Source organism: Strix aluco, chromosome 8 (genome assembly GCF_031877795.1).
Source record: "Strix aluco isolate bStrAlu1 chromosome 8, bStrAlu1.hap1, whole genome shotgun sequence".
Lineage (NCBI taxonomy): Eukaryota > Metazoa > Chordata > Aves > Strigiformes > Strigidae > Strix > Strix aluco.
The window spans coordinates 16,541,394-16,685,572 of NC_133938.1; the positions used below are offsets into that span (position 1 = coordinate 16,541,394).

Below are 144,179 nucleotides of genomic sequence, written 5' to 3' on the forward strand. Positions count from 1 at the left end.
GTCTGTGATGGAGCATAAAACGAAATCACAGTTTAAAAAAAAAAAGGCCTTTTTCCAAGTAAATAGTGTCAGGAAGCATGGTGGAAAGGGTATGTTGAAATCACTTCAATTGCTGAAAATTGTAAAAGAAAAAATACAAGCCATAGAGAAGATTTGTTTTAGGTACAATCATAAATTATACTGTCATTTTTGTCTCCGTATGCACATAGATGACAGCCACCTTTCCCTGGTGACTAAAGTACACTTGCTGGATTTTGAAAGGCAGTTACAAAATTAGGTTAGGGATCCCTCAGGTAGAATAAAGCAATCTTGATTTTAATTTCAAACACCCAGTATTTTGTGTGTGTGTGTGTGTGTGTGTGAAATTGCCAATAGGAGGAGGAATGTGTGTGTTTCAGTAAGAAAAAAAAGCACCTATTTTTCTGTTCTTTTTAGTGCTACAGTTAGGTGCTGGTACGTAACATGAATTATCTGATTTACTGGAAAGTTTTAGAGCGGAGGATTTAAGACATTACTACCTGCAGTTGTCATCTTCACCTCTTGCTGGAGGTGACTGCCTCTGGAATATCAACTAGAGCAGCTAAGAGGGGAACATCTATTCCTTCCTGACAGAGTTGTCTCCTGGAAAGGAAAACAACACAGTATGGCTGCACGGCAGAGACAGAGAAGAACGAACCGTGTTGGTGTGTAGAAAGCTTGCACAGGAGAATGCCTGAAGAAACGCTGGGAGCAGAGGGGCTCACAAGCAGCAACACTGCTTACGCTTTCTATTACTAGAGCAGTGCTCAGTGCCAGCTCTGAGTGGGAATTTAATCATGGAAAGCACCAGCGTGAAATAATACACAGATCCATTGTCATGGGATGTAAGTGTGTGGAGGCTCTGGAGCAGTGCTATGCCCTGTGGCTTATCACAGTGGGGAAAGGAAAAGCCCTTCCCTTTCAGGGGGGAAGACTGCAGAGCCACGGTGCAATCCTGGGAACACCACAGCACTGCACCGTGTCCCGAGAGCCGCAGGATTTTCCTGTGGGCTTTGAGAGATCGTAGATCTGCACATGCAGACCTGAGGATGGTGGGAAATACAGCAATCCACATTCCATGATTCTGCAGACAGAGGCAGAATTGGTCTGGTTTCAAATAAATATATACATTTTTAAATGTTAAAAACAGTAAAAAGCTTTTAAAAGCAAGATAACACAAACCCACTCATTTAGAGAAAATTTGCAATTTTTTTAACATTGTTTTCTTCCAGTCTTAAGGTTTCTCTGACATTCAACTCCGAGCTTACTACTGAGAGAGGCTCTGAGCTCAGGGGCAGCCTCTGTCAGCTGGGACCAGGGTACCACGGGACAGAGGGAGGATGAGCCACTCACCAGCAGTCTGACCGACCAGCTCCCCAGTTCGGGTCTCTGATTTGTTGGGGGCCAGTGTTAGGACATTCGTCTCCTCCTCTCTTTCTGAATAATGCCTAAATATTCTGCAAGACCAGAGTGTGGATTTGAAATTGCTTCTCTTGAGCCAAAAGATGGGGGTAGCCTGCCAGGGCCTTTGAAAGGAGAGACTGGTGCTGTGATTCCTGCTGAGAAGGGGCTCTGAGCAAGGAGGAAAGACAAATGTCTAAACACAGTAAAAGACATTAATAATTTCAAATCTAACTGCTTATTTTCTGCAGAAAATTGCGCATACCGGTGCTATTCAAGCTCCCCTCTTCAGGGGTAGTAAGCTAGTCAAAATATGACAACACTACACTGTATTTCAGTGGAACAATAGTGGCATCCAGTGGTCAGTCAGCAAAATTCAAAGCACTCCTTCCCCAGGGTTTCACTGGGATACTGTGGTATGCTCGGGCACCTCATATTCTGTCCTTGATCGCTTTTTTTTTTTTTTGGGTGGTGGGAAATAATACTTGAAAATGAGGTGTATTTGCACCTCAGTGGAAAGAGTAAAATACATCCTCTAAAGTCCAATAATTAAAAAGTTAATTCTCTGAGGCCCTATTGCAATTGGCAAGTAATTGTAAGGAGGGCAGAGTCGGCCTTGGTACAAACACGTTTCATCTAAAAGCCCTGTTTTTGTGAGGAACGAGTTCAAACAAACTGTAACACATCATTGCAGTTATGTTCTGTTTGGTTTCTCTGATTGTCTAGAGGAAGATCTGTGTGCAGCTTTATAAATCACCAGAAGCAATACTGTGGTTGCTATAAATCCTTGGAAACTTATTTTTGCCATGTCACTGAAGTGAGTTGCATCGTGTATCCTTACTAGCTTAATCCATTTGTATTACGAAGATATCATCCAATTGTGTAGGTTTATACCATTTCTTCCTAGAGTGAAAGTAAGTTTTAAGAGGAGACTATGATATGTCATATTTGGTTTTAGAGTCTTACCGTTAAATTGTGGATGGAGAGCTTCCTTTCACACCAGGTTGATCATCTTAATGCCCGTCGCCTCTCCTCCTGAACTGAAAAGAAAGGGGATGTTTACTCCACCAGACCTCCGAGTAGCTCATTGACATCCATCTTCTGCTATTCCATTTAGATTTCAGCTAAAGCAATGAATCTAACCCTGACTTGGTAATGACAAAAGTGTCTGCTGCAGTCTCATTTCTGCAGGAAAAAATGCAGTAAATTTACACTAAAATCTTGTAACAAGCATAATGTTTTTTCCCCTCAGATATACTCCTGACAACTTAAAAGTTTAAAGATTCATCCAGGGCACTTGGTTCTGAGTTATACATCTTCACAGTCATTACATATTTGCACATCAACCGAGGGGAAAACTACATACTTATAATCCTGGATTCAAATCTCTACAGTGTAGATATTGATACACCATCCATGATTCTTACACGTAGTTGTGAATGCTCTGAATAGTTTATCTTTCCAATTTCCACCTTAAAAACTTCAATCAAAGTAACATTATAAAATATATATCAGAGCTTTCCATCTGCCTGTTTTGATAGCATTCATGTCTGGCCTAAATATAAGTTAAATATAAATTCTATGGAGTTTAGCCTGTTACAGCTGTAGATGTTGCCTTAATGACAACATTTGTGTTACTTGTCAAATACAGAAATACAATGAATTAAAATTGTGCATTGTGACATCTGACAGAGAAACTGAGTGAACTTCTTTGAGAAGTTCAGAAAAGTTTACTACCCTTTAATTTAATTATATGGCTGTCAAGTGACAGAAGGGGCATCATATGGAAGGGATGGGGGAATCTTGTTCTGTTGTGATTAGTAGATGCCTAACAAAAGAAGTGTGCTATCTCAAATGTTTTGTGCATTTATGTAGACTTATGAAATTCCCAATTCTGATTTTGTACAAGTTTGCCTCACCCTTCTTTTTCCCTCCCTCTCTTCAAATGTGTAAGGTGCCAGCTCAGTCCCCATTGATGTAAATGTAAAGACTCCCACTGACTACAGTGGGAATTGGATTAAATCTCTAAATCAACAATTACATGCCTAATTGCTTTTTACTGCTCACTTAAAAATGCATTCTTTGAAACACTACCAATATTTGTAAAGGCTGAGAGTTTAATGTGCCAAACTACTCAGGTTATTTGGAGACCTATTTTCTACTAGTGCCTGGGGATTTAAATAAGTGCTATAGAAGAGTGTTATTTACATTTTGCATTTATAATAGAAGTGTTTATATTGCATCATTATTTTTCATAGAGATTTTCTTCTAAATGCCAAAACTCTGCTGCTTTGAAGTCAGTAGATCTGTCATTGACTTCATTCGAACTGAAACTGGAAGCTAATGTGAGGAAAAGGGGACGAAGGTTTCAGATTATTCTGAAAGAGAGACAAGTCTTGTGAAAGAGTCTTCCTAGAGCTCTATACTGACTGTCTTTTCTGGAGATCGCCCTTACCCTGTCCACTTCAGTCTTCAATGTCTCCTGAGCATCAAAAGACCACATGTTTGGCGGCGCCTGTAAATAGTGCCTAAAATCACCGTGCTGATTTGACAGTGGCTTAGAGAACTTTAAGCTCATTCTGCAAGTGGCAGTCTGCACAAGCTCAGCTCTCTAAATTGCAATCCTGACTCTAAAATACAAGCCCCATACAAAAATGTGTGTGAGAAGATTCTGCAGAAATTAATTAACTATCAGAGATCCTTTACTTGGCCTCCAAGATTGGAAAAAGTAGTCACTGAAGGAAAACAGTGCAATCCTCTTCCTATAAAATCTGCTTGAAAGAAACAATATAATTAAAATAACCCTGAGTCTCACAAGCATGGCCTAGAGGAAGACTCCAAGTTCTGAATTTGGCTGCCTGCCTAATGACTTTTACTACAGAAGCACCAGCTTCCTTCATTACCAGCATCCCCTGTGAATGTGCAAACCTATCTCCACCACAAAGATCCTTCTAACTATAATGGACAAAGTTTAGGCATCTTTTTAAACAAATACAGCAGGAACTCTCTGCATAGGCTTGGAAATAATTCTGAGTAATGCTGTTAGAGCAAGTAATGAGGCAAGTTAGATTTTCGGAAATGGATTTAAATGGTTGCAGAATTTTCTCTTTAACTTCACAGAGGATTGATGAGGGACATGCTGAAAGCAAATAGCCTCAAACTCCATTTATCTACCCACAAAACAGCTGATCAGTAAATAAAAATAAGCACACCATAAGTATACAGATTAAGGTGGAGAGTACCTACACACTGTTAATTTCAGCACCATTTCAGTGTAAGATGTTTGCAGATCCTCTGAGAGAACCAGATTTTTCCAGAAATTAAAAGCATACATCTCATTTTGCTATAATGTATTGATATGCTCACTGCTCAGACTTAAAAGCATTTCAAGATCATATCTTTATATGCTGCAGTAATTAAAAACCACAATAGTTTCTGGTGTACAATACTGTTTCTCAAGAGCTGATATTAGAGTAAAAAAAATCACTCTTCTGCTAATTCAATAAAGGTAAATATTTTAAGAGCAATCTATTAAAATATCTCAAGGTTAAGATTGGCATATGAGCACTTTCTTTTTGCAGGACTCTTGGTAAGTATAGAAGGTTTTTCAATAAAATTATAGGCTGAGAAGATGGCTTCTAACTCTTATTTTCTTTGTTTGAAGGCCTGTATTTCACCCTGTGACTACAGCCACAGAGTTTCCCTAAAAGCTTTAATTTTTTTTACAGTTTGAATTCTCATGGTCAAGTTTATCTGCATAGCATAATTTTCCTTGCCAGTATTGTTTGATTAGTAAGATGTTACTATGATGCTAGAGGCAAACATTTTCAGTATAACTAAGAACCCTGTGAAACTAGGGCAAAGCTGGAGATTGCTGAACACAGCAAAATGAAAGGACATTAATGTGGGACATAATTATATTGAACTATCATAATGGCAACAGATCAAGCAAATACTCCTGGACTAATGGAAAGTGGTTGTGCAACAGGACAGCACGGATCAAACAAATGGTCAGTTGTGGCCATATGTCTGGTTAAAGCAAACAATCTTCCTCCTCAAGTGCATTTTCTTAGTGATGTTCTCTGTGTTGCTGGGTCTGGGCAGTATCTAACTGCTCCAGCGCTGTGGTCAGTAAGTGCCATACAAATGTGAGGATGTCCTGGTTTCAGCTGCGGTAGTTAATTTTCTATAAATTAACTACGGTATAGTGCCGTGTTTTGGATTTAGGATGAGAGTAGTGTTGATAACACACTGATGTTTTGTTGTTGTTGAGCAGTGCTTACACTAAGTCATGGACTTTTCAGCCTCCTGTACTACCCTGCCAGCGAGGAGGCTGGGGGGCACCAGAAGCTGGGGGGGGACACAGCCAGGACAGCTGACCCCAACTGGCCAAAGGGATACCCCACACCATATGGCACCATGCTGAACAATAAAACTGGGGGGAGCTGGCCCAGACTGGCTGGGCATCGGTCAGCAGGTGGTGAGCAACTGCACTGTGCATCACTTGTTTGTTATACTCTTATCATTATTATTATTATTTTCCCTTCTTTTTCTGTCTTATTAAACTGTTTTTATTTCAACCCATGAGTTTTACCTTTTTTCCAATTCTCTCCCCCATCCCACTGGGGGGGGAAGTGAGCGAATGGCTATGTGGTATTTAGCTCCTGCTGGGTTAAACTACAACAGAGGGTTATATTTGACCAGATAATTCAAATACAAACATGAACATAACACTGCCATAAAATAAAACCAACAAAGACTATGTTCCACAAGCTGAGACATTATTATTATTACTACTGCTGCCTAATGTCACCCCCAGCATTTTTTCAATGTAAGAAATGATGATTTTAGAGCCCATTACCCAGCTTTCAGTGAGCTCAGGTCCATTTCCATGGCAACGGGAGATGCAGCCGTCCGCAAAGTTGTCAGAAGGCTGTGCCGAGCATGGCTGATGGCAATCCACACATTTTTAGGAACTAGTCCCCATTGCCGTGCTTTTAGCTAAATGGAACAGAGAAATAAATATCCTATTAATGGGCTGTGGGGATTTTTTTGTTGTACCATTTCTCTTTTTAAAGATTTCATAAAAGAAGTCTTTTTAAGGAATGTTTATTAACTAGGAAATTCCGATACCTGCATTTTAATTATAGCACAAGCCTTTGCAGTCAGAAACTTCACTTGGCTTTTTAATTTTTTATTATTTTTTTTTTAAATGAAGTGCTTTTTCCCTTTCTCTTCAGCTCTGACTTGCTCCCGGTCTTTGGCAGGAGGTGACAGCCCATGTAATACTGTGCATACATAAGTGCAAGGTGCAGTTTTTTGGCCAGGTTTATACCCTGGGATGTGATGACTGACAGTAGTTTGAATAGACTGAGGATGTGATGGGTCAGATGGTCTAAGGAAGAATTTGTTCAATTTAATAAAGTTTGTATAAGAAAACCACTCAAGCCTCTGGAAAACCTGTAGGTGTTCAACTATTTGAAGATTCAGTACAGCCCTCTGAAGGTACACGCTCTGCACATGGTTGTTACAGGCTGAACAGCAGCTGGATGTAGCTGTGGCCCTTGGAGCATGTTCTGTCCCTTCCCCAACAGCTGAACAGCTGCTGTAGCTCAGAGTCCTGCATATGAACCCAAGCAGAAACACTTCAAGGTCTAGGTTAACATGCCAGGCTGTAAAACATGGTGGCCGGGGTGAAGCTGTGCATCCCCTTCAGCCACATTTCCCACAAAGACATTCATCCATGGCATGGGCAAGGTGGTTGCCCGGGGGCTGCAGTTTCACCGCTGCAGTAAAGCCCCCCCTCCGAATTGTGGCCACAAGCCCTGATGGCACTGCTCTTTGCCAAAATGCTTCTGGCACACTCGCACCTTCCCCAGCTGCCATGGCACGGCAGTGATTGATGGCACCGATCATGCAACAAGCAACCAACAGCTTAGGCAGCTTTATTCTCCTAACAGGATTTTCTGCTTGCACAAGTGCCAGAAACACAGCACAGCCTGCCCCTACTTTGAGCATATTGAATTATAAGGAACTAACTAGAAAAGTACAGGGGGAGGGAGGCATAAAACTGTGCAGCATATGGATGTTCTGGTTTGCCATGCCCAAATTCTGTCTAGCATAAATAGGCTCATTTCCCACTGACATCAAGAGATGCTGTCTTATATTAATCCATACTGAAATCTAAAAGTGGATCATATCATCCCCCACATTATCAAACAAAAACTAGTTGTCCAAAGTCAGGCAACATTCTCATAACAGCTCTAGCATATACCATCAACCTTTCCTTGAAAAGTGATTTTTCCTCTCATTGCACTGACTGTCCTCTGATTCAGCACAAGGTTATCATCAGGACAATGTGGAGAATGTGCCTCTTCCAAATCCACACAGCAAGAAATAACTCAATCCTGGCTTGCAGCTTGGTCCAAATGATGCCAGAGCTGCCCCACACCCTGACAAGCTCCCCTCCAGGTGAGAGAGAAGAAAACTGATATTTAAGGGAGGCTGCAACTTGTCTCCTAAATCACTCCCAGGCACCCTGCTCTCCAAGAGCAGCCATGGTAGGATTTGACTCATGGTAGATATCCACCACCTCCAGCAGACAGCTCTGTGTGATGCCACTGACCTGCAAGCACATTTTGGGGATGCAGGGCCATGCTGACTGCCTTTGTGTGATCGGCAGTGCCTCTGGTCCTCCAGTTATTCATGTTCTGCCTCCAGATAAAGGACCATGCTTGCTCCTCTTGCATGGACAGTATCCCCAAGGTGCAAGGGAGACATGACAGCGTTTGGGCCCCAGGATGCTCTGCTGCACAGCCTGGCTGCAGCTCAAAGCCTCGCAAGCTCTGCTTTGCCATCAGACCACAGTGCCACACGAATACCCATGTTTTTTCATGGCAGAAGTAAGTTTCTCCAGGAAATGCCACAGTAGGGCATTCATATTTTGCACATGCAGCTTCTCCTGTGGAGGGAAGCCACATCAGAATGCCCTTTGGACCGATGTTTTTCAAGTGGTCTGCTGTGTGAATCCCTAATTGCACTAATCGACCTAACAAACCAAGCTTCCTGGGGGAAGAAGTGCTTGAGAAAAGTGCTTGAGAACATACTGCCGGGAACAGCTCTGCTTTGGTGATGCGGTGGTCCATAGGTCCTATGCACTCACTGACTGTTTTAAACTCCAAGAGCATCTGTGTTCCCCTTGGTGGGTAAACCCAGGCCCGCCTTACCCAGGGCTGTGGAGAACAGCAAGGAGAGAGCTCTGCATCACCAGAGCCACAGTGTCCACACTCTCCTGGGGTGCAGGAAGGATTTCCTGCACTAGCACCCTCTCCTTCTAGGATGTTCCTTGTAGCTTCATCCCATTCCGCCCCACCTATGAGGTACTGGTGAAAGAGCAGGGCAGTCCAAGGCTCATTCACCACTCCCAGTCCTGGTTCTGAGGAGACGACCCTTAACACCTCTGCCTTTGTTTTTTCTACAGGATTTGCTACTGGCAGTCATGAATCTCTGCAGATTTCCCAGCACAGCCTTGTACTAGCAGTGCTCTCAGCCCTGAAGAGGAGAGGCTCATGAGCTATGTCATTTCCTCATGCCAGAAACTGCAAATAAACAGGCAAACCTCTTATTTCCTAATGTACCCAAGCCTGATGGTTATTAACCAGATGTCTGCTATTTTTAGTATCTGTTTTAAGCTGTTTTCTATAATTGTTCTGCCTGAAATGGGAGTGTATAGCGCATAGCTTGCTTTATGGTCCTGAGGTGATTTTTAATTGATGAGTGGTCTAGCATTCATTGGATGCTCAGAGCTATCTTTTAATAATAAAACAGGTTATATCTGTATCTCCCCGCTGTAACTGGCTGGTATTAATTTCCATAACTTTTTATTATTTTTTTAACTTGGGCAAAGAAAATAAGCAGGACCCAGCTCCTGCAGACTTGTGCTTTGACTAAAATGTTGGCAGCCATCAAGACTCAATATTTCAGTGCTGGTCAAAGTAACTGAGTGGAAGGGGATGTGGGGTTTGTTGTGCTGTGGTTGCTGTAGAATTATTTAAAAAGGTATTTCATCCCAGGAAAGCAAATTTTAAAAGACAACAGAAAATCATGAGTCTTTCACATTTTTCTCCAGTTACTCTTGCTCCTGCAAATATTTATATGTGAGCCAGGATAGTTTATCCCTCATGCCTGCTTAATAGCAAAGTAACATTATTTGCAGATCTTTAGTCCCACTCACACAGAGACCCTCAGTCTGTTTCAGGAAAGAGACTTTAGCTGTTAACCCTTTCAAGGACAGGAATTGAAAGCTTATTACCTACAGATAACACTGCTCAGGAGTGGCAGCGGAACCAGAAGGAGTTTGGGAACAGTGGTTATGAGGGCTTGTGCTGCGGCTGCCAGCCTGCCTTCCTGAAAAACAAGAAGGGTGAAAGTTTTACAGCCCCAATCAGGTATCTTCAATAACACAGAAAAGCCCCAGAACACAGCCCTGGAAGAAACCTAAGATTATTCTGTCTAAGTCAATATACCTAACCATACCTGGAGGCTCCCACACACACACTCATCTCCTTTAAAACACTCAGTAATGGTGTTTATCCTCCCTAATGAGACAGGTCTAGTGCCCAACTCAATTCCTTCAGCCTTTCCTCAGTGGTCATATTTTCTACAACTGCCAGGTGTGTTGCTGTCCTCTGGATACCTCCCAGTTTGTCCAGAAGGTTCAACCCAGTGTTCTGGATGTGGCCTCTCGCTGTCAAGCAAAACAAGACACCTGCTCCCCCTGCTGCTGGTGCAGTCGTCCCATTGACGTATCTCGGAACAAGACTTGCATTTTTTTTCTCTGCTTGAAACAGCCCAACACTAGTGTTTTGTATCCAGTTTGCAACTCAGTATTTTTCACTAGTTCATTCTTGCAATAGCCCTTTATTTTTGCACTAGGTTCTTCTTTGAAATGCAAGGCTTTCCTCATCTGTTCATTATCCTCGTCTGGACCATGTGTCCAAAGCCATCAGGATGGCTGAGCACAGGCAGGAATCTGAAGCAGGCAAAGAGATGTGTGTTGAGGAGGAAAGGGCTTCATGAAAATATGATGATGGGAAGAGAAAAAGCAGAGTCTGATGGGAAAAAAATAAGAGGAGGAAAAGAAAGCCCATAGAAGAAATTAAAAACATGTCATGGGAAAGAAAAGAAGAAAGAGAAGGAAATGAGTAAGAGAAAAAGGTACAGAGAATGACACTGAAAATAATGTAGAGAAAGTACACAGGGATCTTTGAGAGAACAACGCAGGCAAGAAGGGAAACATGAAGTCTTACAGAATAAGAACTTTGTCCAATTTTAAGCTGTTATCAATCAAATCCAAACTGAATGAATGTTTATATCCCATAAACAGCTGCTAGCTAGGTATGAACTGCCCTACTACCCTGCCAGTAGAATGAGTCCTAACAGTAAGATGTGTTGAATGCTTTTCAAACCTGCATGACAGAGCTATGAATCATAGCTCAGTATGCAATATTTTAATTCTTGCAAGAGATGATAGAAAACGGCATGGAAATGTGCTTTACCATCAGCCTTGGAAAACAAACAAACAAACAATCTTAGCCCCTCTCAGATCTCCGCAAGCCTCTGGAGAATACTGTTCTCCCAGATGAAAGCTCAGGTGGTCCTTGCTTTTCTTTATTAAAAGAACAAACATTTGGGGGCTATTTTCTCTAGAAAATATAGAGAAGAAAGGCTCAAAAATAAGACCTCTGCATATACAGTAAAATGTAATGATATCTGTGCAACTCAGGACTCAGGATTAGCAGGCACCCATAGCCTTCAGGAGCAGGGATTTCCCAAGCAGTGCAGTATTTGGTGGCTAAGAAGAGCACTGAAAGCTAATAGTGCAGATGGGGTGCTAACAGGCTGGACAGATGCTACTAATTATAAACATTGGAGACGGCAAGAATTTATCAAAATTCTTTCTGTGGGTTTTTTTAGCCTTATTTACCCTGTAAACTGAAAGGCAACTGCACTCAACTTTCTCCAGGGAAAGCCAAAGAACTCTCCAACAGTGCTCGGAAGCTGTGGCCATCATCTCATACAGCAGGAGGAAACCTCAAGAGAGATGCATGGCTGGTTCAAGGCTTGTGTGCATCACAGAGCACCTGAAATAAGCTTCCTTAGAAGTTTTATGCAACGTCAAATGCACTTTGATAGCCTGTGTACAGATGCTATCCCCTCCTGTGCAGAAACATGCAGTGGGGCGACCCTAAAGGAGCAGCTCTGTGAGACTCTGTGCAAAGATGAGTGCTGTACCTTGCATTCAATAAACACCTTGTAGCTTTGCCATTTTCTTGCCATATTGAAGCCGTTCTTGACTCTGGACAGCCCCTCCATGCACTACTTTGACTTCCCCACTAAAGGCCAATCTGGAGTTGCTCTTCACAGAAGGTAATTTGCCTGCCTGGATAGTTTATGCAGGCTTTGAGGGTGCTATGCTTTGAGGGCTTGCTCTGATGCTGTTTGTTGATGCATCTCTCACTTCTCCCACATGCAGACAAAGGAAGTGACAGATAAATACCAGCCCTTCCCAGGTCTGCTGTAACTCTTTTCACCCTTGACTTGCAACTGCTGCTCCATTAGGCAGCATTTTCTCCCACATGTTTAGCAATCTTATGCTTTGCTCACTATCCCAGACTTCACCTCTTCCCCAAGATTACCAGTGCTGAAGGTCAATGCAACATCACCTGTTGCTGTAAAGGCTTAGCTGGGGAGGTACCTCTGCAAGCCTTGCAGCAAAGGCAAATAAAAAGAAGCCACACAGCCAGTGTGGGGGTTCGCAAAGGGTTGCTCAGTGAAATGGGAAAAAATTTGGAAGACAAAAGAAAATAACTAATTTTCCTTGGCCAGCAATGCTGCAACTCTGAGAGGAGCTGGCAGACATTTAGACTCCAGTGGGGAAGGGACTAAAAGACCTTCAGCAGTCAGAGGAAAGGAGTGTTGAGCAAACACTAGTGGTTTCATTCCCTCCTGTTTTAGCTTCAGCCTCCTGCTTATAGGATTCAGGCTTTGAGGTGCCACATTAACCATACAAAAGCATTATCCCTCTGGATTAATGGCAACACTCACACACCCCCTTTGCTCAAAATATACAGCAGCAGTCCCAAAGTCAACATTTCCACACTTACTAGCAGTATCCTCAGGATTTCCTATTCAGTTTGAGCCCTTTGCAGTAACTCAAAGCAGCTACTGCTTCTTTTTCAAGGACATGTTCACTTGTTGGCACACGTGGTACCTCACAAGCACTGAAGGAGAATGTAAAATTAGATAAGACAGTCCTGATAAGATATAGTTTTATATAGGTTGCAGTTTTCTACTTGGAAACCAGCCCTTTTATTTTTATTTTCCCCTTCACTAACATTATAAAAAACTCTCTGCTCTCAGGCATTAGCTATTTCATTTTAGTTAAACATACCTGCTATTTTTAAATACAGAACTAAAGTCTATTTAGGCAGGTCCATTAGCTCATAAACCCCTCTAAAGCTCTGGCCCCATGGCCTGTGAAGTGACTGAAGGCAGCAGCACAGCAGAGCACCGGCCTGGGCATGCCTGTTTTGAACCGATGTTTGATGTTCCCCCTTCCTGTCCCTTTCATTGCCATCTCCTCGAGGCAGGCACATGCGGTAGCTGTGACTTACCTCCACGTCGCAGCTTTATATCCCCTCCACTAATTCGGGTGGACAAATGAGTAGCAGGAGAAGGAGAACCTTTGGCATTCGTGTTGCACACCTATCCCCTCCGAAACCCACCATCAGGACAGGGCACAGCGAGGCCCTGAGGTGGCCCCGCTCTGGGGCCAAGGGTACTGCTGGAGGAGGAGAGGTGCCCGTTCACCGGCCGTCCCGCCAGACGTCACTGCCACCTTAACCATTGCCAGGGGGACGAAGGCAGACCAAACCTGCAGCTGCCTGCCCTCACCGAGAGCTTAATCATTTTTAAATTGGGAGAATGAATGCCATGACTTGCAATTATTCATCTTTTGTGTTGTTAGCTACAGCACCCTGTGCTGTGCCAAATCACACGGTTTCAGACCGGTTTGGCGGTTGGAGCCTTATCAACAGCCCCATCTTCCCACTCCTCTGCCTGCCCTCCCCCTAAACCACCCTGTCAGCCCCCTGCCTATACCCCAGGTGAGGGGCTTCGAGGGGCTGGGCAGGATCAGCTCTACATGGGAAAGCCCCGGGGGTGGTGAGGGAGCCCTCAGGGTGGCACACAGCCAGTGGGCACCAAACAATGATGCCGCCGAGGCGCTGGGCCATCCCGGCGGGCCCCGGGCCAGGGTGGGCCCTGGGAGCACCACGTACCGTACTGTGCAGGGAACATGCTGTGCCACTCCCCAGAGCGGCTCCCGCCGGCCGCCCCATGGCAGCACCAAGGGTGCTAGTGCTGTCGGGGAAAAGTAAAACAAAACAAAACCCACACCAAAAATATGCCTTACCTGACAGCAGATTGCAGTGGTTGCCACCAGCAAGAGCCCCAGCCCCAGCACAACCCCCTCCCACCTCTGGTCTTAGCCTTAAAACATGCATTTCTCCAATGCATTATTTACACATCCCTGGCCTTGAGCAGGGAGATGCCCATGCAATGCCACGAGAGCTGCTGGTGCTGCTGCCACGTCTTCCAGCTCTCCTGGGACTGGGAGCTGCCGTAGGGCACCTCTCACCTCTGTGCCTCCAGGTGGGGCAGACCCAACCCCAAGAGCAGCTAGTGGCCATCACAGGATCGCCCTGTCCCTGCCAGGCTATGCTCGGGAGAACTGCACTCTTCAGTAATTTTCCAGGCAGGTTGAAGGATAAGCAGGTGCTGAGTCCGTTGGGACAGAGGTGTAAGAGCAGCCAGGACCAGGGATGGGGTGCCTGAGCCTCCTGCAGGCACACAGCTTGTCTGTGCACAGCATCGCAGAGTTGCAGCATTGCAGAACCTCTTTGACTGTTTCCTCGTGCTGGGCCGAGGCTGTGAGGCTCCCTGGGGAAATACAGTCCATTAGGCGATGCTTATTAATGGGACACCTGACTTCAAGAAGTCTTCAGAACTATTCAATTAATATAAACACTGCTTCATTTAATTTGTTGTCCCAATTATCACTCATATTTAAGTGCACTATTCACTACAGAATTGTAATTTTCACTTCTAAGTGATACGCGGGGCATCTCCTGCTTCACAAGCTATGCTAAATAATTTGACTTTTGATTTGTCATGAAGTCATTCAGGTTACCCAGAAGATAAGAGGTAGGTTTGGCCCAAGCGATACCTTTTTATCCTGTGTGAAACAGCCCAGTCATAGGTGCTATCTCCCAGCACTGGGAAACAACCACGCAGAATGCTGAGGACAGATTTACACAGAGGGTTATATATTTGTACATGGGTTATAAACAATAACGTAACATTGTTTAAACCAGGAATAAGCAAATAATTCTACTTAAAATTAAAGATGTGTGCAACCTCGCTCCTATGCAGGAGTAAAAATCCAGAGGTGCTATAAATAGCAACATTCCTAAAATCACATCCAAAGAAAGTTTTATTGTAACAAAACTTGGCTTATCTTTAGTGGTATCAGGTTTTACCACTTTTTGAAGAAGTCTAAATAAGACCTTTGACAGCTGCTACTGTCAGACAGTGGTATTTTTGCTGCTGGAACCATGGCATTTAACAGATGGAAAAGCAGATAATGTAATAATATAGCATTTGCGAGTAACATTTCAGAAGTGGTAGTCATGGTCTTTAAATAAAACGGGGCAAAGCAGAGCTGAGTCAACTTCACTCCTGGATCAAAGAAAGCCCCAGCTGCTTCAACTCTGACACTGTCAAAAACATTCCTTAAAAGCTAAAGCAACAAAAATTTAAACCCCATAATTGGAAAGATGCATTAGTGCCTGTGGGCTCTCCAAGAGGAGCACTGGTGCAGAACCTGGGAAGAGCCCACACGCGGGTGGGAACCAGCCGCTGCACACTGACTGACCAGGACCACCAGGACTCCATCAGCAAGGCCACCCACGCTCCCCTCATAGCTTCCAAAACGTGGCAGGAATTGTAAGGAGCTCCCAGCTGCATTTGGTGAACAGGCAGTCCCAGTCACTGCGGTATCTCAGGAAGCCCAAGGTCATTATTCTCACTTTAATCTACGCAGAAGAAAGGTGCACAGAAATCAAGTGAGCAGAAGACAGCGGTGCCACCCCCTCATAGAGAATGTTTTTAGTCTACTGTTTGTAAAGATAACACATCACAAGAGCATTGCTTGTCTACCAGCCAAACATGGAGACCAAATAAAGCATCAGGAAAAACCCACTGTGCTGGGCTGGGTGAGGCACCAGTTGTGTCATCTTTGGCATGTTGATACAAATACATGCTGTATCCAGCTTGCCTTTTGAAATAATAGCTGACAATAATCTTCATTGTGGGACTAAATGAATCAACAACCCTTCAGGACAGCTCCTGATGGAGCCTGTTGCTACCATTTGTATCAAATTAGCAGATATCAGTTCACAGGAAATTATTGTAGCAAGTCAAAATATTTGGTGTGACTGCCACAGGGGAGGATGAACTGCACATACCAAATCCAAGTGTTATCTCATTCCTGGCACCTCTTCTAATCAACGTTTGGCTTTACTTGCTGAAAGCTCTTTGCACTTCAACTCTGAAGCTCGCGCTGCTGTTGCAAAAGGCTGAGAAGGGACAGAGGGCAAGAGAAGAGGGGACAGAGAGAAGTGAATTGTCACCCATCAGACTCCTGTCTGGCAACCCTCAGCAAGTCATTTGGGCTTAAATCCCTTGAGATATTGAGGTGTCAACTCTTACTGTTCCTTCAAGCTTCCTACTCTTGTGTCTGGGCACTGAATGCCAGTACCCTGGTCCTGCTGCCCCTGAACATGGCAGCTGAGGCTGTGAACACCCACAGCACCACTGGGAAGGCCCATTCCCATTCAGACTAAAAGGGCTTACAACCACACTGTTAGTTGAACAGCCCAATGAAGAGACAATAGCATCAGGTTTAATTATTAAGAGGAGTAGCCCTCTGCACTGGGAATCACCTGTGACCATCTGCATCTCCTGAGGCTCCCTCATGTCAATCAATCTGTGATCTCTGGCTTGTTTGCACCACTCCCACCAGACACAAATGTCTCAGGATTCACACACAGAAGCAAATTCTCAAGCCACTTTGCAAAACCTTTGAAACTTGGCCATCACAAAGTGAACAGACCATGCACAAGCTGAGCAAGCATGGGAGCCTGATTTTCCTTCATTTATAACTGTGTGTTTACAGATGGACTCATAGCTCTTTGCAAGTCATCCTGCTACCTTTTAGAGTACCACAAGCCACATTCATACTCCTGCAGAGAGAGGGAGTCAAAACTACTTCACCTCAATAATTCCTTAACAATTTTGCTGGCTATAAAATGGGATAAAGATGGCAGATTCTTGTTTTTCCCAGCACTGACTGGGTGAGAAGATGAGTAGAGGCACAGTAGTGGTGGGATATTGGGGTGCTGGGGATTTGCTGTGAAGCAGCTTTGGAGATTGCCTTCATCTTCCCCCAGGGAGTCCTCACCTATGCACAGGCAAGCATAAAATTGCATCCATGACTTATATTGCTTGAACCAGAAAACAGTTTTATCCTGATTTCTGAAAGGAATGAGGCATGTGCAGCTGTATTGCTTTTCACCTGACTAATCCCTCATAATTTCTGAAATCATCAGTCACTTTCAATAAAACTTGGCTGAGAGGAAGAGATCTAAAGGTACTGCCTCACCAACAGGTTTTGGGAAAACAGGCAGCTGGATAGAGGAGTGTCTGCTTCTGAATTCACAGAAGGAAGGACCGTGGTGCAGCCTCAGTCGCCATTGAGGAAAGGGGGCTCAAGCACTTGCCGGAAAATCTCCAGCCAGAGCTCATGCTGTGTTCAGCTGAAATTCCTCCATCCTTGGGTTTGGTTTCATTTCAGTGAATCAGCAAAGCTCCTGGGGCCCATGGACACAGAAACGGGCTGGAGCTTTGCCAGGGTAAGGGGTTCAGGAGATCACCCTCCTGCCTGGATCACCTCACACTGGGAAGGAGGTGGATGCATGCAGCAGCTTCACTCCAGTGCAGAGAAGTCAGTTGGAAACCAGATTTCTTCGGTTCTGCTGTTCAGAAAACTCACCAGTTAATAGTCTAGGACTCCCAACTTACATTTTAATTGCAAAAATCAGTCATAAGCTTACAGTCTACTTTTCTTTTGCCAAAGTATTATTCTCCAACGTTTTTAACTAATATATGCAAACATAACCCTTTTTTTTTTTGTTATTGTTGGTATTCTGACCTTGCAAAAACCCAAGACTAAAATCTCTGCTCAACCATATTTATTTCTTTTTGTGGCTCTCTGGTCTGTGAAATTGGAGGGTTGCTCTAGGACCCAATACTCTGGAATTTATCTGTTTAGAGAAAAAGTGTGGTTTAATCTGTGCTTTGAAGAACAAAGCAGAACACACAAAAAATTACATGAACTGTGCAAAGAGATTATAAAGAGAAAATAGAACAAAACAATGTAGATCAAATTTGGGACATAATCCAACATTGTAAATTTGTGTTTATTGGCCCAAATGTTTCCTCTTTAAAATCAACAGTTGTGTCTATGAGGGACTGGTGTGTGAAGGAAGCCAGCCCGCTGCAGCTGCGCCTCCTGGTAAAGGGACAGTTTCCCATATAGCAGGAACTTACAGTAAAAAAACATGACATTAAATGTCTTAATCTCACAAATGCCGACACACACGAACTTTCACAGAAAAGAGTCTACTGAAAGCAATGCAACTGTGCAGAAAGTTAAAGCTAAGCATGTGGGTAAGCAATTGCAAGTTCAGAGTCTACAGTCCCTTTATCCCTATAGGCACAGAACTTTATGTTTCTAATTAAATTAACTCATTTATACCTGTGGGAAAATCCCAGACCAGTATCACAAAGTGCACTGCACAAACAAATACACTGACATTCATAACAACCGATGCGTTAACTGGAATTTGAATAGAATCATTTAAGCATTAATAACATTTCCATCTCTGGAGGTCAAGCCTTTTCACTCCCATGCATTTTGACATCCATTAGTAACTGAACATATTCCTAATAGAAACCTAATTAAAGCCAACACACCAAGCATTTGTTTGCATGAATGTTAGCAGAAGCTGGAGATAAAATTAACCCTACAGTGCTATGAGAGTCTAGCATATACAAGAGAATCTTAACATTTAGGGTCAAGACAGCAGATACATATTCTTAACTATTACATATACGAAATGCAATACTGGGTGAGCTCAACAACAATGGTCCCAGACCAGCATCCCATCTCCTTCCACAGCAGCTTTAGGAGGAAAGCTAAAGAACCTCTCTAGATGAGAAGGGCATCCCCAGGAGATCACCTACTGAAAACCCCAAGCAATTACTTGTGCTCAGAAACACAACTTCTTTAATTTCATATATATCAAAGCAAGTCAGGTAAACTAAAGGTCAGGGAAGATAAGTATGCTTACTTACTCCTGGCCTACAGATATGCAGAATTGTTTTTTCAGGTGTTTTGTTTGTTTTGTCATGGGTTTTTAAATGGGAATTTTTGTTCATTTGTCTTGGGATTTTTTAGAGAAGATAGACCATATCTATGGTTTTAATGAAGCTAACATTTAATTAATACAACTATTGGTGAGAAGAGATTAATAAGTGATTTGTGCTTTTCTTATTCTGCATGTTGATTTTCTTGTAGGGCTGTACATCAGAGTCCTAAGTGCACAACTGGGATACTAGCAAAGGCTAGTTTTGAAAAAAGCTGTTCCTAGCACAGTTGTCTGTGGTAAACATAGCAGAGGTTAATTTGAAAATGTATTTATTTCAACACACGCAGGAGAAGATACATAGATGCATATACAAGCCAATTCAAAATAGCATACCTATGGACTGCAAAATAGCACTTTAAGTAGGTTGGAAGAAAGATGCTTCTGCCTGCTGCAATGAAAAAAACACCCTCAATATTATAAAAAAGACGTATAACAGAAGCCCAGGGACCAATTACTACTTGAAAGATAAGCGGGATGTTTTGAAGAATGGCTCAAAGCATAAAAGTGTCTAAATTCCTTATCTTCCAAAAGACCCAGAGTGGGAGGGGGGAGCTGGGGGGTGGCAGGGCGGGGGAGATTATCATGACCTAATTCCTTGTTTCCAGATGGACTTTTTTTCCTTTTCCCCCTGATAGAAGCATGCCTAGTCACTGCAAAGTGTAGCATTCAAGGAGGACTGTATTTTACAAAGATTTCTAGAAAACAAATCATCTGTGTGACTCCATATAATAAACCGAGGAAATAATGCAGCTGCTAGCTCATGACAAGTAGAAAATCTTCTCTAGTTACTAGCAATGTATATCATCTAGGGTTATTTTTCAGACCCACTACAGTTCACCATATGGTCTCACAAATGGCTGCACCAGCATAAGGAGGGAGTGGGCGCAAGGGGAAAAGTGGGATCACTTCTTTCAAGTGATTTAAAACAGTCATTAGAATTATAGGCTAGGATAAATAACAATTTCCCTGCCGCCTTCTTTTCAACACTCCTATATATTTTCACTTTTTGGCTCTAATCTTGCAAGCAGCAGTTGCTTTGGGCCAGACCAAAGGCTGACTGTGCACTGTATCTGCTAGGATAGTGGCCAATAGCCAGAACTATAGGGAAAGAGCATAAGAAATACGACAAGTTTAAAATGACCCTTCCTCCATCAGCTTCCAATAACTGGTAGTTTAGAAATCTTTATGCCGAGCTCACTAAAACTGTGAAAGAAACATAGTAGAAGTATTGCTCCTATAGTTAACTGCTACTTAGAAGAGTTTTAAATTAAAAAAAAAAAAAACACCAAACCAAAAGCCAAACATGTATAAACATATATAAAATATAGATCTGATCAGAGAGAGGCATCATGTCACATAGCTGCAGTAATTGGCTGACACAGCGCTTAGGGATATGGTGTAGTTGAGAATGGTCGGTGTTAGGTTAATGGTTAGACTAGGTGATCTTCAAGGTCTTTTCCAACCTTGATGATTCTGTGATTCTGTAATTATTGCAGTTCACAGATACATGCATAAGTTGTTATATGCACAAATACAGATGTATTTCACCAATCTGCAGTAACTACTAAAAAAAACCCAAACAACCAACCAAACAACAAAAAAAAAAAAACACCAAAAACCTGCACTGAGGGAAAAGTAGTCATGGTAAAGCAGCCCCAAAGCAACGGAGAAGCCATACTTCAGAGCCACTCAAGCTGTAGCAATTCAGCTGCTCTCCCAGAGGGACTCATCACCCACACCACCTAGGTCAAACTGACAGCACAGATATTAGAGAAACTTCTCTCCCATGCTCACAGTTATTAAACAATGATCAGTCTAGCTGCTTATCCAGAAAGATTCAAAAGATCTATCATGTAAAAGAAAACCCCATTGTTCCCAGCTTTTAATAATAATTCTCTGAAAAGCATCTCTAATGATCGTGACCATGCAGGTTTTATGGGAGAGCTAACCACAGAGGACAGACCATACATCTTTGCCCTGGGAAAAGCTGTGGACCGTTTCTTCCTGGACCCACTGATCAACTAGAAGAGCAACTTTGGTTTGGGAGACAAGCAGCTAGAGAAGGCAAAAGGAGGAGAATATCACAAAGGTTTTCAAACCATAATTGCTGTGAAGATGCTGTATTAGAAGTATCTGCTTGCAATGCAGCAGCTCTCAAGGCTCTTTCAGACACAGAAAGGCCTCCAGCATCACCAGGAACATGCAAAACCTTATAACTATCCAACTTAATGGTAACTTTACCCTTGCCTTCCTCTGCCTCTTAAGAATTAATGTCCTCAGGCTTCTGTGGGTGTTCACCCTAAAGCGTTCCCCAAAAGAATGAATTTCACCTCACACGTCAGTATGCTGGCATACATAAACAGGAGCAGGCACATACAAAGTGAACAGATACTGGTATCTGTTACTCTAAGATACTGGTGAAAAAGGGAACAGGGAAACCCTGTAGAACTTGCCTTCACCAACTGCCCTTTGCTTTTTCCCTTTTTTTTCCTCTCAAGTACAAATAGTGCTTTAATGTTTTCCTTGAGACAAACTATTCTGATAAATGTTTATGGAGCTAAAAAGAAATTCCCCGCTACATGAGTAGCTGGATGTTTAGACAGTTTGATATAGGAAACATTATACAGTCTCTGCTGTAGCAGTTTGTAGGAAAGTTTGATGCAAGATCAGTTTCCTGTTCCAGTCATGTCACATTGTAGTTTATAGTAGTAGACAATGAGGTAGTGGCTCTGAGGGAAGCATCATGCCAAAATAGAGGGCATGTCACTGCAATACTACCATTCACAGAGCACCAGTTTGTAAGCTTCCGGGGATTAGTTTGTTTGTTTGGGGGTTTGTTTTGTTGGCTTTTTTTTTTTTTAATGAGATAACAGAATAAGAGCACAGACCTCAAATCCTCCTGCTTACTTGTAGCTGAATGATTGATAACACCTCCCAGATCTTAATCCAGACCAGGAGTCCACTGTATAAGGTGCTCTACAAACAGTGCAGTTCTTTACTTTTATAGGAGTCACCTTTTCCTGCTTACCTGGAAAAATCATCCACATGTGGTTATTTTGCAGCCTGAATCCCAAGCTCTGCAGGAGATACCCAGTGTTTTCTCCACTGCTGCAGATGTTCCAGATCTTCATCCAAGCTCTCTTCAGGGCCTGATTCAACCAAGTAATGCACTGCCTAGTATTGCCAGTAAACATGAAAATTTTATTAAAACATCCCTCCCCTCACACCGCCTCATAGTAACATGAAACATTTCCCCATCTTCATTTTTATCTGCAGTTTGATCAGTTTTAGCTTGGATGGATCTGTGGAAGTGAGGAAGAGTAACAGCAGCCATTTACTGCTGACTGTTGTGTCGAGTAATGTTCACTCGCCATCCAAACAGGAAACAAAACAACTACTTTATTTTGAAGTAGCATTTTATTTTCCATTAGCTTTGTATATGGAGCTTCAGCCTAGTTAACACAAACTGTGTGCTGTAAGTAGCTGTAGGGACAGGAATGATTGCATGCTATGCCTTTGCAATGCCACCGGCTCTAGAAAGCACCACTTTGCATACTTTTCAAAACACCAAACTAATGAAGTAGTATTTGCACAAGAACATTGCATTATAATGGCAAAAAACATGTGTAAACATTTTCAGCATTACTCAAATACAGCATCTACCTTGAAATGTTAGGCCACATCCCTACAAGGTAATGTGTTATGCGAGAGATCTCTGAACAGGGGCTTGCTGTGTTCAGAAGCTAAGGCCTGCTATAAAATTCCCCAGTGCCTTCTACAAAACTGCAACTTGGCCTTTGAGCCAAGTACTTGTTCTGCTTTGACCAACACAGTCCAGGTAACCACGTGCAAGTTGCACCACAAGGGAAGAATTTGCCCAAATCACAGCTGATCTTTATCTTTCTGCCTCGTGGAACATGCTCTTAGTGGTGTTCACTGACAATTTCAAGTATTCAAAACTTCCAAACTTTCCAAAGTGACCTCTGGTCATGATCACCTGTTTTAAAACCAGGCATCAGACCTTCTCTAGGAGAAAGCACAGGTAACTCCTCTTGAAATTAAGATGGGTAGCAGGGAGCTCACTGCTGTTGAAACCAGACAGCAGGAGCCAGGTTTTCAGAGTACTGAGAAATCTACATTCCAATTTTTAATTAAAAAGTTTAAATTTAAAAACTTTACCCTTGAGCTTTAAATTGCTGGATCCTCCATGAAAGCATACTCCATAAGTCAAAACTTCAGCTTTTTGGGCTGTGGCTGTATCAACACTAGACTTGATTAGTCACAACGCTGAAAGCCCTTCATTGCTTGCTGTTTCATGGCCTCTTCCTCAAGTACCTCTAGCAAGATCTGCTTGCAAATCAGAGGTTAAATGTGGTCCAGACAAGGTCAGACAATCAATTCACACTGCACTCTTGTAGGGGTTTAGGTTGGTTTCAGGCTTTTTTCCTGTAAATTAATTTCTATTTTAAATAGCTTGATTGAACCTGTATATATGTATATTTAAACTTCCCTTAAAAGTTTGCCCTCTTAAAACAGACTTTTGGATTTCATTTCTCTCAGTGGCATAGCAGTTAAAGAGGGGTGAGCACACTCATTTGATGTTATCTGAGGAAGTAGGAAATGAGCATAATGGACACAGCCACACTGCTCCTCTGTTAATCCACTCTCAAGGTCTGCATACACAACAGCAGCAGAGTGCAATGTATCTCCTTGCAGAATTCACCCCACTATGGAAGTAATAATGACTTTTGTGCTTTATGTACTTATTGTACTCTCAGATCCTGACAATTCACGGTCGGACATACTCATGCACTCTGGTGTCTGGTCTGGGCTTCCCATCACAGCCAGGTTTCTGGCATAGCTTTAATAAACCACCAAACTACCTATTTTGAAAGCAAGATAAGGAGGAGGAAGAGAGAAGGTAAGTATGAACTATTTTGTGAAACTTCATAAACCAAGAAAACAGGTCACAATTCTGTCCAACCAAGCCTATGATCCTCCTCAAGATGCAGAGAAACTGTTCAAAGCATAAATACTCAATGAATGCTAAGCCTGCACAGTGAGGCAGGTTTATTCTCTCTGTAGGAGATTAAGGAGGGTCTCACTACGTTGCTTACATTTTGTTTCCATGCACAAGAATTCTGAGATGTATTTATTCCATTCATATGAAAAAACAATTTCATGTACTTAAAAGAAAAAAAGGAGAAAGACGGCAGCACAGAAAGTTTTCTTCATTACAAAGTGTTTTTCCATCAGGCAATTATTTATAAGAACTTTTGTTAACACTGGAGTTTAGGCTCTGGAACAAAGTGGATATATTGTTTACTAGCTTTGCCAGTCAATCTTCTCTTACAAAACTTCTCCCCTCCCCCTCTCCTTTTCCAGCCAAGTCAGTCCCTTGAACAGCTCAGGAGTTTTCTTTGTCACCAAGATCTCCTTTTCCACAAATTGTCCCTTGAATAATGCCATCTTCAATGTAGTGCCCTGAGGTATCCGTGCTCCTGCAGAGAACTGTTGAGGGGATCCGTGATGAGCGTCTGTCCTGGCTCTTATCCTCAGAGGAGCAGCAAATCATCCTTTTCATGGTACCCCACATCTCATCATCTTTGTATGAATAAATTATTGGATTCATGACAGAGTTCAACAGGGCCAGGAGAAGAAACCACCTTTTAACATTCTGAATCCCACAGTATGTGCAGTTCAGACCATCGAGCAGTAAGACGACCAGACCAGGGGTCCAGCAGACAACAAAGGCACCTAGAAATAAAGGAGATTAAAAAAAAAAAAAAGACTTCAAACTGCTAGAGGTTTGGGGGTTTTTTTGCATCTTACAAGATTATTGGGTTCATCAGAATTCTACACAAGAATGATAAAAGCAGAAGAGGACAAAATTCTAATGACAATAGCAAAATTATAACTACTACAGCTTCTCTGCCAAGCCCTGAGCACAAGGCAGGGCAGCTCTCAGAAGTCTGCAGGGAGCAAGAATACAGCTGCTAACAGCATCAGCTCAAACACAAGTGGAGAAAGGTCATCACAATAGTGATTTGTGCATGCTGATAAATAAACAAGAGCTCTGGAGCATTAACAAGCAGAGAACTGGTGCTCTGACCACAGACTTCCTCTCCATCTCTCTCGTATGCTGGAGGAGAAGATACCAGGTGGCCCACTTCCACCACTGCCACAATACGATCCAAAGAAGAGACATGTCTTCTATCTCACTACAGCTGACTGCAGAGCTATGGGCACACTGCCCAATTCATAAAACAAGAGTCAGTCACATGGTTTAAACACGTCCTGGCTGGAAACCATGCAGCTACTCTAGGACACACACCCCTCTGAGACACGAAAGCACTGCTGGCTCCCCAGCTGGAGTAGCAGCCCACTGCTCTCCACTTCTCCCTCCCAGGCTGTGCATGCTGGGTACTTGAGACCCAACAACTCGGATCCAGGAAACAAATTCAGTTGGAAATGAAAAGAGAGAAAGAAAAAAATAGATGAGTTAGCAAAGACGAACCAAACGATGTAGCATTCAGGGCAAAGAAACGAAGCAAAGAACAGAATACAAATAAAAATTTAAAAAAAGACAAAAAGGATGAGGAAGTAAGAGTGTACTGATGGGGAAACAACAAAACTCTGCAAGAGAGGCATTTCCCCAAAATATAGCAAGAAACTGCAGGACAAGCCCAGGAGCAGCAGAGTTCTCATGTTTCAGCTGTAAGGCAGGAATGACAACAGTCCCTGTGAGAATGAAGACACAAGGTGACAATAAAAGCTGAAAGAGAAAAAGTAGAACAACACACTCCTCTCCCACCAGCCCCTCAAAAAAAGAAAAAAAAAAAAAAGAAAAATAATTAAGGAAAGGGGGAATAAGGGAGAAGAGATCTTAGAGTGAAGACAACATGAAGAAAGCATAAAAACCACAGCTTAGAAGGAAGTTCAGTATTGCATTTGCATCTTTCCATGTTATTGCACATCCCCACCATAAACACAGGGGTGTGGGCAGGACTGGTGGGGAGGGGGAACATCGTGACCAAATGCAGCTCTTGACCACGAGCTTGGGAGGGCCCCGAACTGCCCCATCTACCCTCCTGCCTCCCCCCAGCACTGCAGCCTGTCATCCCTCGCCTTGAGCCCAAGGAAGGAATAGCCATATGCATGATAATACTAACTTAGCACAAGCCACAATTGCTGTCTGACATACAGAAATAGAAAATTACAACTCTGCACAACGGTCACAGTTTGAACAACGTACTGAGGAAATTCCAATCATTTATAACAGCAGTTTCCTCTTTTTTGGGCTTAGAAAAAAATAATCAAACAAATAAGGATGATAGCAGCTACATGCTAAAAAGCTCCCCTGGGGGTGTTGGTATCTGTTCAACAATTTTGGTAGGGTAAGCAAGTTGAGCTTTTTTTTGGTAAAGCCTCTGGTTTTACCATATCTGAGCTGTGCAAGCAAGCAGTGGGAGGGCAGCCTGGCTCATGTCAGGACCCAGGCAGTGCTGGAGCCAGGACTTGGCGGCACCTCAGGCATCCCATCCACTGTGCTGTGCACACGGGCTGGTCTCAGCAGCACTGGATGGTTCTCCCAATTCACGATTTTAATGGACACGGTGCCCATCAGATGGGCAGGCCATAATGGTATATAAAGTTATTCCTCTATTGCTCACTGGCATCAGGAGCTGCAAGCTGCTACCACAACACTTGTTTTCTCTGGTCAGTCTCTATACTACACATTGGTTTGGCTCAAATGTGCTGAGTAAGCAGCTGTGACACCAACTCTCTTATACAATCTACAATGGAGAAAACACGGTACTGATTTATTGCCCTGGGGTTCACCAGTAGATCCCATCTGTTCTACCAAGCACTGGAACCAGACCACCCAGACAACACTACTGTGGCTAGCTGAGTGTCTCTGTAAGTATTTGGACAGAATGCTTTTGCTAGCCACCAAGGGTCACTGGCAAAGTCACCAACACACCAGCTCCATACAGAAATTAAGACGGTAACAAATCCTGCTTAGAACAAGCACAGAAAGCATTTTGACCATGTGCACCACAAAGCATGCAAGGTCCAACCATGCTTTCATAGAAATCATCAGGAGACAAAACAGACCCCAAAGCCACATTTAGCAAGAGACACAGAAATATCTCATTCAAACAAAACCTCAAGCTCCCAGGCAAGATTAGTCCGTGAACTCCCAGGATATATCCCTGTCTACCTATACAGGCAAAACCCTAAAAGGGTTGAGTAGCAAAAGGGAAAATAAGAGACATCTGCAGGCATCTCTGCACATTGCCCCACGACTGAAGACAAGGATGGGGGCAATGCAATGACAGTGTCAGAGTTACTGGGAAATGCTTTCATGGGGCTGTTGCTTTGACTCCATCAAAAATACATTTTGCTGTGTGTGGAGACAAGACAAGTGATTCACACCCTGCTCTTAGCACCAGAGAGATGAAAGTGAGGCATGGCTCAGACTCGCATCCTTGCTCGGGTTTTGCTATTTTTACCACAGAGCTTTCAGAGGGAACCACGGTTAAACATAAATATATACCTTTGTCTTGGCCCTTTCACAATTCTCTTGTTTGCAGACTTTTTATCCCATAGGAGCTCCTCTCCCTGACAATGTGCCACACTCCAAAAAGAATTTAATTTCTGTCATTCTCTAAAATTCACAAAAGTGACATAAAATACAGCCTGGCTGCAACATGAATCAGAACAGCAGCTCTGAGTCTTCCCACCAGAATATGGGAGATCAGGTATCACAATGCCTCAAGGTCTGTTTGAGGATTTTCCACTAGCTTTAAACATGGATTTTCTTGTAGATTACATCATCTCTGCTTGAAAATTAAATACTGTATACCTGGAAGCACTACTGATGCTTTGGCAGCATCACGTTGTAAAACTCTGCACATCAAAGCTGTCCCTGAGCATGCCAATGCTGAAAAAAAAAAAAGTCCAATAGATTCCAGTTGCCTTTGCCACATGTGCACCCAAGTTAAAACAGCAAGTTACCAATTAAACTATAAATTCACTAAAACTGAAAATCATCCACCCAAAGTTGCTATTTCAGCAGGAATCTCACTGCCAAGTTCAGATGAGCTACCACATACACACCACCTGAAAATCACATACCCACACACCTGCAGCCACCCTTCTTCAAAGCTACAGTCACAGGTTTAGCTAGGACTATGCCACAAGGTCAGTCTAAGAGGATTTTAACCCCTTTTTCTAGGTTTCCCATCTTCCAGTTTCAACCAGATAACTTCCTGTGGTTTAACATGCCAAAGGGAAAGCCATTTCAGCTGCTCCTATCCTGTGATAGATCATTTTAAGGGTTATGGTAGAAACAGGTTGATGACAGAGACCTGAGTCCCAGCTTCTGGAAGGGCCCATCCAAGTCCAACAAAGAATGGTGCAAAAAGCCACCTGCAGCTGCGGTCACCATGAACCCATGAAGTCAAACCGAAACCCAGATTTTCCCAACTCCTAACTGTGGGACCACAGGAGAACTCCACCCAGAGACAACAGTGATGTTTTACTGGAGGGGCAGCCAGCCACAGCACCAGCCTCCCCAAAACCAGAGGTGGAGGCAGACGGGAGGAGCAGCATGACAGCAGCACCCAGATACACGCAGCCTCCTTCCACACAGCAGAGGGGCAGTAGGACTTTGTCCTGAACCTCCCATAAAACCAACAGAGCACATTAACAAGAACTCTGTTTCTCATCATACTTCATCCAGCCACAGAGCATCCTGGAATCATTTTTAGTTAAGGCCATATTAGGCACATATTCCAAAGCATCTTCAGATGTTTTGGAACAAGACATTAAAAATAACTGCCGTGGGCAAAATCCACATGCTGCATATAGCTATCAGTTGTTGCATCAGTAGGTGTAAGCACAGTTTTAGAAGTATCCATTTTGTCACTTAGTGACTCCTCTGGTAATCAGAAAGGCCAGAAAATGTGGTTGTTCAGTTTCTAATACATTTTGCACAGTGTGCTTGAATGACTTGTCCAGGAATGTACATTTCAAACTGTTTTAAAAAATAAAATTCACATTCCTAGAAATAAACATTTATAAAAAGCCCCTCAGAGTCAAAATTTGGTGAGTTGATACAAAGGAACGTGCCAAGATAGATCTCCTCTAACACAGGAGTTTGGGGTAGATCTTGCACCCAGCAACACATACACTAATTCGACTTCTTTGGAAGCAGGCTTTGTTTTGGTTTTGTTTCTGTCTGCCAAAGTAAATATACAAAATTATGATACCTGAAGTAGCACTCAGGCTTTCTAAGTTAAATTTGCCTGGCCCAGCACTCGCTATCATGAAACTATAATTTGGGTAAAGCATTTAATCTGGTGGCTGAAAAGCCATATTCTGCAAATAAGAGAAAGCTAATGCTGATCTTTAAATCACCCTGTATTCCTAAGGCCCCTCTCCCTAGTAAAAGAAAGAATATGTTGAAAATAAAGTTTAGAGTGGTGTTTACTTCCATGCAGCAGCACGGCTGTGATGAGCGCTGAAGATCCGCCTCAGGCAGATGAGGTATTAGCAAATGGCAGCCACTGTCACTGTCCTTCCAACTCCCACATCAGCCAGCTGGGTGTCCTCTCCCCCGCACGCAGACCCCCACTCTGCTCTGACCTGCAGACAGGCATGCGTGGCACTGAGAGCTAACAGAGTTATTCCAACACTCACTCAGCACCCACCAACTTCAGTTTATACAAAACTAAAGTAATATTAACTATATAAATAGACAAGTTAGACAAGGCTCTGCATGTTGATATATTTGCATACAATTTCCCAGAAAGCACCCTGCAGTTCTGCCTTGCATAGAAATGCTTAGAGAACTGATTTTTAAGTGTTTTTCTTTTTCTCTTTCCAATGCATCAGTTAACTACAGTCCACCCAATGCTTATGCTTTAGGGCAGAACTACATTTGGAACAACTCAGAGTTTTCCTACAGGGATTTTCCCCTTCCAGGTGGATGATTTAAGTTTCACTGCACGAAAGCTTCAGGGGGAGCAAAAGACTGAATCTTGTCCGTGCTAGTCAAGCTGGGGACAGGAACAACCACCACATTATCTCTCTATAGGTGCCATAAAACCAAGGGGGAAAAAAGGAACGACAACTGGGGAGAGATTTAGAAGGGAAAAGGAGAGGGATTTAGAAGGGAAAGGCTCTGTCAGCAGACAAGCCAACTTCAGAAGACACAGGAGCATAAGTGAGAACCTTGTACTTGCTTGAACCATCAGTCCACTTTCTTTTCCAAGGTCAGGCACTGTGAAGTTTAACTGACCTCAGCTTCTAAAGCATTTTAAGACATCATTCGGTAGACAAAGGTGTTGTGTGCTACAGCACCAGACACCAGACTGTGCAAACAGCATCCATATAGGCCACACAGGAAAAAAGTATCCTCAGCCTGAGCTTCCTACCCAGCCAACTTCTACCTCCATGAAAAGTGACACTTTTCTCACAGAGCTCTCTAGTAATATCATGTCACAGTATGACACAACGGTGTCCCAGGTATACATGGACACCAGCTTTCCCAAAAGCTCCACCTTTCTTGTGCTGGCTCATACAACACCAGAACAGTTGACAGAGCAGTAAAGTAATATTTGTGCTTTTGGAGTCTCACACCACCTAAGCCAAACTTCCCAAGTGTCCCAGTGTCCCCCCCAGTTCCACCTGCAGCAAGCTGCACAAGCCATACCTGGCTTTCATAAAACATCTCGCTCAGATTCAAGTCCTTCTGGGGAAAAATTGACTGCTACAGCTAGTATTTGTTCTAACGATCAATCATCCGCTTTGTGCATCCCTAATTTAATAAGCAGCTACATCACACCTAGCTGAAGTGATCTGAGCCACACAAATATCAACAGTGTCTCTAGGGCAGGATCCAGGTCAAATCTCATGTAATGATCTAGAGATCCAAAGCCATACAGTATCATCACCTGAAAGTATTTTGCACTGTGCAATCTTCACAGAATGAAGGTGAATTCTCCCCTTGCAAAGTAAATCTCTGGAGTCACAGACCCACCAGGCATCCTCTCCTTTCCCCAGGGAAGGTGCATTTCCAGGAGGAAGAAGTTAGGATGTTTAAGAAACAGCCAAGAGGAAGAAGTGCAAAGAAAACTATCCCCATCCTACCACAGGATTCATGGCCTTGTGCAGATGTTAAAGACCATTATTTTGAAAACGTTCTACTCGGTAGCTGTGAATCTTCACAAGCCTTCCTCCAAAGCGGTTTTGTATTTCCCTCCTACCCCCCACAACAAAATGTAGATAATTTGTGTTTTGTAACAAGCTGCCTACCAAATAGAGACACTTTTCTTCTTCACGTTGACCAGGCCTCTACTTTGCATTTCCGCTTGGTGCGACACTTACTGCATTATCTAAAGCAGACGGAAGACTAAATGACTCCAGCACTTACAAGTTTGATGAGGGTTTGTTTTGTTTTGTTTTAGGGGAGTAGACTTTTTTTTGTTTTGTTAAAAAAACAAACCAAAAAACCACACAAACCCATTGACTGGCACCACCAGTCTTGCATGCCATGGTTTGTAGTCTCTTACCTAAGAGAGTCATGACAGTCTTCATAAGCTTCACAGGGGTTCTCCTACGGCTGATGGATCCACTAGTGTGCGACGACAAGACATTAGTTTTTCTCTGGACATACATGTAGATTCTTATGTAAACCACCACCATAATGAAGAAGACAACTAGGTTTAAGATGCTCCAGAACACCAGGTAACTTCTGCTGTAAATAGGCGCCAGGGATGAGCAAGCAGTAATGTCACAGAGGCAGTTCCAACCCAGGGTAGGAACAGCACCCATGAAAATAGCAATGGCCCAGATTGATATAATTAAAAAGGTGACTCTCTTCTTCGTGAGATTACTGTGGATCTTCATCCGCATTATTGACATGTGCCGCTCAACAGCTATGACGAGGAGATTCACCAGGGAAGCCGTCAGGCTGGTGTCCAGAAGGCCCTGACGCAAAAACCAGCGATTAACAGTTAATGTCTTAGACACTGGGCCAGTGTTGAACATCAAGAAGACATAGGCAATTCCAGCAAAAAAGTCTGCAGCAGCTAAATTGGCCAGGAGATAGTAAAAGGGAAAGTGAAACCTCTTGTTCTTGACCACAGCTGCTATGACCAGTGAATTTGAAATGAAAATGAAGAGGCAGAAAAATGTTCCAAAACACAGAACAACAATAAGCTTTGGCCCTGTCCACTCATCTACTGTGTCAGTGTTTGTCTTGTTATAAAAAAAGTCCATGCGCTTATCATAGTAGCATTCGTTCATCCTGGATTAAAGCCCCTGCATCCTAGGAAGGGTGGAAGGGGGAAAAAGGAAGAAGGATTAAAAAAAACAACTATTGGTCCTTGCTTCAATCACCATACCTAACGTCTTTTTGCTGGGGGGAGGGGGGGACAGGACAGGGACATGAGAGGGTATATATTTGAAGGCCTTAAGTAAAAATTCATACAGTACACTGAGTTAATAGAGACGGAGACATTCTGTCCACTGGAGGACTGCAGTGCATGATGATTCCATGAATCAGGAATTTTCAAAAGACTTACCCACTTACAAAACCCCAGCACAGTCCTTTTGCACTAGCAGTCATACCATACAGGCCACACAGTGGAAGTTAAGAGGTTAAGAGTGACTTTCTGGAGGTCACAAAGAAAATCTGAGCAACAGCCAAGCCATTCTTGCTGTGAAATCCCACGTTTGAGCCACAGCCATCATTATTTCCATTTCTCAATGTATCCAGTCAGGACAGTGAAGCACAAATCATAACTCTTCCATTATACTGACTAAGCAATAAAAGGCCTATTACTGGAAAAATATTTTTTGGTTTTTCAATTATATTTTAATAAACATAATAATGTATGTATATAAGATGCTACGGGCGTATACACTCTGAACACATCTGTTATTTACTGCTACAGGATTTAAGTAAATACATAGAATATATTTTTCCCTTTTCAGCACATTTGACTACTGTAAAGCCAGAGATTATTTTATTGGGCTGTCAACCTAGAGCCCTGTGAGCACCACACAGCCTAATTATCTTCAAAACCAAAACACAGTTCCCTACCCAACCACAGGATAAAGCAAGCCCCAGCAACAGCAGTAGTGCTGGGGTTTTTTTCTTATACCCACTCAGCACTATTTTGGACACAGGGCTATTAAACATGATGGAAGGGGGAGTCTGCGTTCCAGATTACATCACACTTCAGCTACTCTGGTGAGGTCAATGTCAGCTGCCTTGGCAATTTTACTGCCCTTATTAACGAACCAAACTGAACTCAAACTCATTTACATAGGCAGTTCTGACAGCAATTACTCATGGTGACCAGACCCTGCGCAGGGTCTCACAGCCTAGTAGGAAGAGTTTGCATCTGATCATCACTAGCCCTCACACTCACTGTCAGTATCTGAATAAGGGTTTTAACAATTACTTCATTAATAGATATTGTATAGTTTTAGCAAAACCTAGGAACTCAACCTTGGCACAAGATCTTAATCACATTAGATAGTATACAGAGTGGCAAACCGGTGCTTGAACTCAGGACAGAAGAGAGGAAGTATCGGGATACAAAGCTGCAGGAGAGGCAGCAACACTAAGAGCTTTTGTAAACCTCCCTACGAGCCTCAGGCTGCCATGGGTGCAAGAGTAATAGACTGAGTGAGACTGAAAAGGAAAAAAAAAAAAAACCCTAGAAGTAGTGGTTACAGGCAGAAAGATACAAAGAAGCATAAGCTTTTCACCTCTACAGCTAAAATTGATCACAGATAAAGATCAGGTTCACTTAGTCTATTATTATACTGTGGTGACTTGACAGTTATATCTCATCTCTCCAGGGACCGGGAAGCAAATTAAGCAATCCCCAGGTGGCTGGCTAACAAACCACATTTATATTAAAGGTTCCTTCTGAGTTTTAAGATAAAAAGGCTCATCTTCTGTCATTTAAGTTATGCTACTTGTGTTATTTCTCTCATGCAATATTTGTATTATATAATTTTAAATCAACCTGCACTATTCCATGATTAATATTTTCAAAGTGAAGTTGTTTTTTAATATTTTTCTGAACTAGCTCCTTAGCCTTTTCTTCCTCAGTTCCCACCCTACATCTAGTAGTCAACATGAAAGCAAGCCACTTGACATTGTTGTCCATTTTATTACCCTCAAGAACCTACGCAGCCACTTCTTTTATAAAAGAATATATTACTTAAAGCATCAAATTCAAGTACACAGTCAGAACTAAGAACAATTACTTAAGGACAAGAAGCGGAAGGAAAAAAGTAAATCATCCCTTGTGCTGAAGCATTACAGAGCATCTCTTCATCTAAAAATAAAAAAGCCTCAGTAACTCGGATTGACTGTAAGGAGTCAACTGGAATTCAATGCCTACTGTTCCCTGTTCAGGGCAATATAGTGGAGTTGGGCAGTCAGTACATTCCCCATTCTCACCTAGGAAGTACTCAAAACTCAAATTAAGTCTGTAAGTGACCAGAAGTCCCTGAGGAGCTGCAGGCAACAGCTACTCAAGCAGCTGAGTGCTGGGAACCCTGCCCATCCGAGATGCCTCTGTGCTTATCCACCAAAGCAGTGAAGGACTTGCTGAGCTTGACATGAAGCTTTTACAGAACAGCCCAAATGCCTGCAAATAGAAGCAGCATTTTGTGCAAGAATGGCAGGGGAAAAAAAAAAAAATCTGTGAAAATTATAGGGAAGGTTTTCCGAACATGTTGTATCTTACTGTGTAATCATCTCAACAGATGAATCTCTTTTACTTGCAGTGACAGAAAAATATCTGCAGATACTTTTTGCATCTCGTCTGGAGAACAAGCTTAAAGAAATCCAAAATATCAATTATGAACTTATGCTAAATAGCTTATTGAGATCCCATCATTTGAAGTAGTACCTGAAAAAAATAAATCACACATCTGTAATTCTCCACCAAAATAATCACACCACAAACACTCACTGTCACACGGCAGAGCTCAAATGATTTTGAAAGAGATGTCTTCAGGTGTTGAAATAAGGCAGGAGGGAGTAGAAGAGAATCCAGCTGAGGTCTCAGGGTCACAGGGCAGACTCTGGAGGTGTTCAGATGGAAGCTGCATCAAAGCAGTAGCTGAACAGGAGCTAGTTTGCATCCCAGTCCTTCAGAGCAAAGATGTCACACTTGGCTAGCTATATCAGCCTATGTACAAAACCCAGTTGTCACTCCAGGGTCCTTCCAGACAGACAGTGGTTGATTTCACACCTTCATTTTAAGTCCTCTCAGCAGAACAAGCCTTCAGGGGAACTGTGCAGCTGTGACAGAGCTGTGCCACTGTATCCTCAGTGGGCCTGCCCCAGTCCACACCAGGCATGAGAGATGTGCGATAGGATATCCCATACTTCCTGGCATGTCACAGTTTAACACATTGCAAGACTTTATTCTCCAGGTCTTCTCTTCTGCAGCCAAATCAGAGATGTTTATCTTAATCAGGGCAGGTTTAAACTTAAAAAGAAAAAAAAACACCCTTAAATATTACATATTTCAGATTTGTTTATTAAGTACACACAAATTTGAAGATTCAGGCAAAATATTGTTTGGAAAAGTTTTTAAAATAATAGAAACTGAAATAGAAAAACAGCTAAACTGGTGAGCCCAGCCTTATAAAGACAACAGAGAATCTTCTAGAGTCTGCAGCAGCAAGATCCCCAGTTCTGCTACTCACTTCATGAAGAATTGCTTTCTTTTACTTTGAAAGTGGGTCTTACAAGCTTGATACTTCTCATTTTTTATGGGAAAGGACAGCAAACAATCTCCACTCACCTCTTCTATGCCACTCTGTATTTTATAGCCCTCCATATAGACCTCCAAAAGCTTGACAGCAATAACCATGTATTGCATATTCTACAGATGGGTTGAGCTATTAGCTTGCCACAAGTCACTCGCAAGCAAATAATAAAAATTTTGCAAGTGCCAAAAGCATACACTTGTCAAAAAGGTTCTTTTCCTTATTTCAATCTATTTAATTATTTCAGTTCAACCAAGAGTGGCTACAAAGATCAGAAACTGATGGGCTGTGAAGCGTGTTTCCTCTACCACTCTCAGTAAACATAAGCTTTGAGTGGGAGAAATCATCTGTTCCAAAAATCTCAATGGATTTGGTTTAGTCAAACTGCTTTCAAATGCAAAAGCACACATTAAGAATTCTTCACAAACCAGCACATCTTGAGCTGTTTGTCTTAAAGACAGCTTGTATGTTTGAATTGATTTTAAATTCCTCTATATAAATGCAACTTGTATCAAGTCAGAATGTTCTTCACCATTCTTAAGATAAAAGTCAAGAATTTGCATGAGTATATAGAAATAGATTACACCAGCTATCTAAATAAAGAGTTGGTGAAATAAGACATCACCTACATAATGTTTTGGACAAAAGCTTCAGCTAGTTGCAAGCTAACATGCTTTAATAGTTGTCATTCAATTAGAACCTAGTTTGCTTCAAGAAAGTTACCAAAAATCTATATATTTATAATGAAACTTAGTATCAGTTATTTAAATAAAGGATTTTGCTGATTCAAACTGTGATTAAAAATCACTTTTTAAGTCACTTTGATTCAAAATTAAATTTGGTCTGTAAATCAGCTCTAAGTTGAGTTACTCATTATTAATGCAAACATTTCTGAAGGAAAACTCAAATAGTATTTTAATGAGAAGGTCATTATAAAATTTAGCCTGCAAGCCATAATGTGATTCACGGCACACCCCAGTGGTTTTCTGCCTCCTTCCTGTCCATTAAAAAACAAATTATTTCAATACATTGGCCACAGCCTTATTGAAGGGTTGGCATCAGTTTGGGGGATTTTGATGGCTTCTGCCCCGCTCCTGTGTAAATGCAACAGGGAGGGAGAGCACAAGCCCAGGCTGGCACACTGAGCCACTGTGAGAGGATCCAAGCCAAGTCTGCAGCTGGACTGGAAAGTCCACAGAGCAGGACTGAACCCATAGGAGGATGACAGTGGTGGAGCCCTACAGCAGGACTGGAAGTTAGCTTGGGTGAGAGGCAAGGGAAGCTGGCCCAGGCAGAACTCCAGCCTGCTTTACTGCTGGTTTTTCTGAGCTGGTACAGGGATTTCTGTGCAGAAATTCAGGGTGGTCGGCATCCAGAATGTTACACCCTGAAACAGAAGGAGAGACAGCGAAGCCAGTACAGGCCGGGCAGGCCCATGGGACAGCACACAGGAGTGAGCAGCACCCAGGCTCAGCCTGCACACCGGGCAGGCTGCCAGCCTATTGCTGGAGCACTTCACCTCCCTGCCTCCCCTTGTCCGTTAGCAAAGACAAGGTATTAAGTACAGATCTCTGTAGGATATTTTGAAACTTATTACAGAAGTTGCTCTTCAGAAAGCAGAGTTTATCATGCTGACTGATCACAGACATTGGTGGCAGAGCAAGGAGGCAAGTCACCTGAAATACTCTCTGTGTTCAGACTGTTACTGCAGAGAAATATTAAGCAGCAGCAATTGCCTATCTGCACATACTGTTTAGGCTTTTTAAACTTATCCTACAAGCAGCAGACGGCCCTTGATACAGTACCACGGAAGGACTGCCTAGAGGCTTGCAGACTACATAGCCTTTGGCAAGAGCTCCCTGCATCAGTGCTCTTGCTTGCCTGCACCCTATGCCGCAGGCAGATGCGAACACCCTCCATCCCTTCCTCTTCTGGATAAACAACTGATGCTGCTTTTATGTTTCCAGTTAACAAAAATCTCTTTCTCACCTCACTCCCAGAGGAATGAGCAGGCAGCAGAAGAGAGCCAGGGCACTGAGCAGCCAAGCTATACATACAAGTAGTACCAGTTCAGAAAGGGAATCGGTTCCTTGTTCCCCTCCACACCCTCCGTACATGCACGGCCATGGAGGAAAACACAACCAAATGATTGCATAGTAACCCAAGAAACCCTTTCAGGTTACCTCAGCTTAGAAAGAAATACCAGTGCAGAAAAGGGTGTGTAACACAGGAGAGGCCAAAAATGTTAATATGTAACTGTAAGAAGGAGTTTTGCAAGGTAAGTACTCTGGTTCACTTTTAATTGTCTTTAATTAATTTATATTCTAATAAAAATCAATTTAGAGAAACAAAATGAAAGGAAGCACATAAAGAACACAAAGTTATGCCCAAATATCTCAATCTAAACTAAAGCTTTTTCATCTGGTGCTATTAGAGGATGCAATGGAAGCCAACATTCATTTAATATGTTTTACAGGGACAAAATATCTCAGAAGTAGCCATATTACATTTTATTTATTATGGAAATTCTGTGGGCACTGCCTGTTCCATGAACAGCATGCTACATGGTCCACTTCAAGGAACTGAGAATACACTTTTTAAAGGCCGTCTTTTAAATTCAGCTTTACAAATTGGAAAAAAGTTATTATTAAAAAACTGTAACGCTCAATAAGTAAGTTTTTAATTCAGAGAACTTATTTATTAGCAAGGGAATCTACCTCTGGTTGTGTTTGGCTATATTTTTTCTTCGTAACTCAAGTATCCCCAATTTCAGATAACTGGCTGAACTCAAATTGAGCACCCACAAGCAGCATTATCCCACTATCTTGGTCTTCAATGCCTTTTAGAATAAGGAGAGCAGAGTGCCACATCCATTTCCACTCCAAGCCTGCTTCATCTACATAATGTGAAGTTGATGTAAGTACAGCAGCACTCATGCCTCCACCGTGGTTCTGGTTATTTCCAGTATCAGTCCATTTTAATGGCATAATCTTTTGGAAGGAAAAGGGAAGGAAGTGGGGTGAAGGGAATCAAGATGATTCTTTGGCAACCCTTGCATATCAGTGGTGGAAACATCTAAGGTTTTATTATTTATCATGTATCCTGCATAAAATACAAAGGCTATATGGTACAAACAAAGGGTCTTAAAAGTATTAAACCTACCGAAAACGTAGAACCTCAAGACTAAATATTTAAGTGGCAGAGAGAGGAAGTAGTACCGCCAGCCACAGACCACAGCACTCTGTACACACAGACTGATAAGAGGCTTAAAAATCACTGTCGGGGCACAGAAGCATCACCCTGTACATGTATGCAACAGTGCTTTTCCTCTGCGAGACGCTGCAAACTGGCACGAGCAGTTGAACTGTGAAGCACCGGGATACAGGGGCACCTGCACCAAGGTATTACAAAGCTCAGGCTCCAGCTCCTGAAACCTCTTTAGTACAAAGCTGCTCTACCCCACTAAACTGCTTTTTAAAGCTCTGATCCACTGCAGAAAGTTGTTAGGGACAGATACTGAGTAACTCGCTAGTTACCACAAGCTCAGACTTCAGACTTTGGTAATTTAAGACTTTCTGAAATTACGGTTTACTAAATCTATATATGGAGTTCAAACTAAAAACTTCACTGCAAAGCTTTCATTTAGTCTCCTTTAAGTGTGGTTCTGGAAGGAGCTGGCAGGTCATCCTATAATGCGGGCACAGACACAGCATTTAAAGTATTTAAAAGCCATTCAAACAGCCTGTACATTGTGAAACATGCCTAGAAGAAAATACCTGTTCTGCTTCTAAACTAAGTTTTCCATTTCTGCAGAACTTCCAGGTCTGCTCATCGATCACTATCAGCTCCATTTTATGGTTCAACAAATCAGCTTTCTTTCACAAAAACAGAATCTGAATACAGACTATTTCAGCACAGGCACAACCAAGTGAACTTTTATTGTTTAGTTTCAGCACATAGCTGATGAGTACCTGAATCATGCCACTTCTGATTAAAACAAGCCACCTGACTGTATCTGATCTGTTAACAGATGCAGATCCCTGGTTTGCAAACAAACATTTCATGGGAACTGGTAGAAATTGTGGCCTCCAAGAAGTATTTGCTAGACACATGGAAACAGACCTAATGGCTTAAAAGTAGAATCCAGGTATGTGAATCTTTAAGACTGATACCCAAGAAGAATATATTCTCCACAATGTCAAACCTTATATTTCAGAGATTTTATTTCATTATCTGATAGCATAAAGACTATCCTGGATGATGTTCTGAAATGGTTAACAGTCATAGCACAGGAGGATAAGGATACAGTCAGTCCAACTTTTCTGAAACTGTAGTCTGGCATTCTGCAAAAAGCCAAATATATCTTTCAGCTTTCCTTACTGATAAGAGCTGCTGCTTCTTTATTGATTGTGCAAATTTGTTTTGTTTTAATTTCACTTCATTTTCAGTACATGGATAAACTTTAGTGAAATCAGATTTTTCACCATGTAACTGGTTTGAGTTGTGCCTCCTACTATACCTCTTCAAAGACCATAAGAACACGCAAGAAACCACATACTCTGCACAGCTTAAAGAACAAAGCTGCAGCAACGCACCTTACCAACCTGTAACAAGAAATGCCTTTTTCTAGATTTGTATCACAGAAAGGAGAACAGACCGACCTACCTGTCCTCTGGAAACACAAAGGTACAAAAGTGCATTTTTTTTTTCCTTAAGGAAAAAAAAACTAATCAAAAGATATAGCGCAAAATAAGATAAATGCATTTTCCAGTGTATTGCATAAATTCGAATGATACCTTATGAAAAACCTTCACAAAAGAACCTGTGCCAGTCCCCGCTGTGGTACACACTTACTACGGTGCCTCAGCAGGACGCGATGCGTGCACAGATCCATTGCGGTGCAGACGAAGTTCCCAACAGATAGAAACTTACAGGTAGGAAACACCTATGGTTTGATATACGCGTTATGTATCTATAGACGCCGAGACGCGCGTATGACGGAGCTGCAGCCCCGCGTTAGCCAGGGCCGTGCCTCGGTTGCCAGCCCGCAAGGAGACCCCCGGTCCTGCTCACCGGCAAGGGGCGGGAGCTGCCGGCGGGGACCCCGGCCTGAGCGAAAAGGAGTTTCACAGAACTGCAGAAAGTTTTCTCCTGCCCGACCACCAGGAGAACAGTCAATAAATCACCAGGTTCATTAAACCCGCGATGAAGCTGCTCCCTCGGCCACGCCGCCGCCGGCCCCGGGCTCTGCCCCGTCGCCGCGGCCCCACTCACCGGCAGCCCCGGAGCGCCGCCGCCGCCGCGCAGAGCGGGCCCGCCCGCTCCCGCCCCGCGTTACCCGCCCGCTCCCGGCACCGCCCGCTCCCGCTCCCGGCACCGCCCCGCTGCCTGCGCTGCAGCGCGCAGAAACGCGGTTTTTGACGCGTTTGTTCCCTGCCAGGTGCGGAGGTTTGGGTCCCCCGAGATGCGGGTCGAGACGGGAGCCCCTGGAGCAGCCCCCGGAGCAGCCCCCAGGGGCAGAAGTGCGAGGGGCCGCGCTGCCCGAAGAGCCCGTAGGAAGGTCCATCATCATTCCCAGTTTGGGAAGCAGAAGCAAAACCCAAATAAAACACCAATAACTTCCCATGAGTAGATGAGGACAGTACAGACAGGCGTATGTGCCACTTCCAGCATCACACGGAGCTGTTCTTCTGAACATAGTATAAAAAGCAAACAAGAACTAACTACCTCACAGCGATACAGAAACCTTGAGGTTCCTGTCAGCTCCAAAGGGCAGGGCTGGGCACACACAGCTTTACCACGAACAAGCCGAACTCAAACGTAGGAGGTGGTACAAGGTCAAATTTATCTTAAGATTGTGATGAGATGGATCTGACCCGTTGCTACCTACCTGAATCATTTACTGAGACCAGACATAGATGATTGAAGGCGTACAGAGCTACTCACAGGTCTGCTCAGAGCTGCAGAACTGGCAGAAGAAAATCTCAGCAGAAAGCCTCTGCTCCATTTCTCAGAAACTCCCTGGTGATTACAGCATGAAACCCAGACAGTGTTAAAGGCTAGGTGGAGCCTTGCATGTGAACATTAGAGATGAAACACCAAACAGCCTCCACTCCAGCAGCTTCTTCCTGTTTCATCCATCAATGGAAGGCCCCAAAATAAGAGCCCCAACTCTTACCCATCCTCCTCACTTGAATGCTCACCTTGAAGATGGCTCAGAAAGCTTTCTCTTCCTCCTGCCCATTTCTTTCTAGTGCAACCTTCCCACTGCCTTTCCATCAATTTCTCTCCCTATTTTGTTAAGTCCTATAAGCAATTAGCAAAAGCTTCTCATTCCCAGGGAAGACTAGAAACAAAAGCAAAAGCTTTTTTTTCAGAACACTTTGCAAAAGCTTATGTTCCTGCTCTGCTTCCATGACTACATTGCCTCCTTAGCAGCTGGAGTGGGACCACCTACCAGTCAGCAACTGTATTCAAAACTGTATTAATGCACAGAATTAAGAGTCAACATATGCCAAATTTCCTGTTAAGTTTAACCTCTGTGGAATAGAGCACCAATGAGAATCTCCAGCAACTGGCTCTTAGCTTTTTCCCAAGAGAAAAAAAAACACCAAACAGATGATGCAGACACAAATTGGTTTCTACAAATCATTAGTGACCTGCTCTAATATGGTAGAGCTGAAGCAGTAGTCTAGCTAGCAAGCACCTCATGTGATTTTTTTTTTTAAATCGATACTGGACAAGAAACCTTTATGGTTCCATTATAGAAATGAAGTCTTAAATCAAATCAGTAAGAATTGTAAGTATTTTCTACATTCCTTTGGTTGGTAATACTTTCCCTCATTCACTGAGGATTCTCTCACAAACAAGTACTTATCTGAGCAACGGCTTTGGTAGGTCATCCTCAATGTCCTGCTAAATTGGAAAGAAGCCATTTGAGTCAGAGCTTAGGGGATCCTGCACCATGGCTCAGTGCCAAGGGTACAGGATGTACCCCACCTGCTTTAGGGAAGAGAGGCACTAGACCTCAGAAGGTGATGAGCCTGTCACACTGTTCATAAAACAGAAAGTACTTCCACAACTTGCTATGCTACCTCAGACAGCACTGCAAAAAAATTAAAGAGATAAAAGGAAAAAAATTCAAGCCCAAGGACTTGCCCTGCTTTAGTCAGGTGTTGGCAGTTCAGAGCCATTGGCAATAACATCTCACAATCACAAGAGATGCAGAACTTGCACTCAAGCAAGACGCCTAGGAAGCACATACTGCCCAACATATTTGTATGCCTCATCAGGGCAACAGGTACTAGAGCACATTATATGACTAATTATCCACTAACATAGCATTAATTATCTGCTTTTTCTAGGTTCAAGTCTCTAACGTAAGATTTCCATAAGTACTGGCAGAAGGTAAGTCAGTAAGGAAAATACAATTCATTTTCAGATGTGCTGGGTTTTGGTCCTGTTTACTAGGGAACTGTTTGATTTAGAAAGAGACATTCCAGAAAGCTACCTGTGAAATAGCAGCAAACACTGAAAACACCAGCATCTTACATGTAACAAAGACTGCACACTGTATGGACCAAGAAACTCTGCTAGCAATCAGTTAATGCTGATCACTTCTGCCGTCTGCAGAAGAGCACTTGGATTATCCAGGGCCCCAGAGCACTAAATGACTATCATTGACCCCAATAAGCTCTACACATGAACACTAGGAGAAAAATTGACTCTTCTGTCCTGAGTGGGAGACAGTAATCCTCTGTTCTAGATCACACAATTACCATCTACTTGATAAAAAGACAATTACAGAAAATCTTTGCCAACAGTGTTAAGTCTTGGTTATTGGTAGAAATTGGTAGAAATTTAATTTTTATCCACAAGCTGACAGATGAGGCCACAGCAAGGCATTATTCAGACTGGGATGGGCAGAAGATTCTCTGGCCCAGAGACATTTCAGCAAGAGAGGCATTAAAATTTGCAGAGCCTGGATGAACGGAAACAGACATGAAAACCATCTCTTCTAGACTTCCAACTACAGCCCAAGCAAGACAAAATGGCACTAATTTCCAACAAAAATGTACTCATTATCAGGAAGGCAAATACTAGGCAGGAAAGATTTGAACAGTACATCTTTCCAGACTTCAGTTATCACTGTTCTTACCCAATGGCCAGAAACACTGCTGGAGAAGCTGCAGTTATTAACCTCTCTTTAAACATCCCAGTGGAGAGGCAGAAAATGAAGACAGACCTGTTAAAAAAATAAAAAGTGGTTTTCAACCTACCAAAAAAAGGTGTGAATCCAGCACTGGTTTTTCCCACTCTCCAGTTTCTCAAAGAGAGATGGGGGGGGGAGAGAAAAAAAGAAAAGCTGCCACTCACTCATACAAGGGCAGTATTTCAAATTGCCTTTGCCCATTTGAAACACTTAACAAGGTAGAACTTGCAGAGCCCACTATCAGTAAAGAACATGTACCAAGATCAAGTTCTAGCCAACACATGCTGACTGAAGCGAACATTGTCTGCTACAGACAGCTTTTTTAGGGAGCATATAGCTCCATTCAAAGTGGAGCATCTAATGTAATAGTCCACCCAACCCAGGGCAGTCAGGACCACTGAAAGTCTTCAGAAGTGCCTGGTAACACCTATGCTGTACTATTCTGGAAGTGCTTTAAAGCTACAGAAAGTGCTCTGTTCTCATTGAAAAAAGTTTATAAAGATCAAAAGAGAAAAATATAGTATTTTACAGGTGACATTCCCAAAGCTACCTAGAAAGTCACCTGAACAAACCAACTGCTAGACTCAGTTGTTACATATTTTCTTCCAACTAATGTGTGCTTGAAATAAAAGTAATTAGGCAGGTCAACTCCATAGCATTGTTTTTGCCTGAATTTGTCCTCCAGGTTATGTCAACACAAATATTGTGGGTATAATAGAAAAGACTCACAGCAAAAAAAAAAAAAAAAGAGAATAACCAACTGCTTTTGTTTTTAGTAAAGCTGTTAAAGAAAAGACTGTGATCTATAGATGTTTTGTGTTAAAATTATATACAAGATGGAGAACGGCAATTACTTCGCACTTTTGTGCAGCTTTGTAGTTTTACATAAATCCATTTTAAGGAAATCAATTGTGCCAAGTAGAAATTACAGTCTGAATGCATCACTAAGAGAAAAAAAGTAGTCAAGAAGGGAGGAGTTTATTTAATACTTTTTAACATGGAATTATTTTTTAAAAATTATTTTCATATATTTCTTTTTCTTGTTATCAACAGTTGATTCTGGGCCACTTCCTTTCCTCCTAGAGGTGATTAGCAAACAGAGCTCCCACAGACAATGCTCATGGATCAGCCCTTCTTTAATGTGACAGAAGTTAGGGCAAGAGTACAGACTTCTTCGCAGCTCTCCTCCAGACACATCTTCTGGGCTCTCCTGGCCAGCCAGCTGATGTCACATTAGCAGCTTTTCTTCCCCCAATACCTTAATTGGGTAAGATTAGTTTGTTCACAAGGAGGCAGGTCCAGAGAGCGGGTTTGATGGCAATTTGGAGAATTATTCTTCCCCATATGACTATGCTTTCTTTGCATATATTAGTGGTGAATTTCAACACATAATCATCAATTAATAAGTATCAAGTTGTCATCACTTTGTTGTCTGCAAAAGAAAAAAAAAAATCCACAATTTTGCATTCAGCAAGAAATGCAATACAAAGCATTTACCCATACAAAACCAAACTGAGAGTTTTGATCCTTCTGTTCTGTGCTCTCCCATTTCAACATACAGCTCCAACATCTGCAGTGGGACAATCAAGCAGAAACTGTTATAGTAGCAAAAGCTCTAGATTTTCACTCCAGCTACCAGGCTTGTGCCATCAATTCTCTGCAGCGTATTACAGTAAAGCATATTTATTATGCCTAAGCAGACAAAAATCTCTTATCCTACACGACTTGGATGTGAAACCTGAAGCTGTACCTGGCTGGAGTTCTTACTAACTAGTTGGCTTTCAAGTGACCACAGCAACTGCTGGGATACCTGCCCATCATCATCTCAAATGCTCCTTTTTGGCTATGAGGCTTCCCTCTGCCAGAGTACATCAAAAGTATAAAGTTGCATTTTACAAAAGCCTCAGTATATAAGTAGACAAATATCCTACTGCTAAAATAGGATTTATTACACCAGTTGGGATTGAACCAGTGTTCACATTCAGCTCTATTCCTTCTCCCATAGCCTGGCTTACTTGCACGGTGCCTATGACCATTCTGTGCTCGAGCAGGAACTCTCCTGGACTGCCTCAGGACAGTGACAAGATGCCTCCACTCTCAGTCAGGAATTCAGAGGTGTGTTAGGTTTCCTCAGAAACAGAATTCAAAGAATAGACTTCCAGACCAGCAAGCACCAGGTGAGATGTTCGTCTCTCACCAACACCAGCTGAAAAAGGACCACTAAGACCTCCAAAGGCTTGAGTTTGATGGCAACCAGACACTTACAAGTGTGTTTCCAATATTCTAACAGATGATATTGAACCAGTTTGCCTCACAGACACAGCACAGCTTTGGGATTAAGTGCTGGTCCTGGGCTGAATCACATCCTGTTACTTTCTGCTAGTACCCCCAGCCTAGTGGAAAAGTGTTTTAGAAACAGAAGGCTTGCAAAACCTTAAGAAGCAGAGACTTAGTTTGCTTTTGATTCCTTGGCAGTTCCACGTTATACTCTGCAGTCCTCCCATCAAATTCCACCAGTTTCTGCATGGCAGTTTCATAGGAGCAAAACACTTAAAAGCATTTAAGCTCAGAACGGCCATCCTTGCATCATCAACAAACTAAAGATCTAACACCAAGTAAAGCACAAAAGGAACAGAGTCCAAATATTCCATGAGCTGAATTCTGGACGCTCCAGCATTTGTGAAACAGCACTTTGCAGTGAGAAGCTAACTGGTGTACTTCCAAGAAAAACACTCATTAAAAACACCCTACTGACCTCCTACAGCAGCAGATGAATGGCATGGAAGTCTGTTCTTTTCTGTAAGCAACACTGCCTTGGTCTTTCAGGAATTCATGTAGATCTGTTACTGGAAACCCACTTTGCTGGTATTTCTGAAAGAAAAAGCATTTTATTTACAACACATGAGAAGTTACTGGGTATGAAGTGTTCTAAATTTCCTCTGGAGTGTGATAGCCAAAATCGACTATTTGGTTCATTTGTTCAGTATTGCTTGAGGAAGAGAAAAAAAAAAAAAATCATACAATCCTGTCCTAGAAATACCACATAGGTAGTTGGTGGAAGAAAGCAATCTAAGTGATATAAAATTCATATTGTTCACAGATTCTGTTATATTTTGTTTGCTATCCATAAGACCAAGCAAGTGATGATCTCAGTCATACTGGCATTGATTCTCGTTGTTCACATCAGCTGCTGTGCTCTCTGAGTGCTCTGGGCTCATCTTCCCTATGAACCCCAACGCTGGATTTGAAGGGCCCTAATTGCCATGCTGAGGAAATGCTCTGCAAAACCAGTTCAGCACACTGAAATGGCTCCCCATTGATCCACATAAAGTGTTCAGACAGAAAAGTAACACTAAAACCCTGTGTTGCAGGTCAGACATCCAATAAACTCAGAAGCACAGACAGTTAAGTTGTATTTTGAGATGCTTAGGAAGTGAAGCTCGTGCTCAGTCTGGAAGCTGTGGTTCATGTCACACTAGACTTACTCTGCTGGCCTATTTATCTGACACTAAGACAAGAAAGACAACCTAAAAGGCATGATCCACATTGCCTTCCCACTGGTTACTGCAGCTACCAGGAGCACAAAGGAGAGACAGCTCTAGAGGACAAGAACAAAAGGTAATTACTGAAAACTTCATTTCACTTTCAGCCAGTTTATACTGGAAATGGATGGCACAATTTTAACTTCAACAAGAGGCAGTAGGTCTTTCAGAAGACATTTCCTTTTAAGCACACATTTCCAAGCAGCACATTAAGCAAGGCTGAACACCTAAATGAGTTATCTGCTTGGCCCTTGCCACACTCCTGCCAAGGGGATATTCTGAGATGCCAGCAAACCCTGACCTCAGTTTCTGGTGCCACGAGAAGAAACGTTCGCTCCAAACAAGACTTATCTGGTTCAGTGTAACTATTCTTAAAAATTGACTCTTTCCACTCATCTTTCCACTTACATTTCCATTAGCTGCTACCTTTTGGAAACCAGATAAAGCAACAGAGAATAAGAAACAGGGACACACTAAGGATAATTTTCTAAACCAATTATTGCTTAGTCATTTGGATGACTACCCAGTCATCCTCTCAATTTCACCACAGACTAAGCGAAAAGATTTTAATAGTCTCATCAGTCATCATAACTAACACTAGGTAGTATGGTGTTGAGTGATTAACAAGAATGAATACAAAACTGATTAGAAGTATAATGGGAAGAAAAAACGTTTTACCTTTATGGTATCATAGGAGTCGGTAATGAGTGCAATAAAAAGGCTGAGGATCATGTATATAAACAGACTAATGAAGGAGTACAGATATAACCGACTGAACATCCACACCAGCATGCTCTTCTGCTGGATTTGAGCAAATGTTGCAAACATATCATCACCATTGACCAAAGAAAACAGACATTCAGCCACCGTGTTCAGATCTTCAAACTAGAAAATAACGAGTACAAATTATTAATAGAATTGGAAGATGAATCATCCAGATTAAAGGGAAAAGTGTTATAAAAACAAAAGTAATTTTTAGAATTTTACTCATAGCAGAAGAAAAAATCCAACCCACTCAATCAAATGTTACCAAATTTTCTTCCCTGTACATTCAGGCCAAAACATACATGTCAGTTATAGAACCATGTAGATATATAATCTTGGCTAAGCATTATACATTGACATCAGAAATAAGAAGATTTATAATAAAGAAATAAACTTATGATGCTCAACAGGCAAAACAGGCAGTAACGGACGACCACGGAAAGTTTAAGTTACTGAATTTTAAGCTCTTTGAGACCTGCAAGAAAATACCAGTCTGTTTGCCAAAGCAGGTAGATAAAGCGATTTCACAGAATCTATACAGTAAATCAGCAGCACTATGCTGGGAACAGAAGCCACATCCTCTGGTTAGAGCTCTGCAGAGTTACTGGAGTAGGGGTAATTAATCAATATTGTATTAAAAAGTCAGAGATAACATATAGCCTTCACAGCTGAAATGGTCTAAACTAAATTGGTCTGGTGATAACATCATTTATCTGTCATTCAAAAAACCCTGAGCTGTAGGTAAAAGCTATAGCTGTACTGTGAAGCTAAGTACACCCTGGACAAAAATCAGAGTTTCATTTCAAGAACATCCTCTTAAATTCCTAACTCCATTTCCCCAATCTGAAACATGCCCTGAGGCTAAATTCCATTCAGCAACTAAGTAAGCACACTTTCCACTATCGTTCTGTCCCTCCAAATAACTGGATTTGTTAACAATACTTTATTGGACAATATGAATTAACGCACAGTGTTTTAATGTAGCTGTTATCAATGAAGTAACATGACTACACACACTTGAATTGCAGTCCTATATTGAAAACAGGATGTCAAGAGGCATATGTTTGTAAGGATAACATACTGTTGCACAGAATAGCAGGTCTGGTCTTACCTGTGGCTTATTTTTTTATTATTTTTATTTATTTTTAAAGCCATTATGAGACCCAGCAGCACATTTTCTGAGAAAGGGTGCATGGCATGGGTAACTCTTGAGTAACCCACAAGTTTTGATGCATGGGCACAGAGAGAAACCTACTAAAGATTGCTCATCTATAAACCCCTGGATGGACATTAACATGAAATGCAGGATTCCCACTCCCTCTCTGGCTGTAGTAGAAAGAAAAAAAAACCCCAAATGTATTTCTATGTTTTTGAGCTAAGGCCTTCAGAATTTTTGAATAAGGACCTCTATCCTGTGTACCTGCAGAGCAGGGAAAGCTCTTTCCATTCCTCACCAGGCCCAGCTTACACAGCCCGAGAGCCCTGGGAAGCCAGCCCTGGGCTCCGGCTGCTCTGCGCAGTGCCACGCTGCCTTCCAGTGGGGTCCTGGGGAACTGCCAGAACGGGAAACCCCCACACCACTACAGCTGCTTTCCTTGACATTGATCTGTGGTATTTAGCAAGAGGTAACATTTTCATAAGTAAGCATGTTATTGACTACACTTCCTTTTGCTCAGTTAATTAATGTACTTGCTGCAGGGAAGCTACAACAGTATTTATGCTATGCCATTATAAGCAATTGAGCCTCTAGTATGACTGAGGATCCCACAGCATCCAGCACCCCATGAAATGTACTGTCATCAATTTAGAATATGTGCAGACTGAATACCTACATTTCTCAAAGGAGAGAAATTACATTATGTTAGAGAAATCCGAGCTCTGAGGGTGCAAGAAGCTGTAAGCAAGCATTGCAGCATGTGTCTCTGTTACAATATATACCGTGTGCAACCAGAAATCAAGAATCAGAAGTCATACATTTGTTACTGATTAACAGACATCTAGAACTTATCACAACAGGAATCTGCCTTTTTTCAAACTGTCACATAAAGCATCTGTCAAGGAAAAAAAAAAACCAAACAAGCTTTGCGGGGGTTTTTCGCTTGTGTTTTGGAATATACAAAGCCTTACTGGTACACCACATTTCAGACAAGACGACACAACAGGCACACATTTTGATATCTGCCTTAAAAAAAACCACTAAACAAAACAAAAAACCCTACAACACAGCCACACACAGGAAGTAAAGTAAACAAGACAAGCATTCATCCACCCCTTTATGAGTCAAAATCTAGGAGCTGAAGTTACATAGCACAGGAAAGATTTAGAAAAACAAAGTCAGAGTCGAGGAGATTCCCAGAAATAGCAACAGTGAACTAGTGCCTCTAACCCAACTGAACTGGGATTGCCAGAAGAGGGCGAAAGAGATAACAGACCAATTTACCTCTAGTCCCCAGCCAGACATTGCCTGGATAAACCATCCACTCACCACAAACACAGCCTTGTGTTTGAGGTTACACTGAATTCAAGCACACAGTGAAAGCAAGAATACAGTTATTTTGTTAAACGGAGCAAGTGGCAGGAGGTACACAGGGAATGAGAAACACTCCCATGTTCTTCGTGTTTAAACAAAAACACGAATTTAAGACCTATTTCTGTTGTGATAGCTAGGTACTATACACACACATATATTCACACATTGTTAGACCAGAAAAGAAGTACATACCTTTTCATGATAAGGTCCCAGGACAATCCAACCACAGAAAGTATAGCCAAGATAAATCATCCCAGCACAACAACAAAACCTTAGCACTTTGGGCAGTGACGCCTGCATAGTTAAAATGAGCACCTACATGTCACGGTGGAAGAAAGAAGGGGAAGAAGCCACAAGTTAGAGAGACCTAAAAGCGACAGACATATGCTTTAGTTGTTGAATATTTGATTCCTGCCTTACATTGTAGGTTTGAAAATATCCCAGGTATCTGATGACTCCAACCCAGACAAACAAAGTTGATGTTCCAAGTAAAATGCTGCAGACATCGTAACTTGTGAGGTTCTGAGGGGATCCAAACAAAGCAGGTAGTCAGGTTAAAGCAGTAGGTATGTCAGCTTGACAGCTATTCAAGTTTCAGCAGTTCAAACAAAGCAAGGCAGTACAATACTGAAAGAATGTTGCTACATCACAAAAATCAGACCAAAGTGAAATGCAGTTATTTAGTGAGATCACCCAAATGCAACAGTGCTGCAAATGAAAGCACATCTCTGCTGATATTCTTGTAGTTTTGCATGAAGAACTAAAACCTTTACCTTGGTTACGACAGTTTTAATATTAGATTGAATATCTCCATATTTTTATTTTTAAAAAGGTTAATATATGCTATCGTTAGACAAACAAGCTCTCATTCACTATTTAGTAAAACATGAGCCATCATTTAAATGATAAGTGAGCCTCAGGACTACAGCCCTTTCCATGCTATGTGCATTTACATCTCTGAACTGGTTGCCAGCTGTTCAGAGCCTGAACATTGTTTTTACTACCAGTGAAGTTTATAACCAAGTCTACTTGCATTTTACTTTAGAAGGCTAGAACTGGTTGTAATAAGCACAAGATACCTATCTAGCTCAAGATTTTCTACCCTCATCCCCCCACCTTGTCATACAGCTGGAGGTTCTCAAGTCCTTCTTCTGAAGACCACTCTGGGCATCTGCCCTTTGAGCCTTAGTACACACAAAGCAGGAGCAGCGTTCTACCTACCCTGTGTTTCCCAGAATACAAAGTTTTGTGAACACATGAATTGTTGACATACAGCTCTACTGAAGAAAAAAAAAAAAAAAAAAAAAACAACAAACAGACAAAAAACCCCACCCTGAAGAGCTGCCAGCTGGACAAAACACATTGATTTCAGCAAGCCCAGACTCAGAGGTGAAGGACTAGCAGGTGACATTATCTGTGCCTGTAGTTTGGATGGGCCAGGAAAAAAGTTGTAACAGCCATGTTTCCACTCCCACAAGCCATTAAGACCCCTGTTTTCCAAGGGGATGCCTCTTGGTTTCCCTGTCAATATGTACTACTACTTCTTACAGAAATAACACAACTGAAGTTGTTTGTTGTTTGGGGTTTTTTTGTTGTTAGGAACTGTCTACCCACAGATCCTATACCAGGGATTAGGGAATTTAGCACTGTGGAAATAAGATGTTTAAACAGCTCACATGGTCTTACTGAAAGACTTTGGGGAAAGAAGAATGAAATCAGTTATCAGTCAAACTAGTATTAGGAAATGAAGAAATAAGAGCTAGCAAAAGTAAACAAGATTACTAGTGACTATGATAGCTCACTCTTATTTGTCCCCAAGTTAAAAAGATTTTACACATGGTTGTAACAAGACTAGTATTTTATCTGAAGTATTAAACTCTCACCTTGGCTTTTATTTCCATTTTTAGGATTGACCCAATGATTGTCATCACATCACTGATAATTACCAGGACATACCATCCATTTATGAACTCCAGGCGATCAGCGTGACAGACGTGACGCTTATGTTTCTCCAAGAAGTAGTTCACAAATCTCTATTGACAAGCATTTAGATGTTTAGTTACAGGTCACCTTAGATGAAAAATACATACAGATGTCCCTGCAGTATAGCAATGCTCACGTTTCACATACCCCCTTTTCCTACAGTGTTTGCTGGAATAATAGCTTAAAATTCATTCTCAGTAGCAACAGAAATAGGAATAAAGATTGGTTTAGGCCAGTGAAAACCAACTTTCCACAGAACAGCTGACTTCATAACCAATCCCCACTAGCCTAACTATGGCTTGTTATCCCCTTTTTAGCCCTCTTCACAAAAGTTTCTATCCACCTCCAACAGAGCAAGGCCACCCAACTAAAGGAGTGAGAGAATAACTCAAATACAACTATAAGGCAAGATCTCTTATTTCCAGTAGAGCTGACAATATCACTTCCCACACGCAACACTACCTATCTGCTTTCACTTGCTCTTTTTGCTCATGAATAAATGCTGATGTCCCTATTCCTGACAGCAGTTTGACAATGCCTTTGCTGAACTGTTGTCCTCTTCACCCTTGTCTTGTTTACAAGCTACAAAAAGGGTATCTTGAACAAGATAAACAAGTATCTGTGCTTTCATATCCTACCTATCCTGAACTATTCTTCCAACTACGATAAGCCACATGCTTGCAAAGTTTGTATCAATTAATGGTTATAAGCTGGCACATCTCAGGCCCAGCTTGTGTTTCTGCATCAGTATTTGAACCAGAAGAGCCAAGTCTGCTTACATGAAGCTTGCAAGCAGCTTGAGATGAAGTTGGACAGGGATAGTCGCAGTCTGCAAAGGAGGGTGAGCAGGGAAGAAGGTGCAGCAGATGGTGATCAGCAATTGTGGAAGGAGAAGGATAGACGAACTGAAAAAGAGCAGTTTCAGCCCCAGAAAGATCAAAAAATCCAGCCAGAGTTAGACCGTGCTTTACATTTTCTCCAGTTAGAGCTGGCTTTGAGGGATGTTCATTAAAGCATTAATTTATGACAAGACTCCTATGGGAATTCTGCTCTGAAGCCAGGGAAGGAAGAATTCATGTTTTGAAGGTGCAGGATGTGTTGGCTGTTAGCAGCACAAAGACTCAGAAGTCTTCTTGCATAAAATCCTGGACAAAATTAAGTCCTGGACAAAAAAAAAGAAGAGTCTCCTCCTTTTGCCCTCAAGAGGTAGAACAGAATACTTTGTATTACAGCACTACACAAACAGAAGTAAAAACCCATTCAGCTAGCAACTCTGCATCAGACCTCTACACATCCTTTCTAGAGGCAGAGATACAGTAAGAGGAACATCCTGCAACAGATATACTGCCCAATATTTCAAAACATATCACTTGACTAGCAGTAAACCAGACACAGACAAAATAAGCATTGAGATTATGAGCACTGTACTTACTTTTTGTAGTCTCAAGGCAAGAACAATGGATCGTGTGCAGAGGATGAGAGAAGCAAAGCAACTTAAAATGACAAATCCATCGAAGATTAGAATATACTGAGTGTTTTTCTGGAGAACTGTAAAGGGTCATAGAAAAAAAGTAGAGTTAGTCTTTTCACATCTCTCTGAGCACAAATTGCTGCTAAGTGTCATTGTACACTCTCACCCCATAAATAGATGGGTTATAAGAAATACTCTCTCTGCAACTATGGAGACTGGGTCACAAGAGTGAAAAGCATGTTCAAGTTCTTCAAAATAAAACAAAAAATGGTATATTAATACAAGTGTCCCCTTTTTGCACTAAGGTCACCTGTACACCTGTACTCCAACAGTATTACAACTACATGGGGTAAAAGAAATGCAGACTTTGGTCCATACTAACATTATTAGACTAAAACCAAACAAGAAATCCCACCTCACTTCTCATTCAATGACCTGCAATCGGAAGCTTATTTGACTTTCTGTACTGTATTCTTTTCATCCACAGGTTTAGAAACCATCATGCGAATCCACATCAGGTGTCTTCCTTGGCTTACTCATACCAATTGATGAAAAGGATGGGGAACGTCTTGCTAGACAGACTGTTACAGAGCAGAGGAAATGATGGGAGGAAATGTGTAACACTGCTATCATGCAAACACACATGCACCATACTTACCAGAGCCAAATATGTGCCAGTCTTTACATTCTTGAATATCAGTATCACTATCAAAATAGATTTTGATTTTTCCACTGTGGGCTCTATTATTGAAAGTTATCTGGAAACACAAGAGTATATCAGAAACAAGACTAATGAAATTTCATTCCATAAAAAAAGCTTGCTAAGTGCTTTGACGTAGTATGCATTAATATTTGTTGGTCAGGTAAGCTTTAAGGAAGCTGTCACCATAAGTGTTGGCGTAGACATAATTTGAGAACATGTCACGTATAGCATAAAAAGCAGTATTCCAAGAAGCCAAACTCCAAGTTTAACCTTCAGAAGAATAAAAATTACTCATCTCCTTCTCAGGTTATGAATTTACCAGCTAGAATATAATACAAAATAATATTGTCCCATGACAACACCACGTCAGCAACCTTTGGGAAGGAGGGGTAAGGGCCAAGACATGCTCAATTGCTTTTCACTTGCAGTCTAAATATAAGGATGATATCTACCTCTTAGCTTAAGCTCTTATTATATATACAGTGTTGGAAGTGCCATACCCCATATTTACTTACAGTGTTTTGAAATACATAGCAGTCAGGCAATTCACGGGCATGGATTGTCTGTAAAGCAATGCCTTTCAGCTTGAAGGAGATTTCAACCTGTATAAGCCTGAATGTTTTAAAAAGTGCATAAATATATGAATACACATAAAAATACATACATACACAAAGCAAGGAAATTGCACAACTCAGAATTCACCATATTTACATGAAAGCAGAAGTTAAAAATAAAAAATTCACACCACAGCTTTACCTGTAAAATTCAAGATTGAAAAAAGAGGAGTTCAGCTTCAGTTCAGCCTTCTTACCAGCTAGCTCCTGTGGCTTAAAAAAGATGCATTCTGGGAGGAGAAAAGGAAAAACTGTAATCTTAAATGCTTCACATAAAAAGCAGCATAAAACTGAGATAACAGATGGACACGACACGACAATATGATGACATGACAATCTATGACACAACAAAAACAACAACAGAAAACCACAAACCCACCCACAACCCACTAATGACAGCAGTTGAAAAGAGCTTCCTATAGTCTACACAGTTGCCATTTCTAGGCAGGTACTACAAACCAAGAAGGAAATAGGCAAAAGGCATGTTAATGTTTCTATGATTGCCATGCAAAAAGTTATTGGTTTTACACTTTACTGATTTAGCATTAGACTATAAGTACTCCACAGCAAGACGTTTTCAGTACAATACTATACCTGTTTCAGTAGAAACATCTATGTTCAGTGTATCATTGGAAGGAAGCATCATGACTTTCTTGTACTGTTGTTTACAGATTTTTAAACCTGATCCTTCATGTTCATAACCAAGAGTCCCCAGGGATATGTTCTTTAATTGCATGTACTAGTTTAAAAATAAAACAGAAGCAGAAGTTACACAGGTAGTAGTCTTTCTTGCATTAGATAGTAACTTGCAATCTCAAAGTTATGTGTATCAAATATAGCTTTTTACATAAAAAAACAAAAGCCAAAAATCTTTACTTTCACATAAAATTCAGAGTGGATATCTCATGGGAAGCTAAGACGGCTGCTGGCCACTCACAAGCAGTGACTGGCATCCTGGTGATACAGTGACTGGAAGCCCCGTACCTACTGGGCTGCCTGCAAATGATTACCCATGTGCCAGACAGCAAGCCAGCAGCTTTTGATTAGATGCCTGGCAGTGACTTCAATGCAGTATTGCTACTACCACACATGGTCCAGGGATATCTTATGTATTTATCTCATGAAGGTGTTAGTTTTCACAACACTTGAAACCTAATTGCTTTACATACAATCCAAGTCATGGTTCTTATGAAATCCACCCCAAGAGTAAAACCAAAGTTGCTCCCTGTGTGACCATAGAAGAGGGAAGCCACGCATTCTCTATAAAACCAGCAATCAAGGAACATACACAGAGTTCAGGCAGCCTCCAAAAGTGATGTAACCTGCCTGCTTTACACAAGCACAGAAGCAAATGGAAACATGCCTGTGATGAAGGCACTGTCTTTTTCCACTTACTCTAAATACAGTACAAGTCACCTTCACACATAAGATATGCTTGAAAGCAAGGACTAGAAGTGGAAGCAAATAAAGCTATGCCAAGCCAAGCATCATCCATACATGGATCAGCCCTGAGCACCACCGAAGAACTCTATTCAAGGCCAGTCCTCTCCTCACTTGCCTTCCACATGTCCTTGGTGTCTGCTGGAAGCAAGATATATCCTCTGATCCTTGGAGTCACACCTTCTAGTCCTGCACAAGCGAGGCAATCCCCTGGGGCAAAGCTCTCCCTGTTCTTGACTCCTGGACAGCTGAGGAGATCAATGACTAACCTTGAACAACAGCTGCCTGCCAGCTCAGCTTAGCACCACCTAGCATTGTCCAAGAGATGTCATATAAACCCCTGGCCCTTCGAGGAAGAAGGCATAAACATCTAGTAATTCATTACTTTTTATTATCACCTCACCTACTGGTAATGCTCAGGGCAGCATACAGCACTGGTCCTTTCTGAAGGAAGCATTTAGCTCCCAGGAAGCCTGAAGTAAATAAATGTGGGAAGTCAGATAAGGCTTCCCATTCCTTAAAAAACCCTGTTCAGCTGGCTTTGATACAGATTAGACCCTCTTCCCCTTAAACACAGATTTTGTTATTATGCATCATTTAGTGTCATCCTATTTCCTCCTTCCTATGGGCATTAGACCACTAGCCCAATGCGTGGGGTACAAAGACCCAGTGGTCATAACCAACCACATGCTCTATGTCCAAAAAAACTGCAACAGGAACATTTCCATCCAAAGCTTTGCCTTGCAATGCTGCTTTGACTCGTCACAGCTGAGACTGCAACAGGATTAGACAACCTGGGAGAAAAGCACGGTCTCCATACCCTGTCAGAATGTTATCTTAAAGTAAACTAAGGAAGCCAAGTCTGACTAAGGCAGGTCAAGTGAGTGGAAACAGTAGTTAGTCACAACTCCACATCCCTCTGAGGACATCTCCAGACCACTGCATCTAACAGCTGGTGCTCTGTCCACGTGTGCTTTCAGGCTCTGCCCTCCTGACAGCGTAACATGTGTCTCTGGGTTACTCACATGCCACTTTCAAACATCACTACAAAACAGTAAGAGCAAAAATCCCGCTTACACATTTCTAAGCAGCCTCAGACAGAGCAGCCAGCAAAACATACTGGTCCTCCAGACTCTGCCACAGGCAGGGTATAAGCATAACAACTCCACACGGCTTCTTTGTAATAGAAGCTTCGAAACTGGACCCAGGAGAGGAATAAGGAAAAGCTGTATACTCTTCCAAGTGGAAAGTATGTTCAGTTTTGGGGGTTTTTTGAGAGTGTGAAAATATCACAGTGGCACATTATACAAAGTCTAAAATTCCATTTTTACAACTCCAGTTTTGTTGTGCATTATTACCATCTTCTGTAATATCACATCCTTCTGCCTGCCCCACCCCTGCAACCCCCCACAAACCACACATTTCAAAATAAAGCTAAAAACAAAAAAACAGAACCTATGGCTTCTAGCTGCCCATCTCAAGACAAAAAAGCAATGCTTTTTGCTTAGGAGCCAGCTGGCTTTTCTCTTCCTAGAAGGCATTCTTTAAAAAACAAACAAAAAACACCCCCAAAAAGCAACACCAGTCATAACGTTCACCTGCAGGCACACATTTTTAAGTCTCATGTGATAAAAATAGCCTCAGGAACACCACAGAATTCTAAAGAACCCTGATTACACAAGTTTAAACCTCCTTAAAGGATATGTCTACATTTATACAACATAGACATTTTATGAAGTGACCTTTTTCTGATGCCTCTATCACACATTGGCTGATTCTTGAGGATAGAAAGCTATTATTTCTCTACTGTCTTCTATCTGGGCTTCACTTCAGCCTTAGTGCCTACAAAAGAAGGAAAGGGAGACAAAGCAAGCAAGGAAGAAAAAAAAGCACAGTTTATAGCAGAAGTAGTGGCAATATTGAGAGTTCAAAGGAAGACTGAGAAAACTACTTCAACACTCATTTAACACACCAGGAGTGAGAGTCTTGGCCTTGTCCAGCACAGCAGAGATCATTTTCCTCCCACGATTGTAAAGGGGACTGTTCTTTAAAATACCATCCCTAACCAAAGCAAGTGCCCCTACATTCCTGGAAGTACCATCTTCCCCATTTTGAGGCCTCTGGCACTCACTACAAAGCTGCAATTCAGCATAGCTGTAAGCAAAAATTTTTTTTAATACCATGCATAGGTATATTCAGACCCATAGCTCTTCAAAGTAAGACCTAAACAAAGGTTCCAGTTCATGCAAGGTGACTGATCTTCAAACTTTTTGGATTTCAGTACTATGCACTGAGTAAAATTTTGGTTTAGATTTGTCTCCAAGAGACAAAAATATAGACATCTACACATGAAATTCAGGATGCCCCACCTACGCTGATATATCAAAACTGAAATCCAAAATGGTGACAGAAAACCAAAACCTTAGAATGTTTACAGCTATAGCTTTGGCTTTGACCACTGTTCATTATAAACACACACACTTACCTGATTAATAATATAAAAAATGCTATCATAAGCATCCTGTTGTGTATATATACTGCAGCTGTAGTCATCTTCATCAACTCCAGAATAGCCTTTCAGGAAGAGGTGTTTAAAAGCAACAGTGTTTTCCTCTTTGAATGAGACCACCAACTGGTTGCTCAAACCAAAAAAAATAAGCTGACAAGAGAAAAAAAACAAATTTGGATTTTTTAAACACTGGTCAAGCAGCAACCTTTTGAAAACAGCTTTGAATTATAATAAATACAAAACAGAAACATGCCTGTTGCTGTAACTCTGCTACAATAGGAGCAAAGAATCTGTTAACTAATGCCATAAGAGTACTGAAGTCAAGGCTACCACATGCAGGGTAAGAGAAACGGAAATCAAAGCCTCCCACTGATTCTAGAACTTGCAGTGCAACAGCCAACAGGCAGCTAGATCACTGCCACCTTTCACACATCCTGGACCAACAACTCTAACTGGAATTTGCCAAAACTTTTGTTGAGGATGCAAAGGGCAGACAAGCTAACCTACAAGCGCAGCCTGCCAACCCAGAAATACCCTGCTTTGCTACGGGACAAATCCCTGTACCTTCTTCCTACCTCTGGCATAGCACAAGATTAGAGCAAACCTATGTGGGACCACACAGCAACAAAAAGCACCACCTGCCTGACCCAGGTGCTGGTTAAGGAGGCTATAATACAAAGCAGCAGCAGACAGCAGAGTTACTACTCAGGATTTGTGTTGCCCTACCATATGGATGCTCCCATTGCCACCACCATCAAGGAGAACAAAAATGGAGCCTAGAAGCTGAAAAAAATCAAGCAACAGGAGTTTCTTCACAAGCATAGTAGTAGAAGGATATCCCAAGCCCCAAATAGCTAACTCTTCATGCTAGCTTTAAACTGCTTACTAATAGCAAATGTGAAACTGTCTCAGTACTGCATGGAGTTTCCAAGCCCCACAAGAAACTGGTAGAATGTGGAAGTAGTAAGAGTGAGAAACTGCAACCAGAAGAACTGTGAACTTAGAAACCCCCCAAAGCAAACAGGCATGCTCCACTAACATCCAAATTCCTTCATTCAAAACAATGGAAGTTGGAAAGCACACCTATTTTTTTCCCCCTTCACTGGTATACATAATCTTTTGTCCTAGACAGTAATTGCTTAGATCTGGGCCAGGCTAAAAGAATACATGCAGCAGGGCTATTTAGAGCAAAGCTGTCTGGTTGTACAGCAAAGTCATAGCCAGGTCAGAGAGATGGGGATGTCAGCTCTGCTGGGTGTACACAGTCTTCAGATTAAGAACTGAATCTTCATACTTCTAGTTTTAAATCAACTATTTATATCTTCAGTTGACTGAAAAAAAAAAAAAATCCAAAACAAAAAAACCCACGGAGTGCTACAAGTAAATCTGCAGCACTCTAGTTAGTACCTCTAAAAAACCAGGGATCTTCCAGCTGCCATACAGAGAAATAAAACACACTCAGCAGGGTTTCCTCAGGGGACTCCCTAGGGGATTTCAGCACAGCACTGGAATAAAACTTACTCCACGTTCTGGGACAGAAGCCTCTTCTGCTTTTCAGTCAGGCACAGATACCCACAGACACCCCAGCTGCTGCTGTGGTATCCTGACTAACAGGCTGGCATCAGGCAGAAGCAGCTAAAAGGAGGCTTAACTTATTCCTAGGTTGTCTTTCAAGGGTCTTGCCCTCACTCTGAAATACAGAGAGGTCACACATTTACTACTGGCTCACCTTCCTGCAGAGCAGCAACATATTTTCCTTCAGAAACTATTTTCCTTCTCTTGCCAACTACCTGCGATCTGAGCAAGACTCAGGACTTACAAAAAAAAATCTTAAGCAGCAATCCAGAAAAATCTTGTGGCCTTTGAAAGCCAAGCAGCAGAGCAGCCCTTCTGCTCACAAAGGATGGTGGGTGACTAGGACAGCAGACAAGTGACTCTCCAAGAATTTAAGTCAGTAGGTTAGGATAGATTGGAAGTACTGAAACCTTTTCAGAGCCATGTGAAGTTTTGTTTTGTCTCATTACTCACACAAGGTTACTGCCCTGTCTTCAAAGAGAGTTCAATAACCCACATCTGAGGTGCAGCTGCCAGTAAAGAGGGGGCAACCGGTCCTCTTAGCTTGTGCTGTGCTCACACTGCCCAGCCTCTCTGCCCCCCTCACACCTTAATGCGCTCCCTGTTCTCAGCAGGTCCAGCACTACAGGCAGCAATTGTGCCAGCACCAGTGTAAATAGCCTACTTCAGCTAGCCTTGCCTAGCCAGGCTGATCGCTGCATCTTGCTCCCACCTGCAGACAGAGCTCTGTCAGGACTCCGGCATGGCCGCAGCAGAGGCTGGACTCTCTGCCAAGCGGGGCCAGAGAGCCTGCCACGTCCTTCCAGTGGGGACACGAAGAGCGAGAGCAGTCAATAAAACACAGGGACACATAAGCTGGGGTTACACTTCATTCTAGCAGGCAAGTCAAACACAAACCTGGAATCCTTCAACTCAGCATGTTTTTAGGAATTGTGTATTTAGCCATACTTGCAAAGTGTCAGATGTCAGTCCTGCATTTCAAAGGTCCAGAAAAATAATTTCTACTTATACATGTGTCCTATTATGCTTACCTGGACCTCCAGTCACCATTTCTTAGTGGACTGTAAACTAACCAACTACATTGCGATACCAATGCAGTTTAAAAAGCACCCTCTTCTTGGACTCTACCTTTCTAAGTACCTGACTTTTTGAAATGCATCATTTGATGACAGAAGTAAGGGGCACATCCCATTCCTGTAGCCCAGTCATCCCCATCATCACCAGAGACTCTAGCATTTTCACATTGAACATGTACATTTCAAATTACTGACTAGATTTCAAGAAATACCACTTTTGAAACAGTCCAGTGAAACTATAATCTATGAATGTAACAGGAAGGAGAACACAGAGCAGTACTGGGACAGCAAGCCTGAAGACAGCGTGTGATTTAGTGGGAAGAGTAATTTGCTTTAAAGTGTTCTTAAAAACAGCAAATTACCTAGTGAAATACTGCCCCAAAATCTCCTGGAGGCTTTTGTACTTTAGTTTATGTTATTCTTCCCCCCTGACACACCTTTCATAGTATTTTTTCTTTCTGGACTGAAGCACGAAGTTCAAGTCAGTAACAAATATCCAGGTATGGCAAAGGCCCAGAACCACAGACCTGCTTCTCCTGCACATCACTGCTATGCTTTCTAAGAGTAAAAACAGAGGAAGGATTACCTGTGTAGTAACCATCAGTATCTTCAAAATCTGCAAAGCCAGTTTCCATGGTATCTGACGTCTTGCTCTGTATTTTTCACATGGGTTCATGAAGTAAAACTTCAAATCCTCTTTCAGAGCCGTCTCTTTTAGATCTAAATCTGACTGAGCCATCATATTTCTGCCATAAATAATACATTGATTAGAAACCAACAGAACGCCTTAGCAGACAACTTCCTCATATTGCAGTTTCACCTCAGATCACCACATGACATAAAAGGTCTGTAACCGTTTTCTGTTTGTCTTACAGCAAAATGCAAGAAATATTTCCCTAAGATCACATAATTAAAAATCATTCAATCACATTAGATCATTGAAACACAACATTTACACAACTATTTCTCAGGAAATAGGCATTAAATAAGAGGATCTGTAACAGCAATAGCAAGTCTATGTTTATCTCTTTCTTGAAACTAAATATTTGAAACAGAGGCCACTGTTAACACACTTCTCTGAATAACCCAAATTCTAGCACCAGAAAAAGGTATCTTAAAGACTAAACAACCAGAGCAGGCTTCACAGCATGCTTCTGTTATGAACATGCAGCTTATAAGGGCTAAACTCATAGGCATTTATTTATTTAAATATCTGGCCATGTTAAAATCAGAGGAACAAGCACAGAGGACTGTTGTTGTTAAGTGTCTTAAATCACTTTAAGTTTCTCCTCAGCTGAACAGGACATTGAAAACTTTCCCCTTCTCCTAATCTTTTTAACCCCATTTTCCAGTACTGTAGTTGTCAGAAATTTCCCACTTCACAAAGATCAGAACCAAACTTACAATTTTTTTTCTCCCTCCATATTAAGGTAGAGCAATCATATCTGAAACTGGCTACATAAGCTGATTATCAGTCCCATGTACCATCCAGAAAATTACTCCCCACGTTCCAAATTTTATAAAGGATAACTTTTTCTCTCAAGGTCAAAACTGAAAGCATCGATTCCAAGTTTTCAGATGCATTCTTACTTCTTTTGTCCTCATCTGTCTGAAGTGTACAGGTATTTAAGCCCAAACTGCAGACCACAAAGCACATCTGATTTGCTAGAACCAGCTATCTCACAAGAAGAGACATGAGAGTTAAAAAACATGGCAAAGTCAACACTGCAGTGTTTCCTCATAAGTGAAAAAACAAAAAAATCTATTTTAACATTAGAAGCTCAAAGGTTATCTTTATTACACAGCCTTAAATCAATCATTCATGAAGATGATGGAAGCTAGGCTGATGGTGGTTTTGAGACAGAAAAACCACAGGGAAGTTTTTAAGAAAAAGAAAGTGTAGAGTACATCCCTATTTAAATTTATAATAAAAACATACTGGACTAGTTTTAATAATATTTAAGACGTAAAAACATTTTAAAATGTAAACACATCTGACAGAAAAACATGATAATTATAGCTGTGAGTATTGTCTAAGGGAACAGGTACATATATACGTCAAACCTGCACTGACACCTAAAGTCATCGCTGCTCCTGTATCAGCTTCTCTTGAACGGGCAGAAGCATTTGTGTAGGTACACGATGAACAAGACCCAACCCAGAGTACAAGTCATAGGAGTAGGTGGGAAAGAAAGAGGAAAAGGAGCAGGTTTAAGCTGGATCTGGTCGAGATTTAAAGCATGAAAGTATGACATAAGAACCACTCCAACACCTCAGAAAAATCCTCTCCTAAGCTTCCAATACAAGCATATCAAAAGTGACAGATCTTCAAAATCAAACAGCAAACTTTATAACAAACACTATTTCCTTTGATATCCAAATGCATACCATGGAAGACACTGTGTTTTTTTCCAAAGCTGTCTTTAAAGCCCTTACAGCTCTTCTAAAAACTTAGTATTGACTAACAACAATACTTTCACTTTGACACAACCCTCACTTAATTCCACTGACTGGGGATTAGTTTCACTGACGCCTTTAGCTTCGTTAGCTGCAGAAATTGTGAGCAGGAAATTCAGCCAGGAAAAGCAACATACTTTTTCAGCTTAAGAGGAAGAGATGACACTCAAGCCCATATCACTGTTGAGCTTTGTCTTCCAATAGAGAACAGGCATTGTCTGATGTAGTATTTAAGAAATAATTCATTTGGCAATAGGTGAAATACAGCAATTGTTTTCTAATCCATTCATTTCTAGGATAGATTCAAAATAACGTCCAAATAAACTGCATTAAATCTGCAGAACTAGAAGCTTCAACCAAAGCATTAAAAAAGTTAAAAAGCTCTGAGTGATTAACAGTGACTTACTGCATTTAAAACCATCTAGTTCTACCGAATTATTTATTAGCCTAATAATCTAAAAATAATCCAAGAAAAGCACCTAGCTCAAGACAGAGTAATAAAGCAATTCCATTCAGACACAGGAGTGTAATTAAACACCGCTCAATAGGTTTCCATGGTATGATTTGTAAAGACACAACCACGTTTTGTGAATGAAGACTAACTCTACTATGCATGTTTAAATGTACATCTAAGTGTCACTAAGTGTCGTGTTTCACAAATCATAATTGTTACTAATTCAATTCTAAGAGCTGCATTACTATACCCACCATTGCGATGCTGTATCTGGTAGGACAATCTGTTGTTCGGTTAATGGTTTGTAGTGAGGCACTTTAAAGCTCAGTATTCAAAAAAGAGGTTTCAAGAGTAATGACTACAATTTACAGTTACCTACTTAGGAAACACGCTTTTAACACGTAGCTCTTCACCTAGCAGAAAGAACACTGAATCAAGTGGCTAAAAAGCTATAGAACACAGATTCACTTTTTTTTTTTTTAATGAGTAAGTCACTACAGGAGCAACACTAACAGTGTCAATCAGCGCTCCGCATCAGGAACGTTTACCTACTTGAGCTCTACACCGTCAAGAGGCGTTAACGAGACTGACCTGGTGTTGGGGCGCACAAAAGAGAAAGAAAAAAAAAAAAAAAAATCACCGAGTTGAGTTCTCCATATCAGGCTGGGCAACCCCCAGCTTCACCTTCATGCTCTTAATAACTAAGTTCGCAACTCGCCCAGCGGAGGCCATCGCCCGGCACTTCTCGGGAAAGGGAACTCTTAAGAAATTGAGCAGAAAAACCACCCACCCTCCTTTTACAGCGCTGCCGCCGTTACCCACCGCTGAGCCGCCGCCGCAGGAGGGGCGGCACCGGCCCCGCTGCCCCGAGCGGGGGCACACGGCGGCTCCCCGCCACCGCCGCCACACCGGCGACACGGCGCGACACGCGGGGAAGCGCTGGCGCTGCGGGACACAGCCCCCCGGGCGGTGAGGCGGGGGGCACCCACCTGGCGCGGCAAACCCCCAGGCGGGAGCCCGAGTGACGACCGCGCCGGCCGCGGCCCCGAGCGCCGCCGCGCTACGCTCCCGGGCAGCCCCGCCGCCGGCCGCCCCCGTTATCGCGGTCCCACACGGCCGCCGCGCCCCGAGCGGCGCCCCGGGGCGCTTCGCTCCACCCCACCTCCGCAGCCGCTGGCGAAGGGGCGCCGCGACCTCCTCCCCGCCGCGCCGGGCGGCGCGACCCGAGCGGGCAGCGCCCCGGCCCCGTCCCGCCCCGCTCACCCGCTGACGGCGGCCCGTCCGCCGGGCAGGTACTTGAGGGAGATCTCCATGGCGCCGCGGGGCTCGGCCGCTGCCCGGGCAGGGCTCGGGCAGGGCTCCGGCAGCCCTCGGCGGGGGGGACGGGGGGAGCCGGCGCCGCGCCCCGAGCGGCCTGGGCCGGGCCGCGCCGCGGAGCCCCGTCCCACCGGCGAGCCCCGGGCCGCGCCCCGCCGGTCCCGCGCCGCCTTTATGGGGTCCCGGAGGGAGGAGGGCGCCCCGCCGCCCACGTGCCCGCGGCCGCCCGGCCAGGAGCCGCCTCCGCCGGCGCTGCGGCCCGTGGCGAGCGAGCTCAGGCCCGGTGGTTGCCGTCGCAGGCGAGGAGACGGCCCACGGGGAAGGGCTGGGGTTCGGTTAGCTGCTACGGAGCTGGTGGCTTCGCAGCTGCCAGGTACCGAGTTCCGCAGAGGATGTGGTTTAATGTGCCGGCGCTAGAGCAGGGTGTTCAAAGCAGAACGCAGCCTTGGGAGAGGCTCGTACGGCAGAACCCGTGAGCTCCCCACCTGCCCGCGGAGCAGGGCGGGCAGTGCAGGGCTCCTGCACCGCGCTCTCAGACGATGCTGTGGTTAGTCACGCTGTTTAAGGGAGAAGAAGGAACAAGAGCCCAGACAAACAGCTATGTGCAGTTACTCAAAATTAGCTGCAAGAGCATTATGCCAGCTCATGCATGGAAGTTTTCTTAAGAAGCATCTGGTATTAGCTACTGCCTCGGGCAGGAAGATGCTCCCAACAGATGCAATCACAGGTCTGGTCTTTTACAGCAGCATCTGGTTTTACCCCCAATCTGCCAGAGATAAATTATGCCTTTACACATTTGTTTCCTTGGAAAGGTATGAGCATATCTAGATTTGTTTTCTTCCTCCTTTGCATGCACAGTTTACCTTCCCCTGAGAATATGCTTTGATTCAACATGGAAACTGGTACTTAGAAACAAGGATGGCTCCCACCTCTCTCTTCCTCTCAGTGTACCTTCATTCTGTTAAGAGATCTGAGCTCTGCTGAAAACAAGTTCTCACTACCGGAGCATATGCAAAACATTGGAATTGAAATGAGCCTTGGTAAGAAAACAGCTGTTACCCAAGTTTAACACCCTGCAACTTATTTTCATGAGGAAGTACTATCAGTATTTTTCAGGCAACTCTTTCCAGAGCCCAGTGAGAATCAGGACAAAGGAACTCTCTTACCCCTCCACACTTCCCTGGACAGCACTGAGAGCCCTGTTTTCCTTAGGATGGCATTTTTAAGCATAATGAATTTATCCGATGCTTTATCTGCTTCTTTGCTCTCCCCACCTGCATTTTACAGTTCTATCTGTGCCTACTTGATTGTATCAGCATAAAGATACCGATGTCTCCAGGATGCAGCTTTACATATGTTACTAGCATTGCTAACGTTGAGATCACTGATACTGTTGAAGACAAAGCTCATTGTCACACTTTTTGGCTTTGCAAGGCCTTAACCAGCACATCATATATTGACACGAAATAAGATTAAAAAGCCCCACCACACATGAAACAGCAGCAGCCACAGATCTCCTGGTAGATCTGCACTTCATCTTGAATGCAACCAGTAGGCTAGAAAGCACAGCATGGATGGGCTTCTTCTCAGGTGAGCGGAATACTCGGGCAGATGAAGGTCCTGAAGACCAAGTATCAAGCAGGTCACAAATCTGGACAGCAAGCACTTAGATTGCCAGCAGCACTACCAAGGCAAACGATATGTGTTTGAGTGTCTGGTTTTCTTAAAATATAGATAGATATCAGATACGTAATACAAGCAGAATTTATTCTTCCAGTCAGAACTGGACATTTTGAGCAGGTGTAAGCCAGTAACCTTTCAGGGTACTGTTCTTCTTTCCCCTGTGTAACAGCCTGCATGGCCAGAAATATGCAATTGCTGCTCTGCTAACTTTATAAATAGTTGTCCCTTCTTTTCTTCCCACCCCATCCTATCCTTTGCTTTACACATCTTTCTCCTACTTTTACATAACCCTCTCCTCTGGCTTCCACACTGTGACCCTGCCCATTACTGTTGGAAGGCAAGTTGCCTTTCATCAACTCTTTCCTCCCCAAGCCCACACAACTGCCAGCAGTGCTGAATTAAAAGCTGTGTAGTCCAGCAGAAGTAGCAGAGAGTGGTATTCCACTGAATTTCTGCATCTCAGTTGATTGACTTTTAGCTGTAGCAGGAGCACAGGTCGTTACTTAAAGACTCTAACAGGGATTTCACTGCAAAACATGCTTCACAGTCAAGTTTACCCTTCAGGCAACAGAAACCAGTCTTCAATGAAAGATTTCTCCTGTTAGGAATTGAAAGAATCTATATAGGATATCTTTTCCTGGTTTGGAGTCACCTATTGTAACTTCCCATGCCTAATGCTACGTCCCAGGCTTCTATTAACATGATTTTTCCCTGCTTCTATAAAATTTTGTAAGAATTTGATATTTTAGAGCTCTGTCAAACTTTGTTGAAATTTGTTGCCAATTTCGTAAGTTAACAGTGATGGAGCATATGCCCTGCCCCAGTTCTAAATGAAATTAGACTACTACTTGCCTTATAACTTTATTGGCAAAGTATTCCATAGCTCTTTACACCTGCAAATTATTAATCTTAGCTTTCTCTTAACTCTGTATGGAAAAGCCTTGCTAAGAAGTCAGCCTTCTGCATTTCGGTGATCTTAAAGTGCTTGCCATCCTTGTCAAAATTCCTTCACAAACTTTTTATACAAGTGATGCGCACATTATATATTGTGTGTTGTCGAAGATCGATAAGGAGTTTAATGTGTCCACACAAAACACAGCTGCTTAATATTTGCTTTTTGAGACAAGATTGCCTTGAATCTCCTTGAAAAGCTTCAAAAGTCTTCCATCTTGTGTGACTGTTGGAAGACAAGGACCTCAATACAGGAAACTTTCAGATACTGTGAATAATCTGTTCTGCCTACACCTTGCATTTGGTTTGCCTTTGCTGAATTTGAACTTCATGTAATTTTTAGTGTAAGGTTTAATACTTGCATATTTGTTTCTGTGGCAAACTCTGAAATGCTGTTAAACAGGATCAGCTGAGAACAGGTCCACACCAGGGTCCACAGGAACTATCTTGACTACAGGAAATGCAAGTTCACACACTCCACACACTGTTTCAAGTCAGAAATTGCATATTGCTATTAAAAAAAAAAAGCTCCTATATTAACCTGGCAACTATTATTTACTCTTAAGATGAATACTAACACACCCAGTCCTTACTGCAGCTGGAAGTGTTTATTGTAGAGCATTTACAATGTGTAAACATTCAGACAGAATGTGTTTAGTGTCCTCCACCTTTGTGCACATTATACATTGTCACACACAGCTACAGGAACATTGCTCACAAATGCAAGTTATCTAAAATATACTTCCCTTTGGTCTTCTATTCTGCTCCCAGAGTGAATAGACTATAGAAAATAAGGCATCCATCAAATGGTATCACAGTCAACAAAGTATATAAACTAAGTTGTCAAAACCAAACTTTTGTAAGATATAATGTTTCAGACAGCCACTGACAGTACCAGGTTATTAGGTTGGTAGGAAACACCCAGTTTCTAAAGCATGGAGAGGTATGACTCTCAGAGACATATCTTCTGTGTATTTGACTCAGTTCAGACTTCAGGTTTACAGACTTGTGTATCAGAGAAAGATTTCAAATAAAAAAATGGGTATTTTGAAAGTGCTTTTGTCTGACTTTTCCTTTAAAAACACAAGGTCAGCACACTGCGAAGCTGAAGACTGTAACTGATCCTACTCAGTGCTGGATATAGGAGAACATCTACATTTCTCTTCTCAACTCACCCCTTAAACTTCAGTTCTGGCCTGGCATGTCCCTGGCCTCTCTGAGGAGAGACTGACACGTACATCAAGTGATACTTATCTTTATAGAAATACTTAGTTTATGCTCTCAGCCATATTTGAATGGCTTGTGCATCAATTCACTGTAATGTGTCCAGAAACAAATTACATCAAATTTCATAGCTTCAGTTTATTTTTACTATGAGTGCAGATAAACAAAACATGCTGAGGGCTCTAGAGCGAGCTTTCGTTCATTCAGTGACGGGTCAGCCATAGCTAAATAATGCCTGCAATACTGAGGGCTAGGTTGGTGTTCAAAGTTGCAGTTGTCCAGCACTATTTTTACTTATAGTTGAAAGTTACTGCATTTCTAGTCTACTCGCATAATCTAGCCAAGTCTCTGAACACAGACAGCTTTTTAATGCCCTTTGCATTCTAGCACAATTTAACTGAGGAAACAAATAGAACAAAGCTAATAAAAAAACAAACCCCCAAAACCCCTGAACTAGCAATGACAGTGCCTAATCAGAAAGACTGTAAGTTTATCATAAGCTTCTGCCACAGGTTTACACTGTTTTTCAAGAAAAGCAAATTCAGGCTCTAGGTGTAAGGTTTTCCACCAGCTCCACTGTCCAGTTCTTGCAATGTGCGTTGCTTTAAAATCTCCATGATACACTTCCACAATCCATTAAATATGTTCACTACAACCTGTACAGGAGAGGGGGAAAAAGTTGTTAGGTGCATGCATCAAAATAATAGTTTCATTGTACAAGGAGCCTTAAAAATGCATCTGAACTATTTAATTACTCATTTGACATATGCTGATAAGGAACTGCTATGAATCACCATAAAATACTTTGAACATGAGAAAGAATTAAGAGAAGCCTTGTGTGTCCTGTGGGACCATATGACTGTTAAGGAGCAGAAGCCATAGAACTGATAATGTAACATCTTGCTCAAGATACTTATTTATTCCTACAGATCATTTGTTTCAAAGTAAAACCAGAAGGCTAATGGAGCAATGTCCCGTATTTACAGCCAACTGCAAAGTCATCCCCTGGCCTAGCTTCTAGAGAAAGAAACACACTATTTCCAGATAAAAAAACATTTTGTAACACTAACATGCATGGTATGAGGCATGCCTGTGGATCAAGACGTTTGGCACCAGGATAAAATCATGAAAGAATAGGTAATCCATTTAGGAAACAAGGCCCTGAAACAAGGCACTTAAATGCCTACAGTTCCCTTCGAGTCCAGGGTGCTGCTGGCTGCCCAATATTCCTGAAGAACAAGTTGCTTGAGAGTAACCAAGTTTTCCTTTTCAAATGCTCTCCTAGAGTCCTGATCCCTGCCTCACAGTCGGTGGGAAAAGTATTACATCCCCACCCTGTCCTGCCTCATGTTGGGTTTCTAGCCTGGTTAAACTGAGAGGTGTGTGCAGAAAAGGAAATATTAACGTGTCCGTGCCCTTTACCCAGCAGCAAGATGCCCTGCTCTGCTTCATCCCACACTTTCATCTCCAGTAAGGCACGCGGTCAGAACAGCAGCTTTCTGCTCTGGACTGGCTCATGGCAGGCTCTGTTGTCTCCCTGCTCCGAAATACGTCCCCATCTCCTCCCCCTCATAAATCATAAATATATCCTATCTAGCATATAACAATATAGCACACCAGAAAAGCCCTATACGAAGCAGCTGCAAATGCCTTTGATCTTTTTAATCAAGCTGCAAGTATTTTAAGGCTCCCCCACCAGGGGACCCTTCAGCAAGCAAGACTCAGAGTTGCTGCCAGCCAGGTTAAATATAAACCACGTAACCTGCAATCAGTATTCCTGAAGAAGCAAAACTTCAAATAACTGAAGCATTAAGTGCTCCATAGTGGAAGTTAGGCAATGCTTTTCCAAGTGCTGTGATAGTATCCTAAACTGCATGCTGTCTTAAAACTCAGCAAGCTGATTTTCTCCGTTTCAGGCCTGCTACCATTTAAGTTAGGACACCTTACTGCACAAGGTATCATTAAAAAGTGGGTAAGACAACACTGAATGTGTCCTACCTGTTGCAGTGAGTACAGGAAACATTAATGCTTGCACATTACACATATGGGGTTCCCAAGTTACTGTATATATTATCTAACTTTCTGTACTATTTTTCATATGTTTCTTAATTTAAAAGTTACCTTGCCTCTCCTAAGGAGTTTGTTGGCTGCAGACATTTCACCAAAATACTCTATTCTAGAGCTTAGAAATAGTTTGGGATTTTTGTGGGTTTTTTTTCTCCTCCACCACCAAAAATTTAAGTACTCTTCATAAACATTATACCAGGGACATTTTGTGGTGTGTTGCTTTTGCATATACGTTAATGCATAATTTTAATATAGGTACATACCGTTACAACAACAGAAGAGAGATGCAGAACTCTCCTCCTCTAACCTGTACATGCCAGAGTTTGGTAAGTCTTTGCACTGTGATATAAATCTCTGAAGTTCTGTCTCCGGAAAGCCATCTTGCTGGTAGTGCTAAAAATTGATATTTAGTTAAACCCTTAACAAGGCTAAAACATATGATAACCCAAATCCTCCCCAGACCACTTTTCAGATACTGCTTAAGTCTGAAATTAGAAGATCCACAGAACCAAATATGAAATTACTGCTTTTTAGTAGCTATTTAGCTTCCATTGGAGTAGGAAATCAGATAGGCTTGTAAGAAAACTGAAGTAGGGAGGGATTAAAAACCTCTAGTCATCACTTTACATGCTCAAAAGTAGCCATTGTATTTATTCCTTAAATTGGCATGCACTGCAAGCCAAAATATTGAGGGAGATAAAGAGTCTTGATAGCACCAATCTTGCATTTTTATTCCAAATGAAGAGTAAGAGTCCATGCTTACCTTGACAGTTTCATACGTATCTGTAATAAGTGCAATGAAGAGACTCAGTACCATGTAGATGAACAGACTGATGAAGGAGTAGAGGTAGATCCTACTGAATAACCAAACCAAGTAACTTTTCTGCTGCATTTTTGCAAAGGTGGCAAACATGTCATCTCCATTGATCAATGAAAAAAGGCATTCGGAAACCATGTTCAGAGACCGAAACTAGAGAGGAGGGAAGAAGACAAGGACATCCATCGCCACTGTATTTAGATCCAAAGACTGTACATAATACGAAGAAGATACACAGCTGATGACTGGCTGCATCGGATCTCTTTGTACACCCAGGATATGACAAGGTGCAAACAGTAAAACATTTGAGGAATGAGCAAAGTTTGCCACCTCCTGTACACATACACATTCAATTCACATAAGCCAATTTCACTTTTAAAAGGGATAAGGATAAATTCTCCAAAGCTTTAGTCTGACACCGGTGTTCTGCAAGATGAAAATTATTTCTGAAAATACCAGCATGTGATTGGGAGTCATGACAGCTTCCACTTCTGACTCAGAGCTTTCATAACTTAAGGAAGGTCTGACTGAGTCATGGAAGTCAGACTCCTCAAACAGAGCAGCATCATGTTGAAGATGCACTATTTTTATATTAAGGGGAAGCCTTGACATGAAAACTTAGAAGACAACAGTAGTAATCTCTCATTTGTTTGGTATCAATTCTGTTATTCAAGTTGTCTATTTTCATGTTAAGTATATTACCTTCACATGGTATGGTCCCAGTACAATCCATCCACAGAAACAATAGCCCAGGTAGATCATAGCAGCACAACAGCAGAACCTCATTACGCTGGGTAATGCTGCTCGCAGTGTGAGGATGAGAAGCTGCACAAAGCAATGCAAACAGTTAGAATTCAACCAGGCATTTCTTCCAGTCCTCTTATAGCAACAAACAGAATAAATACCAACAGCACGAAGATCCCGGGAGATTCTTACATTATACTTCTGAAAGAAACCTAGGTAGCGAATGACTCCAAGCCACACAAGCATAGTGGATGTTCCCAGGAGTATGCTACAGACATCATAACTTGTCAGACTCTAAAAAAAAAAGGAAAAAAAAAAAAAAATCAAGTATTGTAACAACTGACAGATTCTAAATTGCAACTCTCATTACTACAAAGATCTGTTAAGAAGCATTGTTTTCCTTTGCAATCTCTCCCATGAAAAATTAGTTTGGGGCAATACACATTAGAGAGTAGAAGTCCCACCTAAGAGCAAGGGCACTTTCAAGTGTAACTCATTTCATATGCCTTTACATATGGCTGTTTGTAAAATAGATTCTGACAAGCTTCATTTGCAAGGCCGTTTTCATTTGCAGCTGCACTGCAGGTGCAGAGACACCCCCTCTATACCTGGCTCACTAAGACCTGTACAGTGGCACTGCAAACATTTTTACACTGCCTCCAGACCTGTGGCAACTGCTTCTGGAATCTGCATCCACAGATTCTCCGGAGCAGCTTGGGAATCTCTCCACTGGGTCCCAGCGGACAGGGTAAACATGGCTTTAGAACTGCAGAGCAAAGAAGGTTCTTCCCGTACATAGGCAAAGCAGTTTTTAAAAAATAGCATGACTTGCCAGCAGAGCTCAGATAAATACTAAGGAGGATCTTGTTAGGCAGCTGGGAACTGTGAGGTGTACAAAGTTATCAAGGAGAAGACTAATTAGCTTCTAATTAATTCTAACCAGAACTTCATTTATATTTTATTGGCACTTCACTGTTTTTTTTCCACCTATACATACTGGCCTGTTTTCCACCAAGTTAGCATATACCTTATTCCCTGAATTGCAGCTCTACTCTGAAATTGAGACCGTGACAGATTACTTGAATAAGAGGTTTTCACTATTTTCGTTCCTCTAAGAGTTGGCTAATCTTTTATATTAGCATAATTAATTTACAGCTTGACAAAAAACAAATTTAGGCTACTGTAATGTGAACTTGTTATTCAGCCACTAACTTTCACACAGTAACATGGAGTAAGATCTTGTTATTGTGGTCCACAAGGCTTGCAAAATGAAGTGAAATGTACCTGTAAGGAACAGTTTTAGTGGAAGACTCTCTTAGAAAAGAAACATATATAAGCAGATGTACTTTTTTTTATATATATATATAGGATACATGAATCCCAAATGCAAGATCTTACTCCAACCTCGTTCTCGTCTTCGCTCTTCCCAAAGCAGGATGGAATTATCTCTTATCTTAGCCAGCTTCCTCATAGCTTCTTTCTACTCCTAAGAACTAAGTTAATAGTTCCTAAGGTAAGATAGGGCAATTTGTACAGGGCATTTATGATAGTGGAGCTGTCATCAGATGGATTTCAGACCCATCCTTTCATCACTACCGTCCAAAGTCTGTTGTGTTGCAATGTCACACTTCAAAGTCTGCTACAGATCTGGTGAACCACATTACGTGAATATTAGAGTGTTTCAAGATAGCATATTGTAGTAATTTTTCCTCCCTAATTCTAGCTGCACATAATACGTTTTAAAAAGATTTTTTTTCTATAGCAAATTTATTTTAGAAATTGAAGGCCGAGAACCTGGTTGTGGCTGACTGTTATGTACATGCTGGAAACCAGAAGCTGGGAAAGCAGCAAAATTATGTTTAAGGAGAGAGTCTTTGCTAGTTAAACACTTGTTAAACAGGGAACAGAAAGTTAAATGCTAAGTTTTTAAAAATCAATCAAATAAACAAATATAAGTGGTCCTAAATGGAGAAGAGAGGAAGCCACAGTCTTAAACTTTCAGAGATGAAGCTCATTTTATTCCTTGGAGTCACAAAGGAGCAAAGATAATTAGAACTATAATATCTAGTGATATTTGTAGTTTTTAAATCTCACAACTGGAAACCACATCTCAGTTATAATTCCAGAGGAGAAGACAGAGTTTTAAAATTTCATGCCACCCAGAACCAAGTATAGCCAGCCTGAAGTCCTACGAGAGATTTAACCTAGCTGGGACAGAAACAATCAGTTTTGCTTCCACCTGACAGTGTAAAAAGCTTACTTTGGCTTGTATCTCCATCTTTAGAGTTGATCCAACAATAGTTAAGACATCGCTAACCATAATAAGGATGTACCATCCGTTGACAAATTCCATTTGATCGCTGAAAGATACTTCTTTCTTGTAATAATATAGGAAGAAGCTTACAAATTCCTAGGGGAGAGGAGGAAAGAAAAAAGTTAATCAGAGTTACACAAGACATGAAGAATTTCCAAGGAAAGAGTTATACCCACCCTTTGGAGCCGAATTCCTTTAACGACTGATCGTGTGCAAAGGATCAATGAGGCCAGACAAGTCAATATAACAAAAGCATCAAAGATCATCATGTAGTGAGTGTTCTTCTGTACTAGAAGAACAAAAATATACATGTTTATAACCAGATGCATTTCATCTTGTTGACCATCTTGATTATTGAAGTAAGAATCAAGTTTTGATGCTAACTGTGTTTATACAACTGAATTAAGAAAAATCTTAGCATTTTTCCCACATAAGTTTATCTGACATACTTTCATGAGAGACAGAAGTACATCTGCACTACAGATACCACTTCAGTTAATTTAGGAAGGTTGATACCACATCAAAAATATACCAGAGCATAAGTGCTTCTTACAACTCTGCAGAATGAGAGGTGGGATTTGTCCATTTTACAAGCACTGGCATGGCCGTATCTTCTCTTCCAGACCAGTGTTTGACTATCAGATGGGTTTTCTGTCCCATCAGCTAGACAAGATAAACATTGAGCTAAACATGAGTTCTCCATCTCTCATGTTACTAAAATTCACATTCTTGATTAACTAAGGCCAAATTTTGCACAAAATCTACCACTAGACCTCTTTTTGGTTTTTATATTTATCACACAGCTGAAACTAGATGAGACAGTATAAGGATTAGATTTTTAATGCTAAAAGAGTGATTGTTTGAGAAAAAAATTGAAACAAATTAATGCTAAATTTGCAAGAAGGTGCAGCAATTCTCCAAATGAGATACTGACCTTCTAGTTGACTTCACAAACTGCACTAGTCAGAAAAAGCCCACCTACTTCTTGCTTATACCAAAGTCACTAACACATGTACTGTTGCCATTTAAGTTGGTTTTGCAGAGTAGTCCAGAACAGCAACAACTTGTTATTGTCCAATTGCAATCATTATCTTTGTATTTTTCATTGGCTTTCAGAAAATAACACAGGGTACTCCAGGAGATGATTTTGAAAACTGTAGTGGCAATCTACATATATATCAAATGTGGATTATTACAGAAGCCTGGTATGAAAACCTTCCTGTACTGCTGCACTAGCACTCTCTTAGAGGTAGTGTGCCTGCCATCTGGTGTGCATTTATAACGTGGCAGCTAACAAAGCTAGTTGATAAAGAGTGTTTAGTGAAATGTGTTTGCATAGTGGTGTGTTTTGTACTCTGATGCATTTTATTAAATTCCCCCAAATTAATTCCAATCTGGTTCTTTAAAAAAAACCTTCTCTCTTTTCACAACCAGCTCTTCATTTCCTAACGTAGGCATAGCAAAGGGGGAGAGTAGAAAAGTAGAAAAATAGACCTGATTCATCCTATTACTTACTTCAGTAAAAAATTAAAAAATAAGTGGAATTCTGACTTTCAAAGAGATTATTTTCTCTAATCAAAAAAGATCTCAGACAACGTTTTGACCAAACCCAATAGCTGCCAACAAAGGGTGCTCTTTGAGTAATTATTTAAGATAGATTATTTAACCATACTGTGCATCTCAGTTACACCCAAATACACGCCAAACATTTAAGCGGCAGTAAGAAGTGCTTCTAGCCATTCCACTCTAGCAAGCCTTAGCAACAGCACTTCCTTATCTTTCCTGGTGCTAAGTCCTGAAATAAGAGTGAATCAGTTTCAACTTTCCACCACTATCATGTATCCTTCTGTTGCCTGGTGCTGGAAGAACAGTTCACAGCCCCACCTTGAGCAATGAGCAGCTTAAGTTCAGTAGCCAAAGCTAGAAGGTTGCAGAGTGAGATGTGGAAAAATTTTGGTTTGACAGTATCAGTGGTGCAACATTTGAGAACTGCTAAGGAAAGTAATGGTGTGCCTGGGTTCCCGGGATTTCAGATCAGAGGTTGAAGAACAACAATTCCTTAGAAAATCGAGATTTAGAAAAAGGATAACAAACATTGTGCTAGTGTGGCAAAAGATTAGCATGAACATTTGAATGCATTTATGTCACTTACTTGATCCAGAAACGTGCCAGTCTTTACATTCTCTGATCGCTATGTCATTGTCTAGCCTTATTTTAATTCTTCCACTATGTGCTTTATTATCAAACACTATCTGTATTAACAAAAAAAACAAAAGTGCATGTCTTTTTACCTATTACATATGTAACACACTGTATTGCTAAGCTTGCATAATAATTCAGAATAATTCTCCTAGGGGGGAAGTTTAAGCTTGTTTAAGCTTAAGGTAATTCCAGTTTATTCAAATAAATGTTGTCAAAGTGAAAGACAGATCTGGTGAACCATGTATTTGCCACAAATTGCTTGATCAACTAGATACTAGGTGAAATTCTTTTAAACTACAGCCTCATTCCTCTATGATCTGAAAACAACCTTTCCGAGAAGCATCTCTCTAAAGAGAAGAGGTTTATGCTTTGTTATACTTCAGATGGATTAGGGCACAAGAGGCTGTAAACCAAGCAAGTGCTTCAGGACCACATCACAAGCACTCAAAGCTTAACCTCCCACAGTCACAAGTGGTGGTTACTTACAGGGTACACTAAACCATGACAGAGTAATCCAGACACCGCTGGGGACCAGTCAGTGGTACCCAACACTCTTCAGAAAACATCTGCACTGACTGTGCATGGCAAACCATCAAGAACGATTCCTCGTTTTGAACAGAAAGACATGCAGCAGGCTTCCACGTACCGTCAGAGTGAAATCATAACAGTCAGGGAGCTCGTGGTGACGAACGGTCTGGAGGTTGATTGCCTTCAGATTGAACATGAGCTGCACCGTCACCAGTCTGGAATACAGCTTTGTATTAGTTTTTCACAGGGAAAATGCACAAATACCCCAATACAGGAGGTGCTGATTCCTCCTCACCTGTGGAAATCCAGAGTGAAATTCAAATTGTGCTTTCCCACAGTTGTGTTGTCTAACGGCGTCATTGGCTCAATGTACAAGCAGTCTGCAATGGATAAGTACTCACAACAATATCTCGTGGGTTATCACACTCTTTAACTGTAATCTGCCTTTCCCACTCCTGAGCCTGGAAAGAGCTGTTGACTACACCCAGCAAGATAGCACACTTAGGTTAGCTGACAAATACATTGGCTTCCCTGAACCAGCCAAGTTATTCACCTTGAATTCATAAGGAAGGCTCCTGAAATTAGCCCGAAATACTTGTATTAGATGGTAATCAGTGCTAACGGCTCATCGCTTGTTTGTGGCAGTAGACATAAAGGACTGTTACCTTGGAGGTGGTTACACAGTAGTTTTCTTGCCGGTTTTGGCTGGTAGTAAGTTCAATATAGACCATTTGATAGGACTATACAATACTGGATGTTTATAAGAATTCATCATAAACGTAGGGTCTCTCTTCCCAAAGAACTGATACAATAGATTAGGTTCATTACCAGTCACAATCTCGGGGTCTATATCAAAGGTGTCATTTCCAGGACAGATGGTTCCTCGCTTGTAGAACTGCTGACACACAGCCAGAGCTGTCTCTTCTGCTCCCCTCCTCTCATAAGCATGGTTTCCAACAGAAATGTTGGGCAGCTGTAAGTACTAAAGTTCAGAACAAACAGACAAACCAACTTAGATGGCACCAAAACTGTTAGTCTTGGAAAAAAAAACAAAACAGAAGTACTTGGATCTGTGCCATAACCCATCTTTTGTATTTAAAAGGTCACCTAAAGAACTCGGAAACCTACACCACACTACAGCTGAGTCCTCAAATACTTTAAGGTATTTGACAAAAACAGTTAAGTGCAGGATTTGAATCTAAATACCTTTTTGCTTATTATTTTTTTCTCTTTACAGTTCTTACTAGAAAGCCTAATTTGTCATTTGTAAAGCACTCTGGCTCAAATCCAAGGCCTGCATTTAGTGCAGAATTAGTATAATGATTAGCTTTAATGATCTCACCCCAAGTACAGCGCTCTGGTACTGACAGAAAACCTGAACGAGTCAACATTCTAGTGTTAAGCAACTGGCACAGAAGTTCAATTTCAGACACTGTCAGCGAAGGTGGAAGAAGAAAAGGTACCCAGGTAAAGACCATATGTATTGTATACATTGCAGCGATAGTCCTTACCTGGTTTATTGCAAAGAATATCTGGTCATAGACATCTGTTTGTGTGTATACGGCATAGGTGTCATCCATTCTGTCCATGTATCCTTTCAAGAAGAGATGTTTGAATGCAACAGTGTTCTCTTCTTTGAAGGCAACCACCATCTGATTGCTCAATCCAAAAACCACCAGCTGAAAAAGACAAAGACAAAGTTGGCTTCTGGATTAACATATGAATCCTGTCCTACAAACAGCCACTCTTTCCTCACACTGGTAGACACAGCACTTATATGCAAGCTACTCCATTACACAGCTGGTGAAAAGAAAGTTTGACTTTAGGAAAAAAAGCGTTTCAAGAATGTTCCTTTAACATGTTTACCAGCATCTTGGCCAAGGATTCGCATTTTTACAAAGAAAAGGATACCATCTCAAATTCAAGCTACCCATATACTGTTACACGTGCTTTGTTAGTTTAGCCTGACATTAATATGACTTGCCTTGGGGAATATCAGTGTACCTCAGCCAAAAAGGCAGGACAGGACTTAACCAGACCCCACTTTGGAGTCCTTACTCCAGTACAGAAAAGGCAAATTGAGGACAACTCAGAAAAACAAACATCCCTCCCTCAGGTTTGGGTGAAAGGTACTTTGAGAATAACTGATCAAAACTGTGCTTGTAACAGGGTAACCTCTGAAGCTGTTGAAAAATATATTGCAATTGGTTCATGAAAAGTTAGCATAAAACCCTGCTAGCTACTATCCAGGCTGGAAAGGATTTCTAGAAGAATGTGATGTATTGTTTGTGGGAGCTCGCAATTCTCTTTAGTGACTATTGTTTCAAATCTAGTGTCAGGAGTATGTGAAGAAACTCATCAGAGATAAGCCTGAATCAGTAGCCTACTGATTAGTTTTATGGCCACAATGTAAACTGGATATGTAGGTTTTGATAAGAATAAGTCAGTTACTGAGATACTAAAATGCTCAGTGTGCTAGGCACACAGGAATACACCAGCAAATCAACAGTGCTAAGACTGAATTACCTACCGGCAGATTTTCTCTGAAAAGGCTAAATCATCATCAATTTCTTTCTTATTTAGGTTCTTCCACCATCAAACTTTAATTGCAAAATGGGACAGATGACAATCACAGGATGATGATACATTTCAAACTGAAGCGGTAAGTAAGGGATACAAACATACTGCCAGATGTATACCAAAGTAATTGTTATTCCTGCAGTTTGTCCCATCATTCACGCAACCGTGGAAAACGGTCTTCTGCATACTTGTATTGTCGTAGCACTGACACCACCGTAAATGTAAATCACACGTGGGCAACTCTGAAGGATCATCATCTGAGGCGTCAGAAAGATTTCATGAAAGACCTTCTTCCTCCTTAACCACAGAATTCTGAGACAAACAGTTGCATTTTAGGCAGCGGATAAATGTCTTATATGAATTCTATGGTGCAAGGCTGGGCGAGAGGAAGAGTGGGGCAAAATTTCTGTTTTTTCCAGTACAAGAGTTTGTATACCATATGCAAGGTATAAGCAAACATCATGAAAAAGCTACCAATTTCAGTTCTTATCACTGTCATATTGAAACCCAAGCAACTGTTCCTTCCCTTGAACACAAACACACTCAGAGTGAAGAAGGTACTGGGGGAAACCAACATGTAAGGATGCCATCCTTTGGGGAAATAAAAAAAAAAGGAAAGAAAAAAGACAAGTAGAGCCCTTAAACATGGTTCCTTTCATCTCCTCTTTTAGGAAAGCTATCTTTTGGTTAATAGTTTTAGAAGAAAATTATGCCATCTGAGATCTAAGCTACATATAGGCAACTAAGATAGTTTTGCAGTCTATCCTCTCCCTCTCTCTGCACCACACCAAGAATAGCATTTGTCACCTGCACTCCTTACCTGAAATCCCATGGGCTAAGAAGAGTCCTTTCTTCCCTAGTTACTCACCTGAATAGTAACCATTGCTATTTTGAGTAGCTGAATCCCAAGTTTCCAAGGTTTCCTGCCCCGGGCCCAGAATTTCTCACATGGGTTCATGAAGAAGAATTTTAATTTCCTTCTAAGCTGGTCTTCCAAAAGCCCATCCTGTGATACTGACAGGTGCCGTTTGTAGATGCAAAGATTTTCATCATCATGAGCAGTGCAGCTGCTCACAGCCACATCAGGATTTTCCATTTCTGAAATGAAAAGAAGTGCATGTCAGTTGGAAAACATGCAAGCATTAATACAGTAGCATCAGATCAGTCTGCACTGACAACCTGGACTCCAAAGACGTTTATCTTCTGTGAAAGGCACTTGACATTACACTGAATTTAAGACCTTGCTCATAATATTGCACATGTTCTGCAGAACCCAAAGAAAACTCTGGGCAAGCTCTTAAATTTGCAGATAGGCTCTCAGGACATTTATTTAATAGTGGAATTTCTGTCCCTTTGGAATTATGGAGTCACTTGCTGTAAACTTCTTCCTCTCTCACTTGCCAGCAACATCATATATACAAGACATCCTGACTCATTTCCTTCTCTGTCCAGAAGAGTACCAAAAGCCTCTCATGAGCATTTACCCTTCTGGAAAACTTACCTACCTCTGTAGCTAGTATTTCCCCTGCTGTCAACCTGCTGTCCAGTCCTTGAAAAAAATGGCATTTTCAAGACAGACAGCATTTTTCTTAGACATCAGTATTATCATTTGCTCTTGGAAATGGTGACCCAGCATACCAAATTGCAATTCAGATAAATTACCTGAGCGCATTAACTTGTCATTTAGCAAGATTATGTCTATTTCCACAGCCATAAAAGACTGAATGCTAACCAATGGTGATCATGAACCAGACAAAAAGACCAAAAGGTAATTGTATTCAAGCATCATGATTAGCCAAAGAGGCTCACATTTCAAACGAGTATGAGGAGAAAGATTAGAAGAGAACCTTATAAACACAGTTTGAGACATTACTCTCTATAGTATTCAAAATGTTTAGATGTTAATCTGTTACTAACTTCATTGACTCCCAAATATTTTATAGATGTTTTATAAAGTACTTCAGAGGTATCCAGGAATATTTATTTCAGATAAAAGATTGTTGACATTAAGAACTGAGTAGATAGCCTAGGTTGTGAATAAATTTAAAGATGTGCCATATTAGACAAATTATTTTTAATTTACATAAGAGAAGTTTCTTATATAACTCAAACAAAAAAATCATCACCAAGATTAATTTTTAAAAATGCATAGATCACATCCACTCTCATCAAGCGGCCATTGCACACATCAGAACACAAGTCTGTTTTCAGATATGATTCAAGACCTTCAATTTCCCCATCTGTCAGAGAGGGCAAGAAAACTTTTGAGTCAGCAGTTTAACACTGAGAATAGACCCATAAATCGGCTTAAAAAAAAAATCAGCTCCTGTTTTATCAGGTCTCCATTGTCCTGCGGGATACAGTATGCCACAGTTTCCACTCATCTTTCTTACAACTGATCAATCATTTCTAAGTTAAGCTCTACTCTGATGCTGCCATATTCCTGTCAATGTACGTGCTTGATTTAAAAAAAATAATAATATATATAGCTCCTGACCTCACAGTATCGGCTCGAGAAGATGCTCCGGATAAACCCACAGGAACTGTTTTCTCACTACCCCGCGCAGCGGCAGCGTGGGCCCCGCGCCCGGCTCCGCCGCTGCGGTGCAGACGGGCAGCCCCCTCCCCTCCCCTCCCCTCCCCTCCCCTCCCCTCCCCGCTCCAGCCTCTCCTCCGAGCCGTGACAAGCGGTTACACACACTCCGGCAGCCCTCAGGCCTTGCACAGCCTTTCAGGTCGCGCAGGGGCCGCCGCCGGTCTCTCCTCCCCCCAGCAGGGCACCGGCGATTCCCCGGGAGCCGCCGCCGGCTCCGCCCGCATTCCCGGTCCCGGCGGAGCGCGGCAGCCCCCGGCCCCTCCCGGGCTCGGCGGGGCCCGCCTGGGCGCTGATGTACCGCGGCATCCCAAAGCCAAAAGCTGGAGGCCGGGTGCGCGCACCCCCCCACACACGCCCGCTCCCCCGGCACCGCTTCGCGCTTTTCAAGACAAGCCCCCGGCGTACCTGTCGGCGGGGTCGTGTCCCTGCCGCGAAGCTCCCGCTGCTCCCCGGGCTCCTGCCCACGCCGGCTGCGGGGACTGGGGCTGCTGGCGCCGCGGGGGCGGCCGTGGGAGCGCGGCGACCGGAGCCCGCTCCCGCCCCCGTCCGCTCCCGCTCCCGCGCCCTCCCGGCCGGCGCCGCTCCGCGGGGGGCAGGGCCGGCCCCCCCGCCGGCCTCCGCCGGCCCGCCCCAGCCCCGGGGCTGTCCTGGGGACAGAGGCACACGCGGCGTCTGTCACCTTCTACTTCGCATCTCCCGCCTGCCGCGCGGGGCTGGCGGCTCTCTAGGCTATATGGGCTTTCTGTAGGATGGTCATGCCGTCTGCAGGTGTATTGGCTTAGGCCTCTGCATCAGGAGGAAAAAAAAGTAACGCTTATGTTATAATTAGCTGTGTCCCATCTGTAATAAAAACCCCTCCTGGTCACACAATTGTAGTCATGAAGGGCAGCCTGCGGTGCAGTGAACTGAGAAGGACTGACGTGCTTAAGTCATTCCACTTACATGCAATTAAGCTATTAAAGTTATTAGCTGGACTTCAGAGAAACGCTCTCCTGGCCCGGGTCTTGGCCAGTTTCACTGCACTGGGGAAATGATCGTTTTGGTGGTGCTGCCTGACAGGCGGTAGTGCCAGGGTAAAGCCGGCAAATGTGCCCAGTCACCAGCTGCCTAATTCGTGCTGCAAGTACCATGTGAGCACTGGTATGAAAAGGGAACGTAAAATAATGACAAGGCAAACCCAAGGAGAGTAGAAGGCACTTTAGGAGAGGGAACCTCCTGGCTGTAGGGAGTGGAATGGAAGGCAGCAAGAGCCCCTCCTGCCTGCCATGAGGAGAGTGGATGGGCCTTGTAGAGTCACCAAGGCCCAGCACTGGCCATCCCAAACACAGACAGAAAGATACGCCAGGGCTCCTGTGTTTTACATTGCAGCAAAGCAAACTAAATTATTTTTATGCATCAAAAACATAACAGATGTGGCATACAGATCTTCACATTACCAAATCGCAGCAAATCACCAAAACCTCCTTCCCAGCTGGAGATGTGCCCAGCACTGCTGGGCAGCTGATGGCAAGGAGGTGATGGGGCGAGGGGCTGGGGGAGGTTGGCTGCCGGGGGGGGCTTGCCTTGGCTTGCTTTGCCTTGGCTTGCCTTGCCTTGGCTTGGCTTGCCTTGCCTTGGCTTGCCTTGGCTTGCCTTCCCTTGCTTTGCCTTAGCTTGCCTTGCCTTGGCTGCCGCCTACAGACCCCATCGTGCTCTGCTCCCGCAGGCCGCGGGCGGCGGCGAGCCCCCCGCGCACAGCATGCCGGGACATGTAGTTTTTATCTGAAAGGCGCGTTCCCGCGAGGACCCCCCCCAATAGCGGCTTCCCCTCGCGGGGGCGGGTTTGAGAAGCAGAGAGCCCATTGCCTGTCGGAAGCGTCAATCCTGGCCCGCCCCGTTGCCCTGACAACGGCGCGGCGCCAGGGACGCGGCGGGCTCGGGGTGCCGCGCAGGTAGGCCCGGCGACGCGAGGGAGCAGCCCCACTGCGCCAGGGGAGCCGGGTGACAATGGCAGGGGTGGGAGCACGGGCAGCCGCCACCGGGAATAACGGTTGAGCCGGGCCCAGGCTGCGGCGCGGAGCCCGCGGCCCGCTCCCTGCGACCGAGACCGCCTCAGCCGCCTCTTCCACCGCGTCACCTGCCAGCGGGCTCAGCGCCCGCCCCGGCCCCCAGGAGGGGCGCCCGGCGGGCCGCGGCGGGCGGCTGTGCCCCAGGCTGGAGGGTGCTGGCGAGCGGACCCGGGCGGCTGCAAATCTGCCCCGCAACGGGAGCGAAGCTGCCTCAGCCTCGCCGGCGGGACCCCGGTGCTGGCAGGACCCCGGTGCTTCTGCACAGGACCTGCAAATTCCTCCCGCCGTCCCAGTCTCTGCACGGGATTTTGTTCCAACAGCCTAGCTCTCACATTACAAAGATGAGATGATTATTTTTCTTACCTTTGCTAAAAAAAATAAATAGATGAAGTCTTATCTAGTGTAAATCTTTACAATATAACATTTCTCGTTCAAAAGTCCTAACAAGGCAACATATGCTACTGTTTGCTTCCTGACAGGATCGAGTTATGACCACTTAAATATCATACTTACTGACTACTGAAGTACGGGCCAAATTGTTAATACATTTTAATAACACAGACCAGCTGTACTGGCTCACACCAGAAGTTCTGCCTGGGCCAGTAAGGGCCTGGGCAAGATTATAATAAAGCCATACTTCCACTCTTTGCATCCTTTTTTCTTGGATTTATGGCTTCATTTCTATAGCCAGAGGTAGTATAATTATTTTCAGTAGCCCTCAATTTTTCATCTGTCAATTTGCCCTGTTACTTTTTGAGATTGTGCGCTTTTGGCAGCTATCCTGTCCACAGGCACTATGCTCCATAATTCAACTACCTCTTGTGCAATGAAATACTTCTGTACTCCGTTTGTTTTCAGTCTGTCCCTTGGTAAGCTCATGTGATGCCAGCTAGATCTTGTATTACGAAAGACCATGAATAATCATTCCCTGGTCACTTTCTCCAGGCCTCTCATGACTTTACTGACTTCTGTCACATCCTCTTCAGTCCTGTCTTTCCCAGGCTAAAAAGAGTCCTTGTTTATTCCCGGTACAAAACATGTTCCGTATCTTCGATCATCCATGTTACCCTCTTCTTTTTACCTTTTTTCAATTTATTCTGTTCCTCTTTGAATGGAAGAGAGAAACAGAACACAATATTATCCAATGTTTTAATGAAATTTGCCATTTTGTTCTCCATGCCTTTCTTACCTAATTTTACATGTATTGTACTTACCATCCCAGAGCCTGTAACTACCTCTCTATTGGTTTCTATCAGTAGGCCTAGTTTCATGAGAAGTTGTACATGTGAAATCAGGTACATCCAAACAGAACTATTCATATCCTGAAATGATTTGGCAGTTGCCAAAAATGCAGCTTTACTCCCTGCAGCTTATACAAAGAAGGTACATCCAAATATGCACAAGCATTATTAATTATACAAACTTTAAGTGTTTGTGTTATTCGTTCTTTGTATAGAGCAAAGTAGAATAAATTTAATTAAAGTGAACTTTGTATATGAATTTCTGGAGAGATTGGGTCATTCTGAAGATGCTATTTTTAGCAAGTTCCTAAATGTTTACAGACAAATGTGATTTTTACCTTGATAGTAACACAACAAAAAAGCAAGTAGCACATTTTTGATAATTTCCTTGTGATTTTGTTAAATGGAAGTGCACTCAATTCTTCTGTCATTCTAAATTGTAGTAAATTAGAGTCCTAAATTAGTAATGCACACAGGCTTGACCTTAAATCATTCAATTAAGCAACAAATGAATCATTGTGTCCTCGATTCACAGTAGTACTGATAGCTAATTAACTTTTCCCTTTTGCAGTACCTAGCAACTTCACGGATTTGTTTTATAACTGTAAATGTTTCCGTACATTAAATGATTAGGAGAACACTCTGATCTTATTTTTTCTCTTGCGCCTAATGTTCAAAATATTACAGCCATCTATAAATAAACTAGGCTACAAAATGTCAAATAAAGTTGTCAAATATTTACTTGGGCTTTACCAATGAAATAATGTAACACTCTGTTCCACTTTAAAATTGCTGCAAAATTAAACTGAACATATTTAATGAAATTTTAATATTACCTACTTTTAAAAATTAAAATATATGGCAATGTTTATGACAATTGAATTTGAAGAGCTATTCTTTTTTGTAGGTTTTGCACTTTTAAATTTTTCAAATTATGTTAATTTAAGTGTTCTTTCCAACCTCTCTTCTCAATCATAGAATCATGAATTTATATAAGCATTAATGCAAATGCATGTTTCTGGACAAATATGTGTATTAGGAGTCCTTTCTAAATAAGCAATGTAGAAATATCCCTAAGAGGCTAAGAACTAACCACAGATTAAAGAAATTATCTTTTTTGTCGGATTGTCAGACAGTCCTCTAATACAGACACCAATTTTTCCACGGTTTTCTTGAGAGGATTTGGTACTTTGTGTAAAAAATTAGGGAGTGAAAAAAAACCCTGAAGTAAGAGGTAACTTCTGAAAATACTAGCTGTTATCTTACACATTAAGAACCATTAGGATTTTTGTTCCTTTCTTTCTTTTTTGGAAGAGGTGGGCTGCAAAAGATTGCTCTGCAGTACCTGTTTTAAAGTTCTCAGTGTTGATTTCCTGCAGGGAGTACCTGGGGGTTAGTAGCATAATCCTGTGTGAAAAAAACAACTTTGCATACATACTTTGTAAATAGCTTTGGGCTTGATTATGCTTCCACAGAAGTTTTTAGCTTTTGCTTTCTTTGGGGGCCTTATGTGTTTCCTAACCACTGACAGTCATATTCCCACAGGATGACGAATGGGCAGATGCAATATGGTATTAGGGATATTGTAAAAGGAGATAATTACTTTGTACTTTTCTATCTGCTTTCCAGCTGGTGAGGTTCTATGCATCACAGAACCGTGAACAGTCCTGTTGCTTGCTGCATTCATTTGCAACCCTTAAACAGGGATACTTCTTGTATTAACATGTACATACACCCAGTCACCAACACTGCCTTCACCAGCACTACCCTTATCTGTGTAGTGCTGTGTGTACCTCTACACCTGATTCTTTCACTAAAGAAGGAGGAACTGCATTATTGTGAGACAATTTTCAAAAGTTTTAACTGTTTTTATAGGTATAACATACTTGAAGTCAGTCAGAAGGAAAAGGGATGTTTTTACTTGCAAGTTTTTGTACTAAACATAGGCATGTGACTTATCTCAGTCCTCTCAGTGTTTCCTCTATTCATGTGACTTAGGGTTTAGGTTACTCAGTAGAACTCAAAATTTCCAAATTGCCTTCATTTCAGTGTATAATTAGGAAATGGTGAAGTAAGACAACATGACCGTAATGTATATGAGATGGTTCGTATTGTCTCTTAACTAATGTCTAAAACAGCTGGCCTCTACTCTGGAGGGCTGTCTCTTTTATCAAGAGGCATCAAGATTGGTTTCAAATTACAGTTGTCACAGAATCCATTTATAAAATGGGTCACAATTTTTTAATGTAAAATATACAAGGAGATGGATAAGAAATAGCTGTGTGCCTTTTTTTTTTTTTTTTTAAATAAGGGAAAATTAGTCTCTTTTAACCATCTGAATTGACATGCACTCTAAGTTACATAGCCCTAAGTGTTTCAGAACTATAAATTAAACATATTTTTCAGTGTAGAGGCTCCTTTAAAAGATTATAACTGGGAAAATATATCAAAAGTTAGACATAAACATATTGTCAATGTTTGTAGTCCTGTATTTGACAAAAAGACTCTGAGAATGAGGACAGAAAAACCTCCTAACTTTCTCCTTACATTCATTATACATGACTTGTGGGCTTTTTATAATCTTCCAAAACCATCATCCCTTGCAAGGCAAAATTTCAGAATTCTCAAACATTAATCTGTTTTGCATTGGTATTATCATTGCTTTTTGGAAAATGTAGAAGATCAAATTACTACAGTTCTTCAGATGGGTTAATGAAGGGGGCTGTATTTGCCACGGTGATCAAACAACAGAGAAACGCGCTAACATCCCATGGATGCAGCTTGTCACCTGTGGTCTGCAATATCTGGTATGATAAAGAGAGCCTGAGGATTTATTGAGTATATTTTTCTATTTTGATTGGAGTGAAAAAGTAAAATATATAAATGTAACACGAGTGTCAGACTCTGCTTCCATTAAAGTAATCAGCAAAATTTACCTTGAATTCACGGGAAGTTAACATAGATCCCAAACCCAGGCTGTACCACCAGGCTATAATCCAGAACCTCTATCTTGCCATCAGTGGCCATCTCCAAACGAATATTTAGATTGGAAGCTAAAATTATATTTCTTGCTTCTGGAGTATTTGAGAACTCTGTTACGAAACAAAAAAACACTGTTTCTCAGTCTCGTAATGAAAGACCATCCCAAAGCCAGGATGACCACTGAAATTGCAAATGCACAGGCACGCTGTGTTTGTTTTAACACTCACACTATTTTAGGCCTTTCATTGGGCAAGTCTCAAGATATAACATTTATTTTATAAACTCACATTTTCACCTTCAGCATCTTGACAGTAAATGCACTGTTCACATGTGCAGGCAGACAGGCTGTAGCTCCTGTAAGAGTTCATCAGAAATAGTTATGTCATGACACGGTTCTTGAAGGTGCCATCTCTTTCTGTCCTGTAAGTGCATCTGCTTTCCTCTTGTTAGTGTTAAAATTGTAACAACATCCAAATACTGTAGGTGCTTTGCAGACATTTAAGAAATGGTTTCTCTCCCAGTCAGTTTACAGTCTTAAAAAAAGGTGGGAACATGGAAGAGGGAGGATACAAACAAACTAAGGGTCCCATTGTCCTTATCCCAGTTGAATGCATCTAGCTGTTTAATAATATCAAACAATTTTCAGTACTTCTGTCAGAATTTGGACCATCCCGATTTTGTCCTATCGGCTGCTATGTGTGAACCTTCCACAGGATGGTGCTGGCAGTGTATTTTGTGGCGGTGTGTTGTCTGGTCTGTAGAGTGGGCTGACTATTGCATTTCCTTCTTTGCCATGGAACTGAGCCTTTTCTACACAGCTGTTCTCATACTTATTCTAGGTATTGGGAAGAAGGAGAGTAAATGAAACAAGAATAGCCTTCTATACAGTATTGTCTCCAGCTGTGTGGTTGCTACATGTAATTATGCATACAACTTCTTTCCAAGTTTGTCCTCCACAGAGCTACACTGAAGAATGAACTGGAAATAGAAAAGCACAGAAATGCTTTGTGCAGCCGACTAATGATTTACACTTAAGGACATTGGAACAAATGTTTACAACTGGAGAATTTTCACCTGCACTCTTCCCACTATAGCTCAGGTCCTTAGCTTTCTGTAAGGGAAACCCCTATCCTAATTTAACCTTTCTCTGTTTTGGATAATCAAAAGTTTCCATACTTAATCACACTGGGCAGAAGAAGTATTTTGCTCTATTACTTATCATATCAAAATACAGTTTATGATTTAAAATTATGGAACATTCCGTCAGCTGCATTGGAAAATATAACTATAACAATAAATTATATAAAGTCATGGACCAAATTTTCACTCATACATGGTGCATTCCATTGTCTGTTTAAAGTTGATCGATGGTCTTTATCTTTCTCTAAAGAAATCTGAAAAAATGCCAGAAAGTCTCATATCCGGCAAGACCTCCTCGAAAGGGCCAAAAACCTCAGCAAAGAAACAGAAAGGTGAAAACAAAGCTAAGGAGTCCTCAAAAGGAAAACGAACACAGCTTGGTATGTAAGGTACAGCAGCAATGAAACAAGCAGCAGTCTGGTCTCACACGACAGCTGTCTTAATTATTGTGGGTCCATAAATTTAAGTAAGCATGAGATAAATTAGAATATGCTATTTTATATAACCGAGAGATCTAGAATTACTGATTATGGTTTTGTAACCAATGTATGGAACATAACAAAGCTACATTGCAATACTTACGCTTTGTCTTGGTAGTTTAGATTTAATAGTTTGTGGTGTCATAATAACAATATTGAATGGGAAACTGGGAGGCTTAATATATATTAAGTGGGGAGATTCACAAAAGCTAACAGCCCAGGAAGAGAGCATCAGGCAGAGAGAGGTGTCCTCAGAAGCAGGAGTTCAGGTGCTCAGGATCACACTGTAAAGGTACAATAATAGAGCTTAAAAATATATCAAAGTCTCACAATTTAATTTTGCAGTGCATTTTGTTGCGTTTTTTCTGAGATGTGCTGAGATACCATCTCACGTGTCATTTATAAAATGTACAGTTAATGAAGTGTAAGGCTAACGAGCCTTTGCTATATATATATATATATATATAAATACTTTTTTCCAGTGATCCATGCACATTCTCAGAAAAGGTGGGAATGTACTCTTGCTCAGGTTTTGTTTCATGGGTTGGGTTTTTTTTTGCCATGACAGCCACCTTCCAGAAGTTGCTTTCACCATTTAATCACCTTTGCCCTTCCAGCTGAGTAATAGCTGTTGTGCTTCAGAGAATATTCTGCACATCAGTGCCAATCTCTTCCTGTCCGACCTCACTGTGAGGTTTGCAGACCCTCTCTCAGGAGCTGAAGAAAGCCCAGCTCCTGCAGCACCCTGCCACCCATAGCAAGCCTGCCCACCTCCCCACTGTCTGAGGGGACTAACCTCTGCTCCTGCCTGCACACCTGCCAGTTTTGCTACTGTTCGATGTTAGGGAGCCTTGCCCATTTATCTCCTCTTCGCATGACACGATTTACATGGTAATTGCCCCAGGCAGGTAGCAGTCAGTGAAGTTTTCAACCATGGAAAGTGCAGTGTGCACCACAAGATGACAGATTTCATATGGCTTCTCTCTTATGTAGACCACCTGCTCAAAATAAATCTCCGTAGTTTCAAGCTATGCTAACATCTCCTTAAGATACAGGCCTATTTTAAAAGGCTTCACTCATTTCTTGTATTAAATTTGAACTGAGTAGAAATTATTTTTTTTCTTCTTCACAGTTTATTTTTAAATGTATATAGATATTTTAAATATTGACCTATCAAGGAAAGAACTGTATATTTATAGTTACTTCGTTAGGAAGAAAAATTACTGATAACATCGTGTTGTTATATTTCAGGTAAAAAGGATGAAGTTGATCTTTCTATGGCTAGCATAGGTAAGTGTTATGATAACCAGGCTACTGGGCTTTAAAGTAATAGTTTTGGAATGCTTTAAACATTCTGAAGCTTCAATGTTATTAATGCCAGGGAATTAAAAGGAAAGATTTTTTATGAATGACAAAAATTAGAAACTATTAAAAAATACAGCTATTACAGTAGTGGTAACAGTACCACTCTCTGAGTAGCAGGCAGTGCAGCAAGGAATGCTGAAACAGGTATGGGTTTGAGGAGATGTTTTTATCTTGGATTAAAAGGAGTTGGGATCAGGGGAAATAGAGCATTACAACATAATTATAGGGTGCAAAATGTTTGAATTTAGAAATAGTTAAACAACTGAAAGAAAATATTTTTATCCTTTTTAAAATCTTTGTCAAATCAGTGAATCTGGTGAGAATATGATTTTAGCAGATCACTTGGGTTTTTAATCATAGATATCAATAGAGACTGACTGATCTCTTGCTTTGTAGAAAAAAAAATCCGCCATCTGAGCGTCACAAGATATCAAGCACTTCTCTTGGCTTATGAGCAAGAAAAACGTATTTTTATGTGTGGCCATAGTTATAAGCTAAAACATGTAATTATTTGAATTGAAATATATTATTTTATCTTAAACACCAAATATTTTTTAAATGTTTTTTCACATCTCTAGTTAGATTTTTCTTCTGACCTGATTTGTGGTTATATATTTGGATATAACTGAAATTGATATCAGTGTAAAATTTATCTACCATTTACAGGAACAGCCCAAAAGGTTATCTTCTTAATTAGCTTTTAACAGTACAGCTTTTATTGCTAAAACCTAAAACATAATGTGGCAAATATACAAACGAGGTAATTTCTAAAGAAATCATAAATCACTTGTCTTCCTACATAATCCTGTAAGCACATGGGTGGAAATGAAAATTGCACTCTGGTTAGTTTCACTGAAATGGGTAAGGTGCAATTAATGAAAATGGACAATAAGTGATGGCTCAGATGATGAAAGTGTTCCTTTTAAAGCTGTATTTGAGGTGTTCCTGGAGATAGTTAATTTTGACAGTAAGAGAGAATTTTACCTCCACCTAGTGGAAAATAAGGTTAGAAGCCATAATAGCTAAACTGGCTAGAAACCTGTTGCTAAAAGAAGGAAAAAATGCTACTATATGCAGACACTGTGCAGGATTTAAACTGTATGCATGGTATCTCCTTAGTTTAAGGCCTGCAAGTGTTCTTTACTTCTCTTAGAGCTTTTTGGTCCTTTGTGACGTTCTTATAACACTAGGAGCTGTAGACTGTTACAAATTATATGGGTACAGTTTACTACTAGAACGCAGTATGAAGCCTCTTAGTACATGCTACATACTTTTTACTAGAAAGCAGCATTCAGTAAAAATGTTCATAATAGTAATTCTAGTATCAGCTCTTCATATTATAATACTGAATCTATAGTATAGATCCTATAGCATAGAATCTGTTATAAAAGATGTACATATTTTAATTCTGATCATTACTTTGTTTTTAACTTGGACTTACAGCAATAGAGCAGTGAAGAAAATAGACTATCTGTCCTAGTCTGCCCCCTCTTGTAGTGATGTCTATTGTATTTTTGCTTAACTTTAATGTGTGCTTGTATTGTTTCATTTGACATTGAAAACTACATCTCTTTGAAAAGATTTCTTTAGTGTTAGCATTTGTGGACAAGGCCGTATGCATGATTCAGAATTTTAAAAAATAACATCATACAAGCTTCTTGAATAAACAACAGTTACTCCTGTTTAGGATTTTTGATATTTCAAAAAAAAAAAATCTATTTGTTTGGTTTTACTTAAATTTATTTGAGCCATGGGAATAATCTTCTGAAAAATTTTCCCATAAGAATCAGCAAATTATGTTTATAAATTTTCTTTCGGTTCTAGCCCTCCTAATTGCACTAGTCACATAACCAACTCTGACAACTGCGACATGTACAAATTTTTTGTTCCTTTGCTCTCCTGCCCATTCTGCCCTGTGAGCCAGCTGTGCATGGCAGAGGATGGAAACTGCATTCTGTCTTAGTGCACAGCTCTAAGTTTCTACCCTCTTTCTATCCTATGAAATTTAATTTGCAAAAGGAGGTCTAATTTTTTTTTCTCCAATATATCAAAATGTAAAGTGTATCTATACTGTTACTAGGGTTTGAGTCTGCTTCCTAATGGCATCCTAATAAGGCCTCATGCCCTTGGCTAGGGTGACCTGGCAGTCCTGCAGATCAACTTTTCAGTTCCTTAAAAGAACTAAATGTTTCAAATCATGCTGGAATAAACACTTTTTCTGAGCATGGTCTCATAGCCAAATTGATAAGCAAAAGAAGAATCTAGGTCTTGGCCTCATACAGAGAGTATATGTCAAAATGGCAAATACAGGGACTCCAGAAAATAAACGAACGGTGGCTTGGTCTGGTGTTACCAACAATGAGTTTGGATCAGATGACTTTCAGAGGTCTTTCCCAATCAACATCCCTATGATTTTGGATTTTTTTGAAGCATCCACACAGAAATCCCAGAAATCTCCAAGATATCAAAAAGGAAAGTCATACAATATTGACTACAACTTGTGAAGAAAGTGAACTAATGGACTGTGCATGCTACAAATGGATTGTGTATGCTACAAAATAACTAGTGAACACCAAGTAAATCATACTTGTTTAGTGCAGGGTATGCCAGAAGCATCATACATGTCATTAATTTTAGTGATGACTATTGCAGAGCGGGTGCAGTGGAGGAGCAGCACTGAAAGATTTTAAAGGATAAATGTCAGATTCATCAAATGTTATGTGTTATACGATAGGCTTATGCAGAGGTTTAGCTTCTCAGATGATAGAGACTAAGATGGATTTATTGTTTTGTCAGCCCTTGTTAGGTTAGAGATGGCTTCTCAAAACATGCTGAGCCAGCTGGTCAATATCATCATTTTAGATATATCAACTTCAATTCAAGGTACACATAAGGAGAAAAATACCACAGGTTCTGGGAATTAAGATAAAATATTAAATAAATCAAACTAAGAAAATAGAATGTAACAAAGGAGATAGAAAGTATCAGCTATTATCACAAACACCAGCCCATTTCAGTACATAAAAATCCCATGTATATGTGTCCCTAAATCTTTTCCACTTTCCAGTTTATCAAAAAGATAACCATTTAAAGTGAACGCCTACTAGCCGCCTTGGACAAAAGTATACTGGCCTTCATGAAGAATGCTCTTACTATGGCGGCTGAGACACACAGCATGAGTCTGCTAGCGTGGCAGTATTGCAAAGGAAGAAAAGTCTCGGGCAGCAGGATTCAACTAGCTGGGCCTATAGTGATCTTAATCACCTGTAGCTGTTACATAAGCCAGAAGGCAAAATATGTGATTTGGGAAGGACCAGTGTACATGCAGCTGACATACAGGTAACAAGCAGCACTGTATATTATCTTCAGATTGAGTGTCTGCAAAGCACAGTCACCGGGTCACCTAACTGCACCCAGCCTCACCGAAAACAATTAAGGTAACAGTGCCAGAGCTAGGATAAGAAATAGCTATCTTGTTCTGAATTAACATGAATGAACCTAACAGAGATCAGGTGCGTAGAAAATAACAGCTATATATTCTCCAGCAAAGTTGAAAATAAAGTCTTGTATCTGGCTTGAATCTTAGTGACCTTTATTTAGTCTCATCTGTTAGTTGAGAAATAGACTTAGCTGCACTCTGAAGTGGATGAGAGGAAGATGAAAGTCCAAAATCAGAAAAGCATCCTTATTTGGGATGGTATTGAAGCCTTATTTAGATAAAACATTGGCTTAACAAGGCATTGCTCTCCAGGGAAGGACTAAAGTATATTTATTTATTCAAGGGCTCTTAAATCAGAGCCCTGTGTCCTTAATGTATCAAAACCAGTCCATTAATGTCTCTTCACTAAAGCTCTTAATCACCTGTTGATCAAGAGGGAAAAAAAAGCTCATACTAGGAATAACATATTGATTAAGTAGGAAATGTTAGGTAGAGTCTTCTCAAAGATTAACAAAATGTAATATAATTTGTATTACCAGCCTTCCAAAATACCAAAAACTAAACTGAGAGATTCAAAGGCATTCTGTTAGGAAACAGTAAAGACCCAGAGTTATTAAGGTATATGTTTATGTTTAAACAATATTAATTTGTTTATCATACAATTTTGCTTTCTTTCACAGGCCACCCAGAAATCTTTCCTTTAGTTTTCACTACAAAGACCCAAGAAATTTTTAATTGCCGAGTTGACGAAGATGTCACAGAAGAAAATTGTTTCAAACTTATTAAAAAAGAGGACATCATTCAGGACCTGAAAACAAGAGCTGCAATTTCTGATTTCCACCCTGTCAAAAAAGTTGTCCTAGTATGTAGCTTATTTCATTCTCACTCTAAGACTTCATGCTCTCAGAGTACATATTCTTTTAATGATAAGGTCTGTCCTTGTTTGACTGTATAAATACACTAACGCTTTAATATTCAAAGGCTATAGGACCACTGTCAATCAAAGTTTCTCATGGCTCACCGTGCACATGTATTTTTTTTTACTAACTTTAGACTGAAAATATGCTAAAAGTAATGTAAATATTATTAGTTTTGAATCTATGAACTGGCAGAGCTTCACACATTTTGGCTTCCCCTAACGCATGGTCTATTGGCTTCCCCTAACTCATGGTCTATTTATTGAAAATCATTGAAACAATTTCTTTTCTGTTTAATTCTCTGTATGAAAAGATTAGTTTTGTCCCAGACTCCATCTGCTCTTTTCAATTAGCATATGAAATTGTCTGTTAAGCCCCCAAGATTAACCAAAGATACTGCTTTCAGTTTGCTTTCAGCTTTCCACTAATTATTTTAATTAAAATAGGAATACCCAGGGGAAGAACTTTTGGTAGTTTTTGATGCAAAGTTCCAGTACGGACAGAACTTTTACTTTGTTGCTTCTGAGGAAGCCAAGGAAAACCTTCTGAAGGTAAGAAAATCCAAGTATACTACAGCATTGTCCTATCTGTGAATATTTCAGAATCTTGTCTCAAGCATATACTTCAGGAATGGTATTATATTCATAAGCATCTGAAGTGCTTGGCATGCCAGAATGTTTCTCTAAAGGTTAATCTGATCACGGAAAAATACATGTATCACTGTAAAAATATCTTTTATACTGAGAAAGACTGAATTAAATTTTTGTATTTTACTTCAGAGGGCCAGTATAGTGCCCATTGCTGCATTTTCATCATAAGCGTTAATTTCCTCTGCCAAGACCCAGGTTTTTAAGAAAGAAATAAAAATAAAATATTATAATATATTGGGCATCTTCAAAGAAATATCCTTATTTTTCACAACATGTATGTATATATTCTTCAAATCAGACTTTAAATTGTTCTTGAGTTCTAAGTAGCTCTAGATACATAGAAGACTTCCCCTTGTGCATTGCATCATAGGAGAAGGTTTATGGGTAGATTATATAATTTTTCAACATAAGTTTATCATCCAGCATCAGAAGAACAATTAACAGAAAAGCAAATTGCAATTCCAAGCAGAAGGTTCTAATGTAGAAAATCACTATAAATTCTTTCTATATAACAGTGGTTTTCTTTCAAGACAACAGTCTCCCTTTAGTAGTTAAATATTAAATATGTAATGTTTATTGGAAAATTCTAATACACAAGTGAATGAATGGGACCTAGTCAATTGTACCCAGGGGCACAGCATAGCCAGACTTACTGCATTGAGACAAAAGTAAAGCATGTGTGAATAAGGACTGAAAACTGGGTTTCTAGTTCATACGTACATTTTAGTCACACATTTTTGAAAAAGTACCATTTCTCACTGTTTGATGTCACAGCCTCCAGAAACTGCAGAAGAAAAAGAAGAAAAAGAAGAAGAAAATAGAGAGGAAACTCTGGAAGTCCATCCTTATAAACCTCCTGTCCACAAACCTTGGGTTTCTCTTGGCAGTGAAAAGGAAATTGAAGAAGAATCTGTTAAAGACACTGTTACAAAGGTCAGAATCAACAGATGTTAGTCAATCAAATATCAAAAAACCAAATTTAAGTGCCTTAAAAAAAAAGTCAGGAAACTGAAAGTTGAAATCCTAGTTTTGCTTGGGGTCTTTGAAGAAAACAAAAAAAAAAAAAAAAAGAGAGAGAAATAGAGAAATAGCTCAACTTTTAACAAAAACTGAAAGTGGTGCAGAAAGTTTTTTTACAACTCTGTTCTCTTTAAATCCTGCAAATAAGTCATGTAAGACTGCATTGAACTTACCTGCTTTTTAAGCTGTAAATTCAAAAGTCCTGATCATCTTTGTTCATTAGCATCTCTGCCACTTCTTGCTCAATTTACTATCTGGCCACATTACAAGTTGAGTCTTTGTAATTATATTCCAAGGACCTAGTTCTGTTTCCATGGGACCCTGTGAGCTCTGTTTCATTAGATGGATGGCATTTAAGTAGCATGCAAGACTTTTAAGGGCTCTCTACCTTGGAATAAATGTTACAAACAACAGGTATTACCAGCTGACTTTACAGAGGGACATATTTGATTAACCACACCTACAGATTATACTGAGAAAAGTATACGATCCACTCACATCTGTCACCTAACTTGTGATGTGTGGGGCATCTCCAAGCATTTAACTGTCCATCAGTGATTTTCACTCAATACCTAAATCCCTGTTCAAGGAAGACTGGCTGTTTTGATGGTTCTCAGCAACTGGACATCTTGCTTATACTTAAAAAGATGTCTGATTGTTCTAAAGCTAATTTGCAGTCACAAAATTTAACCCACATTCAAAGTCTAAATATTCTGTATTCTACATTGCTGGCAAGGACCACTCAGAAGTATTCTCAGCCTACATTCCTCCCTAGTTCTGTGGGAGGTGCTGGGAAAAAGTACCTGGCTAGAAATCTAAGACAAAGCAATACCTCTCCACTGCCTGAAATCAAGTGCCTACCTCTCTTTGTGGGTAGAATTCAAGCCACATCCCTTCTTTTTTCCTAGTTCTCACTATAAGGAAACTTCTCACTCAGATTTTTGTGGATCCTCTTCAGGGTATTTTTTCTCACTAGGCACTGCAAGGGAAGCTGAAACACCTCACCCAAAGTTGAGAATTGCACTAAGAGGGAAGGGCTGAAAAGTTAGGTCTTGGAAGTCCAATGCAGTATTACATAAGACCTCCTGCAAATCAATCCTTTAATTAAAGGTGCAGTTTTGATATTGCATGAATTAGAAAATGTAGTTCTTTTATCCTACTAGCAGTAATCCAAAATGTTACCTAAAGGCAATTTCTTGTTTTAGAAATACAAACCTGTCTTCTATTACATATGTCGGAATTTTATATGAGCATTTCACAATTTCAGAATGCATAAATATAAGTAAACTCAGCACAGAAATAAACAATAGAACTAATTCTACAATTATATGAATGCTGCCATTTTACAGAACAAACTTTCCAAAAACTTTCTCCTCTGCTAGCTACAGAAATATCTCTTTTCCAGATTAAGTATGTAATTTCTCAAGTACACAGAAAGTTTGGTGCACCAATTACATTTACTGATAAGAATGCTTCACACGTAAAAGAAAGTTACGTTGAATGCACCTCCTATCAAGACAAAACTTTCAGTATTAAAATGCTTGAAAAAGATGTGGGTGTACAAATGGTTCCAAAAGTAAGAGAAGCTAGTACTCAGACAAAATGGTAAGTGTGACAAAATATTTATCAGCTCATTTCTTAAGCTATGCACTGTTTCTGATCTCAACTACCGTTATGTAAATTCCAGAGTTACTCAGTTACACACTGATCAAGAGAACAGAATTGGATGCTCTGTTTGCATCTTTCTTCTTTCACTCTTTTTCAAAGAGTTTCTAGAAAAACTGAATACATTTAGCTTTTAATTTACACATTGCATGGGTTTCTGTCTCTGAAATTGTTTCTATACTTACTCACATTCAAATTTATTCCAATTGGTTAGGACCTATCCAAAAAATGCAGCCACACAGTATTTTCCTCGACAGTTGTCAAATGAAGAGAAAGAAGAGAGTCTGTCATCGGAAAAGCTGAAAGAATTTCTTAGATCAGTACATTTAAGGTAAAATTACTGCAGCAATACACTTTAAAGGCTACCTGAAATAATATAGAATACAAGCAAGAACTCTTGTCTGAGTGGACCATTGGTCTGGTCAAATACTGTGCAGATTTTTTTGTTTCTATATACTTTTTTATTTCTTTTCTTGCTTATTATTTTAATATTAACAATTATTAATATTTGTTTCTATGAAAATTAACATGAAGTCTATGCCATATAAATATGAATGTTGTTTTAAATAGATATTAGAACTGTTAAAGTTGATAGTGATACATCTTTTCAAACAAGCTGCAAAGCTGATCTTTCAAACACTCCTCACTCAAGCAGAGGCTTATGCAGAAGAGCAAAGGTGCTGTCCTACAGCCCTTAGTCACGGGAAAGGTCCCACTAACTGACACTTTTTGCACAAGAACTGGACAATCGCACTGTATTTGATCCACACAGAACTAGAGTTAAATTCTTGGTACAATTAATTATTTCTGTTTAAGTGGAAGAGGGTTTCCTTACAGGGATGCATTTCTGAGGAATTAATACTTTTTTTTTACTACTGTGGTCAAAAGCTGCCTCTTTACAAAAATATTTGTGATTCTGCTACTGAGTAGTCACATCTGGATTATTGAAAGTGTTAACTGTTCTTTTCACAAAACAGAATGGAAATTGCATTGCAGCAAAATGAAATTATGAATGCTTTTTTTGATGACTGGGAGGCCCTAGCAGAAGATGAAAGCAATTCTGGTAGCAAGCCAGATGCTTATCTTAAAGCATACCAATCATTTACAGATCTGCGCTATCTCAAGGACAGAACGATTAGCTGCGTTTGCTGGCATCCAACCATTTATGGTAATGTGGTTAAAATACTGATTTGAGACTTGAATGACATGTATGATGTGACAGCTATAAAATCATCATCAAAATCATCAACTTTTAAATTTAAAACCAAATCAAAACTGATTTAGTATGTCTGTCTGAATTGCTGATTTGAGATGAAGTGAAAAATGAGACAGGCAAATTCTTTGCAGAGCTCAGGCAGGCCATGCAAAGTCCCTCACACTAATGTGTAAGTGGAGATCATAAGAAAGGGAAATTTCTCCCTTATGAGGCTCGTTTAAGCGGAGCTGCAACTATGCCAGGTCCTTCTGGTGGCTCTGCATACCACTGTTCTCCCCATGGCTGGTTCTTGTAGCACGCCTAATACTTGTGAGGAATGTTACAGCCACAATGGGACGTGGCTCTGCTCCGTGCCAGGGAGCATCACGAGGCATACTAAATGTCTCCTCCTGCTCCCTGCCGTGGATTAGAGCTCTACACAGCCAGGCTTAAAGGCACAATGAAGTGCTATACAAATGTCCTAGCTGTACAGCATACTAATAGCCAACACTGCAGCCTGTGTAGTAAATTAACTCAGCTACAAAAGATTTGATTTCATGATGGGTGGCCAGGACTATATGCCTGTCACAGAATTTCAGGTGCAGTATTACACCATTAAGGAGTAGTAGCAAAAAAGTTTAATTTTATCCTGATGCTTAGCTTCTACAACTCATTGTTAAATAACTTAAAATCAAGTAACAAAAATAATTTCCTCAAAGTTGATCTGTAAAAAGAAAAATATAAATACATAATTGTTTTTTTTTTTTCCCCAGTGTATTCAGAAGGTATAAGTCACTTAGAATAATTAACAGCATGTTGAAACCTGAATTATCTCTTCTGAGAAAAGTTGTTTTCTCTCTCAATCAGGGATTATAGCAGTGTCAGCAAAAGAGCAGCTTTCTTTTGAAGAGCAAGTTAACCTTTCTGATAAATCATTGATGCAGCAGCCAGTAATACTTTTTTTGAGTTTTTCTGACCCTATCCACCCTCAGGTATTTAATCAGGACTTTTATATATGCCAAGTGTTTAAATAACAAGAGAACAAACAATCAGTGTGACTGTATTTCTCAGCTATTTTGTTTCTCTCTTTTCTAGTTAATGTTGGAGTGTCCTGAAGACATTTACTGCTTTCAGTTCTGTCCAAGTGATCCGAACATCATTGCTGGTGGCTGCATCAATGGACAGGTGCTAATTCTCTGTTCAAGAATTGAAGTGGATATTTCTGTATTTTCTTACAGTATAAAAATAAGGGTGAAGAGATGTACTCAACATCCATAGTAACACACAGTGTCAAAAACAGATGTCAGTCTCAGAAATTCCCTGATCCTGTACTGAAGTTACACCTGGTTATTCCATAGCTGACCCATTACTGTACAGTGCTTCTTTGTAGTACTGGTAAACAGGTCAAGCTGTAAAGACTTTTTTTGTTGTTGTTGTTGAGACAAGTATAGCCTTTCAACTGATTCCATCAGACTAAAGAGGCAATACTTTAAAGACTTCCGAAGTTCTAGTGCAGAGTGAATTTTTTATTTTTCCCCAAATCTCCAGGAATTGTATTTGAAAAAAATGCATATTAACATAAAGGATGAAATAATTCATAATATACTCATTTCTCATTGTAGGTTTTATTGTGGGATATTTCTCAACATGAAGAAAAGCTGCAAAATGCAAAAACTGATCCTGATGGAATCAAGGTAACAGCTGTTAATATGCTGGATGCTTTCATTCTAAATACATTGCAGTACATCTATATGTATGTGGGGAAAAACAGGTGAAGGTATCCTGACTCAAAACACATTAGATATCCTTTCTGGTTTCTCACTGCAAAGATTAAGAAACCTGATGAGTTCATGAAACAAACCCATTATCACAATATAATTTCTACCTGATTAGTCCAGCTTGAAAGTTTTACTGCATTTTGTGCAGACTTTAGCTTCAGTAAGGCTGTTCTTTAATGGGCACCAATGTGTACTCAACTCTTGCCTGATGAAGCCCCTATCAAATACATACAGCACTTGTTGCTGAATGTAATACTGAAAATTATTCTGGAAGTTTATGGACAGAAGAAAGGTAGCTTGGAAGACAAGAAGCAGATTTCAGTGGAAGGACACTACAAAGGAGGTAAGCAGCAGAGAGCCTCAGAACAGAGGAGGAACTAGTAACAGAAGTGTACATGTGTGTGCCTGTGGAGGCATGTTGGAATTCTTTTTAGAGCTTCATATCCAAAGGCCTGTTTTAATGCTTTCCTTTTTTTTTTTTTTTTTTCCCCAAAGGGAAGGTATTAGACCCCTATAAAGTTTTATAAACTGATCTGAAATATGTGAAGAAGCATTAAGAGTATGTAAAGTAACCTTTCTTCTTTGCTATTGTATTTTGGAAATACACTAAATCTCTTTTTAAATAATCTCTTTTTAAAACATTTCTAGCCATCACTTATGCAAGCCCAGCAGAGTAGCACAGAGCCGCCTCTCGTGAGACACTGTGCAGTCTCTTCCATACAGTATAGTCATATAAAACCAGTAACAGATATACATTGGCTCCCAGATTATTTTAAGGTGAGTTTAAAAATTCACTCTTCTTCTTTTTATTGTCTTCCTAATCTACTACCTCAGAAATTAGTTTAAACTCAAGATAAAATATTAAAGATTCAATTATTTGTAATAGCCTTCATTATTTCTCACTGCATTTTCTAAATATTAAATAATCTGATGCCACTTGTTCTGTTCATCGTGCTTTACAACTGTGCTGTGTTCTTGACCTGATATGAATCCGCTCATACTGGAAAAAGTTTCTGTAGCTTCACTGAAAATTTTAGTTCCAAATTATATTAAGCCTTCCATATCCAAAATATATTGAATTTCTACTATGCACAATCTAGCCTGCCACCAAGAATTCAGAGAAATAATTTCAATTACCTAAATATCTAGGCACCCAAGAATGATGTTATTGTACTTACCTTAATTCTTCTAGGTGCTGCCTGTGTACTCAAAACTTACATTTTCTATGATGGTTTTAAAGCTTCATCATACTTAGGGTCTATATAGTTAAAGGGTCCAACACTATTACAGGAGTATTGGATGCTCATTTACTATCAAAGTACTGCAAATGGTTGCCCAAATTAATCTGAAATGCAAATGTAGTCAAATGCAAAATAATGACAGTGGAAAAGCAGGTCAAGAGGAAGAAAACTGACATCTTTAAAAGGTTTATGCAAATTAATATAGTAGTAATTTTTGAAAACAAGATACTGCAGTCTTTAGCAACATTACCAGAAAAGTGAGGAAAAAGATGTACATATATCAAAAAAGAAAGCTGATACAACTTTTCATTATTAAATTATGCTACAGTAGTAGCCATGTATACTAATTGGTACCAGATGTAAAACACGAAGAAAGGGGTTGGATAGCAGAATGCTGTTGTGGGCTTTGTTGTTTGCGTGGGGGTTTTTTTGCCAAGGTTTAGGCTCAGAAAGGTGTTTTCATGTTCATCGGGGATAACAGATACAGGACACCCATGCTTGATAAATAACACTAACAAAGGAATCACTTTGTCAATATTTAGCAAGATGTACTGGGACATACTTTTGGTTATATAAACTTGGAATGTGTGTCAGCCTTTGCACAGCATTGCAGTTTTTATGTACAGTTCCTAAAATCAGCAGTTTATTATTAACGTATCAGTGAAAAAATATTCAAAGGTATATCCAGAACCTAATTCAGCTTTACGTGGTTGAGACTACCATTTTGACTCCAGGTAGACAACTCATGAATGAAAATAAAAGTATGATTTGGCCTAAAAAAAACCCCATGTAGCTGAAACTTTGCCAGATAGTTGATAAGTAGTTTTAGTCAAAATATATATGCTTTGCATATAGTGGAAATTTTATTTGGTCAGGACATAGCCTATAATCACTTGTTGCACCTGACACCTTTCCTGTATTTTTCTGAATAAATTAAAATAAGTTTGGTATAAAACAATGACCAGTTGGTAAATAAGTGCTATAAAACCTGCAGAACCCCACATCCACAAACTAAACTATTAATAATTAACATTTGAAGGTACCACTACCATCCCATAGTATGGTCTAGCCGAGCGATAATTTAAGAGAGAGATGACCCATGGCGTAACCTTGGCAAAGAGATATCACTGCCACTACACTTAACCGTTTGAGATAAATTTCTAAATGATTTGTTCTTTGGTTAAGCTGTATAAAAAAAAAGTTACAAACATGGCAACCTAAGGAAAGCCTGACTTGCAGTGATGCCAGCAAGTATTTATCCTGCTGACTTAATTCAGAATTTTAGGTATTTAGCAGACAAAGCTGGTATCACTTCACTTGCAGTCCTGATTTTCAAACCTTACCAAAACAGAAACAACAACTTAGTTTCTAGAGGCCCATTTTATGTGTTGAAGTACTTACTTAGCAGAGTATAATTTCTGATCGCATCACCTTCTCCCCTTGTAATAATTATTGTTACTGTTATTTTTAGGACAACCGAATGGGTGCTACTTTTGAAAACAGAGCTGAAATTTGTGTGCAGCTTGTAACCTGCTCCTCTGATTGGTATATACAATACATATCCTACAAGATATCTTCCACTTTCTTTTGGAAAGCTTTATGGAGCACACTCCATGATTTAACTAGCACACTTCTGGATTCCTATCAGCCTATCCTGAATGGCTGAAATTCTGTATGCAGAAGAGAAGCACATCAAGTTCTTGGCCAGTTAAGCTCTTTACAGTAATGGTATTAAGGGTTCATTAACTGAAAAACCTTACATGTATAGGCTTATATTCTGTGTGTACCTTAAGAGTGTTGATCACACGTGCTTGGGCCTAGAGCGCCACACCCCCACACTTACATCGGTTATGTGACTTGCACAAAAAGCTGTTAAAGATTTTGAGGCCACAGAAATACTGTAAACTGTATTTAAACTTGGAGACTTAGATTGCAAAATTATACTGTATGAATCTCCTCTTTTGTGGACTGAACAATCATGATGGTTATGACCAAATATTATCCTGTGTGAAAGACTGGCAAGGGGGCAGAATGCAAAAAGTGGAAATAAATGTTAGCTTTCATGATGGCAAAGAGCTTAAGGCTTCAATGCTGCGTGGCTGGGCTCAATCATATATTTGCTAGTTACATCAAAAGGAGGGTCAGAGAGCAAAATTTGGTAATGACACAAAGTTTTTTCCCTAATCAAATACAGAGAATACTTCAAAGAATTAAGGTAGAAGAACAATCGCAAATACAGTTGTTAATAATTTTGCAGTGTAATGCAAGTACATGGAAGATAAAATTTAAACTACACTCACACCAGGGCTCCAAATTAAAAGTATTCTCCTAAAACAAGAACAGAGAAGTCACTGTAATGTCATCCTTGAAGAGCACAGGTCCCTGAGCAACTCCTGTTAGAAAAGGGAAAGAGATGTCAGCCATGAGGAAAATTATCATTGTCTATATCATATCTGTGAATGAATGTCCAGAGTAGAGCAACAGGAGCAGAGGGCTGAACGCTCCGATGAGAACAGATTCAAGTGAGTGGGACCATTTGCCTTGAATGTCAGCAAATAAATTGGCACACACAGGAATTGGGAATGAGGTTCGATTTGGATTACTAGATTACCTGCTACAGAGTTCTGTCCAGTTCTCTCAGCCTCCAGGAATTTCACCCAGCTAGTGCCAGTAACTTCACCCAGTACCTTTCCATAACAAACTGTATGTATGCTACCTAGCTGCTCTAGTATAGCTAACAACTGATAAAATGGTGAATAAAGGAATATAGGCCATCATTTACAAAAGAAGTAATTAAGTATCTAGCATCTGTCTGCTTTTCAGGGTCTCTATTGCTACGTGAAGTTTGAAGATGAAAGGCTAAAAAAATAAAAGCAACTTTAAAATGTGCAGAGAACTGCATCTGACTTTGAAACAAAACCAGGGAATAACATTATACAATCATTTTGCAGCTCAGTACTATTTTGGGGTATTCCAGCCACCAAACTTCCTGAACAACCTTCATCTGAGAAAGTAAGAGAGAAGGAAATTTTTTATACGCCCCCTGATGTTCCAGATACTTCTAAGCATCTAGATCTTTGCTGGAAACCTCTCATAAAGGTACTGTACACAAATATAGAACAGAAGGATCAAGCTAAACTGTAGATATGGCCAGAACTCCATAGGAATGTATTCTTTTGCTTCCCAGCTCTTTAATTTTTCCAGCAAATTGTGACTTCCTTGTGAATTTCCTTCCAATTATGAAATGAAGGGTTTCAACATTCCTCTGAAACTTCAGTAAAATGCAATGTGAAAAGCTAACTCACAAGAAACAGCATGACTGCCTCTTTAAAACTGCGGTAGGTGCAAAAGTAGTTGTTCCTGTCAGCCTTTTCAACCACAGCACTGTCTTATCTCAGTGGGTTCCAAACTGTGAGACGTGGTCATTGTCAAGAGAATCATAATTACTGGCCACCCAACAATCAGTCTGATGAAAATGATCATAGCAATTTGTGAAAAAAGTGAGGCTGAAAATAATGTTAGGCAAAAAAAAAAAAAATTGGACCTGCTGATCCATGCTGCTTAGGATAGCTGCAAGCTAGTACAGTTGTTGAACAAGCATGACCACTGGAGCTGTTTTTTTGCTAGATACATGGCAAAATCCTTCCAGGGAAAGGATAACACAAGAGAAACCACAGGTTTGCATTTTCTCTGTGCTTGCGCGTGAGGCAGCACATACTGTTCATGGAGCATTACAAACACACTGCAAACTGAATAGACCTGTTCCATTACAGCAGAAAGTCATTTAAGACTTGTACCTCAAAGATCTGACAAAATGAGTTAGCAAATGCATTTTTTCTGAACAGATGCACCTGTGTGAAAGTGATCCTAACACAGAGTACGGTCCCGTCAGAATTAGTTTAAGGGAACTGCATTATCATTGCAAAACCTCAGGTAATATTTTTATTACACCTTATTGGGGAAAATGTTTTTAATAAGTCTATATTTCAGTATATATGTCATGAAAGCTAAGCAACAAAATGTGGTATAGCTAAATGCATCTGGGGAAAAAGGTTAAATATACTGGTATTCAAAGTGTGAGATACATGTATTGACTACAAAGACACGTACATGTATTGAATACAAAAAGAGTAGTTCCATATCCACAGTAACTCTGCCAGGTTTCACTCAATAGCCCACACAAGTCCCCCACCCAGTCTCTTTATCCCCGAAACAGTATGTCCTTTTCAGCCCTTACAGAATACTATTTTTATAAAAATAATCCTGGAGTAACAGTATATATTGTAAGTATTTCTGTAGTGCTTTGGATAGAGGTGTCACTCTTCACTACAGAACATGAAGTTAGCACTTCACATGCCATAGCAGATCAGTTCTTATTATGGTACTTTGTGGCAGGGACACACTACTAATCCCTCTGTAAAGTTGGTGAACTGACACAGCCCAAGCATTGGACTACCTGAGAGAGTACCTGCAAACCATGCCAGAAGATGCCTTTCTGGCAGTTGAGCTGCTGTGGCATAGCTGCTCCGGCGCCCACTGCCACTCCACAGACTGCAGGAGGCAGGTGGTGCCATTCCCTGGAGCAGCACTGTTAGCTCCTGGCTGTGGCAGCTAAGGGGGATGCCTAAGTGGAGTTCCCACCGAGACACTGATGCTGTGCAAAACTGATGAAGAACAGAATGGTGCTACCCTAAGTAGCTGTAGCAATGGGGAGGTTCCACCAGGAAACAGTTAACCTGCAAAACTGCTGCTTTACATGGCAGTGTCTTATCTTTCCTCTTGAAGTTCCTCTTATCCATGAACTACCTCTGTAAGACAAAGGATTTGCTTGGTCTGATAAATTCCAGTGTATAATAAATAGATATATCCATATTGTTTCCCAGAGAAGGTGCAATCTCTGAACACCCTAGAAGTACCCACCAAAGACAGCCCGTATACAGAGAGGAGTACTTCTTCAAGCAAAAATCTGAAACTGCTAGAGAATATCTCCACTGACATTTTTGTTGGAACTGAAGTAAGTGAAAATAATAGATTATTAATGAAAATGTTAATCCAAGATATCTGGAAGACTGAACAATTAAATAACACAGTTTTCACAAGTGTATGGACTTGCATGTTCTTTTTCAGGTGTTAACTAAAAAGATCTTTCCAGACATGCCACATTTTACTCCCATTTTAATACATTTAACTACATGCTTAAAATAATAATAAACCCACAATATGAACCCTTACTTCAAGGGCAGAATTACAAGACATTTCCAAAATATGTTGAATTTAACTACTTGCTATAAGGAACCAAACAGTATTTCCTTATTCCAGAACCCATAAGATTAGTAGTATTTTTTTAGTGTTTCCCCAAATGTCCAGTGAAAACATTTGTATTACAGTTTCCCCCACAACTTATTTTTACTTTAGGAGGTCCCAGCTATTCCTAGCCCTCTACCTACCCTATGTATCTAAAATTCCATAATCTTTCCCAGTTTTGAGTTCATATGGAAATGAAAATTTGGCTTCTAGCTACCTTTTTGCTTCTGGTCACCTTTTCCCCAACTACTGGAGCAAAGCATGAACTGTAAAAACCAAGCACCTAATTCTGCAGGAAGGACTACCTACATATAACATGGTAACTGTTTTGGTGATATATAACTGAAAAATGGTGATCCAAAAGGTTAGTGTTTTTTCAGTCACTGGCTGCAAATTTAGGTTTTAATTTACTCAGAACGTATTTAATGATGGTTATAATTAAGTAAAGTCACAGCTTAAAAACAAGTCACTTTGATAGAAGCCACCAGTCTCTAACATTACCATTTACTTGATTTTTCTGTCATCACAGGATGGAGAAATTGTTTATTCTAACTGGAAAGTGGAAATTGATAGTGACTCGGCAAAACCAGTTAGTAAGTTCAAGTTTCTCAATACCCATTTAAACCTTAATGTATCACTAACTTTAAAATATTTGCACCAATACTCTGTCTTTTTAAGGTTCTTGCTCATCTGCTATAATAGTCTATCTCACTGATGACACCAGTACACCCTCAAAAGTGCAGTTTAGCTGTAATTACAGAATAGTAAAAACCCTCTCCAGTATCACAGGCGCATTGTTACGTACCTATTGGCACAAATCACGGAAGTAACTAGATTTGCAGCAATTCCAATTCCTATACCTTGTGAGCAAAAAAATGAGGCTAGTATCTCTGAAGCCTGTGCTGGATCCTGCACTCTCGTTTCCCCCCATGGTGAAGATGACCACTAAAGCACTAGTTACAAGCAACCGCTTCTTTCCTTCCATTAGGTCAGAAGCACGCTGAGGAGTACATCACCCACACTGAAACTATCAATGCTCTCCAGAGATCTCCGTTTTTTAAAGACATCATTCTAAGCATTGGAGGCCGGAATTTTGCCATTTGGAAAGAAGGGGTTACAGTAAGTTACTTTAACACATCTGTAACATAATTGATAGACATAGAAGACAGAACTATAATAGCCTCGGAGACTGTATTTTCAGAAGTGTCTGAAAGTCGCAAAGCTTCATAGTGTAGCAATAAATTGGGTATAAGAAAACCTTTTTCTTTTTCTTCACATCAGAAAAAACATTTTAGAAATAGCTTTATGAACTTGCCTTTTACAGAAAAAAAATGAAGTGACCTTATTTAATCCCAGCCTTGTAAAAACCGTGGCATCTCAACAAATTATTTCTGCTGCTAGAGAAACTGAAGAATAAGGGCAATGTGCGCTAAACAGGTCTGAAGAACTCCTATTTAGGACATAGTCTTTTCATCATGTGAAAACAGAGAAACCTGGGGTTTTTTACAGTTTCTCTCATGTAGGAATCCATGTTTGCTGCACCTAGCAAAATCTCAAGGCCACAGATTTTAACAGCAGATAGACAGATCACCTTAATAGACAGGAAGTGAGATATCAGGTTTTTTACTTCCCCACAATTCTCTATCCGCAGAAGGTGATACCAGTCTTGACATTGGTATAATTTTTGTCATAGGATCATTTAAATTGTGAATGTTGTCAAATGATAAGAATTTGAAGTAGTGAATGGATAGTACTGTTTGATTGTTGGGTCTATCTTTTATTTGTTTTCAAAAAAAATTAAGTATGGACCAATCCTTCAGTCAAGCTGCTCTGCAGGAAGATACACTGCAGGACACTGGTCCTTAACAAGACCAGGAGTCTTCTTCATTGGCAGAGACGATGGAAATATAGATATTTGGGACTTACTGAAGAAATCTCATGAGCCATCTCATTTCCAGAACGTCTCCAAATCAATGATCACTTTCATCAGCCCCTGGATTGCCTCACGTATGTTCATGCTGACTGCGCTTTACTGTGCCACCCTGTCTGCAAAATGGCCCATGACTCCAAGGCACACTAATCTTGCTACAGATGATCTTATCTATTATATAACTACATACTTCCACTAATTTAACACTGCACTGTATATATATAAATGCATACATCGGTTCTAAGTGTACTACCATGGCATAAACAACTAAAACCATTTAATTAAAAAAAAGTATGAAAGTATAAACTTTAAAGGGAATTTCATTTGTTAAGAAAATAAGAGGGCAGTAGGGCTGCCTTTTGCTGAAGTGAACAATAAACCAAAAAGACCACAACAAAAATGAACCCTCTGTAGCTCGTGTTTGGGTGGAGGTATGTGTTACTGTTGGAATTTAGATTGTTTATGTGTTTTATCAAATATCTTTCAGCAAAGCAGCATTTTTTAGCTGTTTCTGATGATCTTGGAGTACTGCATGTTTTGGAAATCTGTCAGAAACGAAGTCACCCTTCAAGGAATGAGGTTGGTAAGAATCTTTGTTAATCTCTGTGACACTTTATCCTGAAAACTCCAACACAGAAACAGGCCTGCCTAGAAGTACTTGCCTTCAAATGGATGGCAGTTAATTTGAGATCAGTATGGCCCTTTTCTCCAAAGATCACCTGTAGCAAAGCTGGCTTTTGCACAGAGCTCAGACAGGAGGCAACTAAAGGAAACCTGGGTGACAGTTGGCAGAATTCCACTGCTCTAACTTGTCTACATGAAAACACGGTAAAGAGTTCAGCATTGTTTGCCACATGCATAAAATGACACCTGGTTTCATGCATTAAAACAACGCTATATAGTGTATAGTAATGTAAACATAACAAGTTTCTCTTTCTTTACACCGTCTTGTCTGCATTTGTGTCAATTTTTTCCCCTGTACGTTTGGTACTTTGATTTATACATCTTGGTGTCTGATTCTAGCTTAGTTAAAGCACGTTTTGCAAACTGTTACTAACATTACCACTCATTCATTCTCTTTTGAAATAAGGACTATCTGTACCAAAGGGCCATGGGAACAATGGAAACTGTTTTAATTTCTTTTTATTTCCACATCATTTTCAGTTGTTCTTTTCCCCTACCACCCAGCCAAAGATCAAGCTAGTGTTTTCATCTCATCCAGTCCAGCAGTCTTACCTGCTACCTAGTCCGTTATTTTTACATCACAAAATCTTCTTCCCATCCTATCCCAGTTTTAAGTTAAGTTTATGTATGCACTTAAATAGTTTATAAACATCCCATAAAGGTTTGCTGTGTGCAGAGCTACAGCGTGTAGCAATATAACACCAGCTCAGCAGCCTCATTTTAGTAAAAGTAACTTCTTCAAAGCAAGGTAGGAGCTAAGTGCTATAACATGAGGAAACACATTGCTTCTGCCCAAATTACGTGTGTTTTGAAACTACACTATTTAGGGCACAGAATTATTAACCCAGGAGCAGTCACTAACATTTAGATTACATTCATTCTAACTGAAGTATTCACTGGAAAATACTAGGTTGTGGAAGAGACTAATGAAAACTAAAACACAGAATCCCAGATAAATGCACGGTGTAATACTGAAGTATGACATTTTATGGTTTATTTGTGCCTGAAGTGGGGTCAGTGAGGATTTGGACTGATTTAGTGAAATCACTAACCTAAAACTAGTTTAGCTGTTTCAGTGCAGGTTCCTGAAGGATGATCTACTCAGAGTCAGTGTAATAAAAATTATTTAACCCCATACATATTTGTATCCAAAATCAACTGGTTTCAATACACATCTTAATATTGTTTTGCTGCAAATTATTTGGAGATATCTATATTCCTAGTATAGATAAACTAATAATACTCTTCAGATCTTCAGCAATAATTCTGTGTCTTTGGGTGTGTAATGACCCTCATCTGTTACTGTGTTAATAGCATGCCAACATACTTAATTATTTTGAAAGAGAAGTCAAATATCTGAAGTACCGTGAACAAGAGTTTCAAGAGTATCAAGAACTTCAAGCCAAAACAGAATTGAAACGGAGCTGGAGGCACAGAGAGAGAAAACAGTATGTTGTACTTGGAATTGAGAAAACTTCCTTTGTTTCTTTGGGTCTTTAAAACACACCTATTTTGCTAGGCAGGATTTCCCATAGTGTTTTCAAAAATCAGGATGGACATAATCAGAATAGCTTAGCAGCTCATTTCACATTTACAGTTCTTAGGAGTGGAGTAGATGGTCCTAGTTCACATGAGTTCACCTCTTGGTCAAGTAAAACTCCTGCAAGAGAATTAAAGCCTACGGACATTTAACAACTATGAATTTGCTTTTCTTTTTACATCAGTTGCTCTTTCATAAAGTTACTTTTTGGCAACTTCCCTACAAACATTGCTCCTTCAAGCTAGGAGAGACTCCAGCCTTCCATTCTTTATTGACATAAGGATTTAGCCTATCTATTCTTTGGTAAATGGTTTAATGATACTAACTAATCAACCAAGGAAATGACAATTCAGTTAACATAGCCCTAAGTGATGCCTATTTTCATTAATTTGTGATAGCACTAATATTATCCACTGGAAAGCAATGGGGTCGCCTACAGATTTCAAAGCTTAACAGTGTCTGGTATGTGTTTCTCCTTCAGAGTATGACTACTCTACAGAAAACAAAAGGGACGGAGAGGCAAGAACATGGAGACTATACTATGTTTCTGGACCTGGAGAGCAGATACTAATGGATTTAGGACTGGTAAAGTGACAAGAAATACCTTCCTCATCAGATGCTTAGAGCCCATTATCACCTTTAGAACCAGCAAGCTTATTTCAGGACCTCTTTATTTCAGCAGAACATGTTTAGCTTCAGAAATAAAGCATCTTGCAGCTAGAGATGGTTTCATTAACTTTATCCATATGTTTACTCACAATGTGGTTAGAGAACAATTGTTTTGGGGCACATGTCCCCCACTATCTTTCATTAATACAGTTATAATGAATATTTTAACTATTTAAATAATAGTTTTCAAAGTTCTGTGTCTGTCAGGACTCTCTAAGCTGTAAAAACCTTAAACACAACTCAGACGGTCAAACCAACGTGCCAGTATTCACCCCTCCACCCTACATCTACCTGCTCCACCAGAGGGGAAGCCATTCTACTCCAATAGCTACATTCACACAGGCCATCCAAATTCTTTTACTCAGCTCCAGCAAGCATCTCCTTCCTCATCCCCGAAGTATTCACTCCTCTTGTCCTCTTACGGAGAAGCAGTAGGGGTTTTTGAGATGTTCAGGACGTGCTGCTCAGGAGATACAGTGACAGAAAGCACTCCAGAGCAAAGAACGCTCACCTGGGACTTGTGCAGCCCCACGTCCCTGAGCTGCTGCTAAAGGGAGAAGGGGAGGCGTGCAGGCACACGGGTACCTCAGATGACCACAACAATCACAGTAAGACAGGAGATGGAAGGAATAATTCCTCATGCAAAGGACCCACTGTCACCTAAGGGATTTAAAGATCAAAAACAGATTCTGAATTGCTCTTGTACATCAGTGAGCCATTGCAGCTCATGAAGGAACAAAGCTCATAGGAATGAAGGTATTTTTTACACTAAAGATGATTTCATCATTAGCTAGCTTTACCCACTACAACTTCCACAAGCAATGGCTTCCCCAAATAGCATGTGCAGTCACCTGGATTACAGCAGGGAAGAGAGGTGGCCATCACTGCTACAAGAGGATTTATCCCAAGAAGAGTGCCACAACACTCAAAAGGCAATGCTACTGCTTATGCAGGGAACAGTCAACACCAGTGCTCCCTCAACAAGAGCAACCCAGTTCTGTTCCCTTAAATGCAGCCACAACAAATATTCACCATGCTATAGTCTTCTATTTATTACTTACTGCACTTAAATGATAGGGGTTCCCCTTGCACCTCTGCTGAATCCGTACATCAATATGCTAAGGGAGGACCATATAAATTACTAAACAAATTTTAGGGGCTGCTGAACCAAAAGCATAGAACTGACCACACTATTCATAAACCCTTCAAACTTTGCAGGCTGAACCAGTTTTACGTGCCATCATCAGATTAGAAAATGATTGTTACTTAAGCCTGGCAAATGCTTACAAACAGAAAACCAAATCCATTAAAATATATTGTTCCCTTGAAGAAATCAGCATTATTTAGAACAAACAGCTTTTACCAAGCACACTGTGGCTGTTGAGTGTGTACATTTCTACCAGAAGACAATCATTCTTGAGAGAGATTGAATAGTGTTATACAGAAGTTTTAATATTTACCAATGTAAATGAGTTCAACAACTCATGAATATTAATGTTCATCCTCCATCCACAGAAAGGACTCTTTCGTAAGCGGTGTTCTGCTTGTTGCTTGGTTTCAATAGCCAGGTCAGACACCATGTAACTGAGCACAGCTTGTCAAGCAGAAATTAAATCTATCAGAGGAGGACAGATTAAACTCTATACGGGTGAGTTCACTCTTTCCATGACTCACCAAACTGTTTGAGGGTCACAGACTCCTGTCAAACAAATGTCCATATGGTCACGGTAGACACTAAAGCACAAAAGGCGACTGACACACGGGGGATTTGCAGAGAGGATCTTCGGCTGACAAGCAGTAGCCAACCCCAGTGCTCTGCTTCGTCAGAGTGTAGCCAGATACGAAACAGGAGCAGCGTGAGCCTCCTATGTCCCTAAATAAACATTGCAGATTGGTTTTAGGCATTGTTAAAAACGCCCTTCAACTTTCTACAGCCAGGATCACCCCATTGCGTACTTTTACCACTTTGATTGAACTTAAGTCAGATTTAAGAGATGTTTGGTGCCACTAGATAAGACCTGGTTTGAACATCAGGTTTTTGTTTGTTAGTTTGAAGTTTAAACGCTGTAGTAATATTCCTTGCCCCTCATACCAAACTACCTCTAAATTAAAACCAGGGAAAATTCAACAAGCACATCCCTACCACCTGCAGCACAGTTTGCAGTCAGAGCTCAAACAGGAAGAGAACACAGCTTCTCTGCTAAATCAATATTTAACTAACAACCTGTTCCATGCAGATACGTAAACATCCCATAACGAACTAATTAAAAAGCTCCGCTCTCTTATCAGGCCTGGACTTCGTTAGAACACCACCTCAGATCATCTTCCACAGATTTTTGATTAAAACAGGGCTATGAACTACATATATATTAAAATCAACCATACGTCGTGGCTTACCTGGCAAGTCCAACCACCCCCTTCGCTGTAGCTCTGTCACTACAACCCAGAAGAGGCGGCGGTCTCAACATGAGCCTTGTTCCCCACCACAGAGGCACTCTTGAGAGTTTTGATGAAGAAAGTATTCTAGAAGACAGCTGGATTTCAGCTGGGTTTTCCTAGCAGGGAGGACAAAGAGGCAGCAGATCAGGGCTCTGCTGATCAGCCCCCCTCCCTCCTCAGAGCAATCTGGGGAGCTGCAGGAATCCCCCAACTGAAAGGCAATAGCCTTCCTGAGAGCCATTTTCTTCCTTGTTCCTGTTCCCAAATAACACCAGACACATGAGATTATACATCCCATCATGCTCTGTTATCCTCTCTAACACAATCCTAGACGTTCAGATACCTGCAGGGTTGGCATTGCATTATCTCATGGCGAACTGTCCCACAGGCTAATTTTGCCTAGCAGATTTTGTTAAGACAAAATATAGGGTTTCCTGCATGGCTCTAAAAAAGTCAAACAGAAATAAAACAGTTAATTCATTGTGTAGGATGATATTTTAAAACAAACGTATCATAGTTACACTGAAGTGTAACACCGGTCCTTCCCCCACCGCAAATAACCATCCTCCAACTGTTGCTAGCTGCAGAGTTTGAGATAAAAACTTCTTATATCAAAATACATTTTTACTATTAAGAAAACCCTATACCTTGGGATGGGAAGGAAGATAAGGGGTTAAGATCTGGAAGCAGAAATAGCAGATGTGTTTCTGGCTTATCAGATTTATAGATTTATTCTGTAAAAACCCTGAGTATCTACTTCTGTTGGGGCTGTTTCCCTCTATTTTTAGAACCCATCTGAATAGCTGCAGCTACATTTCTTGCCTGGTGCATTAATAAACGTGCACATACGTTAAGCATTTGGAAAAGACAGATCTAAAGCTCTGAAGTTTCTGAGGGTGTAGGTCCCCAGCGGCCTAAGCCAGCCCAAGGTCATGCTGTCACCCCCTCTACTCCACATCCCACGCCATCCCTACCCATCTCTTGCACGCTCCTCTAATACGCCACTTTGAGAAGCTGAAAAAGGGGGAGAAGTGATTCAGTGTCAGCTGGATCAGCCACACAGCCCAGGCAGCATCTGGACAGTCCTGTTTAAACAAATGGCAATGGATTAAAACTCCACGAATGGGTCTAGTCCACTCCTGCACCCACCCAAGTGCATCATATCCTTAACACTTGTCAGCAGAGTTGCACAGACCTATAGATTCTCTTCTACTTTTCCTGGCGGACTACAAATTACAGTTCTTAGCTGCTGCCCAGCTCAGCACATGGCCATCACTGGGTATAACAATTTGTACGTAATTTTGGTACAAGTCCTGTAACTGTTTCTGTAAGAGCATCTGCATTCATTTTCTTTACCTGGGAAGTGGAGGTCCCACCTGAAGGAAGTCCACACACTCCAAGGACATCTGCTCTCTGAACTCAACTGCAGGCTTTGCCCTCTGCATTTAACCTCTTCTAGCACTAGTAAGAGCCCCTGCAGAACAGGAGCTGCTCCCAGTGTCAAACTGAGTTACACCAAGCAGACAACAACAAAGGTTAGTATGGTAGAAGAAGTTCCTGGCTGTGCCCACAGGGTTGACAAGAGCTCTACCCTACAAACCACACACAGCCTGAGGCTGCTCTTTTTATATAAAAAAAAAGATGTTCATTACTTCTTTGATATAAGCAGGCTGTTTTAATCTCCCAATTTAGTGTTTCTAGATTAGGGTAATTCCCACACTAATCCTGTTCCTTAAGAATCTGTAACAATCATAAGTAGGCAGCTTGACCAGATTATATAAATAATAATATGAAATATAATAATACATATAAGAATATATATATGGGACAACATATAACAAAAAAACCACTTGGGAAATGTCTCTTTAAAAGAGGATTTCTAAAATACAAAACGTGTTCTACATGTTGTTATAACTAGATTAACAGCAAATGTTTCATTTGAATAATACTAAAACTTTACTATATTTTTATTAATTAGATTAACATTAATAGTTTATGAAGTCATTAATTTCCCATTGTAAGGTTAAAATAAAGTTGACAGAGCAGTGCACTGCTGCACTGAGTTACAGAACCCTCCTGTAGCAAAACCTTACACTTATTCAAAAGGTGCTCACTTACATCTAGATTACAATAAACAATGAAAACTTAGTATTTCGTTTATCAAATAACTTTAAATGCAAACATCTTTCATCTAGTGCCAATACATCTACACACCCAGTGCAGAAGCCAGGCTATGTTTAAAGCATCAGCATCCTGCAACAGAAGAAGAAATGCTGCCACAACACCGGTTTGACAACTTCCTTATAAAATTATTCCTTTTGGATTTAAATTGAGTAGTATTTAGTTGGTTTTTTTTTTTTAAATTATGTAACCAAAATGTGGGGTCAATCTAGAAACTACAACAGAACAAAACATCTTCTGAAAAGCTAAATGTCTTTATGGAATTAATTCACATGTGTAGCCAGTGCAAATGGATGGCATCATCTTAGACAGGCTTAAATAATCACTAACTAGGCTTAGTCAAATGTTGTTCTTAATTCAAATTTTATTTAGAATTTAAATTTATAGTTTAAAAAGTATGCACATTCTGTAGGTATAAAAGTTTAAAAAAATACATCGATTTATTGATAAATGCTTCAGGTTAAATTTACATTTTCATACATTATCATTATATTGCAATAATTGTTTTGCATCTTTTAACACTTATAAAAAATAAATTAATGAGATTGAATAAACCATTTGAAATCATGCTAAAATAATTCCTTAGAAGAGAGAGGTGAAGTTTGCCATAGCAATTCTTAATTCCTTGCTAGTGTAAATAAATAACTCTTCAACTAAGCAATATAAGGAAGTACAGGTTAGCAGAAAAGCACTTACCCACAGGGTGAATGGAAAGCCACGGTGAGATGCCAACATTGTACCAAAAAGATGAAGAGAATTAACTTCTACCCAGCCAGCTGACAGCAACTCAGTGTTTGACCTCTCAAAACACATAAACCTCTCGACCCCACCCACTCAATCCCCCCTTCCTCACTTGGGGTGACCTGTGAAAGACAAGGAATGACTCTGTATCTCCTTTTGGTTAGAGGGACTATCAAAACATCTGTATGCAATTTGGTAACTGTTTTAAACCAGATCAAAAATGTCTGTCTTGAACACAAAATTTCTAATTACTCACCATAAATTACTAATGATAAGATTTGAGAGGATGGCAATAGCTGAATCTAAGAGTCACAGTGAACTGCAATCCCACCCAAACTCCCCAGGAATAATGTCACTCAACCCATTCAACGCCATGTAACAACTTAGGTTTCCATGTTTGGGAGATTAATTTAACTAAAAGACTCAAAGATGTAACTGCCTTCCTGCAGAATTTGAGTCTTGCATCTCCAGAGCCACAGCCCTTCAGAGAGGGCTCAAACACATCTAACTACTAGCAGACAGACAAAGGTACTTCAATGAAAATACATGAAACTCTGGAGAGAGAAGAAGTATTGAAACATCAAGAATAAAGTAGCAGTTTACAAGGACCAGAAGTATTTTTTGAGAAGTAAATACCTTCCAGACCTCCTTTATATACGAAAAAACATGGGGGGAGGCAAAAAAAAGAGAAAAGATAGAAAGATGGGGGGATGGTGAGAAAGAGTTAATAGTCAACACCTCCGAACCGATGCCCCTGCAACACACAAGGTCATTTATATTAATCATTCACGCTGCCTTCTCTCTGGCCATGTTTCTGTGCATAAATCAAACGCTGTGTTACCCAAGGGGTAACTTATCCTGGCATCACCGAACACGTCTTCCTAAAAAAGGGTCCATTCCATAATTCTGAGACCCCCTCTCCTTTCCAAAGGAGACACATGCACATTTATACATAGATATATACAAACAAGGTTAGAAAAATATTTAATTTTTGCTTGTTTAAATAATTACTGAAAAGTGTTAATACAGGGATACATTAATATTTGTACAATTAAAACTTTATATATAAATATTTTATATATATATATATAAAGCATTTTTCATAGCAGCCATTGCATATATAGTAAAACAAGTCTATCTGAAGTCCATGCTGCAAAACTCAGGCCAAGCAGCGCTAATCCTCTTCCGAGAGGAACATCTGTACCAGAGACAGGATTTCAGGAATGAGGAGTTCTACTGCCACTGACAGCAGAGATGTTGCTTAATTTTCTACCAGGTATTTCCCAGACCATCTAAGTGCATAGTGTTTTTAGGGAGAAATGCCACTATGTGGAATCACCTCACAGTCTCTAAGCTTGTCTCTAACACCCAAATCAGGCCAACACCTTCTTCTAATGAAAGAGTGAAAACATAACGGAATGGCTTAAAATTTGTTAACGCAGGACGTTCAGGGGCACTGTCACTCCTCACACGGCTGTGGGAAGCCCGATGAGGGGCATGGAGGCACAAGGAGGCGGCATCGTGCAGGACAGGATTTAGTAACTCATATTTAGTTTGTTTTTGTTGAGCTCCCTTTCCAGGTTTCCTATCAGAGTATCAATACTTTCTTGCAGGTCTTTGAGGTTTGCTCTGTGATCCACCACGGAGTCTATCGCTTGCATTGTCAAATAGCTCTGAAACGTGTGCTCCCTGGGGAGAGGCTGCGGGGGTCTTACCGGGGCATCCGACTCCTCGGCTTTGCTGCTGTCATCCCCGCTCTCCGTATCTTCCGAAGGGACGTCATCATAGTCTGCTTCGCTCAGGCAGTCTTTTGGGTTTAAGAAGTAGTTCTCCCCACAACTACTCCAGTCTCCAGCGTAGCGGTTGCTCGATGGGCTGTCTAGACCTGCTGGCCTTGGTCTAAGTACCCCAGACATCTCAGTACCGCTCAGATTCAGCATCTGAGGTCTCTGCCTCTTGGGTCTCAGGTAATTCAGGGAGGATGGGTGCTCGGGAAATGCATTCAGATGTGCTGGTTCTTTGGCAGGCGAGTGATGTACTAGAAAAGAGGAGAGGTTAAACCAGTCAGGACTGAATCCATGCTGCAACAAGAAAAGTCCATGACAGATGCCCACTGTCCTCCCTCGATGTCACACACTAACAGCATGCATGAATACATGCAAGCTTACAGCCAATACATTCCACTACTACGTTTCCTGCCACTGTTTGGTACGAAATAATTAGAAAAACTACTGTAAAAGCTCAGTTTTGAAGATTCATGCCAGATTCAAATTGCAATGGAGAAGTCTATCTAAAAGTAGAATCTCCCAGAGCATTGATTAAATTCACTGCGTGAGTTAATCACCATCCAGCTCTGGGTCAAAGAAAAGCAAACAGCTCAGCTCACACGCTTCGTCCAGGCTAAAGGAGTAACAGAAAGCAGGCACAGCAAAAGAGGTTAAAACACAACAAAAATACCACCGAGAAACACCTAGAGAAGCTGAAGACGCACTAAGAGTTGAACTCTTCCACTTCTCTTTTGCCCTCATGTTCTGTGCTATTAAAGAAGCTCATTTGCATTAATTTTTCTAAGCAGCCACAACCCCATGTCAGACATACACTCAAACAGGTTTGATGGCAATGTTACCTGAGCTCACGATTATACAGCATAAGTTACTAACAGTCTCCTCCACTGTTACCGGCTTCCTATGGTAAACAGCACAAATATTTTTACCAACCTGTGCCTATTAAGCATCTGAGCTGCAAAACTACTTTTGGTTTTATACAGACCATTACCTCTTGTAAAAAGCAGCAGAGACTTTCTACTTCCATTCACTGTTGCAAACACAGCACACACAAACCCCTGCAGTTCACAATCTCACCCACTCCTCGTTACACACACAAGCACAAAGGCTCAGTCCTGAGATGAGCCCAGTGCTTCCCTTTCCGGGTCCGCATTACCGGTCTCTCCAGGGGAATTTAGTCTTACTTTACGTTTTGCACAGTAACATGCAATAACTATCGCTGCTTTCCCCCCCGCCCTCGTGCTATAACAAAAGCCCTTCTGTTTCAATTATGCTCCATTAAGAGGAAGGGCCATGGGTTAACAATAACTTGCCAGTATTACAAGGTCTAACTGAACAAGGACTGTTTGTTTTCAGTTGGAAAAATACGGAAATTGAAGTATTGCACAACATGTTGATTATCAAGCTGTCTCAATCTACAGAAGATTAAATATAAGGGACCAGACCGCGATCCTTCTGTCAGGTCCAACTGTACTGTTTACACTGTCTGGTGTTCACCTGCTCATGTCTCTGCACTCGTGTTTTACCTCCCTTTTAGCACAATGTCCTGCAGTTCTTGCAAGCAAAGGGATAGCATGTGGCTTGCTCTTCAAGGTGAAGAAAAACTCTGCTGCTTACCCTACTCCTGCCCTTTTTGCAGCAATGCACACTCCTATGGGCAGAGATACACCTACCTGCGTTTGTTTCCCACAGCAGCCACGTCATAAGTCACCCCCAAGGTTTCACGATTAGCTCCTGCACAGTATTTGCTGCCCAAACAGCTCTTGGTCTCCCTCTTCCTCCACCCATGTTTCACATCTCTCCTGCACGGGCTCACTGACCTGACTGAAAGCTTCTTTTCAATTTTGCTAGTCAGCAGCTTTGGGGTTGCCCAGCTGCAGCTGACAAGGGAGCAGAAGTGTCCTCAATCACCTCAAGCCCATCATGAAGCTGCAGCACCATAGGTCTCCTTTTGCTCTTATTTTCAGGCAGAGGTTTCCGTGAGGCTGCAGCAAGCAGAGCCAACAGCTGGCAGCTTCCCAGCAGCACTGACCCACAGCGTGGTCAGCGTGTACTTGTTACAGCCACAGGTTTGGCTGTCACAGGAGGCGACTCCAGGGCATAGCTGCCATCAGGTCAGTAGAGTATGGAAAAAATTTAAAAAGCACTGCTATTTACATTGCCCACAAGCAGCTCTTCAAGCTGCCCAGCCAGCAACATCCTTTCAGCACCTGTACCTGAGCTACTGGAAAGCAACTCACCCACTCAGCTGAAAATCAGGGCAGAGTGGCTAGCAACGGCTAATGCAAGCCAAGTTTTATAAATCAGACTTAGTGGGGAGTGGAGAGGGAGGGTATTAGACAACACAACTGAGGCTATACTTGTTGGGTTTTTTTCCCTCCAGTATGTTAGTTGTCTACATTGACGTTTTTCCCAAACGTATCTTTCCCATGGCTAAGGGACAAAGGCAGGCACAGGGGCTCAGTGGCCACTGTAGCCCACACATCAGCAACACGCCTCGATGCACAGTGGCTCTTGCCAACAAGGTTTGTGGCAGTAGGAAGGAGCCTAGTGATACAACGGTTTCCACCCAGGGAGTAAGAGGAATGAAGGAGCCCACAATGGCTGAAATCACTGTCTCGCCCAGAATATTCCTTATACTAATCAGTATCGGATATACCACAAGAAACCTGCAAGCACTTGAAAGACCTCAGTGGGCTATTCACAAACCGGGCAGTTACACTGTGCTGGTCAAGTGAGCTTACAGTCTCTTCTTTTGCATTCCTTCACTTGTCCTGATACTTCATAGTTTTACCCAAGAAAGGATTAATGCTTCCCTAAAAATTCTTTCTAATTAAAACAAAACAAAAGAGACCCCCAAAAGAACCCACCTTACAAATTTAAAATAAATCTCTAGATAAAAACTTAACAAGTACTATTGGCTAAGTAGAGCAGTGACTGTTTAAGATGACCTGTGTAATAACAATACCATGTAAATTCCTATATTTTTCCGGTAATCATAAAAACCCCTTTAACTGACAGCAAAATCATACATCTTATTAGCTCATAATCAAACTATGTAAGGCTACATATTCATGTTCCTATCCTGCACTTTGCGGGCTAGTACATATTCATTTATACCTCATGTCTAGGAATAGACAACAAATCCAGACACTTTTTTTTTCTTAAAAATTATTGTATAGAATCTGCCACATACAGATCTTTGCCAAACCATGCTTCCATGTCAGGAGCCTTTCCTGAACCCTCCAAAATAAAATGCTTCAAGAACCACCTAACTAGGAATTACAATTTCTCTTTATAATGTTTGCAATGGAGGGAGGTGTCAGGAAAAAAGAAGCGCCTTTTGCCAAACACTCTTTAAATGAGTTGGGGAATATTTTGTATACTGAACACAGAGCTGACTCAAATGCAGTCACAGCATCTGTAATTCAGTATTGCCAAGTCAGGCCCTTTGTGACCCTCTATGCTTTCCAGGTGACCTCAAGTCTCCTACAAAAAGCAGACCTCCTCTTCAAGTAAAAAATAAAATAAATTTAAAAACAAACCCAATCAGACATATTATTAATTTAGATTAACTGTAATTCCATTTCATGTTTCAAATGGTGCAGAAATTCAGCAGCTTCCCAAGAGCAATTATTGTGTTCTAAAAGGGAACAATTAAGAAGCTGTGTAGATGAGGTGAATCTTCTCTTAGCCTCAAGAACTAAAGGGTTTACACTTCTCAAATCTGAGAAATGGATATTAAATTATTCAGGTTACCAAGCAGATCAGCTCTCCACAGTTAGCCAGACCACTGTGAAAAAGGAAGATATAGCACAACAGACCCGCCTTCTGCAGGGTTAGATAGCTTTCAACAACTGCTGGGCCAAAGACTATCTGAAAACAAACTAAACCCATCAGATCCAAGGTTAAGTTGTTTCACAGTATTACTCTCCAACTCTCCCTGTTTAACTGAAAAGCTGCAATAACCTTTGTCCGCCCCTGACTTTGGGCATTGCTTGTGCAAGGGAAGGCTGCGGTTCAGCAGCAGCAAGGCACAGGAATTCACCACAGGCTTAAACCCAGGGCTCCAGATATCATCCTGACTATTTCCACTGGCTTACACCTCTCTGAATACCAGCGGGAACGTGAACACTGTGCAATCATTTCCCATTTGAAAGGCAGATCTTAGCAAAAATAGTTACCTTCACATCTACTTTGGTAGTTTATTAGGAAAATTAGAATTACACCTCCCTTCTTATTGAGAATTGACCCCAAATTATGCAAAAGCATATGGCCTCCTAAGTCTGGAATTGGGAGCTAAAAGGTACTTAGGGTGTTTTGGTTTGGGTTGTTTGGTTGGTTTGGGGTTTTTGTTGTGTTTTATTTTAAAAACGTTTTTCCTTATGCGAAGCTTTGCGATATCAATCAGAAGTTGCACAGCTCTTACTGTAAGGATATTCCCAACTCGGGCAAATTACAAGAGCAGAAATAAAGTAATCCTTCAGGTATCTCGGAGACCAAATAACTAATGAATTCCATGCACAGATAAACCCGAATAGTCAAAGCAGGAGAACAGAAGGAAAAAACAAAACAAACAAATAAAACCAAACACCACCCCCCCACACCCCACCCCCCCCAAAAAAAGAGATCCCCAAACACCCTAATTCAGATGTGGAAACCTTACTGTCACTGGGTTTATTTTTTCATGTGTTTTTACTCTCATAAAGCACTCTTCACCATTTCTTACGTTATACTCAAAGTCTGCCATCTGGTAAGAAAGCAATTAAAAACAACAAACTTTCCATTAAACAAAGTGACCGAATACAAAGAGTAGATTATAAAATTGTCATGATTTCTTTAGATTAATAGGTGATGCCATAGTACCTCCTGTTTTAAGAATTCTGATGCTGCTCAGTCATCCTGTGAATTAACGTACACTGTCGCACAGTAAAAACATACAGCAAGGTTTGATATTTTCCGTTGATTAGATTCATGAAACAGTACCTGGCCACAGCTGGAGTAAATAATGAAGAACCTCTATGTGTTTTTTGAAGTCCAGGGCACTAGCAAGCTCTTCTGAGTCTGTGAAGACTCTGTTGTTATGGTTGGTGGTTTCCTGCCTCTGGCTCAGTAACACAGGCCCAAAACATACAGCTAAATTCTGGCACGTCATCTTATTTACTTCATGGTATGAAGCCACCAGTTTCAGGTGATCCAACAGCATCTTCAGGGTAGCCTAAAAGAACAAAATACTTCTCAGGAAATAAAACACTACACGAAGATAGTGTTGACATCCTAACATCACCGCTCTAGAAGGCTAAGACCAAGGCTGATAGCTATGTTTTTTTTACCAACACCCACCAATGGAACATCTAAGTGCTGAATCAGAAAGGCTGTATTAGACTATCACAGAGCAGACCAGTTAAAATAGACTTTCTGGTAAAATTCAGTTTGTTTTTTACCTGATCTCAGTTCTACATGGATGAGTTTTCTCACAGTGGAAAGGGGACATGAGAGAGGTGAGAGAAGCTGCAGAAGCAGTAGAGATGATCCAGGTACATTAGCAAATAAAGCAGCCCTCAAGGTAACTTCCAGGTACTGTGCAGGCCACTCGCTCACTCTCTCCCATGGGCTAACTGTGATTTTCTACAGAGGCGAATTCAGCAGGTAATGACACACAGCACTATTACACTACACAGTACGGGAAGCACAGGCATTCTGCTTTCCTAAGCATGTGCAATAAAGCATTTGCCTATGTAATTACAACACACAGATCAGAGAGTTTCAGAGAAATGGAGCAGGACACCACATGGGAATAATCTTCGATTAGAAGTAGTGATCACAGCTTTTCATTCAGTTTCACAGAGACAATATAAAATGCAAACTAGAATAAATCCAGCAATGCAGACTCTCCGATTAACCACAGCATGGAAATATTTTCAGAGACATGGAGCATCAAAAATCCAAGTAGACCATTAAGTCAGGAAACAGGTGTGCACATTTTGACATATTTTATATGCAGCATGAAAACGTTCCTTTATTTTCTGAAGCATGCAATTTACTTGAACCTGCTAACATCACTCACCTTCTCAACGTCTGGCAGGCAATCCAGAAGAGCTGCTGTGTGCTCAGAGTCACTCGGGTCATTCTCACAACCACTTGCTGTCATTTTCAAGGGACTTTTCACCATGGCATCCAACACTGCTTCGTAGAGCTGCTTGGTTATCAGGGGGGAGGGTAGCTCTCGCAGGTAATCCTTCAGGACACCTTCACAAGAGACGCAAGAACAGTTGTCTTTAACAAGCTGCAGAATCACTTTCCAGTGATTTTGGGGAGCACTAAAGCACATCAGCTTCACCTGTCCCATGAGAAAATCCTCCGTGTCAGTGACAAATCTTGCAGTTGGGAGCGAGGGATGGGAAGACGGCAGCAAAAGGGCACAGTGAACCGTGGGTACGTGAGGGCTCCCCAGAGGGCCAGCTAAGAGGCAGCAGGTATCTCTGCAACGTCCCCACGAGGCCGGGGGCACCAGCACCCCTGTCCCTGCAGTTCTGGCAGCATCTCCAAGCCCACACAAGGCAGCTCATCGCAAACTAAGGAATGAAACCAGGGTAGGAAGATGCACTGCCTCCAGAGAAGAGAGGTGCGTGCGGGGGCTGCTGCGTGTGCAGGAGTGGGTACACCGGGCTCAGGGCGAACATCCCTCCAGGTCCCCCTCCTGATCAGGGCGAGGGAGAGGCAAGGCTCTTAGCAGTCCACCTCCTGCCCAAGGAAGGGAGCTCCTACAAACACCAAAGTCTTCAGCTTAATGACACCTCCTCCTTTATATTCGACCAGCAGTTAATTTTCCTTTTCAGTTTATTTTCAGCTATAAAATTATGAGCAAACATTCCAGTGGCACATTTGGTGAAGTACACAGCTTCTTCTCACCTACCAAAGCACAAACCACACAGATGTCCTCAAGTGGAAAACGTCAACTCCCCCCTGCCTCTGGGTACTCTGTATCCCCAGCACACCGCTCGCTTCTGCTGTGACTAATATAATTCACATCCACAGGAGACATTGGCTAAAATACCCGCGCACTGAGCTCTCCCAGTTGCAGAGACATACTGCCCTGTTTCAGAAGCTGGGAATGCTAGAGGAGAGGCTGTTCCTAGAGAATGCAACAACCAGGCAAGTGCCTCACTAACCCCTGTTCCTTCAACAGATGCAAACAAAAGAATTGAGCATTTGCATTCTTGTAAACTGGCTTTAGAGGCTGGCTGATACTTCAGTTTCAGTGGTGTTTCAGTGACTGTAAGAATTATAATTTAAAAAAACCAAAACATTAAGACATCTAACAGCAGCCCCTGGAAAGAGGATGCTATCCAGGACCAACATATCCAGTACAACTGATACAGAAAACTTGGAAGGAAACAAGCCTGCCTCCCAGCAGCTTTTATCTTCCTTAAAAAACGCATTCTGTGCCACAAAGATCTACCCATTTTAGCTAGACAGCAATTGAATTTAAATACTTAAAGAAGAAATGGTGGGTTAAAAAACTCTTTTTGAAAGCAGGTACTGTAATTAACAAAGCAGCCTGTGCTCTAAAAAGGCAAAGTTGGAAAGGTAGAAGATTTTTCAGTATGCACTCCTCACAGCCTTGTAAAATCCCAAATCACAGCAAATACCATCACACTATGCTATTTAACAAAACAACAGTTTTTATAAACTCAGTCTTTATAACCTAGCTGTAAACTGAACTGTATAACAGTAGGCTTTGTTATGAGGTCGTTTCTAAAAAAAATACAGGGAATGAAAGTTAACATTTTCCCCTTCATAGCCATGTTCACATTCAGAAGGCAAGTAAAAGTTCTACCTGTATAAATATTTGTATTTGAAAAAGAATACTGCACCTAGCAGTAATGCAGCTACTGAAGCCATACTGCACAAGCAGCGCTAACTGAAGTGGCATCACCCCCTGGAGCTGCCATCTCTCTCCGCAGCATAAGGCGTAGGGCAGCCAGGCAAAACTCCGGTCTCTGCAGACCACCACACCACGTCTGACAGCTCACTCTGTGCTTAAAATGGAAACATCTCACCAGGAATATAAAATATGCAAACAACCATCCACATATTTTCCAGAAAATATATTCCTTCTGGTGGTTTTTGTTTGTTTTAAAAAGAATATGCCACTTTTGTTACTGCTCCACTTAAGTGGCTAGTTTTTGTTTAAAAACTTACTCATATCCCTCCCTCCCTATCAAATTTTATTTCGTCCCTGGATTTTAAAGGCCTGTGTTTCATGCATGAATTAGCTGACTAAAATATTTATGAGACAAATGTGGCAGAGGCTGGTTCTGTACAACATGGGTTGGGGTATTTTCCTTTTTCCATAAGCAAAACACTAGCAAGAGATGCTGACTTTTATCAGGATCTTTGTTTCAGCTGTGCTTTTTTGGGAGGGGGAGGCTGAAATCAGAATCAGTTTACAGTAGAAAATGGTATGTCATAATCAAATCAGCTTATACTGTTGAAACACTCACAACTATCTATTAACAATCATTTAGTAGGAATTCCTGTAAGAGCATCCACAGTCATAGGACTACCACCTGCCAAAGGACTTTCTCCTGTTTAGCCCTGAATAACAGGATAGTTTGGGAGCCATGAATGCCCCTTGACCTTTCTAAATCCTTTTGCTATTCAGTCAGCTAAATTAGCCCTGTAAGAGGCTGCTGTTATTTTTTTTTCCACGAATCTATGCTTCCCGCTGCTGCTAGCCCACTAGCACATTCCCCTTGACACAACCACACACAACAAATTTAGACAGTGAGCAGAAATTGCCATCCACTTCATTAATTCCTCATTTTTCTGATGCACTGAACTGTTAACAGTATTGCATGCTTTATGCAGAGATATGAATTCACGTGGATGTGAACAGAGACGATGCAACAACATGACTACTGGTCAGTTCTGAAAACTGGCTGCACACTTCAGTCTGAGCCATGAGCACACTTGTGTGTAAGCCTGTGCCAATCCCAGGAGCATTTCTCAGTCAATATTTAATCATTAAACATTCATTCTTTAGTCTTTGGAGAGCTGTCAAAGAAAACCCACCTTTTTAATCTTTTTGAAAAGGAGTGCTACTCAAATTCAAAAAGGACACAACACAGCACCTCTCTTCAAATCAGCCAAGATTTATGCTGAGGATTCATATTTTACGGAACACATGTTTTGGCTGATAAATGCATGAATCATGTGCATCAGCCTCAGCATTGCAAATACAGCTGTAAAACATCAGGGGAAACATTCCCCCTCAACCCAGCTTCCTAAGCACATGCAAGAGACGTTTTGTGGGCTCTTTTATTCCTAGCACTAAGCATGGTGGGTACCTCAGGTCTGTCAGCAAAAATTGCAGGTTCCCCTTTCAATCCAGACTACACTGTTTACAGCAATTAGTGAGTGGGCTACACTTTGGTTAGCAGAAGTTATGGGTGTAAACACCCCTTCCCTCCCTGCTTTCCCCCAACTCACACAGGACCCCTGCACTCAGTCCTTTCAACAAAACACTAATGCAGAAACTATAGGCAACCATACAGCACAGCTGCAGGGGTACCAGGGAAAAGAATTTTTTTTTTTAAATGTCATTCCTTAAAACTATCTTTTCCTTGTAAGGAAAGCAGTGTGTAAGTAAACTCTTGCAATATAACATATATACAAAAGCATACCCAGTGGTCTTCCCACAAGACAGGCACCAAGGCTGTAGTCTTTTCACTCTTACAATACAAATTCCAGATGTAAAAAATTATCCTTCAGTAGTACAACCAAAAAAAGGGCCAGCAGGACCTGCACAGTCACCAGAAGTTCCCCATCACCAATGAGGCTTGCAGCAATGTATACTGAAAAACTGAAGTACACTTTTGTATTTAACCACCACATCATAAACTCATGATGGAAAGATCAGTCAGACTGTGCCACTGCCTTTCCAGGGCTTTGCATCAGTACCAAGCTCTCCTGCGGTTCAGACTTTGGTTTCATCCAGTTCTGGCTGGTTCTGAGTGTGCAACGTACTTGGGGAAAAATCAAAACGCTTACAAAATGTTAACAGGTTCTTTTGTATATGGATGAGAATTAAGTTTCTATACCCTTTCCCATGATACTCCCGAATTGTTTCTGCGAATACTGTTTTATCATAACGATTACTTGCAGCATGGGATTGCAATGTCATTTTTATTATTCCATTAGCCAAACGTTTACATTAACCAAATAGCAGTTTACCATTTGTCTGCTTATTATCTGCTTATTTGTCTGCAATTATCAGATGGTTTCTGCTGTTTGGCAGAAAGCAAGAGGGTTTTTTTGCCCCTTCTGAGTTGATTTATAAAAATCAGGACGAAAACAGGACTTCAATAATTTCATGGAACAATCTGATCTGAGAAGTTATCACCACTTTTTCTCATTAATTTATTTGTAAAGAGAAGAAAAGTATCCAGTTTAAAAGATCTTTTATACTATTTACTTTTACTGTACATCTCCTCTTTATAAAGAGTATATCCCATCAGAGTGAAACACAAACACAAGTTCCTGCTGCTGAGAACGCTGCTTGTGAGCAACACTGAACTCAACAGCAAAACAAGCCAAGGCACATAGGCGAACCAACTAGCTGCACATTCTCAACCAAATGTTTATTTAATCCAGTAAATGTCACTAAGTATCTTCTGATGCCACTTTGCATAATTATAAAGTGTAATGAACAAAACTCATTCCCAATACACTGAAATGAAATAAACCAGCAAACAGGGTAGAACTGTCCCATACAGCTGGATGTTGGATGTTACAGAAAGGGCTTTGGCACAGAAAATTTATACCCTGACTACTGTTGTTATATTTTCCATCCCCTGGATATGTAGGAAATGAATGCTCCCGTCTAATTTACTGGAGCAATTGGTTTAGTTGGTGATGCCTGAAATTAGATCAACTTTGGCTTACATAACAAGTATCAATAGTTATAAAACTGTTCCACTTCTAAGCAAAGTAAAAATAGTCAACAACTTCAGTTCTGCAGTGCAACTCCTGTGAAGACACACGTGAAGAGCTGATGCAGATGCAGACAGGCTTCCTAAGACCTCCTTGCTCCTGTACTCCCAGTCCCTCCCATGTTTGCCAGGAGCTTGCTGTGTGACAGCAAGTAGAGGGCCAACTCCAGCGAGCAGGAGAAAGCTGCTATTTAATTACTTTTTAACAGAAGTAATGATCAAATGAAGGCACTTTCCTGCAGCTCTAACTAGCCTGCACAAGATGATAGGAAGCGTTTCCAAAAGTGTTGCAATTTCCAGTATAGAGGGAGGACCACGGGCTGATCGAGATGGCCCTTGGATCACATGCGGTAGAACAACCAGCACAGCGGATGTGCCTGATCACAACTAAGTGGTTCAAGATCTGCTCCAACAAAAAAGAACTGCAGAGGTTTAACTGGCTCCTTTCAGGCCTCCTCTTCCCTCTATAACTGGTAGAAGTTACTGAAAGCAGCTCTGTCCCTACCTTTCTCCTTCCAAATCACTGCTGCTTCATATTTAGACATCCCCAGGGTTACTGCACCCATTCCCACCTAACCTTTAGCAATATAAAGCAGCAGTAAACAGCTTGTTAAAGGACAACAGAAAACTAGTTCAGATCACAATTTCACCTTCTAAATGGTATGTTGGGAACATGGCACAATTCCACATTAAAAGAAAAGCAAGCAAACGTATTACCTGTTATGACATTAATATCTGGGTACTGGCTTTCACAGAGAGTAACAGCCTTGCTGTCCCTCTCAAACGCCTCTCGAAGCTCTTTCTTAACCGCTGCTGAGCCACATAACCGATACAGGCCTACCACCTAGAAGCAAAAACAACAGCCCCACATCAGTCATTTTCCTGCAGAGGGGACTAATAACTGACATCATGTGTTGCCTCATAAGTGCAACAAAACCAACTGTTTGGAAATGTATGTTAAGGAAACTCAGTGCAAATGCTTAACATCAAATGGTCACATACGGTATCAAACATTTCACAAGAGACGCAGTTGGGACTGTTAGGTAGCAAGTGAGTAACGCTAATGTTTCCTGCAACCCTGAACATGCTGAGCAGTATTTTGTTGACAGAACATGAGTTTTAAATTGGAATCATTTAATGCTTGGCTTTTACGCAAACTCAGGAAACAAAGAAACACAGATGAAACATCTGTTTTCTTCTCATCCTACTTATTGAGATCACCATTATTTTTCCTAGTATAATTGTTTAATTATAGCAAATAGAACTGGAACTTCAGCAGAAAGAAATGAGGAGAAAAAGCGTTTTGAGCTTTATGTATACAAAATTACAGTATACCAAAATACAGTTATTAATCATTAGCAGAAACAGCAGTCATACAACTACCTACTAAAAATAAGAAATGCTGTAAACCATTTAAAAAAAAAATCTTTCCTACAAGATTAAGTTATATAGTAAACAAAATTTAAGTTATTTTATACCAATAACCAGAGTTTCAAGAAAATTATGAATACTCCATTATTACACCTATAACATGGTGTTTTAAAGACTACAAGATGCTTACTTCCATGGGTTTCAAATTTTATGAAAAGTTTTATGCAAAACAAGGGTTAACATGCTCAAGGCGATAGGAACGAAACCCATACCACTCTTGGACTGAATTATTAGTTAAATCATGTGCTTTCATGCACTTGAATTTTGCATTTTATCACCACTTCTCATTTTCATCAGCATCATTTATACAAAGCACTCCTATGATTTTAAGGAACTACATCTTAAACATATTCATTTTATTGTAATGAACCTTATAGGCAGCTGTACTGAGCAGTAAATGGTTAGTCCAAAACTACCACGGATTCAAAAGACAAAAAAAAAAAAAAACAAACCCAAAAACCTGACTTGGACCATGCAAATCTATGTTTGCAAACAAGAATTATTTGTTTGTCCATATGTTAATTCCTCTTTAAGTAAATGGGAAAGGAATTTGTACTCCCTTGTTCCCAAGACTAATTACGGTCTGCTATTTGCCTAAGACAATTTCTTTTAAACTTTCAAAGTTTTCTAATGCCACATCTGAAATTCAGGTGGAGATAACATGCCATGACAGTAGTCTGCAATCTATAGGAAAGTCAAAAATGTCAGACAAGCACGTGGTTAAAACAAGAAGTTAACAGTATATTTTGCATTTTTGGTTCTCCCTGTGCAAATACACAAATTAGATTTCATGCTCAAAAGCATCAGGTACATTCAGACAATTCAGATCCCAATCGCTTCATTACCAGTGTTGCCTTGATTACCCAATATCATTTGCATGACTAGGTGCTAATAAGCCCAAAATAAAATGCTGAAACCATGGGACACATACATTGGAAAGAATAAAACTTCTCTTTTCCACTGATTTGCATAATGTTAGGAGAAGTATTCACAATAAGAATCACTCAGTTGATATTAGTAGTGACTTCCAGCAAAGTAATTACACAGAAATACAATTTCTGTCTATATTTTATGACCTAGGTTATAAATAGCAGAGTTAATTTCACAACACCTGGAATTACATCCAACCTGTCAGCAATTTAAAATAGTAACAGTGGGAGGTGTGATTACTTCTCAATTTCACCTGAGCAAGAACAGGTGTAAAAGAAACCAAGGACTCACATGCTGTGGAACAGCATGCAAGAATCCTCCCACCAGTTTCAAATTAATTGCCATGGGGAACATCCAACCTTAACACTGTGCATAGTCCTTCCTAACAGACTTCTTGTCTAACATCCATAACTGGCGATTTGTTTCCATACCTCATTTCTCATACATATTTTTGTCTGTTAGGTTACATCAACCAATAAAATGTATTAGGATGAAGACACTGGGCACTGCTGCTTTACAGCATTCATCTCCTGTCCTAATTTTGAAAACCACCTGAAGAAAGGCGAGGAGCAGTGGCATGGGGAAACAACTAATTCAGCCCCTCAGGGTCTCCTCCTCATCTTACTGCTGTGTACAAAGTGATGGCAGAGACAAATCTCTGGCATGTTGGCTTGAGACTGCACGCATGCAAGTAGAGCTTTGTCAAAAGACCCGTTGTCATCACATTGTGTCACTGCACACAATGCCTCGGGTTTGGGTAGGCGGGAACATTATACTCATTTTTGCATTTAGATACACGTCCTTATGGAGTGATTCTTGTCTCAGGAATCAAGTATTTTCAAGCTCTCTTCTCAGCTCTGCTGTTTGAGGGTGACTACATGCTGGGGGCTGCAGGCTCATTTCACTGTCCCTAGTCCTAAAGCACTACTGTGAGCACCTCCTGTGAGCAAGAGTACATCTCCTATTCAAAGGCCAAGTTAGAAGCACTGATTTCAGACAGCCCTGTTACTCGTCCCACATTACAATGACTAGTGTTTGCTAAACAGGAGCAGCAAAGCAAAAAAAAGTTGACATGTAAAGGTATTAGATTTCCCCTTTCCCACCGACTGCTCACCCTCTGCAACAGCTATCCTGACACAGAAATATTAACAAAGCAGAATAAAATATTCACAGTACCTGACAGCCTCTCTTTTCAATCTCCAGAATGCATTTCTGCATCAGAAGTGGTACCATCAAGCCCGCATTTTCCTTCTCTACAACTTTTCGAGCATCTACCCCAAACATCACTGGCTCCCGATCTGCATCAAGGCCATCGAGAGAGTTCTCCCACTGCTCCATGAGCGACAGTTTGACATAAATAAGCCCCCTCGGTTCCAGTTTGACAGCCAGCTGATGCGTCTTTGTCACTCGGAAGAGAGTGGGAAGAGCCACAGTTCCATGACAACACACCCGATTTTTCCGTGGGGTGGGTTCCCAGCTGAACACCACCAGCTTTAAGTGCTGAGCGTTTTCAATTTCTATGTTGAACGTGTGGTCCATATCTAGAAATGTTGTCCTACATGTAAGTAGGGCTGTTCTTGCTTTGTTTACTGAGTCAACCTGTATTGCACAAAAGACATCTTTTGAGTCTATTCTTGGTGGTTTTAAGTCTTCAGCACCATAAAAGTGAATGCTCATGAGTCCAGAGATGTACTGAGAGCACTTGGGTTGATCAGAAAAGTTGTAGTGTCTGAAGGCATCAATATCTATTTCAGTTTTACCATTGTTACTTGGAAGGCTCTCCTTTCCCTTCCCACACTTGGTTTCATGCCCATGTTTACCTGATTTTGTTATAAGTTCAGGAGAGTCTCCATCACTGAGGTAACCACCTTTGCTGAAGGATTTGGAGTTCCTCGAGCTTTTCTTTTTGTAGGTGTGTTGCGACAACACGCTGCTGTCAAGATGGTAACGACTTATCACGTTTCTGCTGGCAGCTGTGGTTGAGTTTCCAGAAGATGGCAAAGACACTGTATGGCTTGTATCCCGGCAGCTACCTTTTGGCAGGGAAGGAGGATTATCTGAACTAGTATGGCTTGAAGCTCCCTTGACACTCAACTTCCTACTCAGCTCTGGCAGCTTTTTCATTTTCATGGAAAGCTTCCTCACGGTCCTGGGAGATTTAATTCTATCAGGGAAAGGCCAGTTGATTGATCCGCTTTTTTTCAGAGGACTGGGACTTGGAGGAGAAACCTCTGTTGAGGGTATATCAGCCTTGTGTGCAAGTACAACTCCAGACCCTTTAGAAGAAAAGAAAAGGAATAATCATTTTCAAACTGCTCAGTCACTGCAGTTCGCAGCAATGAAAAAATAAATCTTGAACTAGGGGAAACATGTTGATTTGTCATAACCTGATAAACGCAATTCATTCAGACAACCATCATTCATTCATCAGTCAGATGTTCACGAGCATTCAGAAAGCTGTGCTCTGATGACTTGTTCAGCCAAATTTGGCTGTTCATGGTCAAAAGCCAGATTTGTTCTGCTTTATGGAGATGAAAGGGCCAGAAACTACATATAAACAAACGAGCTATCTCACCCGCTGCATTCAGCTTGATCCATTTGTGCAGTATCCCCCATACAAGCAGACATGGCTGCATTCCTGGGGCACAGGTGCAACAAAACCAGTCTTAAATGGGAAAATACTGGACTATGGCAAATACACCCTTGCTTACAAAGCTGTTAACTATGTAGCCAACACATCAGCGCTGCTCACTCCTCTTAGGTCTAGAGGTAAGACACTCACCTAGTAAAGAATATGGCTCTGCTCTTGTACATGTCCCTCTATTACCCAAAGAGCCCTAAATCCCTCCTGTGTAGACACAAACAGCATCTCACACCTTTTCTTCCATTTCTCTCAGCTCCTCCTTTCCACTGCAGGATGGAGGAGGAGGAACACAATGAGGATTTACTCCTTTCAAAAGCTGCATCCTGCACTGTCTCATTCCTGCCAGCAACTTTCCACCTTTCCTGGCACAACCATCCCATGACAGGCCTTAAAGTTACACAGTTCCCAAGTGACGTCCTTGTGGGACATCACCCACCTTTCAAGGTACCAAAAAAAAAAAAAAAAAAAAATTGCAACAGCAGGCACTGATGCTCAAGAGGGAAAAAGTAAAAAAGATTCCCTTAATTTAGCAGTAAAAGACAACTGATTAAGGAACACGATCACAAAATCAGACATAAGCCAATACTGCAGTCAGGAACCTGCAGTTCACCTCATGCTCCAATACTTGAGGAAATCCAAATACCAAGTTATAGCTCAAGTTTTCCCTCACTTTCACTAGCATGAGGCCATAATGACTGTAAGAAAGGCAATGAATTTACACAAGTTAATGAAGCTCGCAAGAGGGGAACTGAGGCCAGAATGATAGATATTAATAAAATTACATGAGTACTTTCACTTAAGAGTCACTTTTCTATCCCTTAGAGAAACCAATAGTGGTTCTTGCTAGCAATAACCACCCCATTCACTCATCACTTTGCAAATTTTAGCAGCTCCTAACAGGACTCATGTAGCCTTGCCTGTGCAGACTAGGGTACTATGGAGCCCCCAAGCACACTAACCCTGTGTGGTGCAATTAGCCCAAGCAGCTCACAGAGACTCAAACACCTATATTCATCTGTCATCCCCCCTTGCTAGTCAGGGAAAGGGAGAGTTTGTTTACAGCATATAAAAAGAAAGAAAGAAGCATTGTTTTCACAAGATACTCAGCAAATCACACTTTACAGAAGTTTCTCTTACAGATTTCTCAAAGGTTTACTGCTTTAATTCTAATCACTTCAAGTCCAAATCACCATACAGCTAGTGATTTTTACAAGTTCCCTGTTGAAATTTTCACCATTTAACTATAACTTACTTTTTATACTTCACTTAGCTTAAACCGTTAAATCAAGCAATCTGGCCTTTGACCAAAATGATTTGTTGTGGTTTTGTTTTTCCCCCCCCAAAAAACCCTACAAAGACTAGTTCTAGTCCCAGCAGAAGTTTGGCTTTAATAACTTTTGCAGATAGCTGCTTAAAAGAGTATCTTTAGAAAGTTTCAGTTATGAAGAATAACGCATAGAATCTGTTTTCCAGAATGACAGAGGAAAATTCACTTAGCCCTGAATCTCATGGAAGTAGCTCCCTCACAGGGGAAGGGCTATTTCTAGCACGCCTGCTGTGCTTTTCTGGCAAGCAGCTAGTTAGAAATGTGGTGTTTGATAAAAGCGGACAAAGCCTCCCCTTGTACTGCAAATCACAGCACGGTCCCACTGGTGGGCTGGCCTGGAGTGCTCTATAGCAATCAGTGCCATACTGCAGCCCACAAACATTAATCTTCCCTTCTGTCAAAAGTCTCTGGCACAGGCTTGGAAAAGCAGGCCAGCAAATTAAACTTCCCCCCAGCTCATTAAAACTGAAGAGTCAATCTAACACTCTGACTTTTGTATCCAACTTCTCGCTGTGTTCAGCACCAAACAGTTAAAATGAAGTATGTGGCTGGAAGAAACTAACAGTGGAGTATTATGCAGGATGGTATTCCCATCAGCATTGAGCCACATGTTGTTCCACTAAAGCCAGCAATGTGCTGAGGTATGCACGCAATTTTAAAAAGTGTACATGACACAGCTCTGAACAAGCTGCAAAAGGAGCTGTAGCAGAGTTTGGTAACACTTCACTCCCCAGCTTACCCATCTGATACAGCTTTCTCACAAGGGTGCCCAGGGAACTGAGCTGCGCCTCAATCCTTTTAATAAGTTACAAGGCTGTGCTGCAAACAGGCTCCTCACTGTCCCCGTCCCTGCTTGCTCTACCACCACACATCCCATCTCAGCAGTTAAACTTTAAAAATACCCCTACAGAAGGATGGTAGGAGGAGATGAAATATCAGAGGCACCTGTCACATAAGTGACTTCAGGGCAGCAAGGGGATGGTCAGTTTTATGATGCAGGTTATATTCATGTATTTGTTTGTTTATATATATATATATATATATAAAATTTATTTATTTTTTAGAGTGAGAACACTCAACCACTGGAACAACATCCCCAGGAACATGGTAGAGTCCCCATCACTGGAATTTTTCAAGATGTGACTGGACAGGGTGCTAGGTAATCTCATCCAGGCTCTGTTTCCCACCAAAGCATAGACCAGATGATCCTCTGAGGTCCTTTCCAGCCCGGGTTGTTCTATGATATAGTATCTTTACTACATTTACCTTGGGCTTTCTGGAAGCTTTAGCAGTACGAGTAATAGAGAAAAAAAATAGCTTTTGAAAGACAACGCCATCAGAGTTGAAGTGACTTGACATCCTAAGTGACTGCTTCCATCAGCTATTTGTTCAGCTTGACTAGTAAAGCCACATTTTTACTTTGCTCAGCAATGTGGCTGCATGAAAGGATGAAGCCTTTTCATGACCAAAGAGACACAATGGGAGAGACACAAGAAGCCCACAGTGCTTCGTGAACCCAGACCCCTGCCTCCCAGCCCATCCAGCCAGGTGTCCATTGGGCAATTGCCACTGTCCCCTCGGTCGATCAGGCTGGTGCTGACAGACCGTACCCCTACACAAGGCTGCCCCAAGGGAAGAGAGGACTCAAACTATCTTAAACACTTACAACACAGCCCCTGCCAAACACCTGCAGTGATTCAGCACAGTGAAAATGCTTGTCTGACCCTGCTTAACATTGTTTACATGTGCTTGGGCACATGTATCACTGTCATACCCACTGCCAGCAACACATGCTATTTTACAGGCACATTTGATTACCCTATTATACACGTAACATTCCTCATTGCTTAAGGTAGGGCTTCTGAATTATTTTAAAGTGCCTCAGAAAACCTGTAATTTATTTCTGGTGCCTAAGTTGAGGTGACTAAGTCAGGAAACTATCAGAAAACTATCAGTTCCTTATTACAGCAAGCTATTGAAGTATCAAACAGCCACTCTCGTAACTAATGGAAAGGCCAAATTCCCACCAAACAAAACCTGATAGGTAATTTAATTTTTCCTACCATTCTCCAGACGTACTTAATAAGTACGCTACATCTAACACTGAAAGCACCTCTCTAGAATAATGGCATTAGTGTTGAAGATCTAAGCATTTCATTTTGAAAAGAGAAAAAAAATACAGCTTACACTGAGTGGTTATAACTTTCAAAACCAAAGTCTCTCTTCTGCCTACATTTTTCATGCTTTATTATTATTATTACTTCTAAGATCAACCCAAGGACTTATTGGGAAAATGTACTAAAAATGAAAAAGCAGCAAATCAAAACAGAAAAGCTCTAATATCTCAAAACTGTTCTTGTAGCAAACCATGGGTGAGTGAAAAACAGCTACTGTTTTTCTGTGCTAGATTCCACAAGAAATACTGATCTGGATCCTCAACGGACACAAATGGCACAGCTCTACTGTGTCAAAGGCTTACTCAGGTGCAGGCAAATTATAGTTCCAGACCTGTTCTGAAACAAAACTTCAGAGTAAAACTGTAAATGGCATTAAGAGAATTCATGCTATATCAAATTCAAGCAACTTCAACTGAAAAATAAGGAAAGCATCACCTCTATCCATATCAGCAATTGGGGAAAAAAAAATTTTAAAAAAAGAACATTTAAAAATTGAGATAGAATAGAATTATTTCTATGTAACAATTATCTAAATAAATGGAAAAATCTCCTCTTTTAACCTGTAAAAAAAAGTCTTTTTTTACCCCTATAAAAATTACTACTTAGGACTCAGAGACTGCATTGGTCAATCCCACATAATGCTTCAGAGTCAAGGAATGGAGAAATTATTAAAAAGGTAAAAAAAAAAAAAAAATCTAAGAACTCTGTAAAGGTAGTTTGTTTTCTTCAAATACTATGCATGCTGACATTAAGCTGTGATAAACCCATCAACGCAGGGATCACTTTTACAGGAGAAAAAGTTATAAAATAAATTGCTTTAAATAGTCCATTAATTAAAATGGGAACTGATTACAGCATAACCCAACGAGGCTCGTCCATGCCGAGAGGTGAAGGGCTGACCACTGCCTGCTCTTCAGCACTGCAGCGATCCTCTGAGCATCCTTGACAGCAGTATCTCATTAGAGAGGAAGAAGCACGCGTGACAGCACTTTAGATCTCTGACCAGACTGAAAGAGTTCAGTATCTACAACCAAGATGAGTTTATTGCAGATATTTTAGACATCATCAATTCTGCGATGCACGTAAACCACAACTGGCCCTACTCAGACACTAGTGGCGCACCAAAACGCAAGCGGCAGCACCGTGGCTGATGCCAAGCACCATCTGTTTGGGCTGCTCTCACTAAGATCTCCCCTCGCTGTGTCTTTCGTGGCATGAAGAGCAGCTTTGCCCCCATTTCCCCAGTCAGAGGATATAAACAGTTAGTTGGCACAAATCAGAAACTGGAAAAAGCAATAGCTATTTTAAATTAACTGCTTTCACTCCACAGCTGCTACATCCTTCTGCCTCTTTCACCAGCAGGTCTTTATGGCATTGCCACCCCATGGATCAAAGACATATGCATGAATAAGTCCTTGACCTTCAAAAGCATGTGCACAAACTCCCCAAAAGCCCACCAGCAAACTGGCTTCAACTCTGCAGAAGGAGGGAGCAGAGACCTTTCTGCTGCGCAGCAAAACATTTTGGTACCTCAAACATTATGCAAATATTTTGCATGAATGCTTTTCTGCCTCATGAAACCAAAGCTCTTATCACTTGGAAAATTAAATCACAAAGCATCTTCCACCTGGAAAAAAAAATAAAAATCAAGCAAATAGTATTTGCAACACATGGAAGGAAACTGGTAGATAGGATTTGCTGTCTGGTATACTCTATGTATATTGCTGGAAGCTTATTTGCAACATCTAAGCATGCAAAATATTTGCCTGCATTGGCCCCAAAAGATGTATTTGGAAACCAGGACAGTGGTCATGGTCTAAGTGGAGAAAGAGCACTGTAGCTTTAATATGATTTAAGGCATATATTGGGGGTAATTGGGAATATGGTATCAACCTCCACTTCCTACAACGTGGAAAAGAAATCTGTTTACGGTGATTCCTACCAGGATTTCCCACCCAGACTGTTAACACACATACATTTTCAGTAGCAAAAGCACAGTCCTGATCCTGGCATCCTACAATGCGCAGGCCCTACCAGAATG

General features: G+C 41.1%; 5 protein-coding genes across 11 annotated transcripts in view; 1 reads left to right on the plus strand and 4 right to left on the minus strand.

Annotated features, from left to right (window-relative positions):
• Nucleotides 1-24,168: 24,168 nt before the first annotated feature.
• Nucleotides 24,169-41,161, minus strand: LPAR3 (lysophosphatidic acid receptor 3). Of its 2 annotated transcripts, none has more exons than XM_074833241.1 (4): nt 41,121-41,161; nt 35,042-35,563; nt 31,613-32,370; nt 24,169-24,788 (listed from the first exon to the last, which is right to left on the minus strand). In XM_074833241.1, the coding sequence occupies exons 3-4, from the start codon at nt 32,346-32,348 to the stop codon at nt 24,439-24,441; spliced, it is 1,086 nt and encodes a 361-aa protein (XP_074689342.1). In that variant the 5' UTR covers nt 32,349-32,370; nt 35,042-35,563; nt 41,121-41,161; the 3' UTR covers nt 24,169-24,438. The 2 variants fall into 2 exon arrangements, with proteins under 2 accessions (XP_074689342.1, XP_074689343.1); XM_074833242.1 differs by lacking the exon at nt 41,121-41,161 and adding an exon at nt 40,920-41,036.
• Nucleotides 41,162-45,017: 3,856 nt separating this feature from the next.
• MCOLN2 (mucolipin TRP cation channel 2) lies at nt 45,018-66,605 on the minus strand. Of its 3 annotated transcripts, XM_074832404.1 has the most exons (15): nt 66,441-66,605; nt 62,853-63,012; nt 59,592-59,765; nt 56,261-56,405; nt 55,809-55,896; nt 55,568-55,664; nt 55,008-55,107; nt 54,311-54,426; nt 53,658-53,783; nt 52,779-52,928; nt 51,316-51,417; nt 51,088-51,210; nt 48,279-48,485; nt 46,814-46,929; nt 45,018-45,490 (listed from the first exon to the last, which is right to left on the minus strand). In XM_074832404.1, the coding sequence occupies exons 1-15, from the start codon at nt 66,488-66,490 to the stop codon at nt 45,454-45,456; spliced, it is 1,791 nt and encodes a 596-aa protein (XP_074688505.1). In that variant the 5' UTR covers nt 66,491-66,605; the 3' UTR covers nt 45,018-45,453. The 3 variants fall into 3 exon arrangements, with proteins under 3 accessions (XP_074688505.1, XP_074688506.1, XP_074688507.1); XM_074832405.1 differs by lacking the exon at nt 53,658-53,783; XM_074832406.1 differs by lacking the exons at nt 59,592-59,765; nt 62,853-63,012; nt 66,441-66,605 and adding an exon at nt 58,849-58,939.
• A 3,870-nt stretch (nt 66,606-70,475) lies between these two features.
• On the minus strand, nt 70,476-84,734 carry LOC141926508 (mucolipin-3-like). 3 transcript variants are annotated; one of them, XM_074832407.1, is made up of 14 exons: nt 84,606-84,734; nt 82,473-82,702; nt 80,536-80,703; nt 79,853-80,006; nt 79,320-79,404; nt 79,143-79,239; nt 78,447-78,546; nt 76,471-76,583; nt 76,241-76,390; nt 74,173-74,274; nt 73,939-74,061; nt 73,183-73,389; nt 72,683-72,812; nt 70,476-71,008 (listed from the first exon to the last, which is right to left on the minus strand). In XM_074832407.1, exons 2-14 carry the CDS (start codon nt 82,698-82,700, stop codon nt 70,989-70,991), a joined length of 1,677 nt encoding a protein of 558 aa, XP_074688508.1. In that variant the 5' UTR covers nt 82,701-82,702; nt 84,606-84,734; the 3' UTR covers nt 70,476-70,988. The 3 variants fall into 3 exon arrangements, 2 of the variants coding, with proteins under 2 accessions (XP_074688508.1, XP_074688509.1); XM_074832408.1 differs by lacking the exon at nt 84,606-84,734 and adding an exon at nt 84,102-84,123; XR_012624138.1 differs by lacking the exon at nt 70,476-71,008 and having other exon boundaries at nt 72,684-72,812; nt 74,142-74,274.
• A 1,308-nt stretch (nt 84,735-86,042) lies between these two features.
• Nucleotides 86,043-114,913, plus strand: DNAI3 (dynein axonemal intermediate chain 3). Its single transcript, XM_074832409.1, has 22 exons — nt 86,043-86,131; nt 91,862-91,991; nt 93,342-93,380; nt 97,575-97,756; nt 98,258-98,362; nt 99,236-99,394; nt 100,887-101,086; nt 101,361-101,477; nt 102,124-102,314; nt 103,209-103,333; nt 103,437-103,526; nt 103,964-104,035; nt 104,768-104,896; nt 106,832-106,905; nt 108,312-108,459; nt 109,206-109,293; nt 110,244-110,374; nt 111,194-111,257; nt 111,653-111,783; nt 112,467-112,671; nt 113,082-113,173; nt 114,593-114,913. The coding sequence occupies exons 2-22, from the start codon at nt 91,874-91,876 to the stop codon at nt 114,776-114,778; spliced, it is 2,646 nt and encodes an 881-aa protein (XP_074688510.1). The 5' UTR covers nt 86,043-86,131; nt 91,862-91,873; the 3' UTR covers nt 114,779-114,913.
• A 5,538-nt stretch (nt 114,914-120,451) lies between these two features.
• Nucleotides 120,452-144,179, minus strand: part of SYDE2 (synapse defective Rho GTPase homolog 2) — a 31,354-nt gene continuing 7,626 nt past the window's right edge. The window contains exons 3-8 of one of the 2 annotated variants that reach the window (XM_074832412.1): nt 137,167-138,266; nt 134,347-134,473; nt 128,700-128,881; nt 127,619-127,850; nt 123,475-123,533; nt 122,747-122,886 (exon numbers count right to left, since the gene is read on the minus strand). In XM_074832412.1, coding sequence (XP_074688513.1) covers nt 123,523-123,533; nt 127,619-127,850; nt 128,700-128,881; nt 134,347-134,473; nt 137,167-138,266 — 1,652 coding nt within the window. In that variant the 3' untranslated portion in view covers nt 122,747-122,886; nt 123,475-123,522. Of the gene's footprint in view, nt 122,887-123,474; nt 123,534-127,618; nt 127,851-128,699; nt 128,882-134,346; nt 134,474-137,166; nt 138,267-144,179 lie in introns of both variants that reach the window. The other variant, XM_074832411.1, reaches the window with a different exon arrangement.

Bases quoted from the DNA above. Each gene is read 5' to 3' on its own strand.
- MCOLN2 (XM_074832404.1), bottom strand. From the start codon at position 66,490: ATGGAGATCTCCCTCAAGTACCTGCCCGGCGGACGGGCCGCCGTCAGC. The intron at 55,897-56,260 runs GTATAGTATTGT...TTCTCCTCCCAG, and splicing joins AGATGTTTCTACTGAAACAG to AATGCATCTTTTTTAAGCCA. The intron at 55,665-55,808 runs GTAAAGCTGTGG...TAAAACATTCAG, and splicing joins TTCAATCTTGAATTTTACAG to GCTTATACAGGTTGAAATCT.
- LPAR3 (XM_074833241.1), bottom strand. From the start codon at position 32,348: ATGAACGAATGCTACTATGATAAGCGCATGGACTTTTTTTATAACAAG. The intron at 24,789-31,612 runs GTAAGAGACTAC...CTTTATTTCTAG, and splicing joins GACTGTCATGACTCTCTTAG to GTGCCTTTGTTGTCTGCTGG.
- LOC141926508 (XM_074832407.1), bottom strand. From the start codon at position 82,700: ATGGAAAATCCTGATGTGGCTGTGAGCAGCTGCACTGCTCATGATGAT. The intron at 79,405-79,852 runs GTAATGAACCTA...TATCCATTGCAG, and splicing joins AGACCCCGAGATTGTGACTG to ACTGCTTGTACATTGAGCCA. The intron at 74,275-76,240 runs GTAAGCTTTTTA...TTTTTTTTTTAG, and splicing joins AGATGGAGATACAAGCCAAA to AGTCTGACAAGTTATGATGT.
- DNAI3 (XM_074832409.1), top strand. From the start codon at position 91,874: ATGCCAGAAAGTCTCATATCCGGCAAGACCTCCTCGAAAGGGCCAAAA. The intron at 91,992-93,341 runs GTATGTAAGGTA...GTTATATTTCAG, and splicing joins AGGAAAACGAACACAGCTTG to GTAAAAAGGATGAAGTTGAT. The intron at 108,460-109,205 runs GTACTGTACACA...TTTTCTGAACAG, and splicing joins GCTGGAAACCTCTCATAAAG to ATGCACCTGTGTGAAAGTGA.